Here is a 141,318-nt window from a genome sequence, read left to right as displayed (position 1 = left end):
GTGGTCAGCCCTTCCCTTTCCGGAAGGGCAGTCAGGAAAATTACTCAGAGAAGGTGTTGCTTGAGTTCATTGTTGGAAAATAAATAAGAATTATCTGGAAAGACAGTGAGCTGAGGAGGCAGAGGGAACTGCATGAGTAAGTGCTGGGGAGCATGAAGCTATGGTGATGTATGTATGACTTTCATGAGTTCTGAGGCTGGTGAGTAAGAGGGGCCCAGAGGGGGCTGGAGGTATGGGCAGACCAGATGGGGCAATCTTATATATCGTCTTGGGGAGTTGGGCTTTATCCTGAGGACAATAGGCAGCCACTGGAACATTTTCAAAGGGAAACGAAATGACCAGATATTCATTTTAGGAATGGAAGCATCAAAAAGGAAAGACCAGAGGGACACCACTGGGGGCAGAGTGACTTACTAATAGTATAGTTATCCTATGCTCCTAGTGAGAGGTGATGAAGCTGAACTAAGGCTATGCCATGGACTGAGAAGGCCATGAATGTGAGAGATATTAAGGAGGTAGCACTGAGGGGTCTTGCTAATTAGAAGTGGAGAGGAAGCACAGCAAATTATTGTTTGTTGCTTGTATGATGGAGCCATTCACCAAGACAGGACAAGGCGTAGATTTGAGGGAAAGATAATAATACTTAATATTAATAAGCCTTTCCTATGTGCCAGGCACTTTTCTAAGTCCTTTGCATATATAACTCAAGTAACCTGTACAACTCCATGAGGCTGGTACTGCTGTTTCCCCATCAACCAGATGAGGAATCAGAAGCAGAGAGAGGCTGAGCAATCTACCCAGGGTCACACAGCTCTGGACATCTACGAACAAGCCTGTGCTCACAGACACTATGCTATACCTTCTGGAGGGAATGAGTTCAGTCTGGACAAGCTGAGTTGGAGATGCTTGTGGCCCTCCTAATAGACCTCATTTTCCAGGCCCAACAAGAAGCACTCCTCAAGATACCTACAACTTCTTCTTGAGGAACGCTGATGTTTACAGTGTGGAGAGGAGAGTGCCCATTGACTAAGAGGGGCAGCCAGGGAGAAAAGAATCAAGAGAAACTGGTTTCTCGAAAGCTAAGAGGACGTGGGAGGGGTCCCAGTGGCAGCTGCAGGATGCTATTTAGGAGAGGTTTAGGGAAGGCACTCTCACGGGTAGTAAAGTCAGAGTCTCATCTTGACCCTGAGTTTGAACAGCAAGCATGCTAACTACTTCCGTATTTAGACTGCATGTATATTTTGGGGGCTGAAAGAGGATGCTGATGACAATAATAGGTGTAATCCCCCCTATAAACCCCAAAACTTTGCCTTAGAAAGGTTTTCAGTAATTTGCAGGATCAGAAGCTGCAGAAATGTAAAGTAAGATGATATGTTTGCAGTGTGAGATCCTGGGCATCCACTAGGCAAGGACAAGGGCTTTAAGACCTGTCTCTTCCAAATCCAGTCACAATGACCAAAAGTCATGTATTACCCTGGAACCTGGAGAAAAAACAACCTAAGTCATGGATTGTATATTGTGGCGTCCTAGGAAAATTATGCTTGGTACTATGTATATCTGAAAAAAATGTCCAGGACACTTGGAAAATTTGAAAACCCATTTAGTTAGGAAAACTTCAAAGAAACCTAATTGCAACATAAGTGTGCAGACTTGGTGTAGGGTAAAGAAAATATCAGGCTTTTCTGCCCTTCCGCCATCAGGATAGATGATGGATCCTTGTCCTGAATGCATGCCTGATGGCGGGCATCTGGAATAGGGTGTGGGCACAGGTAGATGGGATTCAGCTGAGCTAAGACTGTGCTTTTAAGGGCGGCGTCACGGGACGCCAGCAGCAGCAGCAGCAGCAGCAGCAGCAGAAGCCGAAGCCAAAAGAGAAGCCGAGAAGCAGCAGAACGAACTCCAGAGAGCTCAGATAGAGTGAAGACTTGCTGGGGGCTGGGAGGCCTCCCAGCCCCCCAGCCAGCACCCCTGCCTGCCATATGCCTGGTGAACCCCAATAAAAGACCTGCAAAAACCCACTGAGGACTCTGACTTCTCCTTTACCCGGTCTGCATGGGATCAGAAAACCTGCACCGTGGCCAGCTCAGTGGTCCAGTCCTGACTTTACACTTGGTTAATTTGGGGTTGCTCTGGGGCTCCTTCTGAGAGTTCTGCTTCCAACCTTTCTTTATCAGTGTCCTTTTCTCTGCCAGCTTGCTCTTTTCGTTTTTGTCAGGCAGCAAGTGGCAGGCATCAGGCACAGATGGAACTGGATCGCATGCAGAGGGCCAGAAATAGATTTGCAAATATCAGGTTGTGGGGCTCTGTATGTTCACCTTCTTCCTTCCCTGCTCCCGCCTCCCACCTCAATTCCTTCCTTAAGGCTTGTGAATTCCAGGTCCACAGATGAGTGACTGGTGGTTTCTGGGCTGACTCCTGACCCAAGTGCAGAACCACTCCACTGTAGTGGGCAAGGTGTGGCTCACTGTGCTCCTGGTCTTCCACATTCTACTGGTCACTCTGGTGGGAGATGCAGTCTATGCAGATGAGCAGTCCAGGTCTACCTGCAATATTCTGTAGCCTGGCTGCACAAATGTCTGCTATGACTAAAAAAAAAAGAAAATGTCTGCTATGACTGCTTCTAGCCAGTCTCCCACTCCCGCTTCTGGGTTTTCCAGATAGTGCTGGTGGCCACACCCTATATCTTCTTTGTCATCTGTGTGTTGCACCAGATCACAAGGGAGGGAGAGTCAATGTGGAGAGGGAGTATCTGCCTGCTGGTCACATTGCAAGAGCTGGCATCTGGGGGAGCCCAATAGAGACCCAGATTGAGGCTTTCTGAGGTCCTCTCACTTCCTAGAGGAACAGCTCCTGGTGAGAGAGGGGATTGTTCCCAAATACCTTGGGGTTGCAGCCCAGGACTCCAACTTGGCCGCCTATATTGCCCATATGGTGCTGCAAGCCTTTATGGAGCTCGCCATCTTTGGGGGCAATACTATCTGTTTGGTTTTGATGTTCCATCCTTGTTTCACTGTGCAGGGTAAATGAAGTTGGTCAGGCTTTTATGCCATTGGCCTTTGTGGCTATCACCTGTGGCCTTGATCTTATTAACATAGAGGGCACGTGGGTGTGGGGCACCGTGTGTCCGACTATGGACACCTGAGCATGGGTGTGTTCACTCGTGCAAGTGTGCATACCTGAGCCTAGAGGTCAGGGCTATAAGGGTGGCATTACTCAGACACAGCTACGGTGGAATGGCTATGAGAGGAAGAGACCACGAGAGAACTCCAGAGAAAGTGCAGAGAGAAGAACGTATAGAGATTCACAGGGGGCTCAAGTTGTTGTTTCCCTGCAGGCTTGTTCACCCTGCTAACCATTAAAACCTGTGAAAATGATGCCAAGGGCTCCAAAATTCCCCTTCAAATTGCTAGAACCAACAGTGCACCTACCCAGTCTGGGATGGTTGCAAAACACACTGCCATTCCTACCCCTATCCCACTCCTATCCCACTGGTACTGTTTTGTGTCTAGGGTCACAGAGAAGATGATCTTGAATTTCATGTTTGGGGTGGGGGTGGGACCTGGTGGGGCTGCACTATTGGGCTGGATCTTCACCTGCCAGGCCCTTTTAGCAGCCTGCTTCAGCTGCTGCCACTCTGGGAGCAGCCAGCCCACCCTACCCTGCTCCATTCTGATGAGGACGAAACTGGGCTCCAGGAGCCCTCCTGCCGGTAAGTACCTGGGCAGTGCAGGCCTCAGCAGAGACTGCTGTCTTCTCACTGATGAGAGTCAGCCTGAAGCCTGACTGGGCATTGCAAAAATCCTGCCTTTGCTATCGCTCTCCTGCTTGATCCTTAAGGGTGGGTAATATGGAGTGGTAATGGCAAATCCCTCTTCCTCCTGAAAGCATTACCTCAACAGATGTACTATAGTGCAGTGATTAAGAGTGGCGCTTCCGGAACTAGACTGAGTTCAAATCCCAGCACTGCCACTTACCAGCTACATAACATTGGACGAGTTGCTTAACTTCTCTTTCCTATTTTTCCTTCACCTGAAAAATAGGAATAATAGCTCCTACCTCATAAGAACATCATGAGATGGGTTAGTATATGTAAATTTCTTACCAAAAGCAGCTGATAGCAATAATATGAGCCATTATATTAACCTTTGCTGTCTAGAGATAACTCTCCCCTTGCTGCCTTTGTCTCTTGGCCCTCCCAGAATCATGGAATCAAATGTCAACTTCCCTCATTTGCTCCAATGACTGTTGGTAGCTGAGCACCCCCCTGTATAGCTTCCTTCTCCCCTCCCCCCAGGATCTTCCTTCCTATTATCTCTGTAACTGAGGCTAAATAGCTAAATTGCTTTCAGATCCTAGAGAGCACAAAAGAAAAAAACGAATATCCAAACTTTTCCCTTTGAGGCTTGTACTTACAGATGCAGTTTATCTGACATGCTGAGCAAGTAAAAGCAAACAACTTTGAGCTGAGCTCCAAAGCTGGCTGGGAAGTGAGGCTGCAGAGAAAGAAGGAGCTATAGAGAGGAGGAGGGGCAAGTCAACAGAAGTTCAAAGCTCCAGCAAGAAAGCCTCTTCATACTGTATATATGAAGTGCCCCCTGACTAGTCAGTAAATCTTGGCCAAGTCCATGTTTCTTTGCCCCTCACTGGTTTTTCAGCTTCTTTTGATCTTTGACCCTTGTCTCTTGAATTACTAGTTTCCCTGTCTCCAAAAGTCTGGAGACTTTAAAACTAAAAAAAATAATTGTAACTCTAGGATATAAACAATTAGGGTTACAATGCTGTGACAACCAATTACATCTCAATTCAGCTTCAGGAAGATTCCACTCCTCCACAGTCCCCTAAAACCTCCACCCCTATTCGGCAGGAAGCAATTCCAGAAGATGGACCTCTACCCATTGCCCCTCAAGGATGAGAAGCAGGATATAAAGAGGAGGGAGTTGTCACCCAGTCTGGTAACCATAAGCTCCTTGTCCTTGCTCTGTTACTGAAGATGAAACTTCAGTAATCCAGGCCAACCCGGCTGAGACCAAGATGGAGAAGTTTTTTTTTTTTTTAATTTTTTTTTAATAGAGGCATTTTTTTTTATTTATTTATTTGTTTGTTTTGTTTGTTTGTTTATACATGCACTGGGTACAGTCAGAAGCGCGGGAGGGTGAGAGAATTCACCAGAGCCAGAGCGGGGAGCAGAGCAGGCAGAAGGACCGAAGTGCACTGCTGAGGGGAGCAGCGGGCGGCAGGAGAGGTCTGCGCGCCATGTGGGACCCTCCTCCGGTGGCTGAGGAGCAGCCGGGGATCGAACCGGTGCCAAAGAGGCCGCGGGCAGCTTCGCAACCCAGCGCTCAACCGCTGCACCACCAGGGAGGCCCAAGATGGAGAAGTTTTATAGTGAATCACTAACCCTTGCCCTTGATGAGTGACACTGGCCTGGTCACCAGATGGCCATGAGTCAAGAGGACACTCTGACCCATGTAGTCCATCCAGCCCTGGTCCCTTTAAAAACCGTCAGCTCAACTTGAGAGATCTGAGGTGCTCTTTGAGACAACAGTCTCCATCTCCTCAGGTTATATAGCCTCCTAAATAAAGCTGATTTCCCCCCATCAATTCACGCTGCAGTTACGGTTTTTGAACAGCGAATGGCTGTAGCCATTCCTTCTAGTCCAATGTCAGCTCCTTGGCTCAGACTCACATTCTTACTACCCTGGACTGATATTGATGAATCTGTGTAGTGTCAGGAAGGCACAGAGCAGGTTCTGTATGATCTGAGCAGACGGGTGAAGGAGGAATCTTGGAGCCCTCGGTGGCCTTTTCAGGTTTTTATTGTGTTTAGCAGGTATATGATGGGTAGGGGTGCCGGGGCAGGGGGAGGGAGTAAGAGGCTGGCAGGCCTCCTAGCCTCCGGCTAGTCTTCACTCTTTCTGGGCTCTCTGGCATTCTTTCATGACCTCTGCTTCTTTGCTAGTTCTGTTTCTTCTGGTAGTTCCGTTCCTTTTGATCTGCTGGCGTCCCCTTGACGCTGCCCCTATAAGCCCAGATTCAGCCCAGATGTACCCACCCACATAGGCCCACATCCTACTCCAGGTGCTCACCATCAGGCATGCATTTAATCTAATGGCAGGAGGGCAGAAAAGCCTGATACTTTACTTACCTACAACCTGACATGCACCTCCCTGTCTGCACTGTCCATCCATCCCCATGCGTACTTTGCCTCCCAGTCAGCTCTCCTTAAATTTACTTGTGTCTCCTCAGCCTGGCATCCAGCATCTTCCATGAGATAGCCTGGACCTCCCTTTCTTTCCTGATCATCTACTTTCCTATTTTAGCACCCTGGGTGCTAATCCTGGAACTTCCCAGGCTTTCTCCTGGAGAACCCTAACTCAGCAGGCTTCAAAGTCACTGGGTTCAAATCCCACTCTGCCACTCACTGACCATTTGACCTTGGGCAAAGTCACCTTGTGACTTGGCCGTGCGACCTTGGTGCTTGGAAGCTCAGTTTCCTTCTGTATAAGAAGGGACTAATAATACCTATTCCACAGGGTTGTTGTAAAGATTAAATAAGGTAATGTAAATAAAGTGCCAGGTGCACAATGTCCCTCAGTGAGCAGTAGATGCTGTTGTTATCATCTAAATTCTACTACCAGGACTTCAAACCCTACCCTCTTTCTATGAAGACTTCCTTGACCTCTGATCTTAACCTCTTTGGTATTTTGTCCTCTGGCTTCCATGACAACCCTGTTTGACAATTAGTCATGCACATTTTGTGACTTCCTCCTGATTGTAAACTTGAGCAGTTATTTATTTATTTTTATTTAAATATTTTATTTTATATAATTCTTACATCTTTTTTCATCTTTGCACAATGTATGCATTTTCATTTTGGTTATATTCCCCATACAATTTTACCCCCCCCCCTTATTTTGACTCTAGTCCTTCCTTTCCCCGCCCCTCCCTCCCCGCCCCCCCCACCCCATAGTGTGTCTCTGGTTTATAGTTGCTTGTTGATTTTGATTTTTACTTTGTATTAATTTTGATTTTTACTTTGTATTAATTAGTCTTTTTCCTGGTCTATTATTTAGGTTTTCTAAATTCCTGCTATGAGTGATACCATCCAGTATTTTTCTTTTTCTTTCTGACCTATTTCACTGAGCATGATACCTTCTAGCTCCATCCATGTTGCTGCAAACTGCATGTGTTTATTTTTTTTGATTGCTGAGTAATATTCCATTGTATATATGTACCACATCTTCTTGATCCAGTCATCTATTTTTGGGCATTTGGGTTGCTACCATAGCTTAGCTATTGTAAGAAGTGCTGCTATAAACATAGGGGTGCAGGTGCCCTTTGGAATTACTGTTTCTGTGTCATTTGGGTAAATACCTAGGAGTGGAATTGCTGGATCATATGGAAGCTCTATGTTTAGTAGTTCAAGAAATCTCCACACAGTTGAGCAGTTATTTAAATCCACGCTGCTATGTAATGTTGCACGTGCCTCTGACTGCTCTTTGCGAGCAGCGTGGTGATGGTGTACTTTGCAGGAGGAAGACACACAATCCTGCTCTTAACTAAGTGCACTCTATGCCAATTACATTTAGATTTGATATCTTTAGGCCAAGATTAGGCATAGGTCCAGAGAGAGCTACACCAGGCATGTCAAAAAACCAGAAGGGATGAACTTCTCTCCATCTCCTTCCACAACCTGGGGTCAATCTTCACAATCCTTTAGTAGCTAAGAAAGTTCTTCTCAAGATCTAATTGGGGTCTTACTTGCTACAGGGGAAGTTGTTCTCCTTGTGCCTCAGGCTTTCGGTGTCTCCATCCTGAGAAGCGAGGGGACAAATGACTCTGGCCCTTAATTGAAGCCAGAAATCCATTCTCTCTGCCTCCTCTTTCTCTTTTAGCCCCATCCTCTCAGACATCAAGTCTTATTGGCTCTATTCCATAAACATCTCTCCCATAGTATCATTAGCTCATCCCCATGACCATCCCACCTTAGAAACTATGTGCCTCCTGAAGAAAGACTACACCACCTATGAAGTATTCTTGCCAAAAAAACCAAACTCAAATCTATTCAAGCCTCTAGATCTATCTACCAACTTATAGGAAATACAGAAACCAGAGTATCACATTAAATTGCCCCTGGGGGATGCAATCAGCAAAGTCTAGACTGTGGAAAATCTATAGCATAAATAAGTGACGAACTTTCTTCAACAAATCATTTGCAGGTGGTGGGAGGAAGTGAACAAAGAGAAACCTGTAGTTTAAAAGATACTTAAAAGTCTTCACAACTAATGTGTGGATCTTGAGTCAAATGAATGGTTTTTAAAAAGACATAGTGATCACTGGAAATTTGACCATTGATTATTTGATGATATTATGGAATTATTATTTAAAATATTTAGGTGTGACAATGGTACTGTGATTTTGTTTGCAAAGTAATCCTTACTTTTTATGGATACACATATGAAATGATAGGGTAGCTGTGATTTGTTGGAAGGAGTATCACTGAAATAAGATATCCATGAATTGATAATTATTAACTCATCAAGCTGTGTGATGGCTACAGGGGGGTTGTTATATTATTTTGTTTACACTTGTATGTTCTTTTTTTTTAATATCTTCATTTATTTTGCATGGAAGAATTGGGGTATAGGCCAGAGGTGCGGGGGGCGGGGGGTAAGAGGATTCACCAGAGACACAATGGGGAGCAGAACAGGCAGATTGACTGAAATACACTGCTGAGGGGAGAAGCACGTAAGAGAGGAGAGCTCTGCTGCACCATGTAGATTAGCTTCCTGGAGAGGGACAGAACTCAGGCCACAGTGTTGATAGTGCTGAGACTTAACCCCTAGGCCACCAGGGAGGCCCCACTTGTATGTGTTTTAACTTTCTCCAAATAAAACTTTTTTTTAAAGATTTATTTATTTATGCATACAAGAGCTGGGGTACAGGCCAGAGAAGCGGGGCGGGGGATGGTGTGAGAGGATTCACCAGAGACAGAGTGGGGAACAGAACAGGCAGATTGACCGAAGTACACTGCTGAGGGGAGCAGCGGGTGAGTCAGGCGAGGTCTGCTGTACCATGTGGTTTGCTCCCTGGCTGGCCGGGGATCGAACTTGTGCTGCAGAGGCTGCGGATTGCTTCATAAGTTTCGTCTTAACCCCTTGCACCACCAGGGAGGCCCCCAAATAAAACTTTCAATGTAATTTTAGAGGGGTGCTCCTTTGTTTTGGACTGATCATGAACAAGTATTTTCTTCGAAGAAGTTATCTTAAATCTTCCTAGAGAGCATTCTCCACCCACACTCCAAGCTTCTATGCGAAGGAATAAAGGATAATAAATGGATTTTGAGGAACAATATTCTAGGTGTGCTTTTGTCATCTGAGTGACATTTGCTTTCAAGCATATTTGCAATTCTGTGAGCTTTTTAAAAAACAAGCTTGCTTATATGGGACACTGTTCAGAGGATCAGTGTGCTCGCTTGACAAGTATTATCTTACCTGCTTTACATGTGCCACTTCTAGGTCTCACAATAGCTTTATCACATACATATTATTATCAGCCCCAATTTATGGGTGAAGAAATGGAGGTTCAGGGAGATTATAAGCACTAACATCTGCCAACCGCTTACTATGTATTAAGTACTAGGCTAATTGCTTTAAATGAATTTGCTTATTTTATTCTCTCATACCCTTTCGAGGTAGGCACTGTTATTATCCCCATTTTATAGGCGAGAAGATTGAGGCTTAGGGATGCCAATTTAGAAATTACTAGCAGCTGCAAGACCAATTGTCCTCTTGAGTTGTATGGCCCTGGAGCCCATGCACTTTCCACTCTATCCAGGACAGAGTTTGGCAGAGTGGTTCAGAGCTAGCGCTCCAGGTTCTGCTGTTTATTAACCATGTGGTCTTGGGCATATTTTATCTTCCTAAACCTTGTTTCTAATCTGTAATATGGGAATAGTAACAGCACCCAATAAGAGGGTGATTGTGGGAACTCAATTAGACAATGCCCATTAAGGGGTTAGCATAGCACCGAACCCTTAATAAGGGCTCAACTGATGGAAGTGATTTTAATTATTACCAGTTTTCTTTCTGAGAGTGCTTCTCGATTAAAGTCAGATAGCTTTAGGAGCTTAAAAATCTTCAAGAAAAACTGGCTTTTCTATGCCCATCTGGGCTATTTTATGGGGCCACTGCTCTGATATTTTTCCCGAAGGGAAGAGAAGTGCTTTCCTTTTACAAAGATCGAGGGCAGGGGCTATTCTAGCCTTTGGAAGCGAAAGATTAAACAACTGACCATGAACCAGTCATCATGGATGCTGTCCCAGAACTTCAGACTTGCCTGGTCTCTGAAACTAGCCCCTGGTTCAGGCTAGAGAAGTTTCTAAGGACACCATGTGCTATCCCAAGAAGGCCCAAGATGTGGACACACATTAAAAAAAAGTTCTTAATTTGCCATTAATTTCATTGCCGGTGTAGAGAACATGGGCATTAGAGCCTGGGAGCCTCAGTGGGCATCCCGACTCTGCCACTTGTAGGCTGCATGTAAGTTCCAAGCCTGTCTGTGCTTCAGTTTCCAAAGCACTAAACTGGGAAAGATAAACTAATAAAGCTAACAACTATAGAATTTTTAGTATCTGCTGGGCACTGTTTTTTTTTTTTAAAGATTTATTTATTTTATGCATACAAGAACTGGAGTACAGCTTCATAGTGCTGTGCTTTACCCCTTGCACCACCAGGGAGGCCCCTGGGCACTGTTCTTTTTATGTATTAACTCATTTAAATTTAAAAAATAAACTATTTTTAAAGCAGTTTTAGATTCATAGTAAAATGAAGCTGGATGTATAGAGTTCCCATTTACCCCAAAGCTCTTCAGAAACATAGCCTTTCCCACTATCAATACCCCATACCACAGTGGGACAGTTAATAGAACTGATGAACCTACACTGACTCATCATCATCACCCAAAGCTTACAGTTTACCTTAGGGTTCATTCTTGGTGGTGTACATTCTATGGACATGGACAAATCTATAATGCCTTGTATCCATCATTGCAGTTATTGAGAGTCGTTTCACTGTTCTTAGAATCCTCTGTTCTCCATTTATTTATCCTTCCCTTCCTGTAACCCCTGTGCAGGGGCAACCAGGCACAGGGCAGGCAAGATCATAGTTGATTAAGGCAAATGGAAAAGAATCTTGGGGACCTCGTTAGATCTGACAGGTCTTGAAGGCTGAAGCAGGGGACCAGACAAAGGTATTCCAGCAGGCAGGGAGGGTGGAGGCAGGAAGACTGGCGGCAGCCTTCCAAACACAGGCTCTCCTTTCTCGCTTCAGTCTCATAATGACCTTCGTTCCTCTCTTGGCCCAGGCATCCATACTTATAGGTATACACGCCCCTGCTCTCCAGCTTCTTGGCCAGGGTGTACGCAATTACAGGTGTGCATGCCTCATGTTCACACTCCCAAGCACCCTTTTTTTTTTTTTAAGATTTATTTATTTATGCATACAAGAGCTGGGGTACAGACCAGAGATGCAGGGGGTGAGAGGATTCACCAGAGACAGAGCGGGGAACGAAACAGGCAGGCTGACTGAAATACACTGCTAAGGAGAGCAGTGGGAGAGACAGGAGAGGTCTGCTGCATCATGTGTATCAGCTCCCTGGCCAGCTGGGGATTGAACTTGTGCTGCAGTGGCTGCGGAGAGCTTTATAGTGCTGTGCTTAATCCTTAACCTTTGCGCCACCAGGGCGGCCTCCCAAACACATTTTTACAATAATACATAAGCACATGTGGGCAAGGAAACCTAGATGGAAAACAAAGCTGCAGGTGGCAGCCATAGAAGCTGGCTACAGGAGGCAAAAAAGAGCCTGAACCACTCCATTTTCCTTACCCCCTGACAACCACTAATCCTTTTATTGTTTCCATAGTTTTGTTTTTTATCCCAGACTGTCATAGAGTTGGAATTGTATAACATCTAGCCATTTCAGATTAATTTCTCTCACTTAGAAACATGGATAAGATTCTTCCATATCTTTTCATAACTTGATAGCTCATTTCTTTTTAGTACTGGATGTACCACAGTTTATTAATTCAGCTGTTGAAAGACATCCTGTTTGTTTGTAAATTCTGGCAATTATCAATACACCTATTATAAACATCTATTTGCAGGTTTTTGTGAGGATATTAATTTTCAGTTCATTTGGGCAAATACCAAGGAATATGATCACTGGATCATAAGGTAAGAATATGTGTAGTTTTATAAGAAATTGCTAAACTGTCTTTCAAAGTGGCTTCATTATTTTGCATTCCTATCAGCAGTGAATAAGAATTCCTATTGCTCCACATCTCTGACAGCATTTGGTGTTGTCAGTGTTTAGGATTTTGACAATTCTAACAGTTATATAGTGATGTCTCATTTTAATTTACAACTCCTTTTTCATATGCTCATTTGCCATTGTATATCTTCTTTGGTGAAGTATCTATTTTACAATTGGACTGTTTTCTTATTGTTGAGGTTTAAGAGTTCTTTTCATAATTTTGGAGAACAGTCCTTTACCAGCTGTGTCTTTGCACATGTTTTCTCCCAGTCTGTGTTTTGTCTTCTCATTCTCTTGATATTGTCTTCCACAGAGCAGTTTTTAATTATAGTGAAGTCCAGCTTCTCAGTTCTTTCCTTTATGAATAATGTCCTTGGTGTTGTATGTGAAAAGTCATTGCCATAATTTTCCTCCTGTTATCTTCTAATGGTTTTGTAGATTTGTGTTTTACATTTAGGTCTATGGTCCATTTTAATTATTGCATGATCTGTGTACAGATTCATTTCTTGCATGTGGATGTCTAGTTGTATCAGCAACGTTTGTTGAAAAGATTAAATTTAATTTTCAAAATAAACTTTGAAACTATTATTATCCCCAGTTTTCAGATAAAGAAACTGAGACATGGAGAGATTTTGTAAATCACCTATGGTAACACAGCAAGTCCTCAACAGAGCTGGGATTTGAACTCAGGCAACCTGGCTCCAGAGTCCATGCACTGAATCCCTAGACGTAATAATAAATGTCTCACCTCACAGCTCTGTGGTAAGGAATACAGATAGTGTCTAACACATCATAGGTACTCTGGAAGTAGTAGTGACATTGTCTTGCCTAGCCTCCAAGGTTTTTCTCAAATGTCATGTTCTCAGAGCAGCTTTCTTTCACTCCCCTAGCCAAACAAGCCATCCATCACAGCACCTATCTCATCACCAGGGCTGACAGCATGGTGAACCCTACTGCAGTCACATCTCACTTCCACCGCCTCCCTCCCACCGTGTGTGTGCCCTGGAGAGAGGCTCCATGTTCCTCAGAGTGCCTGATGCTGCACTTGGCACTCAGAAGGCTCTCTGTAAAGTCTGGGTGGCACACTATTCTTTTATCCAAAATGCACATTCTAGATGTGCAAATTTCCTCAGAATACCTTCTTTAGCTCTTTGCTCTTGAAAGAATGCTCTTTCATCTCAACATTGCCTGATCTATCAGGTTGGACCACCCCTGCCTGGAGTGGGTTGTCCATGGAGGCAGCTGTCCTTGTCTGCTACACCCTTTTTCTTGAACCTGCACTCATTTTCTTCCATATTCTGGGGGCACTGCACTCCTGCAGACATCACCCACTTTCCTTCCAAATTCAAGGCATAGCAACTATCTTGTAGACCTGGTTTCTAAACACCTTAGACCTCTCCCAGGAAATTGAAAAACCATTCTTTCTGGGTAGAGCAGTTCACTTGATATACTTACAGGATGTGATCATGGACAGACCTCATTCTGAAGAACTTCTGAAGTGTGTTCATCTTGACACTGTAAGACTCCTTTAGGGAGTGAGTGCCACCTATGGCTGTCCCCTGGGCCCTGGCACACTTCTCGGGTATCTTCACCTGATGCTGGCCCCATTATACGAAGTCCTCAGAAACCTATGTCCACCTTGGGGAGTTCCTTTTGCCAGTGCCACCTTGGACATGGCCAGCAGTAGTGCACTAAGTCATCTGGTACGATCCAATAGCACCCCATATCCCATGTCTAGATATGCAGAGCCCCACTAGGAAGATGTGGCCAGCAAGACTCAATTGCTTCCACTGGACAGCACTACCCAGGGCAGCACCTTATTGGACTCGGCCAGCAGAGTCCAGTGCCTGCCTTGGACAGTCATCACGACCTGGGCAGTATCATTCAGCACCTTTCGATGCTGAGTGCGGCAGCTTCCAGGACCCGGGGCAGACGGGACCTCGAGGCAGTGTCGCTCCGACACGGACAGAGGACTGACTCCCAGAGCAGCGCGGGGGCTCGCAGGGTCTCTCGGCGGGGTCTGGAGGCCCGTTCAGCCGCCGCCGGAAGGCCGGGCGTCTATCCCGGGAGCCGCCAGCAGGGGGCTCCCTTTCTGCTCAGCTCGCGCGGCCGCGGGGGGCGGCGCTGCGCTGCGCCGCGCTGCGCTCCTGCCCGGACCGGGCCGGGGCCGCTGGATGCCGCGTCTTCGCTTCTGCTGCCGGCCGGGCGGGCTCCGGCGGCCGGTGAGTGCGGGGCGACGGGGGCGACCGTTCGGTGGCGCACGGGCCCGGCGAGACGGCGGGGCGGGCTTGGGCCAAGAAGGCGGGCGGCGGGCTGGCGGCGGGGCCCGCCGGCTCCTCCTCCTCCTCCCCTGCCCCTGGACGCAGCGGCCCGGGCTCCCGGCTCCGGTGCCTGGTCGCGCCGGGGAGCTTGGCGCCCGGGAGGGGGCCCGCCGGGAGGGTCGTGGAGGGGGAGCGCCCGGCCTTTTTGCCAGCAGGGAGGGCGCTGGGAGGCAGGACCGAGTGGCCTTTAGTGTGGGGGGATCCGAGGCTTGGAGGAGCCCAGGTGGCCGGGCTGCGGCGTGAGGGCTGCACCCTCTGGGAAAGGGGACCTCTGGGGCCAGGCCCAGGCCCCCCAGACGGACAGACCGACCGAGGCGCTGAAGAAGGCAGCCGGGAAGGCGAGCACCTCCACCGAGCCCTTTATCCCTCCCAGCGGCCTTCACCCTTTCACTGCCAGGCGGACAGCGGGCTCCTCTCTAAGGAGCAGCTGCTAGACAGCTGGCAAAACAATGGAGACCCTTTTCCCCAGGCCCCCTCCCCTTGGGGCTCACGGTGGGGGTGTGGGTGAATGGTAGGCTTTGGGGATTAGGGCATGCAGGTAGTCCCCTGTGACAGGCTGCTCACCTCACCTTTCCCTGCAAAGGGGTGGGGTGTGTGTGTGGGAAGGTCGGACAGCCTGCCCCAGGCCTCTGGGAGAGACCGCGGGACGCCCCGCCCTACTAACCTGTCATGCCAGTTGTTTCTTGTTTCGCCAATGGGAAGAGGAGGTGGTAAGGTTAGCTGCTCCCCACCCGCATCCCAACAAGGGGTGGGGGTCACTGCTTGGTAGCAAGCCTGGTGAAGAGTAGGTCATGTTCCTGGCTGAGATAAGACCTGCAGAGACACACCAGGCACTGGGGCTTTATTGTGTGTTGTGTATGTGTGTGTGTGTGTGTAGGGGGGGATGAGGGTGGAGGATGGGGGTGTCACCCTGTTGCAAGGCACATGTGTCCTGCTGATTAGTTGGAAAGCCTGCCTGCCAGAATGAGCTGGGGGAGTACAGTGGGGGATGGAGAAAGGCAGTGTTTTTAAGCGGTCCGCCTTTTGCCTGGTCACTTGGCCACCCCGGTATGTGTTTGGCAGTTTCCTCATGGTTTGTGTTTGTGTGGGCAGGGGAGGATGCTTCCTGGGAGGAGTTCTCCTGGTTAAGGCCTTCCTGCTCTCAGTCCCCCCAATTATAGAATGGGGTTTCCTCCCCCCTTCATTTTGCCAATGATTCAGTCTAGTTTTAGTGCGTTCATTTTGTCTCTTGGAGGGTCTGGTATTCTGCGGCTGAGAAGGCCTTGTAAGTACCCCATGGGGAGTGAACTGTGCAAAGTGTGTGTGTACTGGGGCCGTGCTGGAAGGTGTTCCAGGTGGCTAAGACCAAGATTACCTTAACAAGACATTGAATCTCGAGGTTCAAGTGCCTTTCCACGAGCTTACCAACTCTGGAGCCCTTTTCTTGGGCAGGTTGGTATCCTGTTGTCATGGTAATGGGCCTGGCCTTCCCTTCTGTTCCCAACCCTTTTTGGTTCAGGGGCTACTTTCTATTTGGGGATATTGAAAGTTGTTCTCCTGAGGTCTCTGGCTTCCTGACAAACCTCGCTGGCTCTTTGTCAATGGCTTGCCACCTCCTCAGCTTCCCCTCTGTCCTTTTGTGATGAGGGCTTTCCAGGAAACATCCTCCTGCTTGCTGGACATGACTGGTTATATATAGCCTTGGGTGGAGGTGTGCTTATCCATTTGGGGTCGGGGACATTCTCATTGGGGCCTCATTTCCAGGAAGACAATGGGGGAGGCTATTGTGTTGGGGAGGGGCTAGGGGAATGAGAAGGGTTGAAGGTGGGGGTTGAGCGTGAGGGTGGGAGGGGTAGAATGCTGGTGGTCACTTCCTTTGGGAGTTTGAACTTTGTACAGTTGGTGCCTGACAGCTCTGAGTATTTAGTTTGTTTACTCTCTCCTGGCCTGGCTCAGGTGCCAGGGTGTGTGCCTGAGGGCTTCCTCCAGCGCCTCAGGCTCTCTTCAGAAACCCTCACATGGATTGTGGCCTTCTTGACTTCTCCTGGCCCCTCAGCCTCACTCCCTGGCAGTCTGGGCAGCCAGTTGGTTGCCTGGATCCCCCTGCATTGGCCCAGCTTAAGAATCCATTGGTGGGGGCCTCCCCGGTGGCGCAGCGGTTGAGCGCTGGATTGCGAAGCTGCCCACAGCCTCTGCGGCGCCGGTTCGATCCCCGGCTGCTCCCCGGCCACCGGAGGAGGGTCCCACATGGCACTCAGACCTCTCCTGCCGCCCGCTGCTCCCCTCAGCAGTGTACTTCGGTCCTTCTGCCTGCTCTGCTCCCCGCTCTGGCTCTGGTGAATTCTCTCACCCTCCCGCGCTTCTGACTGTACCCAGTGCATGTATAAACAAAAAGAAAGAAAAAAAACATGCCTCTATAAAAAAAAAAAAAAAAAAAGAATCCATTGGTGGGTATATGTGTCTTCAGATGCTGGGCTTGAAAAGTCTGGGGTCCCCCAGAGGCAGGTACTTGCAGGTGGACTGGGTGGGGCAGAACTGGGGCTTATGTGAAAGGGAGAATCCACCCTACTCGGGTGGAGTAGGGAGTTGTTGGAACTCAGGAAGCCTTGATCCAGACTTGGTGTGTCACAGGTCTTCAGAGTAGCAAGACTATTCTTGCTTCTTCAAACCAGAGGTCTGCCTCTTGCCAGACCTCCCTCACCTAGAGTAGATGGCACAGACAAGAACCACAGCATTCATGTGAGTGGGGTCCTGTTGGTGGCCTTGAGCCCCCAGGCCTTGTCCCCCAGGCCTCTCCTGCCTCTCTCTCCCTCTCTCTGTGTGTGTGTGTGTGTATAGTTAAAGGTTGCAGGGGTTGGGAGGATCTAGCCCACTGTATGCTATGATTAACAAGTGCCCCCAGGACTTGGGAAATTCTGCTTTGGGCCAGGCCCCACAGTGCTTTGACATCTGTACACTGCACCCCACCCCCACCCCACCTCTATCACCATCACCGTTTTCTGCGGTAGCCTGAATTAAAAGGTGGGGTGGTGCTGCAGTAGGAGCTGGGTTTGGGAGAGGTGGGAGCAGATCTGAAAACCTTCACTCCTCTGTCCACTTCGCTTCCTGACCCTTTCTCTTGAGATAGTGATTTGTGGGGGCTTGTAAATTATCTAAATTTCCTTGTCCTTTCAAATAGGTTAGTGAGACAGCCTTTAATTTGTTGACTGATGATTTTACACGGCCCAGGGCCCTTTCTCTCAGCCAGGTATTTTATCTTCACGTACAACAGATTATTCTTACGATTCTCTAGTATTCAGAGATGTTGGCTGATGGACTCAAGGTCACACAGCAAGTCAGAGGCAGAGCGGGATTGGAACCTGCAGCTTCTGGTTGAGCTGACTAACTCTTCTGCAAAGGCTTGGGGCCAAGTCTGAACACCCAGGCCCTTGGAGATTTCATAGTTGAAATCACCGAAGCCTTGAGAAGAGAGGGGACTTGCTCAAGGTCACACAGAAGGTGGGGTGGTGTGGAGTAGGGAATGGTAGCTGAGCTTCACACCCCGGGGGGCGGCGGGGCCGAGGCGGTGCCCCCCGGTGGAGAGCCGTGTGGGATCCTGCCGGGCTGCCGGCTCCCCTCCCCGGGGGACCGCTGCGTTCCAGGGGAGACGGAGTCGCTGCGGGAGGCGCCTTGGGGCTCCGCTGCCGCCTGGAAGCCGGAGGCCGGGGTGCCCCACGCGGCGGCGGCGGGCGGGCGGGCGGGCCGGCTGATGTCATGTGAGAAGCGTGCAGCCGGGGTGTGAGCACACCTGGAGCCTGATAAGCTCCTTGTGACCCGGTAGTGAGTCACGGGGGGCGCCGCGGAACTTGGCAGAACGCGCTGCGGGGAAGCGGCTCAGCGGCGGCAGCGGTGGCGACAGGCGTCCCCCTGCGCCCTGGGGGCCAGGTGCTGTCCTAGAGGCACCCGCCGCCCCGGGTGCCCGCCTGCGCCGGGATGCGGGCCTGGCGGTTGTAGGATACTGCCGCTTAGGGAGGTCAGAGGCCGAGGGAGAGAGGCAGGCTCTCTGGGGAAAGTATTTCCTTTGTATTTATTTATGAGAGTGGTCTGAGGCTGGGGAGAGGGGCATTGACCCTTTTAAGTATCCACCAACAGCAGCCAAATCTGGGCGGCCTGTCTTGGGAGCCTGTATAGCTTCCTGTATAGCTTTTATTTCCTGGGGATTCTACATTGTCAGCTGCAGGGTGACCCATTTAAACACATCCCCACTTAAAACCACAAGACACCAGTGAGCTCTATTTTAACCAAGTCCCCCAAGTCACTGAAACATTTTCAAGGCATGAGATGGCAAGCCTTGACCTAACTGTTGCAAGCTCCATTTACGTCTTTAATGCCAGATGGAGCACTTACTACTTTGTCAAGCCTTTTTCTTTTTTTAATCTTTAAATCTTAACATATACTGAAGAAGTATATTATATAGAAAGCTTAATTTTACCCCCCTTTGCTCCTACTCCACAGAGAAAACCACTCTTAAATTTTTGTAAAGGTGCCTTCCAGACTATTTTTCAAAGTTTGTTACATATATATTTTATATATTTATACTTTACTACATTCCACATCAATATATTTTTAAAAGAATTATGTATTTATGCATACAAGAACTGAGGTGTAGACCAGAGGTGGGGGGGTGAGAGGATTCACCAGAGACAGTGGGGAGCAGAACAGGCAGATCTACTGATACACTGCTGAGGGGAGCAGCGGGCGAGACAGGAGAGGTCTGCTGCACTATGTGGGTTAGCTCTCTGGCTGGGGATCCAGTTCATGTCGCAGTGGCTAGTGATTGATTGATAGTGCTGAGACTTTAACCCTTGTGCCATCAGGGAGGCCCTCAATATACTTTTTAAATGAATAAATTTTTTTTTCTACAGGAAATAACATACAGAAAGCTAGAAGAAAAATTACACATAAGCCTACTATCTAAAGCCCCTAGGCTTAAACATACATGCCCCTACCAGGTGATAATCATTTATATCATAAAATGTTATAACAATATAGATAAAACAGTCTGCTTTGATGCTTCTGGAATCCTTGTCTCTTCCCCAAGAGCACACATTTCTCCATGCATATGCAAATATTATAATGTACACATATATATGAACATAGTTAAAATTTTTTAAGTAAAGGTTATTTTGCAACTTTTTTTTTTTGCTTAGCAAAACAGAATACATAGACTCTTTCCATGCCAGTATACACAAATCTGCCTCATTCTTCCATCATGCAACTCTGCTATTTCCTCATTCTTTTAAATAACTGCCTAGTTCTGTATATTTCAACTGTTCCCCTAGTGAGGGACATTTACATAGACAGATTTCATGATTACAGACAATGCTGCAAAGATTTTTTTATCATGTAACTATATCTATAGATGTCTTTCCTATAAGTAGGATTGCCCAAAGAATAAACAATTAAATATTTTCATAGATGCCACCAACTTACCCTCCTTATACCAACATGTGTACCCACTTGTCTCCATCCATATGGGAGTCAACGTTTCCCATCCTCTGAGTGATATTATCAATCTTATAATTTTTACTAAGCTGCTAAGTGAACAGTAGTATGCCTGTTTTATTTCATACCTGTGATTGTAACTCGGAGTGAATAAATGTTCATGTTTGTTGGCCATTCCTATTTCTGCATCAGTGAATTGCCTGCCCTTATCATTGGCAGTAGCTATGTGGGAACTCTGGACCAGAGCCAGTGTGGTCCAGCTTAGCCAATTGCTCACCGGGTTGCCTGTACTTCTTTGGACTTTACTTTTCATATACAGAGGCCCTTTTCAGGATTAATATTTTATGTCTTGACTTATTTTAGTCACACTTGTGCTGGTATTATTCTTTCTACCACCCCATTTCAATGGTGAGAACATGTCTTGCTAATACTGATACAGTTCTTAAGGACTTACACATTACATTACCTTAATGGCTTAGATACATGTTTCATTTAATTCCCATACCTTATATGGTACCTACTATTGATGTTATCTCCATTTTACAGATGGCGAAATAGTGGCACAGAGGCCTGAAGTGATTTGTTCCACTTTTAACTTTAACTTTTAACTCAGACTTGATTCCAAGTTTGTTACTCGACTTCTGAAGTCTAAGTTCTTTTATTAGGTTTATTTATCTTTATATACCTTGCATTTTAAATACTAGGTACACGTACGCACACATGTATATGTGTATGCAACATTTTATCACAAAGCTCTGCAAACATTCAGAAAAGTTAAAGAATCTTACAATGAATAGACCCACCTCCTAGATTCTACAATTAACATTTAACTATTCTTGCTTTATTACATAATTATCCTTGATCCATCCATCAAGCCACCTTAAATTTTAACACATCTCAAAGCAAATTGCAGGCTTCAATATACTTTGCTCCAAATACTTTAGCATACATATCATTTACTAGAATTCATTATCTGTTTACAATTTTTTTTCTGTTAAGTGAATATTTCACATAATAAAATACACAAATCTTATGTGCACTATTTGATCACTGTTGACAAATACATATACCTGTCAACCCAAACCGCTATCAAGATGTGAACTATGAACATCACTCACAAAGTTCCCTCACACTGTGTTTCAGGCAGTATCTATCCCCAAGCCTGTTCCCTAGAGATAACCGCTGTTCTGATTTTTTTTTTTTCCACCAGAGACTAGTTTGCTTATTCAGGAATTTCATTAAATAGTACCATACCAGTAGTATTATTTTGTTAAAGACTCCTTTCATTGCCACTTGGCATAATGTTGTATGTATCAGTAGTTGCTTTCTTTTTATTGCTAAGTATTCCATTGTATGCATTTGTAAATTGTTTCTCCTGTTGAAGAACACATAGATGCATGTTTGAGTTGAATGGTCCATGCCTTCAGTATGCTGTCTTAATGTGATGAAGCAACTGAGTTGACAGATTATACTTTGCTTTGAGTTGGGGGATAGTGGGGTCAACATATGTACCTACATACATACCTTTCCTGGTACATACCCTAATTTGCATACATACCTTTCCTCCACTTAAAATTAGGAAGGGCTCCTGAATGGAGTAGGATAATGGGAAAAAGCAGAGAAGGAAGTCAGAAAAATTGTAAGGATACCTTCACTAGAAAGGTTAAGAGACAAAGGGAAGGCAGGTAGAAACTGCAGCCTGGAAGTGGGGGGTGGTGTTGATGTTGCCTTGGAGACTTTGGACCTAAGGACTGGAGTAGGTCATGGGTAATGAGGGAAGGGCTTGAAATGGTTCATTCTCTGAAGGTCCCAGGATTGGAATGAGATGTGACTTTGGCAGAAAGTTAATAACTAACCTGTTTCCACAATAGTTTTAGATATTTGAAATTTTAGAGCTAGAAGAGACCCAAATCATCTTGCCCAACCTTGAGCAAAGTGACAGGGTCAAGGGCCCCCAGAGATTTGTTGGCAGATCCAGGCTTACATACCAGATCTCCTAACTTTTCTAGCCGGCACTATCCCCTGTCCTGCTGCTGTCACTATTGTTCCTACCTGCTGTAATGACACTGAAGGGCAACCTTTTGCTGAGCCAGTGATTTATATGAAAATACTTCTCAGGGACCTTTCCACCCTGAAGATTCTAGAATCCTGAGTCCTGTTGTCCGTTGATACTGCTCCGATATCAAGCCCCCACCAAAGACCCAGGGTTGGGTAAGGATTGCAGAATGAGAACTGGATACCAAAAAGGTATCTTGGTAGGACAGCGTTGTAAGCAGATGGGTTCTCTGTGGTTTGACTCCTTTGTCCCCTCTAATTTCCTGGGTTTCTTTCTTCATTTTCCCCACAGGTGCTCCTGTAGTCATCTTCTAAACCAGTCTTTTGTATAAGTAGTGATGACTGAGGGGTAAGGTGGGCAGTGACCAGCCAAAGATCCCGGTGTCCTGGCGTGTGGTTAATCTGTGCCACATCCATTTAATGTTTGGGGAGAAAGAGATTCTCCAGTCAAAGCAGAACTCTGAAGAGGGGATACCTGCTGTCTGAGCTCCCTTACCCTAATCAGTTACTGACTCAGCTGGGTTTGTGCTTCTTGGGCCTGGATCTCCTGTTTCCTATACCTAGGTACTATGAATGGGACATTTAAACCCAAAAGTTCAGAGGGAACTTTGTTTTACCCAGAAGGAACTGAGGTCACAGGGGGAAATGCCCGCAAATAGCTAGTGACGAGGCCGGATGTGTCCTACAACCAAAGATTTCCCTAATATTGTACTGTCCAATCTGATAGCCACTAGCCACACAGGGCTGTTGAATACTTGAAATGTGGTTAGTTTGTACTGTATGCGTAAAATACACATTGGGTCTTTTTTTTTTTAAAGATTTATTTATTTATACACACTCCGGGGTATGGGCCAGAAGCACGGGAGTGTGAGAGAATCTACCAGAGACAGAGCAGGGAGCAGACCAGGCAGAAGGACCAAAATGCACTGCTGAGGGGAGCAGCGGGCGAGACAGCTGAGGTCTGTGGCACCATGTGGGATGCTCCCTGGCCAGCTGGAATCGAACGGGCGCCGCGGCACTACGCTCAACCCCGCTGCGCCACCTGGGAGGCCCTATGCATTGGATCTTTGAAGACTTAATATGGAAACGAGAATATCAAACATCTCAGTGTCTTTTATATAGATTACTTTTTGAGATAACAATATGTTGGATATATTTACATTAAATAGGCCATATCATTAAAGCTAATTTTACCTGTTTCCTTTTTCGTAATGTGGCTGCAAGAAAATTTAAATTGCATACATGATTTGAATTATTTTTCTTTTGGACTGTGTTGCTCTAGCAAAGGTCAGGAACCACATGAATCAGGGTGCTGGGCAGCGGGGGGAGCAATTAGCCAGTGTCCTGGGGCCCTTGAAATTTCCTTGATGTCTCCCTTGGCATTGTAACTGGTTGGGGGGTTCCCTCTCAGTAGAATGGGAACCAGGCGGACCTGCTAAGTTGTGAGGTTGGGGTACACAGACAGGAAAGACCTCTCTAGGGCCTGTAAGAGGTCATTGCTGGAAGGTAAGCTTCTAGGTCCTATGTCTGGAACTCAGAGTGGGAAACCTTCATGGGGGGAGAAAAAAATTACATTTAATTTCTAATTAGGTGGTATGGCCTACTTCAACTTCTTGTTCCCTGCTGTCTAGAAAAAGAAAGACTCTCTCAACTTCACCTCCACTAGGCTTTTCTCAGTCCTGTCCCCAATTAGGTGTGTGTAGAGGTAGGAGTGGGTTGGTGCCTTGGTGCCTTAGGCCCACGTGCCCTGGAACAGAGTTTTCTCTCAGGCTGCTACAACTTTCTTCCTAAAGCTATATTTAGGTGTTGGTCTAGGGAAAAGGATGTGAATTTTTCAGGATCCTGTTTATCCAGGAGACCCACACCCCCACCTCACAGCTGTCTGTCCTCTGTACAGTCTGGAACTTCCCCTTCCGTCCTTCCCTGCTTTATTTTGGGCACCCAGGCCCTAGAAAGGATACAGTATTTACCATTGAATCCCAGCACTTGTTAGTTGTGTGACAACTGCCATTTACTTACTTCTCTGAGCTCTATTTTTCTCGTTTGTTAGACATAATGATACCTACCTTGCAGGGATGTCGTGAGGTACAAATGAGGCAGTGTGTATAAAGTGACTGGCCTTGGGCCTAACAAGTAGTTGCTTCTTTGAGGTCTTTAGTTAGCCACTGGCCAAGGCTGCTGCTGTAAGGATAACAGGAAAGAGCCCAGTCGCATGTGATGTCTGCTGCTGTAATAGATATTGGCTGTCGGGAGGTGATGGTGCAGATTCCTGTCCCTTTGTCCTTTGTGTTGGAATCTTAAATCCAGACCCAGGTTGGCTTGGGCACCTCTTACCAAGCTGTCATGTTCCCAGATGTACCTCCTTACACACCTAGACCTAGACCTATCAGGAAAACAACAGACTGTGGAGTCTAGCTTTTACAACCTTATGTAAACTTTTGTAAAATGGGGATAATAATAGACCCATCCATAGTAATGTTATGAGGATTAAATTAACTGAAACTTTATTGTGTAAAACGGAGCTCCTGGCACATGGCTAACTCTCAGGAGTAGCTATGGTCACTCGTTGGCCATGCCTGAACTGGAGACACAGGAAGAGGCTCTGTTTGAATACCTTTTTTTCTCTCTCTCTGTTTCTGTTTGCAGCAGCAAGGTGGAATACAAAGACCCTGTGCTAAACACCCCTAATTCTCTGGGAGGGGGTTCTCACCCCTGAAAACAGCACCCCACCATGTTTAACCTCATGAAGAAAGACAAGGACAAAGATGGCGGGCGGAAGAAGGAGAAAAAGGAGAAAAAGGAGCGGATGTCAGCGGCAGAGCTGCGGAGCCTGGAGGAGATGAGCCTGCGACGAGGCTTCTTCAACCTGAACCGCTCCTCCAAGCGTGAATCCAAGACTCGCCTGGAGATCTCCAACCCCATCCCCATTAAGGTAGCCAGCGGCTCCGACCTGCACCTGACTGACATTGACTCTGACAGCAACAGGGGCAGCATCATCCTGGACTCGGGCCACCTCAGTACAGCCAGCTCCAGTGATGACCTCAAGGGTGAGGAGGGCAGCTTCCGTGGCTCTGTGCTGCAGCGGGCAGCCAAGTTTGGCTCCCTGGCCAAGCAGAACTCACAGATGATTGTCAAGCGCTTCTCCTTCTCCCAGCGTAGCCGGGATGAGAGTGCCTCAGAGACCTCCACCCCCTCTGAACACTCTGCCGCCCCATCCCCACAGGTGGAGGTGAGGACTCTAGAGGGACAGTTGATGCAGCATCCTGGCCCAGGCATCCCTCGACCAGGGCCTCGGTCCCGAGTCCCAGAGCTGGTAACTAAAAGATTCCCAGCTGACCTACGCTTACCACCTGTGGTGCCTCCGCCACCCCCTGTCCTCCGGGAGCTAGAACTGCAACGTCGGCCCACTGGAGACTTTGGTTTCTCCCTGCGCCGTACAACCATGCTGGACCGGGGCCCGGAAGGCCAGGTCTTTCGAAGGGTGGTTCACTTTGCTGAGCCTGGTGCAGGCACCAAGGACCTGGCCCTGGGGCTGGTGCCTGGTGATCGTCTGGTGGAGATTAATGGGCACAACGTGGAAAGCAGGCCCAGGGATGAGATTGTGGAGATGATCCGGCAGTCCGGGGACAGCGTGCGACTCAAGGTGCAGCCTATCCCGGAGCTCAGCGAGCTGAGCCGGAGCTGGCTGCGGAGTGGCGAGGGACCCCGCAGGGAGCCAGCCAATGTGAGTGTTTCCCTGGGCAGCCGGGTATGAGCAGGGGTTGGGAATGCTGGCATCTCCTGTGATTGTACCTGGGTGGATGGTTGGAGTGCCCAAGAGCTGAGAATCTAACAAGTGTGTACATAGCGAAACTGTGCCATTCTTTGGGCTCCAGGGACAACTTACCTGGTCTGTAAGGAGGAGTCACCTGGGGTGGGGTGTGGGATAATAAACAGTGTACAAGCTTCATGATACAAGGGTGGATTAGGGGTTTGGGCACCACATTTCTGAGGCCTAAATTGGCATGGAGGCCAACATGTGCCACTTCCAGATATGAGAGACAGTCTGGGCTAAAATAGAGTATTTCCCTGTTATTTGGATATTGGAGGTGAAAAAAAGACAAATTATTTCAAATCTGGGATGTATGCTGCTTAGTTGTTACTCCTAGGGAGATGACCTGAGACCTCCTTTGTAAACCACAGTAGTTGAGATTTTTATCCCAAATGGGACCATTGTAGGATTTGAATCAGGGGAGTGGCTGGCCTGATTTATAAAGATCACCTGGGCTCCAAGAGTCTTTACTACCTCTCCTAGATGAAGAAAAAGCATGGCCTGGAAAAGCAACAGGGACCAAGCCTTACAGAGATAGGTAACTAACTGTCTCTGAGACCCCAGCTGTTATCCTGCCCATGCAAAAGGGGTATCGATGGGATTGACACAGGTGGGGAGGAGATTCAGATTAGGCATATGAGCAGGTCTCTAGGGGATGGAGCTCTCCAACCTCAGGGGTCTGTTGATAGGGTGGAAACATACCAATTTGGAATCTTCTGCCTGGAGACAGAGCATGAAGGACAAGTGGGCCTCTGGCCATCCCTCTTTCCCTCTGTGGGTTTTAGGACTGTCCAGATCTTGCCCCTGCAGCCTGATCAGTGCACAGCCTGGCCAGGACCTTTCAGCACTAAGCGCCCCACCAGATGTAGCGAACTCAAAAGTGGGAGGAAATGCTAAGGAAGCAAGCAGAGTCCTGGACCTGGCTTTTTGCCGGGAGGGAAAGAGGATGCTCAGGATGACTCTCAGCCTAGCAGCATATTGGGCCTGGAGGGCCAGGAGTGGCAGGGTCAGACTCTGGCAGGAAGCACTGGAATTGGGTCCCAGACCTTCCTGTTCTCTGGGACTGGTTGGGGTCAGGCAGCTTTGTTAGACAGAAGAGGTATAGGGAGTGAACCTGCTGTGGAATCCAGGGGAGGACCACACATCAGGCACCTACTATGTGTTAGTCACCAGGCTAGATGACCTCAGGGAACCCCAGTGTAGAGAGAGTGGTCTTTATCTCAGAAACAAAGATTGTACTCTGTTGTATTGTCTGTGTACTTTTTCCCAGATGGAATTTTAACAGATGGAATTTTCTTCTTAAAGAATGACTCCCCTGGGGGATTGTTGCCAGCTCCCTGCTGAACCACAGTATAGGCCCCCTTGGGGCCCTGGGCCTGGCATTCCAGATGCTGTTTAGTTTTCTCTTTATAGCATAGGAATCATCCTGGCATCTCATATTTCCCAGCCACCCTCCCTTCCTAACTAGTTGCTTCTTCCCCATCCCTGGGGAAGTGGATGGTTTAGCTGTGGAGCTCTGGTGGATTCTGCGTTACAGCTGGTATCCCTGAAAGGCTGGCTTGCCCTCTCCCCCTTGGGGCATGCCCAGCTGGCACCCAGAGGGCTTCTTCTACAGACTGATGCCTGGGTGATCTGGCAGGGGACAGAGTAGAAAACCCCATCTTCATCTGTCTCGAGGACCATCTGACAGGACAAGAGGCATAGGCTGAGAGAAGCCCCATGTCTTTTCCTACCCAGTGGGTGGTGGGGGCTCACACTACAGCAGAGAGGAGCAGAGTGAGCCCAGCTCCTGGGGACAGACCCAGAGCGGCGTGGGAGTGCTACAGCCTCTTCTGCAGCTCTCATCCTCTATCTTGTCCTCTTCCTCCCACTCTGACTCCTGCTCCTTTCTTGGCAACAGTTCTAATCTCAGTTCCATGCCAAAAAAAGAATCTTCCCACCTCCTCCAGGCTCCCGGGCGGGGTACCCTGACAACTCTAGCCCCAGAGGGACAGCTCCTGGTGGCCACCCTGCCCGCCAGGCCATCCATCAACTGTGTCTACACGTTTCCTGTCCCCAGGGAGGTCAGAGGGAGCCGGCTAGCCATCTGTTCTCTTTCTGCACACAGATGGGGGCCAGGCCCTGTGGCTCCTCTCCATGGCCTTTCAGAAGGTCCCAGGAAGAGCCAGCCCCTCAGGTTTCCTTCTCCGGTGGTGTGGTCCAGGAGGGGACACCTTCTTCATATGTCCCCATAGCTTCTAGACGAGGTTCCAGTGGGAGTAGGGGTAAGCCACATAGTAGGGTGGATTTTAGACCTGATAGAAATCACTCATCAGGTCTGAGAGAAGTAGCTCTTTCTTCCACGATCCATCTTTCTACTCACCTACCTATTAAACATTCATTGAGCTCGTACTGTGTGCTCTGTTCTGGGATCCAGTAGTGAGCAGCAGATAATCCTGGCCCTAGAGAACTCATAGTCTAGTGGGGGAGATGGTCAAGTAGTGGACACTGACATGATTGTTTGAAAATGATGGGGGCTGCTACAAGGTCCTAGAGAGCACAGAAGAGGAGCTTCAGATCTAGTCTTGGGAATAATGGGAGCAGGCGTCTGGGTATATGAGTAAAGGGAAGGCAGGTAGAAGGAGCAGGCTGTAGTGGACATACACCAAGGCCTAGAGATTAGGGAACAGGCTGGGGGGATAGCGTAGGGGGAATGTATATCAAGAGAAACAGCAGGAGAGGCAAGCAGGGGCCAGGTCACCAAGGCCCTTGTGAAGAAGGCTAAGGAATGTGAACTTTCACCTGAGGGCAATGAGGCAGTTTAGCCAGGGATTGTAGGAATATATTTTAGAGAATCTCTCTGACTGCTCATGGAGAATGCTTTCAGGTGCAGCAAGGATCGCTGTGGGGAGAATAGTGGGGCGTTATAGTAATCCTAGCAGAATGAATGGAGGCCTGAATTTGGGCAGAAGCAGTGGAGATAGAGGTATAGCTGTGAGCTCTTGGTGACTGACTGGTGTGGGAGGGGAGGAGGAGAAGGTCAGGTTTCACTGCCAGGTTTGGGGGCTAACGTTAAGTTCTTTCCTTTGCTCCTCGGGGAATGTTTTGGGGGCATCTGTTTTTAGAACAATTATTCTTAAGTTTCCTAAAGATGAAGAGTTCTTTGCATCTGGTGAGATTAGGGGAGGTGTTGGTAAAGAAGAGGATCTTACCTCCAGTTTCATGAGTTTGGGTGGAAAAGTCAGTGCCTAAGGGATGAAAGCTAGGTGGGGATGAGGGCTTGGGAGAGAGGAGAGCTGGTCCCTGCTGTTTGTATCCTCAGTGGGCTTGTGGCGGACAACTGGGTTGTCTGGGAAAGTAGGTTGTTGCCATGGAAGTCAGAAAAGTCCACTACACCCTGGCCAATGTGAGTGTCCTCCTACCCTAAGAGTCGGAGGAGATGGCCAGCATGGGAACCCTTACCCACAAAGCACTGCTTCCTTGAGCTTTTGAGGATTGGGTGGGAGAGTAGAGGGGTTAAAGGAAGGCTTCTATCCTGCCCAGTCAAGTCTGGTTCCTTGGATCCTCTGGCTCTGTCAGCCACTTGCCTGAGATCTCTGACATAGTTTCTTCTGTTGGACCTTGAAGTTTATACTCAAAGGTTGTAAAATTTGTTATTTTTAAAGGTTTATTTATTTTATGCATACATGAGCTGGGGTGTAGGCCAGAAGTGTGGGGGTGAGAGGATTCACCAGAGACAGAGTGGGGAACAGGACAGGCAGACCTACTGAAATACACTGCTGAGGGGAGCAGCGGGCGAGACAGGGAGGTCTGCTGCGCCATGTGGGTCCACTCCCTGGCTGGGATCAAACTCGTGCTGCAGTGGCTGCGGATTGCTTCATAGTGCTGACCTTGCACCACCAGGGAGGCCCAGGTTGGAAAGTTCTTAAGAGGTCATCATGTCTGTCTAAATCACCTCCGTGTTCAGGAGAATCTGGGAAAGGTCATGTTAGAGTGGAAAGAGCATGGACTTTGGAACCAGAAAGACCTGTGTTTGAGTCTTAACAGAGTTACCAAACTTTTGACTTATTCCCTTGTTTTTTCACTTATTTCCTTAAACATTTTACTTATTCCCTTAAGTGTTTTTTTAAAGATTTATTTTTATTTATGCATATAAGAACTGGGGTATAGGTCAGAGGTACAGGTGTGAAAGGATCCACCAGAGACAGAATGGGGAGCAGAACATGTGGATCTACTGAAATATGCTCCTGAGGGGAGCAGCGGGCGAGACAGAAGAGGCCTGCTGGCCGGGGATTGAACTCACGCCACAATGGCTGGCGATAGCTTGATAGCGCAGAGACTTTAACCCCTGTGCCACCAGGGCATCCCTTAAGTATCTAATGAAGTCTGTTAAAGGACCAGGTACTGTACTGGACACTGGCAGATTAAATAAAGCATCTGTCCTTGAGGAAACATAGACCTAAGTAAAGAAATGGAGTCAAGCACCATAACTGCTATCACAGAAGTCTGTAGGGGTAGAGGGGTGTTAGGAGGAAGTGGCCACTTCTGTCTAGGAGTGACAGAAGGGGTGACCATTAAGAGGGGCCTTAGAGAGGAAGTGAACCTTGATCTCTATAAATAGTCTTATTTTCTGTCTTTCCCAAATTTGAGAATCACCAGAGAATGATGCACTCCCAATTAACTCACTATCTCTGAGAAGAATAAGATTGGCGCTAAAAGATGGCTTGTTGTTTATTTGGTATACTGTATTTTGTGGGTCTTTATATAAGATAACATGTTCCTATATAGGGTGCGATCACCAACATAGCAGGTATATGCTTAAGAAGTATATGCTTAAGAAGATTGATACCCTTTCCTCTTTCCAGTCCCTGTAGATATCTAGGGAAGATAATTTTGCAGGCTCATAAATTAATCCTGTTGCTCTCCCATCCTTGCTCCTGGTGAGATTTTCTCTCCAATGGGGTGCTCCTGTAGCTCTATCCTTAAAGATAGCCAGTTGAAGGGAGAGATGGGATGCTGAGTACACCTCGACTATTCCAGCATCTTAGAGCCCAGCTTCTGAGGCCTTCAGGCATGGTCATTCGTGGCCTTGCAGGAGACAGGCCAGTCAGGGTTGCCTGCATCTGAGAGAAGGGCAGGGGCTCTGTGCCATAGTGAAAGCCTAGACTGCTAGGCAGAAACTATATGAGCTTCATTAACCTTGTTTCCAGAACTCTGGGTGCTGTCAGCAGTGGGGCCTGAAGAATTCCAAAGAGTATGGAGACTTGAAATTGTAGTGCTCCCAGGTTGGCCAGGTCTGCTTCTGAGCAGTGGGTTTGCTCAGGGGCTTTTGGTGGTGGTGGAACAGCTGAGTGCGGCCTGGGCTCCCTGGTCTAGAATGCTTCTGTTCCTAATATTACTCAAATGACCCTTGAAGGGGTTTTTGCTTTTTGTTTTAAATATGAAATTTTTCCTTCATTTTTTGCCAAAGCTTCAGGCACCTCTGGCATCAGAGTCTCATAATCAGTCTCTCATCAGAGCCCTGGCTTGGGCGCTCAGAGTGGAACCCAACAACTAAGTCTTTTTGGTAATGATACCTACCCTCTGGTGGGTTAAAAGTCTTTGGAAGCATTCTGGGGGCTCCTAATCTAACATGGATTAAGAACCAGCAGGATAGAGTATTGCACTAGGTCATTTCTGTCCTGCTAGGTCTCTCTTCTCTGTCCTCAAAGACATCATTCTGCCTTTTCCTCAATGAGATGTTAGATGAACTGTAGCCCCAGAATGCCCTGGCCACCCAGCCTGTGGGTGCTGGGCTCAGTGCCCAGACCACATTGAACTGGGTGTGGGTACATGTCATGGTCATTGGTTGTTTTTGCTGGCATAGCTTGGAGCCCTGATGTGGGGGCAGGGCCTCAGTTGAGTTAGTTTGCCCTGGCCCCTTCCGGCCAGGCCAGTACCCCTCCAGCCCATCCTGATACCCCTGGCCACCCTGCCCTCTGCTCCCTTTTAATCTCTCTTATTTACTTTGAAATAGTTCTGGAAAATACCAGATATGCAAACACTGAGACTGGGGGTGGGTGAAGAGTAGGGTGAAGGGGAGTTTGTGGCGGGTGGGAACACAAGTATTTTAAAAATGCTGCAAATCTCTACAGCGTTTCCCAGAAACCACAAGCACGCGTTCTGCCTGCCAGCAGGGCTCCCGCCACCCCACTACACTGAGCTGCTGGATTCTCCTCACTGTAGCCTGGGGTGGAGAGCAGCGTCTGTGGGGGTGGGGACCAGTGACCCAGTTGACATAGGGGCTCCCCTGCTGCCTGGGCAGGCTGCCTGGCACCTCCATTGTCAGTTTTGGGTACCGGGTACGGATGTGCCCAGGCATCCAGCAGCACTGTGGGTGCCCAGCATGCCAGACAGGCACTGCAGAGAGTGGAGTCTTCATAGTCCCCCACTTCCTGCTGTGTAGTTTGAGGGGGGTGGGCAGCCAACCCTGGAGTCGTGCATGGTGTTTGGCATCAGCTTTTGTTCTGTTAAATACAGGGACAGTGTCAGCAAAACTTATTTTTTCAGTTGTTGGCCTAGTTTGGTTGGGAAGCTATTTCCTTAGACCTGGGTCACCACTCTGGCTCCTTCATCTCCTCCCACATGTTCCTCAATGTCAGGGCATGGCACGCTGCCCTGGCACAGCCTCTTTGGGCAGACCCTGGGGCAGGGAAGGATGTAGGGCGTTTGCCCAGCATTCTGTGTGGCACCTAGTATGATGCATAGCACATATATGCTCCCTAAGTGGTATCCAACTGGTCTGGTAGATCCAGCTGAACAGAAATGCTTTGAAGGAAGGCCAGGAAAAGTAACAGAAAGGATAAGGATCCTCACTGGCGTTCACTATACGTTAGGCCCTGTTCTAGATGTTTTTATATATTAACTCATTTACTTTTCCTAAGCACCCTACCAAGTAGGTAGTGTAAGAATCTCAATTTCACAGATGAGGATACTGGATTACAGAGAGATTAAGGTTAAGTAAGATGCTTAGGGCTTCACCGCTGTTTAGTGATTGGTTAGGATTTGAACTCGGCATCAGTCTTGCTCTACACTGGTGTGCTGGCTTGGGGGGAGGGGAGGGTAGCACCTGGATGTCCATAGGCATCTACTGCCCAGCCTGGGGACTGACCCTTTTGACTCCTGCTGCCCCTCTTCTCAAGGGCCTCTTCTCAGAGGGAAGGGGGAGCCAGGAGTGACTTGTTCTCTGGATTAGTCAGAAGAAGTGAGCCCAAGGGGCAGCCAGTGGGATTTAATCTTGTAGGAACCTGGGGAGGTACTGAAAAGGGGGCCCAACAGAAGCTGAAGAGAAGCAGCATCTCTCTGGGAGCGTTTGGATGTGGTCTCCTACAGGTGGTGGAGGGGTGTACTTTTCCCCCTTAGGCCTTACCCCTCTAGCTCCTGGAGGGAAGGGGTGTTGCCCCTCGCCTTATTATCCTATCAGTACTGATTTCCATTGCACCTGGGTTGGCAAGGGCCCCAGAGAGTCACCTCTGACCAGGAAGAGAGGTGTTGCACAGGGGTTGGACACTGCTGTTCCCAGGCATGCATATGGGGATGTGGGGGGGGGCGGTCAGGGGAAGGCCCGGCAGAGGGCCTAGCAGGCAGTGGCGTACTACATGGCGTTCTCTTTGGCTTCTACCATTGAGTCTCTGCTGTTCATTTTGTCTGTGGTGCTTTTCCCTGCCCACCCTCATACTCATTGGCCCCAGTTTGAATATCACTTCCTCTGGGAAGCCTTCCCTAATCCTCTCAGACCCTGTCAGGTCTGCATCCCGGCCACATGCCATCATTCTCCTTCATAACACTCATCAAGAATTTCCTTAATTAGTTACCTTATTATTTCCCGTGTTGGAACACTTCGTAAGTGGATATTTGTTGAAGGAAAGACAGTGGTTCTCTAGTCAGGACCTGGTTTTCCATTCTGTCCGGTTTTTGTCATTTAGTGCAGTTTTGGGCCCTAGAACTCTCCCCTTTCCTCCCCTCTGGCCTTGGTGACATGTCTGTAGTATATAAGCATGTTCTGCCTTCTCCCCAACTCAGATTCTTGTGTGCCTGGGCACTCGGCGTCCCCCACGGAAGGCAAGGAAGGGTGGGCTGTAGGCCTAGGAGCAGGAGCCTGGGGATAGGGCTCCAAAGGAGGGTCCTGAGGACTGCCTGCCCTGCCACTGGGGTCCCCAGAAATGTGCCAGGTTGGGTGAGAAGCAGATTTGGGGTCACATGGGGTTACACAGTGTTCCACCCGTGGGACCTTAGAAGAATGTGCCTGTCTTACTGGCTGCAGGTCTCTGAGGGGATGGAATGTTGCCGGCAGGACACAAGTCTTCCTCTTCCCTCTCCCGCTTTCCCTGCGCTGCTGTGTGCTGGAATGTCAGCAGGCTGGGAATTTTCACAGTAAGGATTTTTCCTAGTCAGAGCAACAGATTCCAGCTGGTGCCTGGGGACAGCTCCTGCGTGGACAGGGGCTGTTGGAGAGGGCAGGGGGAATGCTAGGGCAGCCCGAACAGCTCAGTTCCCATTCTCTCTGAGAGAGGCAAACATGTCTCCCCTACTGGGTCAGACCAGGGGCCCCTGAGCTTCTGGAGCTGTGGGGTTCAGGAAAGGCAGTGGGAGGCCTTGGGGGCCAGAGATTCCACTTTATTGAGGAGGGGACATGGCTGGCCATATCCCAGAAGACCTCGCTTCCTCCAACCAGTACATGAGTCAGAAAGGGGAGCTGCCTCAGATTCCATCCTCAGGTGGGGCTATGTCTGCCAGACCCAGGTTCTCTGGTCTGTGGGGCCACCCTGCTTTGGTAGGAAATGGCATTGCTGTGTTTGTCACCTGTAATTGTCCTTCACTCTATGGGCCCCACAACTACTCCAGAGCCTGGCTCCCTCTCTTATGACCTTTCTGACCCCTGTGCCCTTTACCCTCTGGTTTCAGTTCTACTGGCTCCTCCCTTCCAGTCCCACTTCTGTAAAGAGCTGACTCACTTCCTCCCTCCCTCACCAACTTCCCTCCCTGCCAGGCCCTTGGGTGAGCAGGGTATCCACAGAAAGAGAGTGTCTCACAGGGCAGGTCCTGAGCTCTCTTCTCTGGCAGCCATACTGTGAGACTGCCCCAGCATCAAGGGCAGAAGAGGGCGGCGTTTGGGAAGGGCAGGAGGGCCATGTCTTGGCTGTAGGGAAGGCCAGGTATGAACATCCCTGGGGCCTTGACACTATCAGGGCAGGATTTGGGAATCCTTGAAGAGCACCTGCTCCATTTCACAGTGTGGAACTGATTTTGTGGGTAAGAAGATGCTGCCCCTATGATCAGGAAGCCTGTGCTTCCTCTAGAACAGAAGACATCTGCAAAAAGATAGCTCTCAGCCCAGAGTGGCATGGGCTAGAGGCCAAGCAGTGATGGCATCATCAGGCAGCATGAGATAGTCATGACTCCCTGTGACACCCAGTCTCATGCCCAACCCATCACATCAGGGCAAGGTGTCTGGAGATCCCAAGGGTGCCTTTTTTATGAGAACATGGTGAGGGGAAGGGTCTGATACAACTGTTAGTTCTCTTGCCCCTTCTCACCCCTGCCTCCCTCCTCTGTGGGCTGGTTTGATTGTGAAGCTGATTGCAGAAGCACTGGCTTCAGAGCAGTGAAAGGATTCCTCCCTAGGTAGCTGGCTTCTACCTTGCCCTGCCAGGAGCTGTCCAGGCTGTGGGAGCCTGTGTGCCTGGCACGTCAGTCACTGGGGCACCAGCCTGTGCTGGGCCTGGCACAGCCTTGCATCCTTCTCCACGGGTGACCTAGGTTACCTAAAGGACAGGCCCAGGCTAAGGTTGAGTCCCCACTCGCTTGGCCATGCATCAAGATCAATAGAGGCGAGAGGGAAACTGGGCCCGCAGCCTGAGCAGCCTGGGGAGACTGCTGCGGTCTGTCTTCCTGGAATCAAGTGACCAGTAAACAGTCCTCTTCCCCTTAGCACTTGGCTTTGCCTTGCAGAGCCCCCATTGCTCTGGCAGCCTACAATGATCCTGATTCTTGCCTCAAGATTTCTGGACAATGCCTGGAATTTCTTGCCTAGGTGAGGTCGAGGGCAGCAGGCAGTAATGAGGCTGAGGCTCAGAGACGGTGAAGAGCACCAAGATGATCACTCCACCCAAAATGCCCTCCACCTCCCTTGTGGGAGGTGAACCACCCTGTGCATGCACACAGATACTGCCTGCATTCCTCTCTTAGGGCTTCTGTATTGTTCCCTGCCTCCACCCATCATTACTTGGCCCTGACCTGCCAGCTCTGTGACAGGACATCCAGCTTAGAAATAGCTTGGGGCACACACGCACACACACACACACACACATACACACACACCACTGCAGAATTTATTTTGGGTTGTCCTTTTCTCCCAGGCTCTTCCAAAGTATTTCTGCCATCAACTCAGTGTCCTTTTAACCATCCCTCACTTTCTCTGTCCTAGGAAGGCTTGCTTCAAACTCTGGGGCAAGGGAATGCAGTTTTTCTGCTTTTACAAGGCCTGGGAAACCCTTCCGTCCCTATGTCTTCTTTAGACTACTAGTTTTGAGGTCTCTCTACTGTGCCTCTTAAAAAGTGCTCCTGCTATAAAGGATCCCCCCACCTCCTTGCCCATTTTCTTTAAAGGCAAAAAAAACTGCAGCTCTTATTGTTGCTGTAGAAACAGATGCTTGGCAAATATGAAGTTGGATGGAAGGGCTGGTTTTGGCTGTAAGAACTGCTTTCAGCTCATTTGGGGAGAAGAATGATGAGGGTGGCAGCAAAGGCAGACAAGCCCACAAATAGGGAATTAAATATGATTATGTGTGTATTGTTAACACACTGATGTGTGTTGGGTACACCATGGACTCAGAACTACAGTGCCTGGATGAGTTTGGGCAACTGATTTCTCTGTACTTCACTTTCCTCATCTGTAAAATAAGAATAATAACAGATTGTGGGCCTCCCTGGTGGCGCAGCGGTTGAGCGCTGGGTTGCAAAGCTACCCCCCAGGCGAGGGTCCCACATGGCGCGCAGACCTCTCCTGCCTCCCGCTGCTCCCCTCAGAAGTGCACTTTGTCAGTCTGCCTGTTCTGTTCTCCGCTCTGGCTCTGGTGAATTCTCTCACCCTCCCACGCTTCTGACTGTACCCAGTGCTTGTATAAATAAATAAATAAATAAATCTTTAAAAAAAAAAAAAAGAAGAAGAAGAATAACAGATTGTAAGGTTGCTTAGAGGATTAAATAAATCAATACAAACAAATCACTTAGAGTAGTGCCTGGTATATAGAAAGAACTCAGAAGGGAATGTTATCACCATTATTAGTCTGACCCCTTGGGAAACACTCGGTACCTGGGCACTTGGGCCCTCTGCACAAGAAATACCATAAGCCTAAAAATGACTCAGCTCTGCTCATGGGGCGTGGAGAGAGGCTTTGCTCTCCTCCCCAGGATGGTGCTTTTGCTCAAATCACTGTTCAGGTAATATGTATGTAAGGCCTAAATTGGTTCCTAAACTTACTTGGAACCTCAGAGTTGATAGCTTTTGCCTTGCGCTCTCAATCTAGTCTATAGTTTGATACCAGTTTTTAAAATTGTGCTTTTTTTTTTCCCCCTGAGACTCCTCCCAGTCACATTCTTGGCTGTTACCAATACCTTTGGAATAGCAAGCTTCTTATTACTTATTTAATTTTCAGTTGAATGAGCTCTACTTTTTAATGGTTTCTCTACAATTTATTTTGTTTCTTCACCCCTGCCTTGCTTCTGCTAGGGCTAAACAGGAATTGAGGATGGCATTGAGACACACACACAGAGGCAGCCCTGATCTGCCAATTCTCTGATCTGTCATTTCATCACACATAGGAACTTGCTATCTACTGTAGCAAAACCTCTCAAATTCCATGCCTGTGATAGAATGTGATATTGCTGAGATCAGTACCCTGGTCTCTTGTTCCCCCACGGATCCCCCATATTGTTTGAGCCTCACTAGCATGTCAAGCATGCCTGGAGTCCTTTCTTCACCATGTCCTCCTCCCCCTCTTCTTCATTGGTTCATTGGCAATACAGGGAGGTGTCCAGTTATCACCCCCACTACCCCAAGGCAGAGCGCCTAGAATGCTGCTCAGGACAAGGCTTCATTGGCCTTATTTGCCCTTGAAAGTACAGTTTTGCTGGTACTTCTCTCTCTAGGAGCACTAACATCAGATGAGTCCAGCAGGCCGTGATGCGGGAAAGCCCTCAGGCCACTACATTCCAGATGACTTACCCATGCATGGTCCAGAGGCTGCAGAAATAAGGCACGATTGTGTGACACTGAGGGGCTTTCTCCTAGGCCTGGGGTGTCTTGGGGTGTGGGCTGGCTTCTATTCAGCCTTGAATTTTCAGCCCCTCTGCATCTGGCTTCTGCTTCTAGGCTGGTATTAAATCGTGACTACAGTCTTTTTGAGGCCTGGGGGTCAAGGCTAGGCACATGCAGCCAGGAGTAAGCAGACTCTGGGGGTTAGAGGCAACACCTGAAGGAGTCTTTGGCAGGCATGGCCTGGATAAGCTAAAAAGGGGTCCTGTAGACCAGACCAGTCCAACAGGACATTCTGCAAAGATGGAAATGTTCCCTAGTCTGGGCTTTCCAACTTGGTAGCTAAGAACCACATGTGGCTATTGAGCACTTGAAATGTGGCCAGTGAGACAGAGGAACTGAAATTTAAATTTTATTTGATTTTAATTTAATCAGATGTATTCCTAATGTTTCAATTCAACTTTAATTTAAATAGGCACACATGGCTAGTGATTACCATATTGAACAGTGCATCTGGGGTGCTCTTGAAAGCCTGTCTCCTCTTGTGGTGCCCCCTCCCCCGCCATGAGGCTGAGTGTGGTGACATTTTCTCTTCCTTTCAGGAAGGAAGACTTGTCCTTGGCAATTTCTACACTTCACCAACTCTGGAATCCTAATGCCCCAGGGCCAGCAGGTCCCTGGCCATGTGCCACCACAACTGGGGCAGTTTCCGCACCTGGCCAAGCATGTTTTCTGCCCAGCTTTGTAACACACAGGTGCTTACATGCCCCAGTGGATTTGCCAGGCCTATTAATGTGGAGGTGGTAGGTTGGTAGGAAAAGTAGAAGCTTTTGCTTTTTCCTTATTGCTTCTATGGAGATGGGGTTTGTGCTTTATTTTTACTTAAAGTGTCTAGAAACAGGCCCAGTCGGGTCCTGCAGAAGTGAACACAGATGGTCGAACATGTATTTAATGTTCCATGTTTGGAGGCACCTGAGTCTTGTCTAAAGAAGCCTTCCTGATGTTGAGAATAAGTACCACAGGCCCCCAACTCTCACACCCGGAAGACCTTACTGATCTTTTATTTAAATCAATGCGGCTGGCCCTTAAACAGGGTTTCCTTTTTTCTGCTGTGGAAGTAGAGAGGAGTTGTTGTTTATGTGAAGAAGAAAAGAACAATACTTCATTATGCTTATTCCTGCATGTCTGCCAGAGGGGGTGGGGATGGGAATATCATGTATTTGGGAGACTCAGGAGTGTTGCCAGTCTTGGTGGGATATGGGGTAGCAGTGTGGAGGGTTTTGCGAAATCATCCTTAAGGCTTGCCCCTGGCTTTGGGCCTTGTGGGAATTTGACAAAGCAGGAGTAATTTGGAAATCCCCTGCAGCTGAGACTCCTCAAGGAGGAGCTGGCTGCTGTAACTGCCAGACAGGTGGTCCCTGCGGGGAGCCAGGACCTGACTCTTAATAGGGGGATGGGCTTCTGGTCTTAGCAGAGAGAAGTCCAGCCATCCACACTTGGGCTCTGTGCCCACAATATGGTGTGGTGTCTGTCACTGGCCTCTGAGCAAAACTTTGAGTATGTGAAGACAGGCACAAGAAGAGTACCCACACTGCCTCGGTGGCCGCCGCTGGGGCTGACCATCCTTTCAGGATCGCCCAGACCGCTCCCCACCACACAGGCCCAAGGCGTCCCTAGAGTCTTCTACTTATTCATTTTATTCCACCAATGAGCATTTATTGAGTACTACTATATGCAGGGACTGCTGTGGCCGATGTGGATGTAGCGGTGATGAAAACAAATCAATCTGCGCCCAGCTTTGCCTCTCTTTGCCCTATCCCCTGTGGGCAAGACAAGAGGCCATCTTGTGCAAGCAGCCCCCTCAGCGCCGAGCTCCCGCGGGACGCCTCGTGGGGGTGGGGCAGGGAGGTGAAATCCCTGGGCTTTGAGGGTGCCGGCGGCCGGTGAGAAGGAGGCGGTCGCCCTCTGCTGGGCTCCAGGGGAGCGGCAGGGCGGGCACTGCCCCGGGCTCCTGACGCATGTGCGGGCCCGGCCCCTCGGCTCCGCCCCTGCGCCGGCGTGCGGGCCCCGCCCCCCGCGGCGACTCCCCCGCCCGTGCGGCCGATGTCGGGGCCCAGCCTGGGCGTGCGCCCTTCGCCACCCGGGTTTTTCTCTCAGCCCACCTTGCCCTCCCTGCCGTCATCCCTAGGCTTCTTCAAGTGGGATTGCCCTTGTCCGCTTTGGGATCTACTGGTCATGGATGCCCAGTATTAATTTTTTTTTAATATTTGGTACCTCAAAGAGCACCTACCAGTCCTTATCTACTAGCACAGTTACTAACAAGAGAAAATATTTGTCACACACACAGTGCCCTTCCCCCCCCAAAAAAAAAAATAAAAGGAATGAAGCATGGCTCGTACTTCCCAGGAGAGGGAAGGCACTGGTGCTGTGCAATCTCTGATGGCCCTGGGAGAGACTGCGTCTCCCTGGGTGGGGTGGGGAGCGGGGGGCGCCTACCCCAGGGAAACAGGAGGCCCTGGCCCTCCCCAGCCCTGACAGCTGAGTGTTTGAAACAGGGCTGGCCTGCAGCTTCCCTGAATGAAGCGTTCAAATAGTCATATTCCATACATTGCAAGCTAGTGATGCAAAGCACTATGCAATTAGTACTCAGGGAGATCAGCTTTTGTAGAGTTTTGGTTTTTTTTTTTAAGGAGTTTTGATTTAAAGGGGAATTTGGTTTAGAGAGACAAACAGGGTCAAAAGAGTATTCTTTTGTTAAGATGTTGAGAAGTACCTCAGTCTCAGTGTTTTCCTGCGTGGCTCCCCCTAAGGCAGCCTCCCTCTGTCATCCTTTTTTTGGATAGTGGCTTCACCCTGTGCTCCTAAAATCTTGGGCTTGAAATCTTCCAGTCTGTGGTTCCATTTCCCCACCGCCCCCCCCCATGCCCATTTCCCATCCTCCCCTCGTGACCATCAACATGATTCTCTTGCATCATCTCTTCCCCATCTGCTGCCAAAATCCTAGGGCAACCCTCCTGTCTTTCATCTTGCCATCACCTTGACTTTCTAATGGTCGTTCTGCTTCCCTGGAAATCCTTCTGTTACATCAGCATTCCTAAGCACAGGTTTAATTGTGTCCCTTCACTCTGCTGAAATCTGCTGTCTCTCCTGTTGTTTTCCAGGCTGCTTGGGGGAGTGGAAGAAGTGGCTGAGCCGCAATGATCTGTGTTCCAACCCTGGCTCTGCCAGTCGTAACTTTGTGACGGTAGACTAGCTATCCAACCTTTGTCAGCCTCAGTTTCTCAGTCCACAATTCCCTTTCATAACATTTACCTCCAGGATTTTAAGGAAGAAAAGTAGCCCTACCCAGGCCCATGGCTAATATTCAGTCTGTAACTTTCTTTTTCCTCAGACTCTCACCTTGCTTTTGTTTGAGGCACAGCTATTTCAGTTGCAAGTGACAGAGAGCCCAGCTCAGCCGTTTCAAATAGAAGGCATGTATTGGTTCAAATACCTGAAAAGTCTAGGGGTAGAACTGGCTGTAGGATTAGCCTTCATCTGGAAACTTAAATAGTATGAGTGAGCAGGACCCAACCTGTTCTGTCTCTCAGCTCATCGTCCCTGCTGGCATGGTCCTCGGACAAGTGTGGCAAAAGAGCACAGCTCTCGGTTCAAGTCTTGTGGGAAAAGAAGTGTGACTAACTTTCAGTGATCCTGTTGGTTTCATTATTGCCCTTGATACTGACTAGGTCACGTGCCTTTCGTGAACCAATTCCCATGGCCTGGGGATATGACACTCTCATTGACCAGATTCAGGGGTGGGTACCCAGAGGAAAGTTGGGGTATGGTAATCAGAATGGAGATGGGCAGCAGAAGCAACACATGTCCACTGTGGCACAGGGGCCTTCTTGATCTGGACCTACCCACCTTTCCAGCGTTGTGTCTCATTTACTTACATGTGTCCTACATTTCACCCAAACTTCCATGCTTCACATGTTATGCTTTCTCACCTCTGCCCTTTTTCTAATAATCCTTCACCCTGAAATTCCCTTCTTACCTCATCTTCTTATTACAAACTTCCTTCTATTTTTCATGGCCTAGCTCCAAGCTGTGTATTAGCTGTCTGCCTGACTCCCCAACAGGAACAGACTTCTGCCTGTGAATTCCCCTAGAACATTTCCGAGGTCCCCGTTGGAACATCAAGTAGATTCTAAATTGACTTATAATTATTTGGGTACATTTCTTATCACTCCTTCTGGTCTGTATGTTTGTTCAGGTCAAAAATTATGTCTACTTCTTGTTTCACATACTCAGACAGTATTAAGTGTCATCTCTGAGCGAGGCCCAGTGCGAGGTAGTTCCTGGGAATCCATCAAACAACATACAACCTTTGCTTCAAGAAGCTCATCAACTAGTTTTAAGACTGGGGGGGAGGTAAAAAAAAAGCGGACACTGTGCCTCCTATAGTGTTGATCTTGAGGAGTTATACGTCACTGCCTCTTAAGTAAGTGAAGGGCTTCCTTTACTCCTCAGAGCCTGCCCCCAATTCTGCTTAGCCATTCTGTCTGGCTAATGCCCAAAACAGCCTAGGAACTTTCACTCACCCCATGTGGTAGCTGAGTAGCTGAAGTTGTTTCCTTAACTGGATATACCTTTGTTCTCAATTCTGTTCTCCTGGTTTATTGTATTTGTACCTTTCAGATTTGTTAGTTAAATCGAATGGATGTTTTTTGGAATACCTATTGTGTGCCTGGTGCTGGAAGGTGTGATGATAAAAGAAGTAGGAAATGGGGCCTCCCCAGTGGCGGCACAGCGGTTGAGCGCTGGGTTGCGAAGCTGCCCGCAGCCTCCGCGGCACTGGTTTGATCCCCGGCTAAGCCTCCTCCACGGCACTGGTTTGATCCCCAGCTGCTCCCCGGCCACCGGAGGAGGGTCCCACATGGCGCGCAGACCTCTCCTGCCGCCCGCTGCTCCCCTCAGCAGTGTACTTCGGTCCTTCTGCCTGCTCTGCTCCCCGCTCTGGCTCTGGTGAATTCTCTCACCCTCCCGCGCTTCTGACTGTACCCAGTGCTTGTATAAATAAATAAATAAATCTTTAAAAAAAAAAAAAAAAGAAAGAAAAAGGAAAAATAAAGAAAATGCATACGTTGTGCAAAAAAAATGAAAAAAAAAAAAAAAGAAGAAGGAAATGGTCTCTGTTTTCCAGGGAGAGAGGGCTTAAATATGTGACATAAATAGTTATAAACTATAATGGTTATAAACTAATACCATAAAAATACTAGTTTTTGTTGGGTAATTGTGGCATATGCCCCTTAAATTTTAATACATTCATCTTTATGGTGGTATAAGAAATTATATAGCCTTGGGCCTCCCTGGTGGCACAAGGTTTAAAAACAGCGCTATCAAACTATCTCCAGCCACTGCAGCATGAGTTTGACCCCAGCCTGTCAGGGAACAACCCACAAGGTGCAGCAGACCTCTCCTGTCTCATCCACTGCTCCCCTCAGCAGTGTATTTCAGTAGATCTGCCTGTTCTGCTCCCCACTCTTTCTGGTGAATCCTCTCGCCCCGCCTACACCTCTGGCTTACACCCCAGTTCTCGCATGCATAAAAAATAAATCTTAAAAAAAAAAGAAATTATTAGCCTTAAATCATGAACATTGTATTTTGTATGTTTCTTTTTACTCTAGATTATAGATGACATTATGCTTTCATGCACATCTAAGAATAGTTTCAACAAAACCATGTGTATCATACTTTGTAAGCAATTTAAGGAAATTGCAAGAGTCATTTTGATTGCATTCTGGCTTTTGCCCTTACCTCCTGACTTTGGAATCTCACCTCATGTAGTGTGTGACTGTACTGTACGTAACAGAGCACCATTTGAGTAGAACCAAAAGCCACCAAGTGTATGTGATGATCTTTAGGTACAGACAGTGACTAATGTCATTTTTAGCGATAATTTAAGTACTACATACAATTTGGCAGGTCTGATGCCAGGTGTTTTACCTATAGTGTTTTTAGAAATTCTCGCCACCACCCCATAGAGCCATGCTATTTATAAGACCAGAAAAGTAGACACTCTTAAGAAGTCAAGTAATTTTCCCTTGGGTCAGAAGGCAGGAAAGCGGCCGAGCTGGGATTAAGTGTCTGACTGCAAGGCTCGCCCTTTGCACTGCCATGCAAAGTCTTGGGTTTGGGGAAAGTCTTTGTAAAGGAGATAGGACTGGAGATGGACTTTGAGACATGGAGAAAAGGCTGTGATGGTGATGCCGGGCAAGGAACCATGAGAAGATCTGTCTTGGAAAGAGGACAAGAGCATGAGCACAGAGTGGGCTGTGGAGAAGGAGGAGGAGGTAGAAAAATGCGGAGGAGGGCCAGGCGGTGCTAGCCTTGGAGGCAGGGTGAGTGGCCTGGGGTGGGCTGGCTGGCTGTGGGAGTGATCTCATGGGCCCTCTCCAGAGCCCTAAGTTAGACTTCAGGAAAATATGGGCTGGGCCCTGAGACAGCAATGACCTTTGAGCAGCAGTGGGACTGGTTGTGGCCCTGTGTGAAGGCTGAGCAGATTCTAAATTGCCAGATTCTGATAATGGCCTTAGTTTTCCCCTCTGAATGAAGGGGGCTGCCCTTTTCACTAAGGGAAAGGAAATCACACTGAGAGGATCTGTCAGTAGTACCAATCATCTCAGAGACAGAATGGACAGGATTTAGTCACCCATATAGAAAAGAGGAGTGGATGGGCACGTGGTTGATAGTAATTCAGAACAAGACTGCAGGTACAGTGACACCAGGTCGCCTAGAAAGTCATCTTCCAGAGCACTGCCGAATGTCGGGCAGGCCCAGAAGGTCTCATGCAGCCAGAAATAGAAAACACCATGAACACCAATCTGTGTATGAAACCCAGGCCCTTCACTCAGAGGAGAGCCTGCAGGTTGGCTGATACCCATTTGTTCTGCTTTAGACACTTGGATTAAGCTTGGTTATCTGGCTTTATAGCCTTTGGCAGAAACAGCAGATTAAGAAGAAGGGAGATTGCTGGGGACAGGCACGCTGACAGGCAGTGCCAGGGCCAGGGGACAAAGGAACTGAAAAGCAGATACATGGACATGAAGGGGGGGCTGACTTCCACATGGGTATAGAGCGAGGTTTCAGGAGCCTGGGCACTGGGGTGAAGGGCACGAGGCCAGTGCCCTATGAGAGTGGCCTAGGGCATCGGTGGGGCAGAAGCGAGGCCAGGAAGTCAGGAGCCATCACAGGGGATGACGTGCAGGCTGGAATAGACATGGACTGGGTTCAAGAGGAGAAGTTCAGAGTTTGAGATGTTTGAGATTAAGTTCTGAGTGTTTTAAATGAGGAAATTAAAGAGTATGCAAACATTTTTATTATTGTAAATGGTACTAGAATTTAGAAAACTACTTAAAATAGGAAATATTTTGTCCTATTTAAAGGGAGTAGGCTTCAGTTACCTGGAAATCTTGCTCCCCTTTTCCCCCCTCCCCTCAAAGATCACAGATAATAGTTAAAACCTATTGTGAACTTATGTGCTGGACACTCATTTTAGAGCTTTGCAAGTATTAATTCATTTAACCCCTTTAATAACCTAATGTGGTAGACACTTATTTTTCCCATTGTACAGATGAAGAAATTAACACTGAAGTTAAGTTATATAGTTAGCTAGGGAAAAGCCAAGATTGAACAGGCTCTGGAAGTCTCACACATAACCTTGGGACACTATGAATAATTCTTTTAAAGCAGTAGTTCTCTGAATCACCTGGAAGACTAGTTAAAGCACAGATGCTGGGCCCATGCCCAGTTTCTGAAACAGTAGGTCTGGGGTGGGACTCTAGAATTTGCATTTCAAACAAGTTGTTGGGTGATACTGATGCTCTTGGTCTGGGGACCAAACTTTGAGAACCAAAGTCCTTTCACTGAGATTTCACCCATCTCATATGAATAATAGAAAAGAGTCAATGTAGGCACAGTCCTCATTTTGTAGATGAGGGAAATTTAAGTCACCTACCCACAAGCCTTCCCCTCCCTCCCTCGGTCATCGATGTAGCACATGGGCACCTCTGTGCTAGGCCTTATGCTGGTCGAACAGTTCTCACTCTTGGCTGCATGTTAGAATCACCTGGGGGAGCTTTTAAAAATCCCAGTGCCCAAGGAAATCAGAAACAGGAGGTGGGAGGGGAGAGGGCAAGGGTGGGATCCAGGCATCGGTATTTCTGCCGTCCCACGGGGGATTTCTGGGTGCAGCGGAGGTTGGCATCATGTGTCAAGAAAGCACTGGGGATACACAGACCTGTGACCCAGCATGTGCCCCCCAAAGGACCGGATGATCTCCCCAGAAGGCTGCATGGCTCCCTAGAAAGCAGAGGTATGAGCCCCATGTCCCAGTGACTGAGTGCGACTGTGTCCGCAGTGTGTGGTAGGAGGCAGAGCTGGGCCTCGGTTCTCGGGCAGCCCTTAGCAACCTTTTCCCAGAGAAAGTAATTGTTGACAAGACTCCCTGGGCTCACGGGACTGGCTGGGTGACAGGCTTGGGGCCTTCAGCCACCCTAGTTGGGCACTGGCTAGGAGGCCGCTCTGCTGCGGGGGTTTCTCAGTACCAACCCCACCCCACCCTTTTCCCCTCCTCTCCCCAGAGGAAGAGGGAGACAATGACTGTTTCCTATTTTCTGCAGAGCCCACAGCTTCTGAAACAGCTTCAAAAAACCTGTCTTTTGGCTCCTTCCCACCTGCTCCCAGCTGCCATTTGAGCCTCTGGGGTCCCCAGCCTGTCTGAGTATCCTGGGTACTAATTGATGAGCTGGACCATGAGGACTGGCTTTTCACCCACAGTCCCTGCTTACTGGCCAGACACTCAGTCCCTTTCCTCTGTCTGCAGGGCCAAGGCACACCCACCTACCTCCACCCGCTCTGTGCCTGCTCAATCACTGGCCGTGCGGGGAGAGCAGTATACAGAGTGCGGTGGATTTCATGCACACCCCAGGGTATTTATTACAGGAAGGCCGCAGCAGGGGTCTCTGCCCTGCAAGCGATCTTGTGGCTGCTATTTGGCCACAGTGTGCGGCGGGCCTGTGTGTTATATTGGATATGACAGTAGTGGTTGTCTTGGCCTCTGCTGCAGTAAATAGATGACAGCGGTGAGCCTATGATTTGTGTTTTCAAAACACTATGCTGTGATTAAATGTTCCTATGTGCTGGTGTGTGTGTGTGTGTGTGAGAGAGAGAGAGAGAGAGAGAGAGAGAGAGAGAGAGAGCGCGAGAGAGCGTGTATGCATGCACACACGCACACACATATGTGTTTGTGTTTGTCTCCCTCCAGGCCTGTGGGGCCAGGGGCTGCAGGTCTTAAATTCCTCTGCTATTTTTAGGGGCCATATCAGTTCAGCTGTCCAAGCCTGGATGTGTGTCAGTAGGAAAGTCCCACCCTCCCTGTCTCTTGCCAGGAAGCCCGAGCCCTTCAACACTGTCTGCCCCAGCCGTGCCCTAACTCTGAAAGCTTCCTCCCCCCTTCACGTGCTGTATCCCCCTCTCCCTTCCAGCATACCTGGTACCCGCAGTCCTTCAGGCCACTCTTGCTCTGGCTCTGGCCAGGGCTGGGCAGCTCTTGACGGGAGGGGCCTGGAAAGAGGGAGGGGACCAGGGGCGGGGCTGCAGCCAGTGCTATTTTGAGCGGCTAACGGAGCAGCATCGGTGAGGAGACTCCTTGCTCTGGGCTGCTCCAGGCCAGGCCATGCTGGTGAGTGTCCCTCTTACCCCCCACCCAGGAAATGTCCCTGGCTCCTCATGCTGTTTCCTCATTTAAGAAAGGAAGAGCCTTTTATTTTTTTTATTTCCCCAGATGTGACTGAAGTAGATGGGGAGGAAGAGGAGGAGCTCCCTTGAGGTTCCTCTCTGAACCTCTTGGTGAGGAGGGAGTTACTCAGCCCCTGGCAGCCTCTCAACCCCCCAGAGGCAAAGGGCAGGGCCTCTTGTCCTGACAAAACCTTGGGAGCTTTGAAGGGGTCACCATCTTTAAACCTCAGTGTCCTGGACTGCCTCAGCCATCCCGCAGGCAGTGACACACCTTCCCCATGAACTATTAGTGTTTTTGAGGCCTTCATTCCTCAGAACATTATTTTCTTCCACAGTCTGGAACCCAGGCCTTTGGAGGCCTTCTCCTCCTCTGCTTTGCATTGCCAGAATAACCCTCCACCCCCTCTCCTCCTGGCCAGCTGGGAGAAGGGCTTGTCTACTGTCCTGTCTACTGTCCCCAAAAGTGGACTCAGCATGGCCTCCCCCATTTCTGGAAGGGGCATAGGTGGTATCTCAGAGATGCCTTGATTATCTGTTGGGCTTTTTTAGCAGAGATTACTCCAGAGGAGTAAGTGCCTTTAAAAAGCAAGTGAGGAGAGTCACAGCTAACATAGCTGCCTTCCAGTCTGTTCCATTCCCCCTTACCAACCTCTTCCACCCCTCCCAGCCACAAGGGTAAGATTTTCAGTCGCGTCAGCAGTTGGCAGAGTGTGTGGACTGGCCTGGTGTGGAGGTGTGTCAGGAGCCTGAGATGTACCCATGAGCATTTGTATCGCCGTGCCCAAGGACTGCCCCACCCCAGCCATAAAACTAGCACCAGTGTCGAGGTGTGTGTGAGCAGGATGGGGTGGGGCCAGAGAGAGCTGGGTGCTTCTCAGGGTGGGGCCTTACCCGAGAGCTGGGTGCTTCCTGTCCCCTCCGCCCCACTCTGGGATTTGTACAAGATGGCCAGGGAGACGGCAAAATGAGTGTCCCCGGAGAAGAGCAGGTCCAGCCATTGGAGGGGGAAACCCTGCCCTTCTGCAAGTGCGGTGGCAGCAGGAAGCCATTCCAGTGCACCTGCTTCCTCCTCAGGGCAGTGATGGCTGCTCAGAGCGGGCGGTTGCTTTCTGTTCCGCCCTGGGTTGGGGGAGGGCTCCCACTGGAGACTGAACCAGAGCAATCAGGGAGTCCCTGCCAAGCTCTTCCTCCTCCTTGAGCTGGCAGCGTGGTGTTCAGGTCATTCCCTGCACAACTCTCTTTCCTCTCTAACAGTTGTGTGTAAAGCTTGTTCAGGTCATAGGTGGAGTGACACGCCTGCTTTCTACCTCAGTTGCTGTTCTAGTAGGTGATGTCATGGAAGAGCAGCAGTGGAGGTGAAGGGGGGGTGGAGGACGGGAGGTAGGAGGGTTGGGCTCTCACCTCCATCCCTTAAACTGAGCCTTGGAGGTTCTTGCTAGAGGACAGATCTGGATGCAAGTCCTACTTGCTGCTGTGAGACCCTGGGCAAGTCACTTCTGAGCCTCCATTTGCTCATTTGTAAAATAAGAATCATACTAGCATCTTTTTCAAAGAAGTAGTGTGAGGATTAAATTAGAGGATGTCTGTAAAGGATTCAGCACAGTGTTTTTACTATTGTTACTGTTACTTCTTCCCTTCCCTGTTATCCCTCTTCCCCCCACCCTCAGCCTATTTAGATAATTTAGTGCTTGTTTGGGACTGGCAGGAGGGGTCACCTGCTCACCACCCTCAGAACAGGAAGAGGAGAGGAAGATGCCTCTCTCATCACAACTCCAAGCCTGAGTGTGCATGAGTGTTGGTAGAGGGGAGAGGCTGCCAAGTTCCCCTGGCCACAGGTGATGGCATCTTTTCTTCCCCTAGGCCTCTCTCTTGGGGTACCTGCTGCCCTCCTCACCATGTGCGGACCTCTAGCCTGGACACTTGGGCCCCCAGGGGCATTCCATGCCTGAGGGGCTGCTTCTGGGTGAAATGATTCTCCTGGGGGCATTTGTGCCCCCATTTTTTGTGCCCCACAAGGGGCACAAACATGGTAGTTGAAGGCAGATGGTCCTCCAGCCTGGCCCAACCCCTGAGGGCTGGAAACCTTTTCCAGGCTGAGCATAGATGGATCCCTCAGTACATTTTTTGATTTCTCCTTTTTGAGAACAAATGTTTTTAGCTATTATCTCCTCTGCTTTTTCTTTTTTATTGACTATTTAGCCCCCTTTACAATAAAAATAAATAGTAAGTAACAAAGACATAACAAAATAAGTAGCGAGTGTCTCTATTGTGTCTAATTCATGCAAAGTTATTATGATCACTGTTTTGCATACTGTTGAGGTTCTAGTTGTTGTTTTTTTAAATGTCATTTTATGTGGCATTTTCCATGTGGTTACATTGTCTACCTATTTGTTAGTTGAACCGGCAGTATAACCGTGCATCCTACAGAAGAGCCACAGTTTACCTAACCTTTTCCCAACTCTAGACATTTGGGTTGTTTCCAATGTGGGGTTGTTATACCAAGTGCATCTGTAACAGTCTTGGCATAGATTTGTGGGTTTTTTCTTTCTCTTCTTTAAGTCACCTTATTGGCCATACATTCCTGAAGATTGGTTGAGTAGGCCAGAAGATGATGCTTTTTATGGCCATTATTGCTTTACAAAGAACTACTAAGCAGTTTCAAACTGTCCCTGACCTCACCTCAATCCCAGGACGTTGAGTTTTCTATCTATTTATTGTGGCTAAATTTAGAGATTATACCTCTCTAGTTTCTCCCACATCCTGGGAATTAGGATGGGCAAGTGTTATTCTCTGCAGTTTACAATTAGGGGAAGAAACCAGATGGGAATAAGAGATTGTGTGAAGAACCCCCATTCCAGTACTGCCATGCAGCAAACATTTATCCCATGCTGACAGTATGACGGGGAGGCTAGAGTGCCCCCCACCCCCCACAGGAACTTGATAGACACACTAACAACTCGTGAAGCTCTGTCCTGGCTGTGAGTCCTGGCTCTGCCATTTATTAGCTGTGGGGGCCTCAGCAAGGTACCCTCTGGATTTCCTTACTACAAGGTGGATTGTTGTGAGAATTAAATGAGGAGACAGTGTGCAGTACCTACCACTGTGCTGTCTCTCAGTAAGTAGTCAGTGAGTGTTGTTCTCTTCTCTCCCCCCAAAAGAAGAGACAAGAAGTGCCAGAGAGGAAGGAGATGGTCAGCACCTCAGAGAGTAGCATGACTGTGGTGAGGGCTCCCTTAGGAATTCAGTTTGGGCCCTTGAGCACTGGTAAACACCACACTATCAATTTTGCTTTGGCTTGACCAGATCTCTTGAACCTCAACGCTGATACAGAATATTAACCAGAGTTAGACTATTAAGGATGACTCAGCCCCTCTGGCCCTGCCTCACTCAGCAGAAAAGGTGAGCCTCTAAGCATAGGCTTTGAGTCAGAGACTTGGGTTCAAACCTCAGCTCCATCACTTATCAGTTTTGTGACTTAATCTCTTTCCTTATCAGCAAAATGGGAATAATAGTAATTCCAATACAGTGTAGCTGTTGTAAGATTTGTATTTGAAAGTAAATGTTAAATACTTTTATAGGGCCCATCTCACTAGAAAGGGAACAGGTCAGGGAAGAGAGGCCTTGGCTCCTGAGCACTCTTGCCCCACGGAGCCTTCAGTTCCCAGCTCTGGGGGGGGGGGGGGGGGGGGCTGTCTGTAGCAGAGATGTTGCCTCATTCTTTGGGGCTGAGTTCCTTCCCTGTTCAGTATTGGATAAAGATGGATTGTTTTTGATCTTAAGCAAATCATAGTTAAGATCCTCTGATAAAGAAGTGAGGAGAAATATCCAGACAATTCTGCTGCACAAAATCACAGAGGGTTTCCTCTGGCCAGGAGAGCATGTTCAGAGAGATACTCATAAGGAAGAGCTGGTACAGAGGAACACCCCCAGTATAGCTGGCCTAGTGTCCCCACAACCTGGGGTAGATGGCGCCTCCCTGGACTAGTAGGAAAACTTGAGCAGGAAATCAAAGAGCAAATGAGCTCATTACATAAACCAACTTAAAGCCGCTGATATATGAATTGGATAATAAAATAGAGATGTCAAGAAAGCATATAAAAATAATTGAAAGTGAACAGTTCTCTAATTTTCCCCGATAATTCATTTAAGCAGTAATAACAATAAACCTGTTCTTAAACTCCACTGACTTGAATGGATTCTTTGGATGAAGCTGCTCCCTGGACTGAGACAGATTCTACCAGTTGATTTTCAAGAGGACCAGCTCTGGTTTCTAATCCATGGATGGGGCAGCTTTATCATGCCCCAAGCCTCTTGCCTCTAATGGTGTGTTGCAGGTAGCAGGCAAGGTGGCCAGGGGCCAGGAGCAGCTTCTGTAATGCCCTTCCAGGTCTCAGGCCTTCAACTTTGGTTTACAGTATTAAGGGCTTGAGCATCTCTCCCCACTTGGCCTACTCTGCTAGAGTGCCAGGCCCGGAAAGGACTTTGCCACTTATCTAGACCAGCTCACTGCCTAATTCTCCAAAGAGGCTCAGACAGGTGAAGTGGCTTATTCAAGGGCACAGAGCTTCCAAGGGTAGGTGGGCTGAGTATATTCAGTACCCCACTTTGCCTTCTCTTTCCTAGAATATTTTACCCCTTACTTTCCTTGGCCTTTTGAGTTTTGTAATCCTCTTCCTCCTCCTCTCCATCCCTCCTTTCCCTTTTGTTGCCCACAGTGTTTATCCCAGCAGGTCCTGGCCTGTAGGAAGACTCGAGTCCCTGAGAGACCCTGCCCCCACTTCTCCGACCCAGGGTACAGGCTGCTCTTGGCACCATGGCCTTTTCATCAAGGTTTGCCTTTTGGGAGCAAAAGGAAAGTTGGATTTCAAAACCTTGTGCTTTTCCTAGGTGCTTTGGCATGGTGTGTGCAGGCAGGAGACTGGCTTGTGAAAGAGGGAGCTTTGGAAGTCAGAGTTGGGTCGGGGCTTGTGTGTGATTTGGGGCTGGGGAGAACTGACCAGGGGGCTGGGCCACTCTAGATGGATGGGCTCCTGCGCTAAGTCATGCTCCTCCCCTGAGCTCCAGCTCTGGAAGCTGAGCTGCATTTGTCCCACTGGTGCCCCTCTAGGTTAACCCCTCCACACCCTTCCCATACTCCTGCTACTGAGTCACACCTGGGAACACGGACTGCTGTAGAATGGAACGGCTTTGGCTCTGAGGCCTCTGGAGTCAGGGGGCTGTGGTGCATAGGAGGAGAAGGAGCCAAGAGGAGGGAGTCAGGCCAGTTGGCTTCTTAGGTCCAGAGGGTGATTCAGGCTGCAGACCTGGGAGTGCCTTTGTGCTGTGCACAGTCCCAGCTGGGCCGTGACCTACAACTGACAGAGTCCTTTGGGCGGGGGAAGGAGCAATGAGTCAGCCTGAGGCTAAATCCAGAACTGAGCTCAGAGCTGAGCTGAGTGTCCCAGGATTTCGGGGGACAGCCATTGTTTCCCCCAGTGCCTCACTACATGGATGAGATGCTTGGGGTACCAAACTTGAGCCACTGGAGGGAGGACAGATTTGGAGCTGGTGAAGGACTCAGAGTGGACTTGGAATCCGGGCCATCCTTGAACCTGAGCTAACAGCACTGCGTGTCGTATCGAGTGTGTCTGTGTGGGTTGTGAACACTTGCTGTCCCTCTAACCCGTAGCCTGAGAGCTAATGCATGGTGTGATCTTGGGGTGGGGGGGGTGATGGGTATTGTGGGGGGGGGGCAGCAGGCATAGACTAGATTCTGCCACTCCTCTCCATCCCCTTCCCAACACCCCCTCCCTTGCCTTTTGCTGCTTCAACTGCAATTTCTAAAGTAGTAGAGTCCGCTCTGTTGAATCATTGTCACTTTTGCTCTGTCTGTGGTAGCATGAACTGACTTTGAAGTTTGAGCCCAATGAAATAGCTCTATGGGCAAGATGCAGCTTTAAAACTAAAAGGCCATCTTGCTGGCCAGTGTCCCAGGCACGGCTAATTAGAGCTCCAAACGAGCCATGGACCCCACGTGGATAATTAAAATGATTCTGGACATGTCTCTAAGGATCTTTTCTATTAGGAATCAAGGACACCTTCCTGTGCTGCTACCCCCATTGTGCAGGAAAGGAAGACATGCTGAGTTGAGGATGGGGTAGGGTTGGTAATAGAACAGTCGTCCTGAGTGACTGGGGAAAGAAGAGAAATGAAACCCACAAGGACTTTCCTGGGCATTTGGAGGGAGGATGCTACTGAGGGGGCAGGGAGAAGGCTTTCCCAGACTAGACGCCTGGCCGCCCTGTGTCTTCCCTGAGCCAGTCTCTGAACTGAAAGAACCAGAGCTTCCACGTTGTCTGCCTGTTTTCAGGCACACTATATCTGCTGTTTGCCCCCCGACTCTGCTCCTCCTCCTCTGATTCAGGTCAGCCAGCTCCTGAGCCACAGCATAGACCCCTGGCCAGAGCAGCCAGAGCTCAGGCATCTTTCCTTCCTCCACACCCTGCCCCTAACTTTAGGGTTCCCTCCTTTAGCTGTCTGGTTGGCAGTTTTGTGGATCTGAGGTTGGGAAAATATCTGACTTCCTGAATCTCTGCCTCTGCCCCAATTCCTGCCTCCAGCCAGGGCTCAGCTGATTGGGAAGGCACTTGGGAGAAATCCTGTGGAACCTAGAGCCAGCCTAATAGGGGCCACCCATTTACCCTACACTGAGTTCTGCTGCCCCTAAGGCCCTCCACACTAGGGTTATTCCCTCCTCCTCAGACAGTCAGGGGACTCTTGTTCAGATCTGCTGAGCTGAGAATGACTCTTGTAGTTTAGCATGAGTTGAATTAGCTGGATCCTTCTATCCATTCTGTAAGCAAGGCCCTGCTATTGTTCTCATGAGTGACCTCTTTAGACTGCCCCAGTGGGCCAAGTGGCTGGTCCCTAAGGGCCAGGGAGCCTGGCTTTCACTGCCTCCGAGACTTCATTCTTAAAGTTGTCACTGGCAGTTTTGACCCCAGGATAGGACATTGGGTATGCAGGTTTAGATCCCCAATGTCCCTGAACACTTGGGAACTTTGCCTCCTCAGGAGAGAGAGGCCCCTTGGGTGTTTTCTTTTGTGCTGGGTGTCCTAGCCCTGACCTTCCAGTAACTTCTATGTCTGCTCCTTCAGGTTAAAGAGGAGGACAAAACTGTGCCGAAGCCAGGCCCTCCTGGCAAGGAGGAAGGGGCTGTAAGTGCTTCTTGGAGACTCCTGTGTGAGTGTGAGTGTGTGTGAGTGGGTTGTCCATCAATCCTGGCCTAATCTAGGGGCAGGTCTACAGGAGCAGGTGGCACAGCAGGATGCCCCTTCCTATTTGGGGTGAGGGGAAGCCAGTAAAGGAGCAGGAAGTGCAGCATGCGTGATGGCAACCTCTGGGGTATGAAGGAGATGGGGTGCCAAGGTGCCTTGGGGACCTTCCCTAACTCCTCTCTCTATCCCACCCCTTTGGTTCCTACCTTGAGTTCAGGTTTCCTGAACTCTTGGGGCCTGGAGGGACTTAGGTGGGCAAACTCTTAGATCAGGGAGCACCAAATGAGCGCTCAGCTGTTGGGACTCTTCTTCCTGCTCTCAGTGGCACAAGACAGGGCCAGGGAGGGATTTTACTGCAGCTGCTGCCGCCTCTTCCCAAGGCCCTGTCAGCTGCTGGGTGCGGGTGACCTGGAGGCAGGCTCCAGTTGCCCGGTGCCCCCAGCGCCCCACCAGGACATTCTTCCATAGAACAGAGACACTGAACAGAGTTGGACTCTGTTAAGGCAAGAGAGGGAGAAGAAAGACAGTTTCAGAAAAGCCAGGCCTGGAGATGAGCAGTTGGGAGAGAGCTGTTGTTGGTGTGGGCGTGCCCAGGTCTCTGGGGCAGAGCCGGATCATAAACCAGATCCATGCTTCATTGCCCTGTTCTGGCTCCCCTACTTTCTTGGCTGGAGATTCAGTTAGCCAGGCATTTTGACTTCCATATGATCTATAAGCAATTCTGAAAGGCTAGCCTGTGATTTCAAACTTTTGGGATATGTGAGGGTGGGGCCTTGGAGTAGGCCAAGGTTTTTTGTGAGGATCACATTAACAGTGCTCAGAAGGCTGCCTGGCACATGACAAGCATTGTATAAGTTGCTGTCATCATCATCATCATAATCATTGTCTTCAGTCAGGAGGTATGGGCAGAAAGCCAGAGGGAGAGAAGGAAGCAAGACCCAGCAGCCATGGAACCAGCCAGCTCCTAGTGCCCTGGCATGCCATAGCATTCTTAGTCCAAAATGTTGAGGAGAAGCCACCTTTGAGGGCCCCCCTCACCTGCTGCCCCCAGCAGGGCCACCCGGCAGCTGATGCTGCTTGGCTCATTCTGCTTATGGGACAACTTCTCCAGGTGGCAGCCAGAGGCCTGCCCACTCTGCGGGCTTCCTCCCACACACAAGCAGAGATGATGACCAGCCCCTCACAGAACCCACTGCCCAGGTATGCTCTGGAGGTCATTGTTTTGGGGAATGCAGCCTCAAGCACAGCTCCTTAATGACGGGGCTTTGCCTGACCAATAAGGAGCCTTCAGGTTGACCTTGCTCCCCCCAGGCTATATGGCTGGCTCTTCATGAAACTGCCCTGCCATTAGCCCGCCTGGCCTTCTCAGTGGCCAGGTGTTTTGGGACCACTGTCAGGGGTGGGGGTAGGATGGGCCTACCAGCATGCCTGCAGAATGCCAGTACACACCCATTGGCTCCTGGGTGCCTGAAGGCTGAGAGGTACCACTGGCTGACTGAGCCAGGGCCCCAACTCTAGGGCAGAGCAGAGCTGTGCCACTTGAGTGCTTAACTCTTTGTGGGCAGCTACCATATCTTCCTCACATTATTCCACATGCAAACACTAGGAGCTAAGAAGTCTCTGGCCCTTGAGAGATTTGCAGGAGGAAAACTGCAAAGAAACTGCCAGAAAGCAAGCAGGGGTAGAAGCTTCCTGGGCCATCACTGGTTTTCTGCAGCCTTGAGAGTGTGGGTGAAGGGTAGATGATGACTGCAGGCAGAGAGGAGACTTGTTTTGGGGCCAGGAATTGCTCCCTGACTATTGTTTTCATGGAGTTGAGCAGTCCCTGGGTCTAACTGCCCAGATAATTGGGTGATAGAAGGACCAGAGACCACATAGGCAGAAAACCTGGAGTTAGACTTAGGATTGATGGTAGGAATTGGTGGCTGGACCTCTCTAGCCTCCATTCTGCTTGTTCCAACTATGAGGAGTGGGATTGCCTGGGTTACGGCCCTGACAGAAAACCAGGAACTCTGGGTGTTCAGGCGCCCCTAGGCATCATACAGCTGCATGCTAAGCCTGGGGCTAGATCGCAGGTGACAATAGTACCTGCTTATGCTTTGAGGGAGAGAAAGGCCAGCCTCTCTAGTGCAGTTTTCCTGTCTGGGAGATGAAAGCCCCTTGGAGCTATGTGTTTGACAAAAAAACGGATGAATGGAAGGTCACACCTTTTACTTCCTCTGCGGGTGGGTAGTTGATGCTAATTCCCTGTCTGTATTTGTGTGACTGCAGCCAGAGGGCAGCTCAAAGGACGACAGTGACCCTTCTAGGAGTCCTCAGCCTCCCACCAGCCCTGTACCCTCAGAGACTCCCCAGAGAGCCAAGAGCCCTACACCCACACTTGCCATGAACGGTTTGGGGGCTGTCTCAGCACCAGGCCCAGGTGAGGAGGCCCCAGGCCTATCACGGAAGAAAGTGGCAAATGCAGTGAGGAAGGTGGTGAACAAGGTGCTGCCAGGCGAGGAGCCTGGGAACATCAAGGAACCTCCAAGCAAGGGGGTCCAAACCCCTGAGCAGCCAGTTCGAGGCAAGAAAGGAGAAAAAGCAGCTCCTGGTCCTAAGCCACCACCCCCTCCACCTCCTCCTGCTTCACCTAAGGCTGAAGCAAAGAAGGAGGCAGCCAAGGATGAGCTCTCTGTGGGCCTGCGGAGCCTGATGTCTCGGGGCAGAGGCAAGGACCACAAGTCCCGAGGCAAGCAGCCTCTTGGGAAGGGGGAGAAGCCCTCCAGTCAGGAGCCTGTCTCCTCAGGGAAACCAGGCTCCCCGAGCAAGCCTGAAAGCCCAGAGAAGCAGTCTTCCCTAGCCCCACCAGAAGAGCCGGCGGACTCGGGCTCCCTTGGTGTGAAGTCAAACCTTACTGGATTGCAGCAGTCCAAGTCACCAGCCCCTGACGTGCAGCCGGAGGTACTCGAGTGTGTGACTAACCTCCCGGGCCCCTGATAGCCCTTGCAGCCAGCCAGCTTCCCCAGACCTCCACACGGCGGCATAACTGAGGCTGGCCCCAGGGCTGGGGCTGCATGGCTTTCCTTAAGTAAATGCCGGATCCCGTGGGGGCCTGAGTTCTGGGCTGGACCCTGCTAACCAGCATGCTGCTGTTCTTCCACACTCGTGTGGGCATCAGGCCCTGGTCCCAGATACACAGTGTCAGCTTGAGGCCTCAGGTCCCAAGTCAGGATCAGGGTCTTAGCAGATCAGCGCTTGGGCAGAAAGACAGTGTTTTCCAAAGTCAGGTGGCTGTGTTCGCCTCCCCAGTCACTCACCCCTGTGGCATCCTAGTGAGGTCCCATCTCTGTGCCTTCATGTAAGTGGGGATAACTTAAGTGTAAAGTTCCTTGTTTAAAGCCCTTGGGAAAGTATTTTGGAAGTCAGTTTTTGTATTTTAGTGTCATACAGTATACATAATGTGCAGCAATCCATAACCAAACATTAATATTTCCACAGCAAAATCTACGAATGTTCTTGCTGCAGGGGGCACAGAGTATAAACAGGTTTTGCCACCAAAATAGTTAAGAAAGGAAGTTTTGTTTTGGAGGGCTTTTTGGATTTGAGGATTACAAGTAAAGGATGCTACCTGCTTTGAAGGATTGGGGTGAGCATGCAACTATAGGGGTAATGCATGCCCCAAGCCCAGGCCCTGGAGTAATGGGTTCTCCACAGATGTTGGCATTGCTAGCAGTGCCAATAACAGTAGCCACTGATACCACCCTTGCCATCACTGCCTTCCTCAGGCCTAGCCAGCACATCCCCTCTGGCAGTAGGACTCATGAGGAGCCCCAAGCCTGGGTGACAAATGGGCACAGTGACGGCCTTTGATCCTGGGGCCCTGTCTGCCCACAAGGTGCCCTTTGGGTGGGACAGGAGGCTGAGAGGAGAGAGGAGGACAAGGACATCAGACCAGATCCTTCCCTTGGAAGGTGATACTTGCTTAGCTGGTCCTTGGATTGGGGATAGTTCTCTTCAAGAGGCGCCATTTTATGGACCTTTCTGGGCCAAATGGAGTAGGGAGGGGCATCAGATTTCCACACTGTTCCTCTGTGTGCCTGCGTGCTCCTTCTAGCTAAAAGGGAATAGGTGGGGGGCGAGGAAGGACACAGCTTGAAAGTGTGTTTTATCTTCTCAGGTCCTAGAGGCCCTCCTTGTTTCTAGAACCCACCTTGGTCCCCATTCTGTTCTTCCTGGTCTTGCAGAACTCAGAGAGGAGCAGGCTGCAACTTTCCCCATCTTCCTGGCCCTCTCTGAGTCAGGGAGGTGACAGTGCCTGGCACACAGGAGTTAGCAGGGACATTTTGGCCTGATGGGCAGGGCATGAGTTGAACCGTCAGTCCCTGACAAGAAACTGTAAAGAGGCAGAGTATCATATGCCTGTTCCTGTGGCGACTACCTTTCTCCTCTGGCTTCCTGTCCCCGCAACCCCTACAGGATAAAGTTGTGGGCTAAGACACATCCTCACCTGCAGTTCAGTCACCTGCCACCTGGACCTAGGACAGGGGCTAGAAGGGTGTGTGGCGTACAGGGCCATCCTGGTACTGAAAGAGTTATGATGGCAGGAAGAAATAACCCCAGCACTCCCAAGCACCTGTTCTTTTTTCCTCATTTGATAGTTTACAAATGCAAATTGGTGCCTGGCTTGCCTCCCTGATCCTACTCCATTTATCCACCGGACCCCACTGGCTGGAAGCATGGCATGCTGAGTTCCCACTGTTCTGCAAACCAGGACTAATAGTGGTTTAACCTCTAGGCTGGAGCTGCCCCTGAGGTCTGGCTGAGCCCCGCAGAGGAGGCACACCTGCGTCTTGAGAGAATCTTCACAGCTTCTGTAATGCCACCTCTCGTGTGTGGTTCCCTCACATTCCTCTTCCTGATGGGCTGGATGGCGCGTGTGTGCGTGCATGCATGTGTGTGTGTGCGTGTGTGCGTGTGTGTGTGCGCATGTGTGTGTGTGTGTGTATGGACTGAAGGCCCTGTGGACTTGAAGAAAGGAAAGGAGGCTCTGCCAGAGTCTGTTCCTCCACGGAGTCCAGAGCCCTGTGTCTGTTGGGCTACCAGTCCCCCTTGGAGGATATGTCTTGGTACTCGGGCCTGGTGGGTGGCAAGGCAGGGAGCTGACACCCCATTTTTGATGGCTTGACTCTTCAGACCCAGATTGCGGGGAAGCGCTATTCATTACTTGTCCATTTCCAACAGGCAAGGTCAGGGCCTGGCTAATTCCCTTTCCTCTCCAGAAAGGCCTTTGAGGGCTTTAAGTAAAAAGACAGAGACAGAAAGGTCAAGTCTGGCCTCAGGGTCTGCCCAGCCCCTTGGCTTTTGGGCATTTGGGAGGTGGCCTTCTCCTTGCCATGGGGAATGTGCAGCCTGGGGGTGGTGCAGTGTAGGTTTGAAGGGCCCCTAGACTTGGTGGTCTCATTCTGTGAGAGGTGTCAGCTCTGGAGGGCAGCCTTGGCATGGAAAGTGGCATCCTTGGGTGTTTGGAGGCAAGTGGCAACTCTGTGCCAGTGTCTGGTGGCTACAGGGGAGCTACACTGGAAAATGCCCTGAAGATAAGGCCAGGGAACCACAGGGCCCTGAGTCCTGGGTGTGGAAGGTAGCCTGGCCTGGCAGACAAACAGAAGAGGCGTTTAATTCAGAATGCACCAGATGATCGACCCAGGAGAGACCGGGGCCTGAGGCAAAGTGGCACACTTCTGCCCGGGTCACAGGAAGTGACTTACGTCAGAGGAGTCTGATGGTGACAAGTGTCTCTTCACCACACTGTGCCTCTCCTTCCTGGTCTGGCCTCTCCTTGACTGGGCAAAATTCCTGCCTAGCCCAACTCCCCAGTGCTGGTGCTGAGCTCCTCTTACTTCCTGCTTGTACCTCGGGCACTTGGAGAGTGCCTGTCCACTTGGCCCAGGGTGCTGCTAAAGGGGACAAGTTGTCTATTTGTCTTCACCCCTCTTCTCTCTCTTTTCTTTGCTTGCTGCTGGTAGCTGGACCCTGAGACTGCCTCTCCTGTCCACAGCCAGGTAGGGTACTCCTGCCCCCCTCAGGAGCCCTCCGCTTCCAACGGTGACCACCCATTCCCTTTGGCCTGTACCTGGGCTGGCGTCTGTGCTCGGGCCTCATGCTGGAATGTAAGGCCTCTTTCCTCTTCCAGCTCCCACCCCCACCCAGCTCCAGGAGACAGTGCCAGTACTTGGAGATGGGGCAGTTTTGTGTCAGGTCCTTGGGGAGTATCTAGTGTCCAGTCTGAGTGTCACAGCTCCTGTTTCTGTGGCACATGGTTCTTAGCCCCTGGAACCTAAGGACCTGCACAGAGTTTTGTTTTAGGTGTTTTATTTCTACTTGTTCCTAGTAGAGAAAGTTAAAAAGGCAGAATTTCTGTCCTTCTGCCTCCCCATGCACCCCAAATCCCAAGCTCTGGATGTGCCATTCTCTGTCTCCACCTGCTGGCCAACTTGGGAAACACCTCTTTGCATCTGTTCTAAAGGAGTTTGTCATCAATTTCAAACACCTGACCTATAGAACGTGCCCAGGTGTTACCTGCCTCACAAAAGGAGTAACTTTGTAAAGATATATCTTTTCAAATAGTAAAAACAGGCCTTTTCTGTGTCCTAACAAACTTAAGTGATGATAGTTTGTTGCCATAGTGATACTCCTATTTGAAGGGTGATCACACAAGTTTGTGATGGCCAAAGTGAGAACCACTGGTATAGTCCTGTCTTCTCACCTGCAGCCGGGAAGGACAGTCAGCCAGCAAGAGGGAGTTGTCTAAAGCCAAATCCAACATGGGAGTAGCACCCAGATTCTTTTCTCTCATCTCTAAGAAACGTGACAGAGAATATTCTTCTTGTCTTTTCTTATCCTTTCCAGTCCTTCATCCAGGGGTTAAATATCACAGGCCCAAAGTCTCATGAGGGTTGGGAACCTGAGAGACTAGTTGTACCCCACAGCTGGGGCCCCTCAGAGATCATGGGGGTGGGATTCACCTGAGCGTTTCTCCATCCACTGGGGTGACCATCTCACTGGCAGGGGGTCACTGCATGGCCCTGCTGCCCTTTCACCCACATGCAACAAAAGGATCCTGATGGGCCCTGGGAGCTTGGCCCTCTCTCCTGTTTGCCCAGCTACCCTGGCCACCATTTCTACCCACTCAAATCTTCCGGTTCAGCAGCTTACAGTGCCTGTGAATGCTTCTTTTTGATTGGTGACCACCTAGTGCCTCCAGTGGCTCCCAACCCCTTTAGACCCATTCTTGTGTCCATCCATGTGGCATGCAAGTCTCTCCCCTTGTTTGACAGATCAGTGCTACCTCTCCCAACCTACCTCCCCAGATCTCTGGCCATGCTGCTTTATGCCCTTAGCATGTCCATGTAGGTCTGGGCACCTGCCACCTCAGAAAGAGGCATGGAGCAGGAGCAGGGAGGCCAGCACATGCATCTGGTCACTGCCCCCTGCCTGATAGAGCATCCTCTGAAGGGGAAGGCCAGGGCCAGGCCTCAAGACCCACCGGTCATTTTGAACTACAACATCCTTGGGAGACACTTCTCTTCTCTCCTTGAGGAAATGCCCTTTCTCAGCTTGAAGGAGGCCCAATCAGTTGGATAAAATGAAAAGCTGGGCATGAAAAATCACAGTATCGATGGCCCAGGCTGGGTGTGAGCTCAGGATACAGACAATACAGGTTTTGCAGTGAAGGGGGAAAGAGGGCAGCTGAAGATAGAACTTCTTTCCTGGGCACACACTCCCTGTGTCCCTGAACCTCCAGACCCTCGAGGTTGACATGGTTCCTAATCTGTCCCTGTCCTCATGGCTCCTCAGGACCACAATACTCCTGACTACCCCACCTCCTTCCTCTGATTCCTCTAATGTCCTCTGATCTGTGTCTGTCACCCAGCTCCCCCTCTACCCCAGTGGCTATTTTTGAAGACCTTCCCCCATTAATTCCCCCCTCTCATCGCTGTCCTTATTTCTGCTTTCCAGAACAGTCTGACTATTTATTCTCCCCCTCCCTCCGATAGGTGAAGACAGAAGAGCAAATCACAGCTGAGGAGGCATGGTATGAGACAGAAAAGGTGTGGCTGGTCCATAAGGATGGCTTCTCACTGGGTAAGCCTGAAGAGGTCCCGGGTATAGACTCAGGGCCTCTCGGGGTCAGGGCTGCACAGTGGGTGTGCCTCTGGGTCCAGGGAGGGCCCAGAGGAGAACAGAGGCTGGAGATACAGTGGGAGAAGAAGGCAGCACCATGAGGGGCCCAAAGAGGCTGGCAAAGGTTTTCCCAGCCCACATCTGACTGTCTGCCCCTGCTCTGCAGCCAGTCAGCTCAAATCTGAAGAGCTCAGCTTGCCCGAGGGGAAGGTGCGTGTGAAGCTAGACCATGACGGAGCCATCTTGGATGTGGACGAGGATGACATAGAGAAGGTTTGCAGGGGGCTGGGGGAGGGCATAGGAGGTGGGCTGGGCAGGGCAAGCCTTTCCACTGCTGGCAGTGCAGACAGGTTCTGCTGCGTCAGTGCCCACCCGCTTGTCCTACCATGCAGGCTAATGTGCCCTCCTGTGACCGTCTAGAAGATCTCGCCTCCTTGGTGTACCTCAATGAGTCCAGCGTCCTGCACACACTGCGCCAGCGCTATGGTGCCAGTCTGCTGCACACGTACGCTGGCCCCAGCCTGCTCGTTCTCAGCCCCCGTGGGGCCCCTGCTGTGTACTCTGAGAAGGTACGATGCCTCCTGAGTTACCATGCTGCCTCATGGATCCACTACCCACCTCACCTTGCCTGACCCTGATCCTTCCTCCTGGTATCCCGCCAGGCTCTTGTCCACCCTTACAGTTGACCTTGAGAAGTGGAGTCTATTCAAATCTCTGGGGGATCTCCCCTTAACCTCTAACAGAGGCCTGAACTTGGCTAGTATCTGCATTTCCATGCTTGGCCTTAGCCTCAGAATCCCTTGGCTCCCCTAGAGTAAAAAACCCACAGATGTGGACCTTGGCATGAGTACTGTCCAAGTAGGAACAGCTGAGAGCTTATCCTTTCCCTCCATCCTTCTCCTGCCCAAGGTGATGCACATGTTCAAAGGGTGTCGGCGGGAGGACATGGCACCCCACATCTATGCTGTGGCCCAGACTGCATACAGGGCAATGCTGATGAGCCGTCAGGACCAGTCTATCATCCTTTTGGGCAGTAGTGGCAGTGGCAAGACCACCAGCTGCCAGCATATGGTGCAGTACCTGGCTACCATCGCGGGCACCAGTGGAAACAAGGTGTTTTCTGGTGAGACAGGCACAATCGGAAAAACTAGAACAGGCTGTGGGGAGAGGGAGGGGATGTAGACCCTATCCAGGTGCCAGCTCTTTTTCTCCCTGTGCCCTCACAGCCCCAGGCAGTTTTAGTCAGAGTAACACTAAGCCTTTGTGCTCTGGGGGAATAGCTAAGGACTGGACCATTCTGCCAGGGCCTCTGAAGCCTGTGGCTGGGGAATGAGCTGCCCCTGGCCTTCCTGATGGCCCCTGGGCCTGTATTCTGCAGTGGAGAAGTGGCAGGCTCTGTACACCCTCCTGGAAGCCTTTGGGAACAGCCCCACCATCATGAACGGCAATGCTACCCGCTTCTCCCAGATCCTCTCCCTGGACTTTGACCAAACTGGCCAGGTGGCCTCAGCCTCCATTCAGGTAAAGGGATACTCGGGGTAGTCGAAGACTGGCCATCTATTTCATGCCCTGGAAATCTAACTCTCGTCTGTGCCTCATTTTCCCTGGGGTTCTGCTCTAACAAAATAGACCCAGGCAGGGCTGGCCTGCTCTGTCCTGAGCCTTCACTGTCCTGCCCCATGTCCCTGCCCTGGGTGGGGCTCAGCTTCCTGCCCAACCTTGGGGTGACCTCGCCGTACTGCTAGGAAGCCCAGGGCTTCTTGGCCTGACTTCACTGAGGGAAGACTGGCTTGTCAGTAAATTAAGGAGCAGCCAAGGCAAATTCCTTTCCATGCTAAATGAAATATCTCCCCACAAAGTGCCCAGTTCCCCCAAAGACACTCTGGAGATTGGGTAGAGTGTAAGGACCCCTCACCACCAACTAGGTCTGTCTTGTTCCCCTTGGCTCAGCTCTTTGCCTCTGGTGATCTGATCTATATTTGAACACCTTGAGAGTCGGATGCTTCATCCCAGGGCCTAGAACATCATGGACCTGGTTCTTTCTGGTATGGGGTGGGAGAAGCTTGAATGGCACTGCCTTCCTTACCCATTTCCTCCATGCTGTGCCACAGACGATGCTTTTGGAGAAGCTACGTGTGGCTCGACGTCCAGCCAGTGAGGCCACATTCAATGTCTTCTACTACCTGCTGGCCTGTGGGGATGGCACCCTCAGGTGAGATGGTACAGGACGAAAAGGGAGGGTTCTCTGAACTTCAGCCCACTGACTCTTGCTGCTTGATGGCGTCCTGTAATGTTTGTTTATTGTGTGCCTCTACGTGCTAGGCTCTGAGATAGGCCTTGAGGATGGTGAGCTAAATGAGAGGAGGAAGTGCTTGGCAGAAGCTCCCTGGCCCTGGACACAGGGCCTAGGTATATCTGAGAGGTACAGGTGGCCCTTCTGTGGTTCGCCAGAATCTCTCTACACATGAAGCCTGGTCTGGAGAGGAAAGCACACTTTCCTCTCAGGTAGTCAGTGACTTGTATGGGGCTAGAATGTTGAGCCCACATTGGGGCTAAAAGCCTAAGTCTTTTCTAGTGTCCTCCAAACTGGCCCTCCCTGCCCCCATGTTGGCTGCCTCTGCCAGGATCTCCCCACCAGACCTTCAGGCTTGCTATCTGTGTTTGCTGAAAAAAAAGGATAAATGATAAGGCTGAGCAAGCAGTTGTAGGGTGTTATCCTTTCCACTTCTTGTGACTGAGGCCAGTCTCTGACCTGACTGGACTTGCCCTTCAGGCAGGTTCCCAGCTCCCTTCCAGGGCATCTCTGGTGACCTGTCCTAGTGGTTCGTCCTCTGACCAAGTGTCCAGGCTCATCAGGAAAGGCCTACCAGTAGGGCATGATTGACAGAACTTGGAGTCTAGAAACTGAGTCTGTCTTCACCCTGGCAGGCAGATGACCTTGCCATGGGCACCAAACACTGTACTGATGCTTCATTTGTACCTCTAGGACAGAGCTCCACTTGAACCACTTGGCAGAAAACAATGTGTTTGGAATTGTGCCATTGGCCAAGGTGAGGGGCCTGTTGGATTGGGTTGATAGTCCCAGGCCTAGAGGGTAGGAGAAGCCTTAAATGGCTTGGGATGCCCTATGGGAATAGCAGGAGCCCAGTTCTAGCTGGATGGCTCTGCCCACACCATGCCCTTCCTGAGGGTCCAGCAGCCTGGGGGTTTGGGGAGAGAATGCCCCTCTGAGATCCAGTGACTGTGTACCTGTCCCTCCTTGCAGCCTGAGGAGAAGCAGAAGGCAGCTCAGCAGTTCAGTAAGCTGCAGACAGCCATGAAGGTGCTAGGCATCTCCCCTGATGAACAGAAAACCTGCTGGCTCATCCTGGCCGCCATCTACCACCTGGGGGCTGCAGGAGCCACCAAAGGTAACCCGCAGTGGGTCCCGACAGCCTGACTTGTCACCCAGGAGAGCTTGTGGGGGCCCAGCCCGCCCTCAGTTTGTCCTCACTGAGCACAGGTTCATCTGTTATCAGCTTCCCCTCTTTTGCTTGCACCTCTTCCCAGTCCCCCACATGAGGGCAGAAGTCTGCAAACACCCCAAGAAGCATCTCTGCCAAGGATGGTCTGAGGCCTGCACTCAGGTGGCAGTGCCTGGGAACACTGTGAAGACCTGGGAAGCTTGGGGGGTTGGAGGCTGAGGGGAAAGAGAAGGGCAGCAGCAACGAGTGGAGCTGTTCTCCTGGATTAACTCTCCTTCTTCTTCCCTTCCCGACAGAGGCCCTTGAGGAGCAAGCGGGTAACTGACCTTGGCCCCTCCTTGGGTTGTAGGGGCCACATTGCCCCATTTTGGTGCTTGCCCTGGCTTCTCTCTGGGGGCTGGGTTTGTTCTATCACAGCAGAGGGGACTGGCCTGGAAGAAACCCCAGGGTTGAGGTTGGAGAGGGCGCTGCTGACTGGGGCTTCTCGGAGTCCCAGGAATAGCTGCTTCTACCTGCTTTGCCTCCAGGTCCTGGAACTTCTGAGGATGCCCTCCATGGGGGCTTGGGTAGGATAGGGTGGGCTTGCTTCCTGGGGCTTCCAGAGGCCAGTTTTCCCCGAGTTCTTCCGTTTTCTCCACTGGATTGGTAGCTGTCTCTTCCTTCTGCATGTGGGTTGGAGGCGCTAGGGGGCAGCAGGCACCGTGGTAATGAATGGGCTGCTGCTTCCGCACTTGTGCTTGGGGCTGGTGAATGGCTCGGGCTCGGTCCAGCCTGGAAAAGTTGTGCCTTCCTCGAGATTACATTGAAAGATGGGCCCTGTAAGCGCCATTTCACCCCTTTTTCCTCCATTTTAGGGAAAAGGGATGCTGGTCCTGAACAGCACCTTTGGCTTTGGCTTCATCTTCCTCTGGGAAGTGAAGGGCCCCAGGCTGCCTAGCTGGAATGAGAAAGCACAGGTGGGGTGGGTGCATGGAGGAACAGGTGAACGGGTGTTGGGCTTCTTTGATACCAGCAGGTGACATCCCTGCCAAAGAGGAATAAGGTTGAGTTAAAGACATTATCTTCAGACTGTGTAGGCGACTGTGTGGCTGTCTTGAGGAAGTTCTTTCATTCTGAGGAGGTGACAAGTCCAGGTTTCCTGTAACCTTACTCAGCACTGACTCGGGTGGAGAGCTGGGTGTGCCAGCCCATGGGCCTGCTTGAGCTGTATCTGTTACCTCCCCAGAGCTTCCAGTATATTCCAGGGTGTGTGTGTGTGTGTGTGTGTGTGTGTGCGCGCGCGCACGCATACGTGCGCGTACGTGTGGGTTAAAATGGCTTTATGGGTCTGTGTGTGTGTCAGTGCAATCACACCCCTTAAAGGTACTCCTGTGGACTGTGTGTGTTTCTGGATCTGAATGTGGTTGTGTTTTCTCTCCTGCTTCTCCTCACAATCTCCCAACCCCCACGGTCCCTTCCCATGGGCCTGGCGGGCTCAGTTGATGACTGTTTGCTAACACGCTGTTTTTCTTTGCATGCTGCATGCTGGTCCTTTGCCTTACAGAAGCTGCTGAAGGTAAAACCTTGTTTCTTGTTAGCTTTCCCTAATTGCCGTGATTAGACACATGTTGGCTGAGGCGCGTCTGTCTGCGTGGGCTGTTCCCTTTCCCTGCGGCTCTTTTTGCCTCCCCACTGTTGGGCCATGGGTGGGTGTTTGTGGGCTCTCCTGGCAGATGCCTGGGGGTAAGAGAGAGGGTCTGAATGCAATCATGCAATCATGGAAGGGGGAGGCACTGGCATTCTCTTGTGATGGTTCCCCCCAGGACAGAGGGTCCTGTGCTCATCACAGGCAGGCTGGCTCACCATCTTCCTTAAATTGGCACCCCTGGAACCAAGCCCTGTACAGGGTTTTTCACCTCTTTCAGGGAGCCCTCTGGTGGCAGCAATGTGAAGTTACATCCTCTTTTTGGAGCTGCTCCTTCTCCTCCCCCCTACACACACACATTCCCCCCCCCCCTCCCCACTGCTGGGGATCTGGGAAAGGCTGGCAGCTTCTGGAGCTCCCTGTTTTGCCTAAAGCCCTCTGGTGTCATCAGGGCTGTTTTTCTCCTCTGGAAGATGTCTGCTCCCCAGTCCTATAGGAGCAAAGGGTCATCAAATGCCCAAGGGAGGAAGATCCAAGATGCCAGATACTTTTCTCTATAGGTGGACGCAAGCAGTTTGCCCGCCACGAGTGGGCCCAGAAGGCTGCCTACCTGTTGGGCTGCAGCTTGGAGGAGCTCTCTTCAGCCATCTTCAAGCACCAGCACAAGGGGGGTACCCTGCAGCGCTCTACCTCCTTCCGTCAGGGCCCTGAGGAGAGCAGCCTGGGAGATGGCACAGGTACCTTGAGACCCTGGGCTGTTGGGTGTGAGCAGGAGGCCTCATCCAGGGCATCTTGTCAGCCTGGGTAGAGAGACTGCTGGGGCAAGTGGATGTTTCCCTGAGGGTGAGAGGCCCAGCCCTGGGGACCTATCCTGGGTAGGTAGGGGGCATACTCAGATGGGGGGGGTGTCCCAGGGACCAGGAGATAGAGCTGATCCTCTTGCCCCACAGGCCCCAAACTGAGTGCGCTGGAGTGCTTAGAAGGCATGGCATCTGGCCTCTACAGTGAAGTCTTCACCCTTCTTGTCTCCCTAATGAACCGGTGAGTCCCAGGCTGGGTCTAGGAGCTCCTCCGCCTCCGCCTTGACAAAGGTGGACTTGAAGCCTTAGTGCTCCTGTAACAGAGCCGTCCTCCACCAGCAGAGGGCTCACTGCTGCTGCAGGCCGGGAGAGGTGCGTCCTCTCCCCTGGGCAGGCATGGGGGTTTAGCATGGGGCAGGCCAGGGCTGCTTGGATGCCAGGGGCAGAGCAGTGGGGCCATTGGGTGGATCATGAGGCCCTGGCCAGCTCTCACCCACCTCTCTCTGCGAAGGGCTCTCAAGTCCAGCCAGCACTCACTCTGCTCTATGATGATTGTGGACACTCCTGGCTTCCAGAACCCCGAGCAGGGTGGGTCAGCTCGCGGAGCCTCCTTTGAGGAACTGTGCCACAACTATGCCCAGGACCGGCTGCAGAGGCTCTTCCACGAGCGTACCTTCGTGCAGGAGTTGGAAAGATACAAGGAGGTAGCACCTGACCTTGCCCCTGCTGCCCCCACCCCTCCAAAGCCTTACCTTGGCATGCCATCTGTGGGTAAGGGGAGGCACCTTCTTCCCTGTTGGCTGCTTCCTTCCCAGCTCTTTACTTCGCTCGTTTGTCTCTGGAGTGGGGTTTTTTCCTGCTCCAGGCTATATCCTTACTTTGTGGAGAGTTTGCTTTCCAAGAAAATGAAGATGAACTCAAGTTTCCTGAGAGCCCTCCTTGCCCACCTTCAAGGCCTCCTCCTATGAAACTCACCCAACACCCCATGGTCCCTGCCTCCATTTGTGTGGGGCCTAACTTTCCCCATCTCCCAGTCTCCTGACTTGTTAAGATGATGATTATTTGGGCCCCTTCCATGGAAGGGTGGGTAGGTGGGGTAAAATCTAGAAATCCTACCTCATATAAATGAGCTGGGGAGGATATTTATCTAGGATGAAAGAAGATTGAGGAGGAAAATGACAGTTGTCTTCAAGTGCTTCAAGGATAATTATGTGAAATTGAGAGTAGGCTCACTGTGTAGCCAGATCAACTAATGTGAATAACAGGAATTTATGACTTTAGTCCAATATAAAAGGAGGTTAGAGTTTTAGCTGTTCAGAGCTACAGTGTGGTGCCTTAGGAGGTAATGGACACTGGTCAGTCGGGCTGCTGGGAGTAGCTCCTGCCTAGGACAGGAGGTCAGACTTGCTGACCCCAGCATCCCCCTCTGGCCTACTCACAGGCTGCACCCCACACAGGGCCTGTGCTCACTCCCACTCTGCCTTCCTTCCTAGGAGAACATCGAGGTGGCATTTGACGACTTGGAGACAGCCATGGTTGACTCTGTGGCTGCTGTGGATGAAGCCTCCCATCAGTCCCTGGTAGGAATTCCAGTGAGGCCTGGCTGGCCTTTCCTCTCCTTTATATTCCTCTCCCGGGCCTCCCCGGTGGCGCAGCAGTTGAGCACTGGGTTGCGAAGCTGCCCGCGGCCTCTGCGGTGCCGGTTCGATCCCCGGCTTCTCCCCAGCCACCGGAGGAGGGTCCCACATGGCGCGCAGACCTCTCCTGCCGCCCGCTGCTTCCCTCAGCAATGTGCTGCGGTCCTTCTGCCTGCTCTGCTCCCCGCTCTGGCTCTGGTGAATTCTCTCACCCTCCCGTGCTTCTGACTGTACCCAGTGCATGTATAAACAAAACAAACAAATGAATTAAATAAATAAATAAATAAATAAATAAAACATGCCTCTATAAAATAAAATTAAAAAAAAAAATCTATATATTCCTCTCCCTCCGTAGGGCCCTCCCACTGTGCACTGCTTTGGTGGGGCCACTGTGGGCCCAGACTTTAGAGCACTTGAGAGCTGTGGGCGCTGCCCCTGTACCCCAGCCAGCCTAGCCAGGACAGTGCCTCTTTCTTCTGTTCTGGTGCCATGGGGGTCAGAGCCCCTGGGTGTCTGAGCCAGGTAGGAAGGTGTGTCTTCTCTCTTATGAACTGGGACTCAAGTGTGTCTGCCAGGAGCCCTGCTGTTTCTTCCTAGGTGAGGGCTTGGCTGGACCCCAGGGACAGTCACAATTGAGGCAGTCGGCAGAGTGGGGCAAGGAGAGACAGCACTCTGCACAAGCAGGGGAACAGTGCCCAACTGTGAAACGGATGCCCTACTCTGCTGCGGGACTGTGTGCATGTGAACCCTCAGCCCTCTACTGTGGGAATGAGGGTTGTCACCCTCTGGACTAGTGTCTTGGGCACCTTGCATGCTGGGCATTGGTTGTCCTGATGAGCACCTGGCATTGGAGATTGTCTTCAGTGAGGGGAATTCCCTGAGTTGTTTTGTAGAGAATTGGCATTTTTGCTAGGCTGCTGATCTGCCTCCTTTGCTCTGAGTATTGCTTCCCTGTTTCTTTCTGCTGAAGGAGGCCCTGCTGGGCTAGTGCACATGTAGGTTGGGCTCTGGGGAGATTGAGTGTCCCCCTGGGACAAATGCTTAAAGTGTCCAAGTTCTGTGTGTCCCCAGGGAAGTTGGCTTTTCTTTTCCTGACACCTGGGCTCTTGCTGAGAGCCTTTGCCATTCCCAGGAGGTCTGGGGAGTAGGGAGCTGAGGAGCCCCAGTGGGCCAGGCAGTGTGTTTGAGTGGGTTATGGCCATCCTCTCCTTTCTTTGCTCTCCCCTGTCTGATGGGCAGCAGCACCTCTGGGGCTGAGGTCTCCTCACTGCAGAGCCTGCCACTCCCTGTGCCATACACTCATTGTGTATTCCTGCTCCAGCTACCCTAGGACCTTCCTTATCTATTGGTCCTTGGGTATATTCTGCTTCTTCCCAATAATCACACCAGCTCCCCTGGGCAGCTGTGGAGAGAAGATGCAGGAGCTAGGGTCAAAGAGCGGGGAAATGGTGCTTCTCTTGCATAGACTGCCCTCATGGCCAGACCAGAATAGTATGTAGGGAAAGTTTGAGCCTTCTTGCCTATGGGAATTAGGGAATTACATAGAAAATTCACCTTCAGGCCAGATGTGGCCACAGGCCTAGTTTGTTTAGCCTGCATAGGGTATTTAGTGTTTCCACCTTCTCTTGTAAAACTGGGGGATTTACCAACACTAGCCCATTGATCTTCCAGAACAGCTGTTGCTGCAGCTGAGTGGTTGTTCCCTTCATGTGGGGACCCCTTCTCTCTAATCACACCAGCTCTGCCCACTTTGGCTGCCACATCCATGAAATCACTTATGCTGGCTTTTGGCACTTGATCCCATCTGCAGTGCACTGAGCCTTCTCTGAGTTCTTCCCTCTCAAGGAGACCAGTGTTAACCCCATAACCATCACTTATTGAGAGCTTCCTTTGGCCACGCACTGTGCTCAGGACTTGACAGATTTCTTTTAATCTGCCCAAGAGGTCATGTCCAGGGAGTGAGGGCAACGGCAACCTGGGACTTTCCAAACTCCTGTGACCCTGGGAGGACAAGGGGTGAGGAGCCTGTGCATGTGGACTGGGGCTCATTAGGAGCCTTCAGTTTTTGGTGCCTTTGGACATGAGACCTAGAGAATCATGTTTCACTGTGGGCTTCTCTGGTCTCTTTCTGGCCCCCTCTTTCTCTTTGCTGCACTGCTGCTCCACAAGGTGTCAGCAGTGAGTGGCAGGAGATGCAGAGAGAGAGAGAGAGAGAGAGAGAGAGAGAGAGAGAGAGAGAGTGTGTGTGTGTGTGTGTGTATAGCATGTTTATAGTGTATGGTTGGACCAGGGGCCCTGGCTCCTTTCCCACACTCCATGTTACATGGTGGGATTTCTTTGCTCCTCCATAGGTCCGCTCGCTGGCCCGCACGGACGAGGCAAGGGGCCTGCTCTGGCTGTTGGAGGAGGAGGCTTTGGTGCCGGGGGCCACTGAGGATTCTCTCCTAGAGCGCCTTTTCTCCTACTATGGCCCCCAGGAAGGTGACAAGAAAGGTAGAGAGCACCCCTGGGGGGCAGCTCCTTTGCTGCTTCTCCAGAGGACCTGCCTATACCCCCTGGGAGGTTCAGGGAGCCCCTGGGCTTTTCTGGGTGTATGCCCCAGTGATCTGGGCCTTGATTCTTCCTCCTTCAGGCCGAAGTCCCCTGCTGCGCAGCAGCAAGCTGCAGCATTTTCTCCTGGGCCACAGCCATGGCACCAACTGGGTCGAGTACAATATGGCAGGATGGCTGAGCTATACCAAGCAGAACCCAGCCACCCAGAATGCCTCCCGGCTCCTGCAAGACTCCCAGAAGTAAGAACACCACTCGCTTTCCCATGGCCCTTCCCAGAAGTTTCTGGGCTCCTGGTCTTAGACCTCCTCACCAACAGAGTAGATAGCTTCCGCCTCCTCAGAGGCAGCAGCCCAGGCCAACTGGTCCTGAAGGCCTGGGAGTCACCTTCTTGAGGTGGGACAGATGTGGTTGGAACGACCTGTGGTTTAAATTTGAGTATTAGCCCCACATTCTTCATAGAAGGCAGGAGTAGCCTTGGAACCCTCTCAGTCATATAAGCCCTGTCATCTATTCTTCATTCAACAGAATTTATTCATTTAGTTATTGGGCACCTACTCTGTTCTAGGACTCTTCTAGATTCTTGGTCAATAGCAGTGAACAAAACAAAAATCCCTGCCTGCGTGAAATTTACATTCAAGTGGGGGGGGACAGAAAATGACCAGGAAGTATAATGAGTAAATTACGTAGATGTTAGACTCCAGTACATAGTATGTTGAGGGTCCTCCCTGGGGATGAAGAGGAGATCGCCCTGCTCTGTCCATTCCCTGCCTGCCTCTTGGCATCTGCCCAGCCTGGTTTTCTCACCTTACTATTTGAGGATTTCTCTGGTTTCTCTGTAGGGGTGCAGGATATGCAGCCCCAGCCCATATAACCCACACCCCTGGCCACAGCAGGGTGGGGGTGGGTTGGTGTCAAAGGAGCTGGAAGAAGGAACAGCTTCTGCTGCTCCTTGAATGTGACTTCTTTCTCTCCCTCACCCTCCTACCTCTGGCAGAAAAATCATCAGCAACCTGTTTCTGGGCCGGTCGGGCAGCGCCACCGTGCTCTCGGGCTCCATTGCGGGCCTTGAGGGTGGCTCACAGCTGGCACTGCGCCGGGCCACCAGCATGCGGAAGACCTTCACCACAGGCATGGCAGCTGTCAAGAAGAAGTCGCTGTGCATCCAGATTAAGCTGCAGGTGGTGAGTGTGCCAGCCCAGGTCCCAGGGTCCTGCCCCACTCCTGGCCCCAGTGCCCACTCAGCATCCTGACTCCATCACTGTGAGTGAGGTCCTCTTTTCACACTGCTCCCTCTGAGTGACCACCCAGACCTAGCAAGGATAGCATATGGCAGGTCCTGACCGCTGGGACTCCTGCCATGCTGTGAGGTATGGGCCTCCCAGTCCCAGTGCCTGCTCTCCTGGGCATGGGCCATCAAAGCCCACCAAGTAACTGTCCCCTCCCCCTTTGGCAGGATGCCCTCATTGACACCATCAAGAAGTCCAAGCTGCATTTTGTGCACTGCTTCCTGCCTGTGGCAGAGGGCTGGGCCGGCGAGCCCCGTTCTGCCTCCTCCCGCCGAGTCAGCAGCAGCAGCGAGTTAGACCTGCCCTCGGGAGATCCCTGCGAGGCTGGGCTCCTGCAGCTTGATGTGCCCCTGCTCCGTGCCCAGCTCCGAGGCTCCCGCCTGCTGGATGCCATGCGCATGTACCGCCAAGGTGGGCTCCTTCCCCCAACACGCCTGCCTCTTTTCTAGAGCTGCCACTGCCTCTCCCTGCCTCACAGATGGGGCCCATGGGGGTGCAAGATTTCTTTTCTACTCTGGTTCCCATACTTTTCATCCCTCCCAATCCAATCTGTTCTTTTCTCTTTTTCTTTCCACCCTGCTGACTCCCCTCTACCTCTTCTCCTTTCCATGGTTTAGTCCTCTTTATCCCCAGCCTCTTTCTGCCCCATATGCTGCAAATCCCTCTCCCTGGCCCCCTGGTGTGGATTGGTCATCTCTGCCATGGCAGCACACCCAGTGGCCCTTTGCGGTCATCTGCCTGGTGGCAATAACTCCTCCATGAGCAGGCAAGTAGCTGGACCAGTCCCCCTCTGGGAAATGGGTGCTAAGTCTTTCTGAAGTACTTAGAATTCCCTAGAAAGGTCAGAACCTTTTTATGGATCCATCTGGAGGAAAGGCTAGAAAGGGTGATAGTGATAGCAGTTAACATCCTTAGAGCATTTACACTGTGCCCAGCACCATTCTAAACTCACCATTCACATTAATTTATGTAGTCCTCATAATTACCTCATGAAATGTCGGTATTATTCTCATCCCCAAATGAAGCAACTAAAGCTCAGAGAGGTTAAGTACCTTGCCCAAGATCACACAGCCAGTGAGTAACAGAGCAGGATCTGTTCAGGCAGACCAACTCAAGAGTTTATGCCTCTCTGGTGGGGTTTTGTTTGCCTGAAAAATGATGAATTGCCTTGTTTTTGACCCTTTTTCCTTACCTAGAAGAGCAGGAAGGGCCTTACCCACCCATGGTCAAGTCCCCTTGAGGCATCTGCACAGACACCCTCACTTTTCCATAGCAGCTAAAGGCAGGAAACCACTCCTGCCCTGCTCTAAATAAATCATCGATCTGTCCCCACGTCTTGATATGGAGTTGGTGTTTATTATTTCAAAACCAGATTGTTACCGCTCTGAACCAAAATCAATGTGCTTTACTCAAACAAGCAGATCGATGAGGCCAGCAGCAGCAGGCCCCCCTCCCCTCCCCCAGCCCCCAGCCACCGTCGATAGCACTGATGATTAATTAAGATGCCAGGCGTCCAGACCTGCTATCCTGGCCCATCAATTTAATTGCAATTCAGATACAATCAATAGCTCACTTTGTCTTGGCCCCTCAGCGGCCCCCGCCTCCTGTTTCAATTATCAGGCACATGCATCAGCCTCATCTCCCAGTTGGAGGGTTTCCCAGAGCAAGCTAACCCAGTGTAGTGGAGCCAGCCCCCAACCGGCTGTCTGGAGCCCAGCTTGGTATACAGTTCTGCCTCCAGCCACAACCTTTGCGACCTTGAACCAGCCAGACACTTCACCTCTCAGGCTGCAGTTTCCACATCTGGAGGATGAGTTATATCTGGCCTAAGGCCTGTTTTGGGTTTGAAAATCTGCGATTCTGTAGGAGTAAGTCCTCAGGGTGATTCAGAGTAGCCTCCTGCTGGCCAATGTCCTGCCATTGCTCTGAGTCAGGACATCTCATCCTTGCCCCCACCTCCAACCCAGACAGCAGGGGGTCTCTGTTCGAAGTAGCACTCTTTGGGGAAAGAGAACCTACAAGTTCCATTGACCACCTGGCCTGGGCTCAAGGTCTGTATGGGGGCAGCAGGGAGCCCTTTCTGTTATCTTGCCTCAGGGGACTGGAAAAAAAGAAGGGAGGGTTTTATTGCACACCCACCAAGTGAACCAAGCTGTGCTTTCTACCTATTTTCTCATTTAATCCCTAGGACCACCATGTGAGATAAGTGGTAGGGCCCCCATTTACAAGTGAAAAACCAAAGCTCCGAGAGGTTGAGTGATATATCCAAGGTGATGTGATGATACGAGCCAGGCCCATGATTCTACCCCCAGGGCCATGCACTTTTCTTCTTAGCTGCTATCTGAGGCTCTATTTTTTTTTTTCTTACTAAGTCCTCAAGACATCATTCTCTCCGGGTTATCACAGAGTCATAGCCTTGGAGAGCTAGAAAGCATCTTAGAGGTCATCCAGGCTTGTATCCCCACAGCTTGCTGACAGGTGGAAGCCATGCCATCTGCACACCTTACTGACAAGGAACTTGTTACCTTTCTAAACCTTGCAATTCTCCCATGGGATAGCCCCAGTTGTCCTCTCAGCCTGCTGTCCCTCCTTCCTGTCTCTTTCCTCTCTGCCCCCCTTCCCCAGGCCTGCCTCCCACTGCAGGCTCTGCTTCCCACAGTTTCTTCCCCTTCAGATGACTTTCCCACTGGCTGCCTGGGCACTAGCACCTATTGGGGCCTGATGGGAGCAGGCAAGGCATTGACAAGCCAGCTGATCTCTTTCTAGGTTACCCTGATCACATGGTGTTTTCTGAGTTCCGCCGCCGGTTTGATGTGCTGGCCCCACACCTGACCAAGAAACACGGGCGCAACTACATTGTGGTGGATGAAAGGCGGGTAGGTCTGGGCCCCCAGAGCCCCAAGAAACACCCCTCCAAGCAGCCGCTTTTCCCCTCACCTAGAGAGAGCTGGGCTGACCCTGCTCAGGCTCCTGGTTTGGGCCAGTTAGGGCCAGAACAAGGGTGTGTGACGACAAAGCTGTGGCAGTGGGGAGAAGGCAGCCTGGTACATGAGAAGAGCCACCCACTTTGGAGGCCTGAATGGGGGTGTCTGCTCTCTGGTATGGCAGACAGCCCATCCAAGAGCTTCCCAGGTGGCAGGTCCGAACTAGTTCCCATTTTAAATCTTGCCCCGTGATAACACTAGGGCCCCTCGACTTTTAACTCCACATCAGGGACTAATTCCTGCAAAAGAAAGTTGTACAGAATGCCTCCCTGGTGGCCTACAGGTTTAAGTCTCAGCCTCACCTCTACAGCCTGAGTTCAATCCTGGGCCAGGGAGCTAACTCATATATGGTGCAGCAGACCTCTCCTGTCTCATCCGCTGCTCCCCTCAGCAGCATATTTCAGTAAATCTGCCTGTTCTACTCCCTACTATGTCTCTGGTGGATCCTCTCACCCCCTGCACCTCTGGCCTACACCCCAGTTCTTCTAAGCAAAAAAAAAAAAAAAAAAAGAAAAAAGAAAAAGTTGTGCAGGGCTGGGAAAGCATCCCCCCAGGAGGAAGATTGATATAGGGGGGCCGCCTAGTGGTGGTGGGGGGGGGTGAGTCTGAGGCTCCAAGGCCCCTCGACAGCCCCAGGTTATTGAATTTATAACCACAAAGCAGAAGAGGATATCTCTCTGCCGCTCTGGGCTGGCATCTTGACCCCCAGAAGCAGTTCCTCAGAGCTTAAGGGCTCTTGGAGCAAAGGACCCCTCCTCCACTGTGCTCTGGCCTCGGGTACCCAGATTGACTTTGATGGCATCCCAGACCTTCTTTTGGCCTCCCCAAAAGGAAGGGTACTCCACAGAATGGGGCAGGAAGCCCCCCTTCTCTTGCTCCCTGAGTCGTACACCCACATTCATGAAGGTCTCAAAGATCTTTCCATCCTCGCCCTTAAGAACCTGCCAGTGTCCCACGTGACCTCAGTGTGGGTGTAGATGACCCGCTCCATGCTCACTTCTCTATGACCCTGGACCTCCATTCCAGCCTCCCACTCAAAGCTACACTCAGCTGCTTGTCATCCTGGAAATGCTCCACCTCTGACATCTAATACCATAGTGACATTCTCTGAGCACAGCCTCCTACCTGTGCGTCTCGTCGCTCTTCTTCTCCAGACCTGTTCTTTGTCTCTATCAAGACCTCTCATTTCTGAACCTCACTCCATTTTCTCTGCTCTATCCATTCCCTTCTGACTTCATTTTCTTTTCTACTCAGCCTGGACTCTGTAGCCAACACTCTGGTCATTCATCACCCTCAGCTTTCCTGAGCCTCCGTGGTACCTGCCCTGCCCACCACCCACCCCAGAGGACCAGCCTTTGGGCATTCTGCACTCCCTGGTCTGGGGCTCCCAAGCACTGAGGGAGAGAAGTATGCAACAGCGTGGACTTGCATTTCTATAGGTCATGGTCTCCAGCCTCAACTGGGCTCTTGAAGTGGCCTGGCCGGGTTTCCATGTGCCCAATTTTATCTAGCCCCTATTCCACGCTCCTCGCCTGCTCTTCCGTTCATCTTTCACCCACGGATCCTCCCCAGGTTGGCCTTGCCTCCAAGTGCTAATAACATCAAGGGTCCAATTTCCACTTCTCCTCAGATACCACCTCCTTTCACCAGCCTCCCTGTCCACATGGGAGAGGCATCCTTCCCCTCCTCCAGTCCTTTCCTCCTGCGCTTTGTACCCATTCTTTTTGATCTCCCTCCCCATCAAGGGTAACTCTTATGTGGCTCCTGTTCCTTCAGCCTCTCCCCTGATGGCTCTTTTCTCTCAGTGGAGAGACATTTTGCAGACGTTGCTCTCTGAAAGGAGCCTTGTCAACCCTGTCTCTCTCCTACCTGGTAGCACCTACTTTCCTCCTGCTACCCCAGCCCAGCTGCCATTCCCTCCTCCCTCTGCGGCTGCCCGGCTCCCACCCCTGAATCCTTGGGCCGGACCTTCCCGTCTACTGTGCCCTCCATATTACCAGAGCTAACGGGCACTTTCTGTCCATCCTGGCAACTTGTGACTGTCGGCCACCCTGTTCTTTTTGAAATGTTCTCTGCTCAGCTTCTCCACTGCCACTCCTGGTTTTCCACTTACCTTTCTGTTGTTTCTTTCTCAGTTCCTCTGAGCTTCCGTTTTCCCCCACTTGCTCCTTAAGTGAAGGTCCTTCTTTAAAGCTCTCCTTGACAGTATGTGTTTTTTGTTCTGCACTCTTCTTCCTGGACACCTCATTCACACCCATCACTTCAATTACCACAGATATATTGATGACTCTCGAATCAATACCACTAGCCCAGGCCTCTCTCCTGAGCCCCAAACACGAATTTCTATCTAGCTCTCTTCTGGAATTCTCTACCGATATGCCTTATAGCACCTTAAACTCAGCATGTTTAAACCAAACAGATTCTATCATTTCCCAATTTTTTTCTCTCTTGTATTCCTTGTATACTTCAGAGAGAGACTCCAGGATCTAATTAAGTCAGAAGCCTCAGGGTGTCCTTAGAGTCCTCCCTCTCATGCACCTTTCCACCACATCTGGCAAGGCTCTATTGCCTTAATGTCTCCCTCCTTCCCCCTCCTCTCCTCCTTTGGGTCAGACTCCAGCCTCTGTCCTATGAGTTGCTGCAGTCGCTGTGGAGGCAGGGAGAGCACCCTCCATCCATCCTCCACCCCTGTGCAGGGAGATTTCTGATATGCAAATCTCATCATGTGCCTCCCTGAGAGAATCCTCCAGTGCTCTCAAAGCACACAGGCTGCCTGCCACCTCTCTAGTTGCACCTAACTGTCCCCTGCCCTCATTTCACTCCAGTCACAGTGAACTTCTTGGCGTTTCCTCAGCACTTGTTGTAGTCTCGTGTCTTCATGCCATGTCAGTCCCCTTGCCCAAAAGGCCCTCTCCCCACTTTGCCTAATTCTTATTTGAATCTAAAGACCCAACACAAGCCACACCTCCTCCTGGATGCCTTACATGGGCCCTTTGCCTGATTTAGGTGCCTCCTCCTGTTGTACTTCACTAATTCACTTTCCTTGCTCCCCAGCAAGATAGTTTGTCCCACTTATAGTCACCTTTATATCCCGACTCTAAGACCACGATGCTCTGGAAGCTCACTGGAAGTGCTTGTTAAATAATGGACTGTCTGAATGGAGGACAGATGGGGAAGGACTGAGTGACTGGGTGAAACCCTGTGTGGAAGTGGGGAGCCCCTGGGTGGGCACCATTACAGAGGCCTCTCTCTGCAGGCAGTGGAGGAGCTGCTGGAGTCCTTGGACCTGGAGAAGAGTAGCTGTTGCATGGGCCTGAGCCGGGTGAGTTATCCCACAGGAAGGAAAAGGCCTGGGCTAGGGTGGTCAGGCCCTCACTCTCTGGTCACCCTCATCCATATGGCTGGCCCTCCCCTCCTGCCCTCCCTATTTAGTCTGACTTCAGGAATCTCCTGGGGCCCTATCTGAATCTTGCCCTCATCCCTGCCCCTACTCCCAGCCATCTGAGGCCGCCCTTCCTCTAAAGTGTCGAGGAGTTTGATGTTCCAGCAGCAGCAAACTTGACTTTCCCTCCCTCAGAATAACTGGCTTGTTCAGTGCCATGAACATCTCTGTGATGTCAGGAGGGCTTGGAAGATTGCCCGGAACTGGTCTGAGGCCTGGTGTGGGGAGTGGGGAAGATGGAAAGGAGAGAGCTGGATGAAGCAGGAAGGCGGTAGGCAGGGTGCTCCCTAGGGCAAAGCTCCCTTTGGTGAGTCGTCTAGGTTTGCCAGGGTCCCTGAGGAGCAAGCAGGCTGTGGCTAGTCTAGGTTTGCCAGGGTCCCTGAGGAGCAAGCAGGCTGTGGCTAGATGGTTCAGCTACCACCTGCCCTCAGGCTGAATTCCTCATCTGAATGGAATGCTGCAAATAAAAAACCGGCACGCCCACCCCTGGGTGTCAGTCAGCCACCTCACTCCACACCAAAGGGTCAGCCGAGGGTCCCTCCCATGGGGCAGGGAGCCCTGCCTGCCCTCCTATCCTGAGACTGGGAGGCTTGAGTGCAGCATCCACGTATGTGCTTCAAGGGCCGGGGGTTGGAGGGGGAGCAATTGGAGCCAGCCTGGGTTCTGGACCCGTCCATCTGTCAGCAGGAAGGGAAGGAGCTCCAGGTCCCTGGGCCTCGTGGGGAGTGCAAGGTGCAAGGGGATGCTTGCAAAGGACAAGTATCGTATCTCTTGTCCATGCTGTTCTTTCTGTTCTGCATTCTGAGTCTCTTGGTTCCTCTTGCCCTGCCTTCTCCTTTGCTGGGAATCCCTCTCCCTTCCCTTCACTGTGTCTTTGTGTCTTCCCATCTTCACCTCTGCTGTCCCATTTTTCCCTTTTCTTTTTGGCCCTGACAGTCTCTGCTGGTTTCTCTTCCTTGATTCCTGGTTGTTTTTTCTCTCTCCTTGTTCACTGTCTTTTGTGGTCCCGACTCTTTCCCTGTCATTCCCCAGGCTTTAGTCTCTGCTATGTCTACCTCTGTCTGACTCACTTCTCCCCATTCCCCAACCCTCCCACCCCCACCAAATTTTTCTTGACTAAGGGGCTGCAGGCAAAGATTTCATTTTGGCCTCTTGGTCTCTTTCTGGGTGAACTCCTGTCCCTCTGGCAGGCCAGGCTGCTGCTGGCTGCTGTTAGGGGGCTGGTACCTCCTCCAAGGCATGTTGTAGGCAGGAGGGGGCCTGAACGGGCTGGTTCTCTTCTTGACTGCCATTTCAGACCTTCTGCCATCCGAATCATCCGAGGTACCTGCGTGACTATGGCAGGTGAGCCCCAGGACCCACTCATGTTCAGGGCAGAGCAAGGGGCAAAGTTGAACGCTTGCACACGTCTGGTTTAGGATATAAATTTCAGGACTTCTCAGCTATGGTTAGCACTGGTGGGCGAGGATCCCCTGTTTGATTGTCACATTGCTTCAGACGAAGGGGACATCTCATTATGAGCCCACAGGACTGTGAGGTGAAGTTCAGACAAGGAGTTTGAGGATCTGAGAGCCTCCTGACATTGTTTGTATGTGTATGTATATGGGCAGGTATGTTGGAAGGAGATAACCCTAAGCCTTTACTCAGTCCCCCCAATGTGCAGTGTTCCAAAGAGGCTTGAAGCTCGCTGTCTTAGTCTCTAGATCATTCTTTCTCTTTTCATAGTGACTTGGGGCCATTCTCCATCCCCTTCCCTGGCACCACCCTGTGTGTAGACCACTAGCATGCTTTCCCTCCGGTGGGCCGTGGATTGTCCCTATCCCCTGGAGGAATCTCAGGCTCAGACCTGGTGAGAAATTGAGGCTCAGGTAGGGCTTGGTAGATCCCAGGTGCTCAGTCCCCCATACGGGATTTGGAGACATGTCCGGAGGACTGAGCTTTCTCCCAGGCCAGCCTCAGGGGAGTTTCTGTGGCGTCTCCAGAGGCAGAGCTTTCTCAGCAGAAAGTTTAGACACTCTTCCCACTTATTCCCTGAAGAGAGACCTTGGGGTGCTCTACCTACTAGTTCTGAGTGTTGCAACGGAGTTGATATCTTCTCTGTCCCACGAAAGGGGATTTTCTGTCTTCTGTGCAAGGTGGAGGTGGGGACATTCCTAGATGTGCTTTTGCTCTCCAGGACCTAAGATGAACCTTTTTTAATTTTTCCACCTCTCTCCTTCACCCTCCCCTCGTCTTCTTGCCCTCCCCTTCCCCCACCACACTCATTTCTTCCTCTTAGTAGGGAAGGTTTTACCCAGCTCCAGCTCAGGGCACCAAAGAATGAGAGGAAAGCCTGGCTGTTGGGGCATCCCACTGGTTTCTCTAGTCTGCCCTCCAGCCCCCAAACCTGTATGACAGGTCCCTTGATTGAGCCAACCATCCACCTACCCCACTGGCTTCTTCATGAGATGAAACCTGGGTGTGTGTGGGGGCGGGGTGTTGGCACATGAAAGAGGAGACGGTCTGAAATGAAACTGGGAGGGAGGGTGTGGAGAAGGGGTAGGAACTTCCCACACCCCTGTGGAGAAGGGGTAGGAGCTTCCCACTGCCCCTGCCCCTTCCTTTCCCAGCCCCTTCCTCTGTGCGCTGCTTCCGGGACCTTTTTTTCTTACACACATACACGGCACCTGATCCCAGGCAGCTGGATGTCAAAGGCAGCTGGAGCCTGTGGCTGGGCCCTGCCGGGGCTGTGGGCACAAGAAGCCTTGACAGTGTTGCTGGCCGTCCTGGGGGAAGAAGCCACCATAGGTATTGCTGGGAGTGCCATCTCCCCTTTGACCAGCAACTGTTTTATTTCCTTCTTGCCCTGTACCTTCCCTTTGTCTTCCCTCTCCTTTCATCTCTTTGAAGTTAGATTTCCCACCTTACTCCTCTCCTTCCAAAATCTCACCAGTCCCCAAGCTGGCCCTCCTCCCTCTGCCTTCCCAGGGCCTCTCCTTGCTCCTTCTCTCCTCTCTTGGATGACTGAGTTTTCTTCTCAAGCCAAGGGCCACCTCCCAGGTTTACTGGTGTCCTGTGCCCTCTGCTTGTTTCTCCTGCTTCCAGCTAGCTCCCCTTCACCACCCTTACCTCTGCTGGGCTCTGCAGTCCAGTCTCCTGCCTTCACCTAGCTCACTTCTCCACAGGTGTTCTTCCGGGCAGGCACCTTGGCTCGGCTGGAGGAGCAGCGGGATGAACAAACAAGCAGGAATCTAACCTTGTTCCAGGCCGCTTGCAAGGGCTACCTGGCCCGCCAACACTTCAAGAAGAGAAAGGTGCTATACCAGAGACATCCCAATCCTGCTCCCCAGTCGGGTGGGACAAAGCAGAGTGCCTGGGGTGGGATGGGACTCTCAAAGGATCATGCAGGGCCCAGGAGCTGGTCTTGGGGTTATAAGCAATGGTTAGCTAGGGGAGAAGAGTCAGGGACCTTCCAAGGGCACCATGCCCTGGGCCAAGCTGGGGAAGGGGCAGCTCTTTGGTGCTAGCACAAGGGCTAGTGTACCCCGCAATGTGGCAGGAGGGCACAGGGGGAAACAGGACCCAAGCAAAGGTGGGCTCTGGATGATAGGCTGCTCCATGAAGATTAAGGAGCTGTGTCAGCGACTCCTTTTCTTATTAGCAAGTCCATAAAACAGCCAGCACCACCGCCTCTTGTGTTTCAGCAAGATTAGGTTTTATAGCACATCTAGGCCAGGGTGCTGGAAATAATCAGGCAGCAAATAAAGCAGATGAAATTATTCCTAATGACGGTGGAGCGGTTAGTGCCCAGGCAGTGTTCCCAGGGCCAGACTCTGCCACCCACTCACTGAGGGATGGAGGGAGGCTGGGGACAAAGAGTGGCATGGGGAGTGTTTGACTCTGGGTCAGGTGGCCAGAGGAGCAGTCCAGTAGCAGTGCTGGTGGCGGGGCACCCTGGCCAGGCGTAGTGGGGAAACTGCAAGGCCAGAGGGACTAAGAGACCTGGTGTGCACCACCCCATCCTAACTTAGATCCAGGACCTGGCTATTCGCTGTGTGCAGAAGAATATCAAGAAAAATAAAGGGGTCAAGGACTGGCCCTGGTGGAAGCTCTTTACAACTGTACGGCCCCTCATCGAGGTACAGCTGTCAGAGGAGCAGATCCGGAACAAAGACGTACGTACAAGCCTGCAGAGCAGCCAAGTTGCCAGGAGGGAAAGGTCTGTAGTTCATCCACATGGATAAGAGCCTTGCCAGCTTGTCTTGGGCTCCCAAGTACTCCTTTGTTTATTCCAGAGGGTTGGTGTCCTTGAGCTATGCCCATCAAACAGAAAGTGTCCCTCTGGAGTGCTGCCTGAGCCCCTGGGTTACCTCTAGGATAAAATCTCAGGCATCCTGAGGCTATAGGGCAGGGCCTATGAATAACCCCTGAGAGGCAGTCGCTTCCTGCTTCCTGTGTCCTGACCCAAACTTCCCTAGCTTTGTTCACCCTAGGGGTGCAGATTCTGGGCCCCAGCCCCTCATAGTGCCTCTGGTTCTGTCTTCCTCCAGGAGGAGATCCAGCAGCTGCGGGGTAAGCTTGAGAAGGTGGAGAAGGAGCGGAATGAGCTGCGGCTCAACAGTGACCGATTAGAGACCCGGGTGAGTGACACCAGACAGACTGACCACCTCTGCAGGGTGACTGCCCAGGAGGGCCTCCCTCAGTGTTCCAGCTGAGTGCGGCAGGCACTTCGACTGTTGGTGACTCCCTCCCCCAACCTCAGATCTCAGAGCTGACATCGGAGCTGACAGATGAACGCAACACGGGAGAGTCCGCCTCCCAGCTGCTGGACGCTGAGACTGCAGAGAGGCTCCGAGCTGAGAAGGAGATGAAGGAGCTGCAGGTGAGGGCAGGGCTGGGGTGAAGACAGCCATACTAGTGGCTGCCACACCCTAGTGCCCATTTGCTCCCCACAAGGACCTGTGGCATTCGCCACTAGCCCAGCACCCATCTGCCCTGGGTAAGCGTATAACCAGGATTTGTGTGGCTTTGGGGTGCAGGTGATACTGAGTGAGGGGTGGAATGGCATACCTCTAACCCCTTCTTCTGCAGACCCAGTACGATGCACTGAAGAAGCAAATGGAGGTGATGGAGATGGAGGTGATGGAGGCCCGTCTCATCCGGGCAGCTGAGATCAATGGGGAAATGGATGATGATGACACAGGTAGGTATGAGGCAGGAGGAGCTCAGCAGTGGCATGAGTGAGGAGCGTGATGCCACCCTTGGGTAACCACACCCCTTGTCCAGGCCTGTCTGCCCTCCAAAGGACTGCTGTAAGGCTTAAGTGAAATAGATGAGAAAGCAGAGGTGCCAATAAATGCAGTGGATTACTGGGTAGGGCTAGAACAACCTCATTAATGACACCATCTGAAGCCCATGGTCTTGGCAATCTGGGAGGAGAGGGCAGCACATGTAGCCACATCACCCCCTCTTGGCTTCTCCTGATTGATGGTTCCTTCCATGGGAGGAAGACATCATTGCCAAGACCTTTCTGAGCCCCTCTGGTGGATTCCACCTGCGCCCCTCCCTTCTTCCCCTCTACCCCTTCTCAGTTTCTCTGCAGCTCAGTCCTCCCTTGTCTGCGCCCAACACCATAGGTGGTGAATGGCGTCTGAAGTATGAGCGAGCTGTGCGGGAGGTGGACTTTACCAAGAAGCGGCTCCAGCAGGAGTTTGAGGACAAGCTGGAAGTGGAGCAACAGAACAAGAGGCAGCTGGAGAGGCGGGTAAGTCTGGTGGAAGGAGTGGAGCTCTGTACCTGAGAGGGGTTGGGAGGCACTGGAGGGGCTCAGTGCTACTTGTGAGTGCCCAGTGAATGGCTGAGGCAGGCAGGCCTGGGAACAATAGGGATGGGCTGGCATATTAGCCTTGCGGTACAGGGGACAACCATGGGCAAACTATTGTTACAGTGTCAGGTTTCCTGGGCAGCTGGACTTTGTCCCTCATCTTTGGGTCTCTCCCTCCCTCACCTTTTCTCTTTAACTTCATCACTAATACCGCCAAGCTTCAATGGCTGCTGACCGTGCATCCCATCTTGGCCTCTAGCTCGGGGACCTGCAAGCGGATAGTGATGAGAGCCAGCGGGCTCTGCAGCAGCTCAAGAAGAAGTGCCAGCGGCTGACAGCTGAGCTGCAGGACACCAAGCTGCACCTGGAGGGCCAGCAGGTCCGCAACCATGAGCTGGAGAAGAAGCAGAGGAGGTGGGTGGAGCCCATGCCCTGGGCTGAGAGGATCTTCTTCAACAGCCTGTCATGCTCCCTGCCTCCTCTTCCAGGGAGGAAGGAAGGAAGAAAGATGTGAATTGGGGGTTGGAGGGTAGGGACTTGCCTACACAGCCTCTTGTCTTTGTGAATGGGGGCTCACTCAGACCACAGGAAGCACTCTGGGATGTGCTCCCCACAAGTGTGCCTGTCACCCTGCCTGGGCCCAGTAAGAAGGGCCAGAGCCAGGCCCCGTGTAGGACCCTCTCCATTGCAGCCCTGCCCCTTGCCCCCCACCCAGCTCCCCATCTCTCCCGGCCTCAGCTCCACAAACACTCTCCTGACTAATGTTGTTAAACTACCGTGCCACTTCCATCTCATTATGGTAATGACACAAAGGAGGGGGGCAGCCCTCACAGGAGAAAATCCAATCTAAATTAATTTCCCTGGCTGGGGATGGGAATGGGACGCCTTTATTAGCAACACCGAGGAACCCACACACCCTGGGAACAGCAGGGCGCCGGGGAGTGGGAACAGCACCCGGTAAGGGAGGAGTGCTAGCAGAGGCACTGGTTGCCTTTGTGAAGGGGCAACGGCACCCCCACCACTGCAGAAGTGAGAGGGGCAGAGCCCAGCTCTCCCAGTGACTCGCAGTTACCCGCAGGGGTTCACTGTCACCTTCCCACTTGGGCTGTTGCTTTGCCAAGAATGAAGGGAAATATGAAGGTCATGTCCTCCTCCCTCCCAGCACTGCAACTCTGCTGCCCTAGATCCTATCTGAACCTGCACTCTCCCTTTTATCTAGAGGCAGCACCCTTAGTGGGACCTCCCTCCTGAACACCCTGATGACAGTGCCAGTTCAACCTAGTTACCATTTGCTGCACTCCCCGCTGGGCAACTTATTAGGTTTCAGCTGCCCGGAGTTTTCTTACTTTTTTTTTTTTTTTTTTTAATGTGGGGATGGGGCTGGGGGAAGCTGTTCAGTTTTCCACAGGAACCTGATTAGCTATTCAAGGAAGGTGTTAAGAGGAATTTCAGCAATTTACTCCTTATTTAGAGTCACTGGGCGGGGAAATGGAAGGCTGGGAAGTAGAGGAGTGAAGCAGGCCTCTGACCACGGTCTGTGCACCAATTGAAGCATGCTGCCAGCTGGCCTCCAGCCCCATATAGGGTGTCCTGGTGATGACATGGGTGCTGCTGGGGCAGGTGCCCAGAGGTGGGGGCAGGAGCCAGCAGCTCCATTCATAGTTGCCAAATTGAATTGTGGAAAGTGAGTGAGACAAGACAGGACATCCATTTCTACCCATTCTGATGTCTACCAGGTACTCTGGCCTATCAAAATGGGGAATGTCAAGACTTAACACATGAGGAAAGAGTTTGTCCACCTCTTCCCTACAAGCATTTTTGGTTCCCTCTTGAGATCACTTTGTAAAAGAACTCTTGGCCTCCTCGATGAATTCCCCCACCCCCACCCCACAGCCCATCCCAGATCTATTTGCTCTGCAGGGCCTCAGTGACATGACCTGTAAATCCTGAAAGTCACCCCCACCTTACCCCTGGCCCCAAGTTCGGGCTGCATGAATCTCTCCTCTTCTTCCTTCTGCTCCATATCTGTGGATCCATTTCCTGGCAGCCTATGGGTGCTGGACACCTGGACTCTGTCCTTACCTGATGGAGCCTCGTGGCTGTCCTCTCTCGCAGGTTTGACAGTGAGCTCTCACAGGCACACGAGGAGGCCCAGCGGGAGAAGCTGCAGCGGGAGAAGCTGCAGCGGGAGAAGGACATGCTCCTTGCCGAAGCTTTCAGCCTGAAGCAGCAACTGGAGGTGTGTGGGGCTGCTCACTGTCCACTCCCTGCCCCCCCTCACAGAGTCAGACCAATGCAGGACCAGCCTCTTCTCCTTTGCTCCAGGAAAAAGACATGGACATTGCAGGATTCACCCAGAAGGTTGTCTCATTGGAGGCTGAGCTCCAGGACATTTCTTCCCAAGAGTCCAAGGATGAAGCCTCTCTGGCTAAGGTTAAGAAACAGCTCCGGGACCTGGAGGCCAAGGTCAAAGATCAAGAAGAAGAGCTGGATGAGCAGGCGGGGACCATCCAGATGTTGGAGCAGGTGCTGAAGGGCCGACCCAAGGGAGAGACCACAGCTGATCTAGGGTGTGGACCAGGGGAGGGCAGGATCCCACATCCTGTCATTCACTCATTCATTCACTTACAAAATGTTAAATGAGCACCTGAGCTGTACCAGCCACAGTATAAACATAATTAAACTTTCAGGCAACATTCCATGAGAAAAAGTTTCAATTGAGTTCTGGTGGTAAGGGGGCTCAGGATGCATACATAGCAGCTGAGAGGCCATGAGCCCACCCAGCCTGCCACTGAGCCACTGTGTCAGTTCAGGGAGCAAGAGCCGGGAGACAAATGGAAAAGCCACAGGACAGTCCCACCCTCAGCAGCCTTCCTCTGGGTCTATGGTAGACATCCAGTAAGGGTGTTCGGCTTCTCTGGAGAAGCCAGCTGCCACAAGAGTGAGATGAGAGCTAAGGCAACTAGCTGCAGGTGTTCTCTGCTGCTGAGCCTGGGAGAGCTGCCACAGGGGTGCAGTGGGCAAGGGTCAGGGCACCACAGGGAAAAGAACCCAATCCTACCCCCAAATCACCCCTAGGCCAAGCTGCGACTAGAGATGGAGATGGAGCGGATGAGACAGACCCATTCCAAGGAGATGGAGAGTCGGGATGAGGAGGTAGAGGAGGCCCGGCAGTCATGTCAGAAGAAGGTAAGGCTTTCTGTTTCCCTACCTTAGCCACATTTTTTTCCATTGCTGGTTGGGTCCAGGAATTTCCTTTCAGAATCCTAGCAGTGGCTGGGATATGTTTTCTCAGAGTCTGTACAACTTAGGCCCTTGAAGAACTAGTGCACCTTACTCTGTGCTAAGCAGCAGCCTACCCTGAGTCCCCTGTGCAGCCAGCTAGCCTGCCCCTCTAGGGGCAGAATGAGGGTGCTTACTGGGATAGGGTGCTGGCTGGGATAGTCACTGCATGGCCCGCCAACCCCTCTCTCTCCCAGCTGCTTTGAAGCTCTAGGAACTTCAAACTCAAGGTCTGAGCCCTCTACACCCCACTGTTTTTCCAGAGTGGGGGGCTCACAGGGGAAGGGGTTTGGCTGGCTCTGGACACTGAGAGGATTAATGGGCCTCTGTCCCCATGGTACTGCAGTTAAAACAGATGGAAGTGCAGCTGGAAGAAGAGTATGAAGACAAGCAGAAGGTCCTACGAGAGAAGCGGGAGCTGGAAAGCAAGCTCACCTCGCTCAGCGACCAGGTGAGTGGACACTGCAGGTTGGGACCTGGCCATTCCTGCCCACTTGCCTTAGGAGTGGGATCTTAGGGATTGAAATCTGGGATTGTGGGGTGAGGGCTGGGCTTCAGAGAGCCCATCGTCATCAGTTGGGGAAGGGAAGGCCACCTTATATGGCGCAGGTAGGCATGATGTCACTTCCACTGTTGTTGCTTGTTAGGACTGAGGAGTACTAGGGCCCTTTGGTGGGGCCCAGAGCCCCAACTTCTGGTATCCACCCAGGTGAACCAGCGGGACTTTGAATCAGAGAAGCGGCTCCGGAAAGACCTGAAGCGCACCAAAGCCCTGCTGGCGGATGCCCAGATCATGCTAGACCACCTGAAGAACAACGCACCCAGCAAGCGGGAGATCGCCCAGCTGAAGAACCAGGTATCCTGCAGAGAAATCATCAGCCCCTGGGCAACTTAGCTTATTTTTACAGTTCTTATTCTCTCCCTCCTGCCTGTCTCAGTGTTTCTTGAGTCCTTGGGAAAGAAGGTAAAGGAAAGGACAGAGAAGCCACTCTTCACGAGCAGACTCCTCGGGGTCTGTGCTTGCTGTATGGCCTGACCACTAAGTGGGGTAGTGGGGAGAGACCAGAGTGAGGGTGCTTGAATGGGTTGGTACCCACCATCCCTGTCGTGGGAGGAGGTACCCATGTGTGCACCACAACAGGTGGCAGCCCCAGGGTGTGAAGTGAACAGAGAGAGGGCACCTGGGGTCCCTCTTTCCTGCAAGCCTCCTGCCCTCAGGGAATGGCTGACGTCTCTCCCTGGGGTGGGGGTGGCTCTGTGTCCAGCTGGAGGAGTCAGAGTTCACCTGTGCAGCAGCCGTAAAAGCACGGAAAGCAATGGAGGTGGAGATCGAAGACCTACACCTTCAGATTGATGACATTGCCAAAGCCAAGACAGCGGTAAGGATCTGGGGTGCAGGGCCAGGCTTGGGAGCTGAAGGGGAAATAACCTGTGACAGTGGCCCCTTTCATCCCAGACAGGAGCCCTTCCCCAGCCAGGTCCCTACATACCAGCACTTTCTGCAGGGAGTGCAGGCCTCCCCTCTGCCTCTCCCCACTCAGAGCAGGGGCGTGGGATTGGGGGGGGGGGTGTGGTGGAAGAGGAAACGAGCAAGGAAGGGTCCATCTCCTGTTTAACCACCTGCCTGTGGGAGCTTGGCCACAGGCCCCAACACCATAAATAAAGGCAGCTAATGTGGCTGAGGGATGTAAACAGGTGCCTGGAGATTAGCAGAAGCACCGATAAGAGGATGGGATGGCTCTGTTTCCCTCCCCTTCCCCTGGCCAGCCCACTGACAAGCCCAAGCGGCAGCTAATTAGAGCTCTTATTTAATGCCTTCCTTTTAATTCCCCACCTCTCCCACGGCCCATCTATCGGCTGAGAGTTCATTACTGAGATGCGGCCACCAGTCCCTCCTTGAGCAGGGAATGGGGCAGGGGAGGAGGCTGGGCTTGCTCTTGGCTCCACGCCCCCTCACCCCAGAAGCTGGTCACCCAGCTGCCGAGAGATGCCAATCTCCCCGGCTTGATTTATCCCCATGACATTTGTGCTCCTCAGCAGTTTTCAGGTGAGTAATTCAAATTCCTTAATTGTGTTAAAAAAGGCTGTTATAAAATTACCATTTTATTTAAATCCGAGTTAATAAATTTCTTGGCGGAGGCTTCCCCAGCTCCCCACAGCCCGGTAACAAGATGGATGGGGCAGAGAAGGAGCCAACGCAGTCATTTTGGTTTGGAATTACAGGCTAATAGATTCATTCATTTCCTGAAGCTGCTGTTGGCTGTTCTTCCCCTCCCCCACCAGGAGTGGTCTGGCTGCGGGGCTGGACAGCCAGGGAGTGGGCTGTCCCCGGGGGAGGAGAATCCCGGCCAGCAGAGCTTCCCAGACCTGAGGGATCCTTCCCTAGGGCCTTGAAGGGACTGCGAGTAGGCAGGTTGGAGCCTAGATTGCTAGCGTCAGGACGATAGGACTTTTGTTCCGGACCTTTTCTGCCTTCTCATTAGCCTCCAAAGAACTGCCAGACAGCAGCTGTCACCTAGCCCCTGTCTGCCTGAGCTGCAGAGACAGTCCTTTCCGCACCATCCAGGCCCAGAGCAGGACAGATAGCTCCCCGAGTATCCCTGGAACGTGCTCCGGTGGGTGGACCTAGCTCCCTCATTGCCTTCTTCCCACTGGAGGTGGCATGGGGAGTTTTGGACCTGCCACCTGGGGCCATGAGTCACACCAGGGCTGATGCCCTCTGATCTGTCTCTACCTCCATCCAGCTGGAGGAGCAGTTGAGCCGCCTTCAGCGTGAGAAGAACGAGATCCAGAACCGGCTAGAGGAGGATCAGGAGGACATGAACGAGTTGATGAAGAAGCACAAGGCAGCTGTGGCTCAGGTACCAGGCAGGAACCTCCCCTGCCCCCCCATGCTCTATGGACACTGTCCTCTGGTCCTCCTCGAAGGTCTCCAACACACCCTTCTTTCCTTTCGGAAGATTGCAATACCTGTGTGTCTTGGCACTCAGTGTGGCGACCAGGGGGCTAGATTTGGTGTTTGTGGGGATCCCACTTCAACACTCACTCCTTTCCCAGGCCTCCCGGGACCTAGCTCAGATGAATGATCTCCAAGCTCAGCTAGAAGAAGCCAACAAGGAGAAGCAAGAGCTACAGGAGAAGGTGAGGACCAGGGCCTCCTTTGGTAGAGTGAGAGTGACTGTGCGCCAGAGTCACTGTGTGTGGGCACAGAATCCCAAGCTCATAAGACAGCGCTTCCCCTGCCATCAGTAATCCACAAAGCAGTGTCAACTAGTGCGGAGAGGTAGGCTTGGAGCCATATCACCATAGTAGACATTTTGGCTTCAACTGCCTCATTTCACATTTCTATTCCCTCTCTGGTCCTTAGCTTTCTCCTTTCTCTCCAAAGGGCAAAATCTGTGCCAGCTCTGGGCCAGGTGGGGAAATGCTGCTGGCTTGGGGCCCCATCCTCCCACCACCCCTGTGTATCCCTCCCTCCCTCAGCCTTCAAGTCACCATGGCGATCTTGCCAGTCCCAGACTTTGCCCCCTCTACTTCCCAGCTCAGTTATTTTTTTTCTTCCTGCCCCTAACCCCTAGCTGCAAGCCCTCCAGAGCCAGGTGGAATTCCTAGAGCAGTCCATGGTGGACAAGTCCCTGGTGAGCCGCCAGGAAGCTAAGATCCGGGAGCTGGAGACACGCCTGGAGTTCGAGAGGACCCAAGTGAAGCGGTTGGAGGTAGGTGTTCTCTACTGGCCCCGAAAAGAGCAGGGCAGAGCTGCCCCAGCAGCTGGAGCTACGCATGCTCAGCAGGATTGGGCAGACCTGGGATGCTCCTCCGAGGCCTCTGCCAAGCTGCCAGGCCAGCTGCCAGGCGGGTGCCTTCTCCCCGCCCCCGCCAGGCCTGCTCTTTGGGCACTGTGGAGCCTGCCTGCTTTACATTCAGTTTCCGTGCTTGCTTTCTGCCAAGGGACCAGAGCAGCTTAGCTTTTCGTCTTCATATTTTCCTCCACCATGAGCTCCCTGCCCCCCCCCCCTCGAGTCCCCCTCTCTCGCTCTCTGGCAGGGTCATAAATATGCAGTGGATGGCGCCACTTCTGTGAGGGCTGAAGTCTGTTCTCTCATCTCACCGCTTTCTCTCCCTTCCCCTTTTTCCTCGCTCTTCCCTCCCTTCCCTTCTCTGCTTTTTCTCCTTCTCTTCATTTTTCCCCATTTTTGCCTAATTCTTTCTCCCTTTGTGTTCATCTCCTCCCCAGTCTCATTCTCCTTTCTTAGCCAGTTCTTCTGTCTCCCCTCCCTCTACTTTCATTCTCCTTCCTTCAATCCTTCTCCTTTTTCTGTTCACCTCTTTTCTTTTTATCTCTTTCCTCCCAACTGTAATCACCGTTCTCTAGATCCTTTCTGCCCCCATCTCCCCCCCAGCCAGCATGCTCCAGCCCCCTGCCTCTCAGGTAGGAAGAAAGAGGCAGGCAAAATGGTCTCTATAGTCTATATCCCTCTTGCCCTATTTTTAGACAGACGTGTGTCTAAGCACCCCCTCTGAGCTTGCAGACATGTGTCTAAGCACCAGGAGTCTCCCCTGAGAGCTGTGCTGATGGGTCAGATGCCTAGGGGCATCTCTGCCATGGCCCCATCGACCTCTAGTCAGTGGAACAGCCACTAGCGTGGAAACAGGTGACCTTGGGCAGTGGACATCCAAAGAGCATCAATAACTTTTACCTAGGAGTAAAATATGGTTGAACCTCCCAAGATAGGGTTACGGTCCTCAGGAGAACAAGTTAGAGGAGACTTAACAACAGTTCATGTTCTGCTCTGGTAGTATTTTGATCAGCATTTTACATACAGGAAGGGTTAAGGAGGCCGCCTAAAGTCACAAGGCTATCGGGGGGCCGTTGGTCTGGTGGATATGGAGCCAACTACTGTTCACTTGTCAGCCTCATTCCATTTCCTCAGCACTCACTCTCAGTTTGCCTTCTGCTCAGAGGGGCAACATTTTGGGTTAGATGCATAGAATGGTAAACATAAATGGCCTTACACTCAGTAGAAATATAGACGCTGAGGGCCTCCCCGGTGGCGCAGCGGTTGAGCGCTGGGTTGTGAAGATGCCCGCGGCCTCTGCCGCGCCGGTTCAATCCCCGGCTGCTCCCCGGCCACCGGAGGAGGGTCCCACATGGCGCGCAGACCTCTCCTGCCGCCCGCTGCTCCCCTCAGCAGTGTACTTCGGTCCTTCTGCCTGCTCTGCTCCCCGCTCTGGCTCTGGTGAATTCTCTCACCCTCCCGCGCTTCTGACTGTACCCAGTGCTTGTATAAATAAATAAATAAATCTTAAAAAAAAAAAAAAAAAAAAAGAAATATAGACGCTGAGGGCCCAGAGGTGAGGCCCCCATGGCTGGTCAGTGGTAGAACCAGGATTAGAAGCTGCTCCAATCTGCCCTAATCTCCAGGTCATTTCTTGCTCAGCATTCTATGGCCTGGCAGGGGAAATGTGTTTAGGTTTGTGGGGGAAGATTCACCAGGCTTCGAGGGATTAATCTGATGACCGTTTAGTCTCCTCCTGATCCAGGCACTCTCGGTAAAGACACTGGGTCTTCAAGTACAGGGTCTAGCTTTGGAAACTTCTGGGTTCCGGGTCTCTGAGGGAAGCCCTGCCGACTGTGGAGGCCCCACATATGGTGTCAGTATGCACAGGCCCCTGCTCCAGCCAGCACCCTCCTCCCCGCTGGGTGGTCATGATGATGACACCTCTCATCCTCCATGTGCCTTCACATATATTAACCTTATTTGGGCCTTAAAAGAGCCCCAGGAAAGTTGGTGTTATTTTCCCCATTTTATAGGAAAGCAAAGGAAGCTGCTTTTGCTTTTTCCTTTATAAAGTGGCTTTACTTATTTGTTCATGTAGGTAGTGAGTGGTGCAGCCAGAGCTGGACCCCAGCTGAGGGAAGCCCCGCTGCCCCTCCCTCTCCCTGGCTAATGAGTCTCTCTTCCCCACTTCCCTGCCCAGGGCCTGGCCAGCCGGCTCAAGGAGAACATGGAGAAACTGACTGAGGAGCGGGATCAGCGCGCTGCAGCTGAGAACCGAGAGAAGGAGCAGAACAAGAGGCTGCAGCGGCAGCTCCGGGACACCAAGGAGGAGATGGGCGAGCTTGCCCGGAAGGAGGCGGAGGCGAGCCGCAAGAAGCATGAACTGGTAATGCCCTCCCACCCCAGGACCCCGAGCTGGCAGCCTATGAACAAAGAAATCACAGGTTAGAGAAGTGGAGGGCAGAGAACAAGACAAGAGGACAGGTCAGAAAGCCCTGAGGGCAGGCCAGGGAGCCAAGTGTGGCTCTGGAGTCTCCACCGGGCAAGATGAGGCCTCAAGAGACCCGGCAGCACTGAGCACAACAAGCGCTGCAGGCTCGCAGCCTCTCACACTGGCCCCTGGGCCACAAGGGACTTGAGTCAGGCTTTCCCTGGGGCAGTTGGATGGGAGACTAGCCCTTCTGTCAACTGGTCTGCCCACTCTCCCTCCTAGGAGATGGACCTGGAGAGTTTGGAGGCTGCTAACCAGAGCCTGCAAGCTGATTTAAAACTGGCGTTCAAGCGCATCGGGGACCTGCAGGCTGCCATTGAGGACGAGATGGAGAGTGATGAGAATGAGGACCTCATCAACAGGTGAGAGGCGCTCTGTGGAAGCTGTGGCTCACGTGGAGACCCTCCAGACCTGTTCTACTAGCAGGTAGAACATCTGTGACCTTGTCTCCCTGTCAAGACACCACCAGCCCCCATTCCCTTTTTGCTAGACCCCAGCATGGATCCATCCTGCAGGGGCTAGGGGCAGGACGGGGGTGCCTGGATGAGACACCTCCCCTCCTGCTCCCTGTCCTCCCACCCAGGCCCCCACCCCCCACCCGGGGACCCAACTCTCCAGCTGTGCCTATTCGAGGTGAATTATTCCCCCCATTTAGCTGCATTTCCAGTGTGGCGCTTGCCCCACTCTGGGGAGAGCCAAGATTTAAGGGCCGTGGTGCCTTGTTACCATGCCAGAGATTTTTCTCTCATAAAATCCACCCAGGGAATGGTTTAGGAGAGAGAGATTTGTAATCTTAGGTTCAGGAAGAAGTCAGGAGCCAGGCAAACCTGCAGTTCAGGGGTGGGGTCAGGCCCTGAGGATTTTCTCAAGGCTGTCCCTGGCAGATACCCAGATCTGCTCCTTCCCACAAGTGGGCCCCACCACATCTTGCAGGCAGATTCTGGGCTGCTCAGGAGCCTGCTTGTTTGGGGCAGGGGAAAGGTATCCCCCTGAGGACAGCGCTGCATTCACCCCACCGCCTGCTCTCAGGCAGCCAGTGGCATCTCTCACTGAGGAAAGAGGAGTCCTTAAGCTGAGGGGTCTGCCTCCGCTTGCCCATTGATTTCTCTCTTTTTTCTGGCCTCCTTGCCCACCATTTTCTTTCTGTTTCCAGTTTGCAGGACATGGTGACAAAGTATAAGAAAAGAAAGAATAAACCGTGAGGACCGGAGCGCACGCGCTCTCTGCCTCTCCTCGCGTGGTGTCTAACCGCCCCTAACTCTGGGCTCCCACCCACGCCCCGCTGCATGCCGCATGCGGACACACAGCACCCCACCCCTGCAACCCCACCCCCACCCTGCGAGCCTCCTGCACTAACACTGCTGACTCTGTCCTGAGGGGAGGCCCTGCCTGCATCAGAGGCAGAGGGCCAGCGACAAGGTGTGCTTCCCCAGGAAGGCCGGGCTGGCCCTCCTGCCCTTCGTGGGTAGGAAGGGGCTCCACTGGAGAGGAAAGCTCAGCCTCATCCCACGGTACACAGTCTGCCCTCTCCTCCCTCAGAATCCAGCTGTAGTCACACCCCTGGCCTATTTCTCTGGGGAAAAGTCTGTTTGGGCTGGATGTATCCACATCCTTCAGCAGCTTTGGAACTTGAGCAGCCTGAAAGATCTGGGTATGTTTTGTTTTGTTTTGAAAGGTCTCCCACCTTCTTATGGTAGACACGGGTAGGAGATGAGGGGCATCTAACAGTTACTTGTTTGGAGAAAGCATTCAAGCAGCTAATCACGGGCAGCTCTGCTGTGGCAGGGAGAGGGAACATGGCCAGATGTGTTTACTCTACTCCCAGTGGGCACCTCGAGCAGAGGGAGGCCCCAGGCATTTATGATGGTGTGTCTGTCTGTCAGGTGGCAGGAAGCCCTCCCCTCTCTCCATCTCCGTCTTTCTGGGTGGGAGCTGGACAGTGGGTGCAGATGTGCAGGCCTTTGGGCTGATGTGGGTGTTCTGCCGTCAAGTTGGACAAGGCTATTTCTCGGAGGGTATTTTTCAGAGTAGTGTTGAGTTTCCTCCCCCACTCTCCTCCCTAGGCCAGGATGGGCTGGTGGCAGTGCAAAGGACTCCATGAGAGCTAATGATAAATGTAATAGTGTGTAACAGTGATAGAGGGCCGCTGGAGCCCGCTTGTCACACACAATTAATATCCCCTGCCGTTCTGTCTCCGTTTGTTTGTTCCCCCGCGATTCGGCTCCCAGTTAACTAATAGCACACGAGCCTGGACATAAATTGTATTTGACACGAGGTTTAATTCCGACCATTTAAAATTTCAACTGCCCCCTGAGCCTGCCTGCCCCTGGAGTTTGTTTACGGGCCTGATTATTTAAGGAAAAGAACCCAAACATCATCTCTATGTTTGAAACTCAAGAGAAAGAGAGGGCAGGCAGGCCAGCTTTTCAACCCATTTGCGTCTGTGAATATAAGAAGGAAATTCGTATTCTGGGCCCACAACCATCCGTCCCCTGTGTGTTCCTGCCCTGCCATCCTTGGGCTATAGGAGCTTCCAGGGCTGATAAAATGCGCATTTAAGATCATATTCTAAACCATTGGCAGGCATGTATACACACGCACATGCACACACACACACACACACATACATACATACACCCCACCCCCAGCCTGCACTTTGCAGGCGCATGGGGGCGTGCAGTCCTTGCTGGTTTCTGCTGATAGCAGAGAGTGGTGTGGCTCCTTCCTCAGCAGCTCTGGCCCCAGTTCCAAGTTATTGAGCGAGTGTGCTAAGGCGGGCAGAAAAATAATGTTTCGATTTACTTAGAGATACAGTTGTTATTGCCATAACCTTAATGAAAGCAGTAAACAGCACAGTATTAAGGGAGATTTATACAGAAACGCTTTTAACATGTAGACATAGATTTTGCGATGCATACAGCACCTCCTTTCTAAAGGCAATCAATATGGTTATGAACGGTGGTGATAAATTACAGGCTCTGAAGCTAGAGAAGGAGGTTTTTTGCACGGGTGTATAAATCAGGTGGTATTGGTGTTCCATGGGGCCCATGCACCATAGTAAATCTGCCAGGCTCGGGCGGGCACAGGGCTTGCATTAGCGGTTTCGGAGCTGTCTGCTAAACTCCTGTTTACCCGGGGCATCAGCCAGACTCGCCTTTGTTATAATTCTGTGTTTGACGGAAGTCCATAAAATATGCCTCTTTATTCCCTTCCCCACAAGCCGTGCTCTCTCACAGGCTCATGTGGTGGTTTCCTGTGTGTATGTACACACGCACGCATGCATACATGCACGTGCCCACATACTACACACACACACTCACGCATGCGTGCCTATGTGGCTATTTATTCAAGAACCTAATTCAGGAATGGGGTTGTTCCTGTTGACAGAGATGAAAGGAGATTTTTATCAGGGTGAAATCCTAGCGTATCCATAGCAGGGAAACACAGTAAGCAGATGTTTTGCAGAATTCTAGAAGTATTCTCACTCAAAAGTTCTCTTCAAGCCCCTATGCTTCGTGAGGGTGTTACCATGATACAGCCTCAGAATTTGACCCCTTTCCTGCAAGTGGAGAGGGCTCAGTGCAGCTTGTCCAAAAGAAGCACTGTGGAGCAAGAGCTGGGTGCTGCCTGAGGATAGAAAAGGAAACTTAGGGGACAAAGCCCCTGTCTGAGACTTTCCAGGCCCAACTGGATCTCCTGGGTGCAATGCAGCCTGAATCCTGAAGCTGTTGCTAGCCCTCAGGAAATACTGATGTCGCCTCCTTTTTCTTTCATACCTGCTTAAGGACCAGAGAAGTCAAAGGATGTGACCTGTAGTACCCAGGTTGGCATCACCATTAGCTAAGCAGACTTCAAGCTCAAGCTAACTTGAAGTTATATTAAAGCCCTTCTCTTATCTGCCCCATGGCCAGCAGCCAAAATTTTACTATAAAGACATGGAAAAAGGCAGCAGCTATAGCCACGTTTTGGGGAGCAAAGAAGAAACAGAATAGGCCTCAGGGAGTAGCGGATGGGCCCAGGATTCCTCTTTTAACCTAGAGCTATTTGGCTGTCATTAATGAGTGGATGGTCTCCCTATCATCTCATTGGGCGGGTTGGCTGAATAGCAGCCTATCACAGAATGTGGGGTGGGAGGTGTGGCCATGTTCTTTAGGGTCATCTTGGAGGCTGCCACAATGTGGCCTGCTGAAAGGGGACAGGGTCCTTGTGAATGGTGTGCTCTGTCTAACCTCTCTTCTCCACTCACTGAAGCGCATGCCACCCCGCACCCCACCCCACCAGGACAAACCTGTTATCACTTCAGCACTCCCTATTGGGCAGCGGGTGATCACCTTCCCCTTGGCCTTTCCTACCTTTCTGCTCCTCATCCCACAGCGAGGGTGACTCAGATGTGGACTCGGAGTTGGAGGACCGGGTCGACGGGGTCAAATCGTGGTTGTCTAAAAACAAGGGGCCTTCCAAGGCAACGTCTGATGATGGCAGCTTGAAGAGCTCCAGGTAAGCATGTGGCCTTGAGTTGGGAGAAAAGCCAGAGAGGGCAGGTCTCCTACATCTCTTGCCTGGTGTGTGCCTGGGGTACCCAGCTGTGCCCCTCACACACAGAAGGAGCGCGAGAGGCTTGGTTTCTTAGGGTCTGTGGCACCCTTGCTTTCCCCAGTTAATGCTTTCCTACCAGGTTCAGGGTTTAGTGTAGGTGTACCTTCATCTCCACTTATTCTTCGATAAATACTGATTTAACTACCTAAGAGCTGAGGCCCTTGGAATCAAGACTGGGATGGGGCACCCGGGGGACTCTCGATCCCGCACCCTAGCCAAGGCCAGCCTGCACCTCTGAGTCCTTTATAGGAGTAACGGCAGAAGGAGCTTTGGTTCCTGTCACAGCTCCAGACATGGTTGTCTTTCTCTGACCATTCTCTTTTTCTCCTAATCTTGACACTTCCCTCTCTCCCACGCTTCCTGATAACACTCATGTGCTGGGGAACTTACTCTTCTAGTTTCCAGCCCACTCACAGTCTTCTGACCATACAGCCAGGCATCCCTGGAATCCAGGGTTCCACCTCCATCTCTCACCTACTAGCCAGCATGACAGAAGGGAGGGTTCTCTGCTTTCTCTCCTCCTGTGGCCACATCTGTCCTGCTTGTTCCAGACCTAGTTCCTACCCTCCTCAGAGTCATCCTAACCTCCTAAAGTGCCTTCCTCTTCCCTCCCCAAAGCGGCAGGTAGGCTAGATAGAAAAAAAAAAACAAACACAAATCCCCCTCTTTCCCTATCTCCACTGAGGCCCCTTCCCAAGTCTAGCCCCTCACCGCAAGCACCCAGCAGTCCCCTCTAATTGGTTTAATTTATTCGGCCAAACAACATTTTGTTATTGCAGATAATGCTGCCTTCCCCGCCCCTCTGCCGTTCACCACAGCGTGGCAGGGAGGCTCCAGGTAGTTGACAATGAAATAAATTGAACTAAACGTTTTAGAGGGGGAAAAGTGATGAAATAGAACAATAGTCTAATTTACATGACATTCTCCATGAAGCTATTTTCACTGACGCAAATTATTTTGCTTCATTTCCTCCTCGGCTCTCACTGCCACTTTGCCAGGGCTGCTGCCGATTTCTCCTCCCTCCCCCTGGGGCTTTATTCTCCAGGTTTAATACTTGTTCCTCTTTCTCTCTCTCTCTCCATTTCTCTTTGCTGCCCCTAATCCACGACTGGCGTTCTCCTCCCCCAGAACGGCCCTCAACAGCCTCGGGAAGGAGGGCAAGGGGGTGGAGGAGAGGCCAGCCTCCGTGCTGAGCTCCCTGAGCTACCGGAAAAGGCTCACCCTGAAGGACTCCATCGGGGGCACTGGGGACGAGGACTCCCTCTTCACCACCCTGAGCGAGCGGGCAGCCTCCCCCGAGAGGCCACCCCGGAAGGCCCGCAAGGGCCCCAGGGAAGAGCCTGGCCAGGGCAGGAAGTCTGAGGAGCTGGACGAATGTGGCTCCATCTTCTCCGGGGTAGGGAGCCGTGCAGGGCGGGGGCTGGAGAAGCGGTGGGGCTCAGACTATGACCGGGCCTCAGCCGTCTCCGCACCCGTCAGCCGGGCCTCCTCGGCCACGCGGCGCGGCTCTGGTGAGGATGGGGCCCGCTCCTCCATGAGTTTCTCTCTGTCGGGCTCACCCATTTCCCGCCGCAGCACCTCCCGTCTCGACAGCCTGTCGAGGACCCTCAGTCCCTCCTTGAGCCGGGCCTCTGGCCTAGGCCGGGAAAGCCCTGACTCCCGCCTGTCCCTGGGCCGGAGCTACCTGGACGAGTGGGATGATGGAGCCAGTGTGGCCTTGAGCGAGGCCCACTCACAGTACAGCCACCCGTCGCTGGCTCGCAGTCTGTCGGTGCCACACCAGCCACGCGTGTCAGCCCCTGCCATGGATGAGCCGCTCAGCTCCAGCGTCCGCTCGGCCAGCCGTCACTCCTACCTGGACCCTGACCTGGAAGCTGCCATCAATGAGGTCTTGAGCTACAAACCCGTCCCATTCCAGCGGAGAAGCCTGGAGCCAGACTCTGAGGAAGACGACCAGAAGAGCATCCAAAGCACCCAGAGTGCCCAAATGGAGCCCCCAGAGCGAGCCACCAGCATCCGCCGCTCAGCCTCCGCTGCTGACATCTCTCGGTCCCGCAGCAGCAGGAAGAGCCGGAGCAAGAGAAGGAGCAGCACCAGCTCTAGCTCTGAAGATTCCTCGGAGCACAGGCGACGTAAGAAAGGGCGCTCTCGAAAGAGCAAGAAGAAGTCCAAATCGAGAAGAAAGAGAGCAGAGACCGATTCCGAGTCCTCTTCATCAACATCTAGTGCCTCTACTGCCTCGGGCCACAGTCGCTCAAGTGTGAAGAAGGGCCCCTCTGCAGAAAATGAGGAGGCTGGGCAGACACACCGGCAGTCTCGGAAGGAGGAGAAAAAGCGCAAGAAAGAGGTGGACAGCCTGATGATGCGGTACCTGTACCGGCCCGAGAGCGACTAGTGCAGTAGGTGGCAACTGGTGTGCAGTGCAGCATGGCGTGTACCACTTGGTGTGAACTAACATGCCCGCCCCACCCAGGCTCCTGCCTTCATCCTGGGCAGGCCTGGCCCTGGAGAGCCGCCTGGCTACCTGGGAGAGCAGGGCCAGCTCAGCGGGTTAGTCATTCTGTACCCTGAGCCCAACCAGTTGAACAGTCCCATTTATCAGGTCCCTACCCAGGAACCCACCAAGATATTTGCCATACTGTATTCACTCAATGCTCACACTAACCCCTCACAAAACAAGGGTCAGATGAGCCCCATCTTATAGAAGAGAAAGCTGAGGTTCAGGGAGGTTAAATCTCTTGCTAAGATCACAAAGCTCAGAGTGATGCTGCCAGAATTTAGTGACATCTATTCAACCTGGTCTTCACCACTTCTCAGTGATCTGAGGCAGAGAGTATATGGGAGCTTTTGTCCATGGCCCCATAGACTGGGCCAGGAGGAGTGCTCTAGCGATCCTCAGGTATAGATAGCTGTATCCATGGCATCAGCTATTGTGGGGCCTTTTGTTCAGCTCTCCCTGAGCACCATATGACCACCTTCCTCCCTGGCATGGACCTCCAGCCTAGGAGTGCAAGGCTCACAGGGCTACCCCCACAACAGCACCATAGCCTAAAGCAGACCCAGAGATGCCTGGCTCCCTCCTCAGCCCTCCCACCTGAAGCCCACACATGGGCGTCACCTCATCTCTGCTCATCTTACACAGTTTTAATGAATAGAAATTAGCAGCTGCTGAGTGACAGCCCCCTCCCGTCTCTCCTGGCTCTGCCAGCCTTCTCCCTGTGGGGAGAAAGATCTAGCAGTTAGGCCCTTTATGCCCACACCCCACCTCAGAAGAAATGCAAAGACTGACTCATCAGAATCCCATTGTTGCCAGTTTCCCTGGTGGGTGGTGACATTTGGATCACCCTGGCTGTGTGAAGCTGTTTTTGGCATGGTACCCCCAGGGCAAGCATGCTGCTCCCCAGGAGGTATGACTAGACTGCGGCCCCCTAGGGCCCGGACCTTGTTTCCTACATGCATGAACTAACACTTTCCTACATGCATGAACTAACACCGTGGCTGCTTGTGTGTGGAGCCACTGGACAAGTACCTGACTTTGGCTTGGTTAGACCAAAAGGGACCAGTTCTGTTTTCAGGAATGGAGCAAGTAAAAGTGAATGTCACCCGCAGCCATTCACAGATGGGGAATGTGGGGAGATTAGGAAAGTTGGGGAAGGGGGGTTACTTGAATTCCAGCCAGGCCTATGGCCAATTCAGATTCATCAGGCCCTCCGCTGTTCTGCAACCAAGCCCTTGGGCACAGCACTGCTCTGTTGCTTTTCCACATGGCAGGTGGTTGTAGGGTGCTCTGGGAAGTGCTGGCAACCTGTCAATTGAATTAGGGAGCTGTGGTCAGGAGACAACTGGAGTCACAATAGTGTGTCTAACACCTCCCCCCAGCAGCCCAGCCCAGTGCCCCACTTCCCAGAGCAGGGAGTCAGTGGATGAACCAAATTGGAGGGTGGGGGTGTGGAAAGCAGAGAGGGCCAGGTCCTTCTGAGCACTGCACCCCTACATGAAGCAGGAGACATGGACCCTGTCAGGCTTTCCCATGCTGACAAGTGACCAGTGTGTTTCACACCCCAGTGCCCTCTGCACCACCTCCAGCAAGAACAAAAACACGGGCAGCCTGTGTCTTCCACCAACACGGTTCCTTCTGTAGTCACCAGGAAAGCAGGAGTAGCCCTGAAACTACACACCACCGCCACCGAGGACGATTGGATTTACTGCCGGTAGAGTGGGCACCACGCCAGAAGCTGGCCAACCCGTGCAGAGCAGGAGAGGAGAGAAGGGCCGGGGGAGGGAGGACCCAGTTGGATTCAGCATGGAACTGATCTAGACGGATAAACCTCCGAGAGGGGCCAGGGTGGAGGGTGGCTTTACTTCCCATCTGGTGAAGAAGACCAGTGAGAATTCGGAACACGAACACATCTACAGCAAAGGCACCAGGAGAGGCTGCCATCCTGGGCTCGCCTGGCAGGATTAGCTTGTGTACCAAATTGTTTGTGACAGCATTGGGCGGGAGACACTAGCTTGTGGGGAGGGAAGCTTTTCAAACAATTTGGTAAAATGTTCAAATTGCTGACCCTGACTCTTGCCCTGGGCGGGGGAAGCGGGAAGGGTGGATAGCTGCCTGCTGTTGGCTCCTGATAGCCTGTGGCAGCATAGCCACAAAGGAGACTGACTAGAGAGCACCCAAGTGAGAAGGGGGTGGGGGCTGGGGGGCTTATAGATCCAGAAAGAGAGAGGCATGGAGTTTGCCCCTCCCTAGCTGCCTGCAGCACTGCACCCAATCTCTGGATGAAACAGTATATGTGCTGCCGAAGCGAGCACTGGATGAAACAGTGTTGAAACCCAGTTCTCAATTATCCAGGTGTCTGCCTGGCAGTCATAGGCTTGTCGGCATAGGGACTGTGCCCCACTCTGAAATCAAGTTTGAGAATGGAAAGGAGCCCAGGACCAACACCCCAGCACCCCATTTGCACTGGGTCCCAGCTGGCGTCTGCCTTTCTCCCCCATCCTTTGCCTAACAGCAGACCTTAACACCGGATACCCAGAAATTCTATCTGAAAAATGAAAATAAAATCAGGCTCCCACTAATTTAGAATTAAAACAACCCAAAAGCTAAAATACCCCCCATTTTTTCTATGTTGCACAGTCATCGTTGAGCCTTATAATTTTGTCCCCGAGACACCCCAGAGTCCTTAAGTGCGTTTGGCCCATCAAAGTAAGACTCATTTACGTTCAGTCTAGTTTGTATTAAATGTGTTTTGTGCTATTCTGATTCCTTTAAAAATGGTAATTCATTCATGAGAAATACGAGAACTATTAACCAGACTGCCCCATTCCTGAATCATTTTGCATAATTGAACATGTATTCTATCAGGCTCTTCCTTCTCCCCAGGGAGAGAGAGAGACCTATCTTTATACATCCCCTGGGCACTCCCCCAGGCCAGCGGGGAAATTCAGGTTTGGTCTCGTTCTCTCCTCCATTTTCTCCTCTGTCACCCAATCTAGTGGCAAGGTGGAGTCATCCAAAGGCTTTGAGGTCCAAGAGTCCCAGGTTCAAATTGACATCCTGGCTGTGTGACCTTGGGCAAGATGCTCTTTCTCTTTGACCCAGTTTCTCCATGATAGTTCTTAGAGTGTTGTGAAGAAGAGAACTTACTGCTCAGGACAGTCTCCTGTGCAGGAAGTGCTCCTTGAGTCGCTCCTCTGGGCCCTCTCACTGACACAGCTGGAAAAATGAAGAATGTGGTTCTTTCTGGAGCCATCATTCCCTCCTCTTTTGGTTTGAGAATAGAACATTGAAAGGGCTAGTAAACAAAGGGCCCTTCTCGGATTCTTTTTTTTTTTTTTAATTTTATATATATTTGCATCATTTTTCACTTTTGCACAATGTATGCATTTTCATCTTGGTTATAGTCCCCACACAATTCCCACCGCCTTCTCAGATTCTTAAGTGAGAACTGTAACCAGAGGGATCCCAGAATTTTGATTAGGAAGAAAGGATTAGGACCTGGGAGTATTCTGTGGAGGAGGAGAATTTCCTTCCCCTGCGTTAGAATTCCTTCCACCTGCATTAGAATCTTCTGGAGAGGGAGTTGAAAATGCAGAGTTCCAGGTTCACTCCCAAAACTTGCCACAGTTCCCCATGGAAAGGACCCAGCAACCTGTAGCTAATTCGTATGCACCCCCAGGTCCAAGCTCCACTGCCCAAGACCATCGCTTTCCTTGGAGTTTTCAGAGTCAAAAGACGATGTGCTCTTTTCTCTTACTTCTCTGAGTATCTTCTGGGGAGGCCAGGGATGGTTTTCCTCAGTTCAGGAGGAAGACGGTGACCGCTTGGTTGGCCTGCCAAGACCGAAGGCTTTGGTGCTGAAGGTTAAGGGTGTTATTCCTTCATGATGTCATTCCTCTCTCCCTGCAGCCCGACCAGCTGCTGGAAGTCCCCTGCCCCTGGCCGGTCAGATGATGAGCACGACCCTCTTGATGGCACCCCCAAGACCCGATACTCCCACAACTATCTGAGTGACAGCGACACAGAGGCCAAGCTGACGGAGACCAATGCATAGCCCAGAGGAGTGGTTCTCACCCGTTCCACCCCATGGCCTACTGCTGCCACACGCCTCTCCCAGGAAGTGGTGGGGCACAGGTGTCCCCCACTGGACTGCTGACCTGCATGGGAAACACTTGACCCTCTTCTGGCAGGAATTTCCAGGCTGCGGATGTCTGGTGTCTCTGCATGGAAGAGGTGGGGGACAGAGGAGTTTCTGAAAAAAGAACTTTTTGCTCTTTCTGCCTCCAAAATGCCACACTCTTGGCCTCAACCTTGGGCCACTGTGGGCAGCAGCAGGTGGCTTGGCACTGCGTGGAGCCAGCAAGTTGACTTCCATCTCAGCCCCCTGCTCAGGGACAGTGGACACATAGCCTACTGGAACATTCTAGGTTGCTGGGTCCATGGGGAGAAGGAGTTGAGAGTGGGAACAGCAATTCCTTCCCCCTGGCTTTGGGTGAGGGCTTTCTCTTCTCAGTGCCTGCTGTCTTTTTACTTTTTAACTTAAATACCCAACATCTCCATCACAGCTGCATCCCTGAGTGTGTAGAGGGCTGCCGTGGCAGCCGGGGGCCCGAGAACGACTAGGGCAGTCTCCGCTCCATCCTTGCTCCCCAGAGAGCCATTCTAGCTCCGTGCAGCTGGACAGCCTGGTGAGCAGAGCTGGGTCCAGGTTCATGAGAATCAGTGCAGGCTGGGGGGCTCTCAGGTGCTTCCGGGTGTGGGTTGAGCATGCTTACACGGACCGGGGTGCACATGTACTATCCGGAGCTTCCAGCCTTACCCCTCTTCGTTTCATCAGTGTGTTAAGTGCAATGACCTATTGAAAAGTAAACCCATTCCACCTACGCCTATTCAGGGCTTATCCAAGCACTGTCTCCCACCCTCTCCTAAACTCAGCTTGAGAGGGAAGGCCTTGGGTTCAGGACTTGTGATCAGAAAAATCGAAGATGGACGTTTCGGTCAAGTGCTGTTGCATATTAGACGCGAGTCCTCACCCTGTGTCCTCAGTCTGTCATTTTTCTTCCAACTCCTCTGCCCCACACACTTATCCCAGACATGACAACATGTGGCCTGACCGTCCCAGCCCCCACCCTAAAGGTCATCCTTGTCAATACCACCCAATTTGGGGGCCCAAGGGCAGCCTGGTGCCGCTCCCAACTGCTGTCCCCCTTTTTTCCTGCAATTGGTTTGTACTCATTGGGCTGTGCTCTCTCTTCCCTATTTACCTGATGTATGGAAATAAATGTCCTTTTCCTCCTGGCTCTGCCAATTTTCCTGCCTGTTCCTTCAGGCGCAGGTGAAGTCCAGGGTAGTGATGGGGGGGAGCAGAGGCTGGCGGGAACCTGGGGGAGCTGCCCTGGCGCCTAGCCTACCACTGAAAGAGCAGTTGGCAGGTCATTGGGGCAGGCAGAGTCAGTGGGAGAGGATTAGTCAGGAAGACACAGCCCCCACCTTTTAGTTTAAGAGCCTCTGGGTTGTAATTCAGGTTGGCAAAGCCATCCAGGCTTCACCCTCCTCTGGCTTCCACCAAGGAATGCTGAGATACCTCTGATTGTTAAATCCACCATTTCAGAGATCTGATCTTCCCGAGCTTTCTTTGAGGTGTGCAAGCCCTTGTTAGGTTGGTTGGTTGGTTGGTTGGTTTTTAACTTAATTTCAGTTACCTCAAAGACAACTTTTTCATCAAAATTCAGCAGGTCTCTCTACCCTCCTCAGGCCCTGCCTTCACGCCCCAGTTTACACTTCACCCTCTCACTGAGAGCCAAGAGGCCACTCATGTGGAAGGGCAAGAGACAAATGACCCCCTCCTCCTCCTCTGCCTTCTGTAACACAAACAGTGACAATCCCTGCAGAGTGAAGTATTTACAGCTGGTCCATCAGGCTTTCCTGGTTTGGGCAGGTAAGCAGGAAAGGATATCAGTTAAGCCTAGTGCCCAAGCTCTGGTGATATTAGCTACGCACAAACAATCCAGAAAAGGAAAGGGGGGAAAAGTGTAAAATGGACCCATTTCAGATGAGCCTGCCTCTCTCCAAGATTCCCCAAGGTTGACAGAGATGATAGTAAAAGTGAAATGTTTTTTAACTGCTGACTCCTCGTGTTAGTTCTGTCACATCTTTTACGCCTGCTTTCAAGTACCTTGGTGTATTTTTGTTTCTTCCAGGAACTAGTATGACAAAGTCCCTGCGACCCGCAGATGAGTTCATAACTGTTCACCCACACCAATTCAGACCTCTGGCTAACTAGAAAGTCCAGCATCAACTTCCAATGGCAGACGGCTTTGTTCAAGTCAGAAAACATTTATTCACTCAACAGTCAAATAAAACTGCCTGCTATGGTCTAGGCACCATTCTGGGTCCTGGAGATGAGGTTCCCTCCTTCATAAAGCATATAGTCCAGTGGAGGGGCTCGACTTACAAAATATGTACCACACCCACTAGTATGCACAAACTTTTGGTGAGTAGAGAGAAATAAATCAGAGTGTTTGTCCTCCAGGAGCTGGTGAACTAACGCTAGGGCAGGCGCATATGGAAGTAATTACCCAAGACATATCAGAAGGACGAAGTTGCTTTGGGTATATTATGGAGGGAGACACTCACTGTGGGGTGCCAAGGGTGTGGACTGGGAAAAGGAGCTGATATTGTTGAGCTTGGCCTTAAGTAGGGCTTCCATCCGTGGATATTGCTGGGACAAGCAAGCTGGGAAGAAAGGAGTTTAAGCAAAGACCCTGAGGCAGAGAAAGAAAGGTGGCAGCAGGGAACTGCACAGGCTGTCTGGGGAAGCCAGACATGGCCTCACATGACCGACACTTCTCCAAGCTGCAGGAAAGCCCTTTGGCGGGTGCTGTGACCCAGGCTGGAAGGAGACAGATCCTCTCCCAGGAGAGTCCCGTGATTGGCAGGGCCATCAAAGTCCATTTTCATTTGAGGTGTGCCTTCAGAGCTCTGTAAACTCTTGCCCTCGCTAGACACTCGTAGCAGTAGCTGTTCCCTAAGATGTAGGTGATTCCCACAAAGCAGACAACAAAATCTGTCCTTGCACCAAGCTCAAAGCTGCCTTGCTAGATCCTCCTTTCTAATCTCAGACCCTCAGGATTTTTCTGACTTCTGAAAAAGGCATGGGTGGGGACCAAGCCCTATGGGGTTCCCCATGGTACCCAGTCTGCTCCCAGAGACCCTAGCAGTGTGCAGTGACTCCCAACTGCCTCCTTCTGTCCTTGTGTCCTCTTGGCAGATTATCCCACTTGTCCTTCCCCCGTGCCCCACCCCCATGCCTGGTGGCACAGACACTTAGCGATTTGCTCCTTAATTGTCCCCCAGCTAGGCTGCGCAGATGCCGCTCTTTAATCTCTCCTGATAAATGAATCGCGCCGCTCCTTTAATCATATGTTCATATCCAAGCCAATTTGAATCAATTTGGCAGGGAGCGTGTTGCAAGAGATGCCATGACTGCTGCTTCTCCCCCAGGGCCCTGGAACCAGAGCGTCTACCGTCCTCACCCCCAGCGAGGAGCCCAGGAGGCTCGGGGGAAAAGAATCTCCTACCTGAATAGTGAGGCTTCTCAAAGTCATTCATTTGCTCCTGTTCTCCAAGCAGGTCGCGGTGGGACTGGAGGGAGATGGATTCCCAAAGGCCTCAGAAGTGGGAGGGATGTGGCTGAGCCCACAGCCTTCCTTGGTTACTGAATAAGGGGTCGCTTTATCATTGCTGAGAGAAAATGCTGCCTTAAATCTACCCTAATCCTTTTGCTCCCCTTCCATTTCCTCTGAGGGGGATCTTAGGGAGACTGGAATTCTTCATCACTTTTTACATAGCAACATATTCCAGACCAGTCTGTGAGAACTTGTTCTCGCCTGCCAGTGCTACTGGCTGCCACCTCAACTCCCTTCATCTCTCCCCGGGAGGTATTACTTTCTCAATCCTCCAGCCTGGTGGGCAGTCCAGGACAGGCTTGGTAATATACCAAATTTCGCTGTGTTAAGGCTCCTACTTTTTCACCTGCAAAGCAGTGTCCACATGTCCCAATGAAAACCAAATAAAGGGCCTTCCCGGTGGCGCAGCGGTTGAGCGCTGGGTTGCAAAGCTGCCCGCAGCCTCTGCGGCGCTGGTTCGATCCCCGGCTGCTCCCCGGCCACCAGAGGAGGGTCCCGCATGGCGCGCAGACCTCTCCTGCCGCCCGCTGCTCCCCTCAGCAGTGTGCTTCGGTCCTGCCTGTTCTGCTCCCCGCTCTGGCTCTGGTGAATTCTCTCACCCTCCTGCGCTTCTGACTGTACCCAGGGCATATATAAACAAAACAAACAAGCAAACAAATCATAAATAAATAAAAAAATACATGCTTCTTTAAAAAAAAAAATAATAAAATCTGCTATACCGAGGGCTTCTTCTACCACTAGCCGAAGGGACTTAACCTCTTGGAACTGTTTCCCAATCTGTAAAACAATGTGATATTGCTGGCAAGAACCTTTTGGCTCCTAAATTGGGAGGGTGGCCCTCACTGCTGCCAAAAGAACCTCCCTCTCCACCCCTTTATCACCTGCGGCGCGGAGCCAGAGAGACCGAAGGGAGGCGCTAGGGGCCCTGGAGATCCGGATGCTTAGGATAGGATGCCTCTCCCAACACGAGGTCTGTGCTGGGTGGATTTGGTCCAGCCGTCCAATTGCACCTCCTCTTTCATTTCCTCTCGGGTTTCCTCCCTAGCCCTGTGAGTCCAGGCAGGCATCCTCTCCTTCCCTAGGAAATCGAGGTATAGCAGCATGTTCATATTTTATTTGCATAACCTCGGCCTCAGGTGCACTGCGCCTCTGGCTCCACCCCTTCCAGGAGATTCATGTCGCACTTCCCAGAAACCACGCCTTAAAAAGACGCAGGGAATCTTGAGCAGTTGACAAGGCCCAGCCCATCTGCATTGCTTTTTTAGGATTGCAACAATGTGGGGACCCAACTCCTTGCTCAACAACCCCAAAATTCTGCTTCCCGCTCTTTTGAGCGCTCGTGCATGTCGTTGGCAGGAGCTGAGGCTGACGCAACATCTGAGGCTAAGGGCACCCTTCCCAGCCTGTTGGTAGTAACCAACAGGTAATGAAATGATGAGGATGAAAATGCCAGTGATAGTTCTCATTTGTTGAGCATCTAAGATGTCCCTGGTGCTTACATACTTGTCTGCACAATTTCTTTTAAACTTTATCACACCTCTACGAAGTGCTGTCCCCAAAAGGAAACTGAGGGCACAGAGCCTTGCAGGGTCCTCAGCTTGGTTCCAGCAACTATCCAGGTGCCTCCATCTTCCAGTTATTCCGACCTTGTCAGAGGTTGAAGAGAGAGCTGGGAAGGCAGAGAATCGCTGTCACGAGCCTCATCTCACATTGTTATGTGCCTGGTACTCACCAAGGCCTGAACTTTGGAAGAAAACACTTCTTGGCAATTTGAGTGGGAAATGTCTGTCTTACATTTGTGTTCCTCGTTCCAATTTTCAGAGCCTCCCCCATACATTATCACATTTGTGCTTCATGCACATTGTGCCAACAATATGAATAACACTTCCACGTGGCCCAGAATGCATATTTTAAGCTATATTCACCCCAGTCTAATTTCATTACAGTACAACAGAACAATCCAGACCACTCTCTGAGATTTGATCTGCAAGGAGTGATTTCCAGAGCCATCGCCATTTGGAGTTAGCAAGGAGACTAGATTTTTTACGAAGAAATTTACAGAAAATTGAGCCCTCTGTAGTATAAGCCCCGGTGATAGGTCATATACATAAGGAAGATTCCAAAAAGGATGTGTGCTTTGCGATTGAAGTCAGTGACATAAATCTCCCAGTGGAATACTTAGATGTGCAGATAGAATTTGCTTTAGATATCAAAAGTCAGTTATGACAGTTTTACCCAAAAAAATCCTCAAAAAGGATATTAAGTTTTGACACCATCCAGGCAAATTATATTTGAGGTGGCTTAAGAGTCAAAGAGTTTCCACATTTTAATAAATTTTTATATGTTTTGTGCTACATCTGTGATCTGACTAGATTAGGAAAAGAAGCAAATGGATTTGTGGAAGAGAGGACCCGAGGGAATTTGAAAGTGAAGGGAAAAAAAAGGGGGAGTTTTAAAAAAAATCCTTATATAGGGAAGATGCAGCTAATAGCTTCAGAACATTTGATCTTTGAAGACAGGTCAGCTGGGCGTCCCTGGTGGCCCAGGGGTTGAGTGTCAGTGCTATCAGCTCCAGGCCTGAGTTCGATCCCCACCAGGGAGCTGGCCCACATTTGGCATAGCAGACCTCTCCTGTCTCGCCCACTGTTCCCCTCAGCATTGTGTTGCTCCGTGCTCTGTCTCTGGTGAATCCTCTCACCCCCTGCCCCTCTGGCCTGCACCTCTGGCCTGCACCCCAGTTCTTCTATACAAAAATTTAAAAAAAAATTTTTTTTTTAAATTGAAAGGCTTGGGGTCTCGTTGGTGGCCTCAGGATAAAGTCTCAGTGCTACCACCACAAGGACACTCCCGTGGCAAAGTGGCCTGAGTTCGATCCCCAGCCAGGGAGCTGGCCCACATGGTGCAGCAGACCTCTCCTGTCTCACCTGCTGCTCCCCTCAGCAGTGTATTTCCTTTTTTTTTTTTTTTTTAAGATTTATTTATTTATTTACACAAGCACTGGGTACAGTCAGAAGCGCGGCAGGGCGAGAGTATTCACCAGAGTCAGAGCGGAGAGCAGAGCAGAGCAGGCAGAATTCAGCAGTGTATTTCTTTTTTTTTTTTTTTTTTTTTTTTTTTTAATTTTTTTTTTTTAATTTTTTTTTTTTTTATAGAGGCATGCTTTATTTATTTGTTTGCTGGTTTGTTTGTTTGTTTTGTTTATACATGCACTGGGTACAGTCAGAAGCGCGGGAGGGTGAGAGAATTCACCAGAGCCAGAGCGGGGAGCAGAGCAGGCAGAAGGACCGAAGTACACTGCTGAGGGGAGCAGCGGGCAGCAGGAGAGGTCTGCACGCCATGTGGGACCCTCCTGTGGTGGCCGGGGAGCAGCCGGGGATCGAACCGGCGCCACAGAGGCCGCGCGCAGTTTCGCAACCCAGCGCTCAACCGCTGCGCCACCGGGGAGGCCCCTCAGCAGTGTATTTCAATAGATCTGCCTGTTCTGTTCCCCACTCTGTCTCTGGTGAATCCCCTCCCCCACCACCTCTTGTCTAATCCCAGTTCTTGTATGCATAAATAAATAAATATTTTTTTAAAAATTCAAAGACAAGTCAGTGATTGACTCAGCAAGGTAAATACAAAGTTGTCTGTTGCCAAACAGGCCTCATGGCTCATGTTTAATCCTGGGACCTGGCATCTGTTGCAGGTTGGCACTCTTGCTTGAGAGGTGCTTCTGGCCCCCACCAGAACAGTGTCCTCTGGGGAGCAAGGGAGAGTGATTGTATTGAGTACCAGTGCCCTTTAAGTTTCTGCACTCAAAGCACAAGCCCCATAGCTTGACTTTGAGGGTCCTGGAGCTCTTCTGTGTAGGCTGTTCTTTCTGATGTGCCGCTGGGCAGCTTTAACAGCAGAAAAGGAGCTTCTGTTCCCCGAAACTGGCAAAATAAGCCCAGAGAACCAACTAAAAAGTGAGAGTCTTATAGCTTCATGAATAAGTTCTTAAGGGAACATTTATATGACAAAAAATGCATGTGAAAACAGATCAGTAGATAAATATTAGAAGGGACCTCTAAAAATTAGAAACAATTTTATATGGGGTGTGGGTTGTACATGACGTGTCTGTGTTTATAACATAAAGTTTTCATACCATTTTTAAAGTCAGTACAGATGTGTGTCTGTGCTAAATACAAAGAAGGCTTCCAAATTATCATATTAGTGTGACGATAACAGTAGCTTCTTTCCTGGCATTTCATATATAGAAATAGTAGCTGTGGGGGTAAACCATGTGGCAAAGCTGCTTAGAAACTGCTTCGATCTCTTGCTCGGGGAAAGCCATTCTTAAAGCAGCAGGCATCTCTTGGCATGACTGAGAGTCGAAGCTAGAAGAGGAACAGATTGGAGAGTGGAACTTGAACAGGGTATTTAGGGGAGAGGAAGCGGATGGAGAGGAAGCAACTAGAAGTGCCTTCCCATGCAGCCCGGAACCGTGCAGGTGACAGGTTGGGGCACGAACACTTATATTGATAAAGGTACTGGAGGTGGAGAGATGAAGAGAAGCCCAGGGTGAAGACAGTCATTTACGATACTTGGTTCATGGTTATACGCTTGAAAAAAAGATCCGTAATGGTGGAAATGGTTCCTCGGCCAGACTTTGTGCCTGCCTGATGGGGTTGTGATTCTTATACCTGGCTCCAGCTTAGGTTTAGACACTTCAGGAAAAAAGTATTTTTGCTGTTTCCAGAGTCAAGTGACCAGTGAGTTTCTCAGCCAATGAGACAGTCTCAATATTAGACCAGGAAGCCTAGGGGTTCAGGCAGGGCACAAGACCTGGCAGGAGAACATCTCCTGTGGCTTGGGGTGGTCGCCATCTCCCTCCCTGCCCCCACTCCTTGCTCCCCAGTAGAAATCAGCTACAAATCTCAGCTTGTTGGGAACAGATGGCCTTGGCTGACGAATAAGCCACCGCAGGCTGCTCCACCTGTTCTCGGGCTGGAATAATCAGCTCGAGACAAACATCGGCGCTGAAATAACTCATGGCAGCGGGTGATGCGCAGACACAGATTCCAAAACTCTCTTAAATAGCCCCCCCTCCAATCCTCTCCCCTCCTCAGTCCCTAGAGGCCATCAGCGGAAGGTAATGGAGCGGAGAAGACAGATCGGACCCCAAACTGAGCACACCGCATTGCTGGCAGGGCGAGGGGTGGGGTGAGGGGCCAGAGCGAGGGCTGGGGCTGGCTTGTGCGGCTGGGGACCCGGCGGCTGGGGAAACCATTCGTTCACCTCCGTGGGGCGGGGGATTATTTCTCCCCCGAGAAGGTGGGAACGGTTGGTCTGTGTCGGAACAAGTGGTGGAGACCTGACCTCTCCGAGGTAGAGGAGAATTGAGTGAGAATTGTGAATTCTTTGGAATCTGTTCATTCAAGGAATGGAATGCAAGTGGGATCAAGCTGGCAGCGAATCTCTAGGTCATCAGACCACGCTGCCAGCAGCCTCTAGGGGTGGGTGCTTGGGCGCCCCTACTTCTGTGGGCTTGTGTTCAGCCTCCCGTCACCTCTCTGGCGAAGTCGACTGGGCTAATGTTCGCTGGCAGAGGCAGATGAGCCCATCGTTGGGAGAGTGACAGGAAGCAGTGGTGACGGCTGTGGGGGAAGGTGTTGACTGAGATGGGGGTCGGGCTCCTGTGGAGTCAGTCAGTACTGAGCAGGTACCGAGAGAAATGCTGCCAGCTGCCAGGACCTTAGGTAGCAGCTGCCTCCCTGGAGAGAGAGGCTGCCAGGACCTCAGGTAGCAGCTGCCTCCCCACAGTGCAGCAGCCTGGCCTAGTGTTGGAAACATGGGGGATCTAAGACCCTAGAGATCGTTCTGACTGGGAAGAAGCCTGCAGAACCCTTGCACCCCATCCTCTTCATGCATCTCTAACTGCAGATATGTCCCCCAAGGGGCCCCTGCAGCCCTGGGCCCCCTCACCTATCATTTAGGGTCCCACAAAACTGTTCTCCTTAAGTCTGTTATGCCCTCTGGGGTCCATGTTGGTCCCTGTCTGCTGAGCGTGTTCCTGACCTCCTGCATGTAAGGATAGTCAAGAAGATGTTTTGTTTCATAGACAAAAAGTAAAAAGACTTATACGATGATCTTCTTTAACCATCACGTAGCCTCAACAACAATCGAGGCCACGTGGGTTTTGCTTTATCTACACCCACACCCACTTCCCCACTGGTTAGTTCACTGGATTATTTGGACGCAGCCCCCAGATGGGAGACCACTCCATCAAGAAATACTTTAGTATCTAGCCCTCAAAGAAAAGAACTCCTCAATGAAACACAATCACAACATTTATCATCTAAAAATAAAAGTGTCAAGAGCTCCTTGATAACCAAATATATAATCAATATTAAATTTCCCTGATACATATTAATTTGTTCAAATCAGGATCCAAATAATATTAAGGAGGTTTTTTTTAAAGTACTATGCCCAGCGCCTTTCCCCACAGGGATTCCGATTTCATTGTTCTTGGGTAGGGCCCAAGCATCATATTTTTTAAAGCTCCCTGGGTGGTTTCAGTGTGCGGCCAGGGTTGAGAAATGCTCTACCTTTCCCCCTACCAGTTTCCTGCCAACCCCTCCTCCTCCCGGCTCTTCAACCCCTCTCCTGCCTCTAAGCCAGGCCGCTGTCAGAGCCGGGGCGCCACCTGGCCTATCTGCACGGGGAAAGGCTGCGATCTCCTCCAGGCTCCTCTGTCAAGGGGGGGCGCCAACCCTCTGGTCACAAGCGTCCCTTCTCCCCCCACATTCACATACCACATGTTCCTGTTCTAATCTTTCTTCTCTAATACGCCTAGTGCTTGTTCTGGCCTTGCAAGCATAGCAGATTTTTTTTTTTTTTTTTGGCGTGAAAATAGCAAAATTCCTGCCTCAGGAAAAAGTGAGAACTTCCCTGGAGGCTGTACTCACTCATTCAGCTGTTCAAGTGGCTCAGCACCACTGAGCTGGAGCTAAGCGAGGGGCCAGCAGGCGTTTGTAAGGGAAACTGAGGACCGGGTGGGCTGAAACCAGCACATTTCAGAGCATCAAAGAAACCTTTTCTCCTCCTTAAGATGGTGGCCCCAGGAGCATTTTAGTGACTTATGCCCAGTCCCTAACTCACCGCAGTTGTCTGCCTTCCCAAGATCGCTTCCTCTCCTCCTTGCCAGCCCTCCACTCCGCCTGCCTTTCGGATTCGTTCCTCCCTCCTGTGTCCCCCACGCCATGCCTCACTGAATGTTGGTGAAACAAATCTAGTCAAAAATAATGAGCAATCAACTACCCTGATGCTTGGGGCAGGCTGGGCAGGGGCTAGGGGGAAGGGGTAGGGAGCTGAATCATTTATAAAGCTTAATAAAGATGCAGATGAGCATGCTGACTAGGAGCCCCAGAGCTGGGCTTATTCATTATTCAAAGTTATGTAAATGCCACTGGGTCCTCCGTGTTAGAATCCTGCCCCTTGTCCCGCTGCTTCTCCCTTCTCCCGCCTGACGGAGCAGCCGGCCTAGTACCTCCCCCCTCCCCAAGCTTACGTTAACCCTTCCTTAGGTGGCTGCCCAGACGCCCGATTCAGACCTACCTCCTGGGTCATAAAAATCCTGGCTCTCCTCACTAGCCAGAAGTCTTCCAGAGGTTTTCGGGGAGGCTCTGACCTTCAGGCAAGCCTGCACAGGCCGAAACAGATGGGCTTCTCAATTTTAAAGATTTCCAAGAGAAGACTACAGACAGAATGCTTCCACAGCTGACTCAATATCTCACACATCTACTGAGTGGGATGGATTTCGCGAGGTCTAACGTAAATCCCCCTTGCTGCGTTGGAAGCCCACCGTCGAAAGAGGATATCCAATAACCCAGCTCTCTTTCGAAAGATGATATCCAATAACCCAGCTCTCTTTCCTCACTCTCCTGAGAAGTATAACCCAGCAGCAAGTCACTCTCCAGTCTGCTGTCTCCAGATCAACCCACTAAGCCTTGATGCCCCCTTTCACCTTTGGAGAGAGTTGAAACTCCTTCCAAGCCGCACTGGCGCGCCTTCTGGGATACCAAACTCTAGTGAGAGTTTAGCACCACCAGTGTGGCGACTAGTACTGACTACACTACAACCTCTTCTTTTCCCCATCTTGATTGCTGATTCGTATCCCACAATTGCCTGCATTTTAGGACTCAAATTATTTCCCCCTGACTCCCCTCCCTCTGTCTTAATCTTTCCCCTTTTCCCCAAACCCCCTGATTTTTCAGTTTGGTGAGGCTGAAAGATGAAGAATTGGGTCAGAGTCGCAAAGGCATCGATTGCCTCTGCTTTTCCTTCTTTTCTGGACTGCCTCTCCTCCCTCCCCACCCCCAATCTATTTTTAGCCTGCCTCTGTTTTCCTTAGTCTGGTTGGCAACCATGCTGGCCTCTTTCTCTCTGCTGCCCTTATCTCTCCCCGGCAGCCTGTGCAGACCCTCGCTGCCCTTCCAGAGGGCTCCTCTTGCCTGTCCGATTTATTTTGATTTCCTTCCATCTTGAAGATGCGTAGGATCCACCTGAAAGGGGATGTCTGGCCATGCACGTTCAAGCAGGAGGGAGAAGGGAGGTAATTCTGTCAGGTCTGTTTTGGAAAATCCTTCAATGTTCCTAAAACTCTCAAGATGTCCTCCAGCCCCTGCTACCTTCCACAGTGACCTTTCCTCTCCCCTGCACCCAGAAACTCTTTACTCCCTCATCTCCTCTTCCCTTCTGGAGCCCCACACCACTCCCAATAAGAAATCCTCAGTTGCCCCCATTGGCCATTCCTGATGGATCAGGTCCTTTGGCTTTGGGGGCGGGAAGCTTCCCTGTAGGTCCTTGAGTGCCTTCTTGGCCTGCACATTGCCAGCTCCTATTGTTAGGGGGAAAAGGTTGTCCTAAAGCTAATTCCATACAGGCTTTGTGGACTCCACCCCCACAAAGCCTGTATGGAATTAGCTTTAGGACATCCTTTTCTCCCTAACACTACATCCAACTCTGCTTCTCATCACTCTTCCCTGACCCGTCCCTCCCACACACACCTGCCCTTCCCCACAGGCCCCTGCCCTGCCCCGCCTCGCACTCTCCGTTTCTAGGACACAGCAGCTCGTTTTAAAGGGCCGTAGTCAGCTCAGTCAGGACTCGTCAGCATCCCCCACTTGTCCTTTTTCAGCCTCCTCTAGACATTGGTCCCCTCCTTTAGCTGTCACCAGCAAACTGAATAAGACTGGATATTTTAGAAGGGGAGCTGCAGCTGGCTGGGGGAGGAGGGTGGCATTGAGAGAAGAAGAGGTAGAGGGAACATTTGGAAGGAGGGAGAAATTCCCAACTGCCTTTCTTGCTAACTTTGCCAGCCTGGGGGCTGGCCAGATGTTACACTGATCGCTCTCCGTACCTCATTCTGTACCCTCTCAGTAATAACACAGCACCTTGCTTTACAATTACCACGTTCTCTTCCACACTGCCCCATCGAAAGGGGAAACCCCTCTGCCAGCATCCTGTCTTCCCCACCCTGCTGTTTTTCCCCAATGCACTTGTCACCTTCTCGTGTACAATTTCATTTACTTGCAAGTATTTCTTAGATATCTTCTCCTCCCTGGGACAGTAAATGCCACAAGAGCAGATGGTTTTATGGTTTGCTCATGGGCATACCCACAGTGCCTGGCACACATCTCGCAAAGTCTCCATAAATATACGTGGATTGCATGAATGAATGAATGAATGATCTGTCTCATTTGATCCTGATACACTCCTGCAGAGCTGGGCAGTATTATTATTCTCATTTTGGGGGCTGTGGTAAGAGATACATAAATGTACTGTTTAAACCACCCTCAAGTGCTCAGCTGAGAGCATTAAGTGCATTCACATCATTGTCATGCAACCTGCGCCACCATCCATCTTGGGATCTCTTTATCTTCCCAAACTGAAACTCTGTGCCCTTTAAACGCAAACTCCCCTCCCCCTCTCCCCACCCCCTGAAGATCACCTTTCTGTGTCCTGTTTCTCTGAATTTGACGACTCTGTGTCCCTCACATGCGTGAATCAGACAGCGGTTGTCCTTTTTTATCTGGCTTATTTCATTTAATATAATGTCTTCAGACTTCACCCATGTGCTAGTGTTTTGCCCACTTTACAGAAACAATGATTATTCCCATTTTACAGAGGCTGAAGTGCAGAGAACCAGCTGAGAGGACCCAAAAACAGACTCGGGGTTGAGGGACTAGATGGCTTTAATAATTCCCTGTAGAAATCAGTATGAATCCAAGGGCCTAGGCCTAGAAGGCAGTGGAAGAGGAATCTTCTGGGCTGCATTTCCGCTGGGAATATTTTTACTCTTATTCCCATGTCCCAGTCTTCCTCCCTCAAAGACTCCTCCTAACATCTCCCTGGTTCTCCTCTCCCCAGAGCACTTCAAAGCTCCCTCTCTTGGGTCACACTGGCCCACCCTGGAGAGCCTCCAGCTGGAGTTCCATGAGTTCCATCTGAGCGCCTGCAGCCCTGCATGAATCCCTGTTTATACCCCTCGCCCATCCACCCACTCTGGGGTAGTTATGAGCCCGTTGCCTTCCAAAGCAATTAGTGCAGGGAGGCCAGCCGACTCGGTGCTAATGCTGTTTCATTAAGTGGGAGCAATCCTAATGATAATAAAATGGCACATTTAACATTCAAACATTGAACAGGGTTTCTAAGCGAGTATGTCTCTCTCTTTCTTTCTGGTATAACAGCTCCATCTTCATAAGGACCTGACAATACACCTTAATGAGAGAGACCGGGGAGCAGAGCATTCTTACAGAACCAGAGAAAGGAGGTGAACCAGACAAAGAATCTAGAGAAAGAGGGTGCAGCGCATTGAGGGGATGAAGACCTCCAGGATTTCTGGGCTAATGGATTCTCCGGTGCTGATTTAAACACTTAAAGTCTGCAAGAAACAAGGTCACATGGAAAATAAAGCCCACCACAGACTTGAATGCAACGCAGTTATTTACTTGTTTGCGCAACACTTTTTTTCCTAACCAACATTTATGGTGCGTCCAAGATGAGCCAGATTTTATGGGACGTTGTGATGGAGGGTGGCTCTCGTTTTAGGGAAAAAAACTTGGAGGACAGCAGTGAGAAACTGGAGATGAGCTTGTTTGCCCTCCCTTGGGCAGCCTCTGTCAAATCTACCCCCAATTCATCTAAGGCCCCAGCAAAGAGAGTTTTGACAACTGCTTTGGTCTCTGAGCCAGTCCTTATACCCCCTCCTTATTGAGACATCCATCTCCAAGGTCCTTGCTGCTCTGTGATTACAGAATATCTGATTGACCTTCTGGAGGCAAAAAAGGAAAAAAAAAAAAAAAAAAGGTAGTGTGATTGGGCAGCTGGCCAGGGAAAGAAGGTAGATTCAATCATCTGGTATTTATGGGAGACTCAACAGAGGCAGAAGGAAACCATGTCATCTCACAGCCACTTCCTTCATCTGAGAAGTCTTTCCCTACAGAGGGTTGGTTGTTTTATTTTTTTTTTCAAGATTTATTTGTTTGTTTGTTTGTTTGTTTATACAAGCACTGGGTACAATCAGACGCTCGCTCGGGAGGGTGAGAGAATTCACCAGAGCCAGAGCGGGGAACAGAACAGGCAGACTGACGAAATACATGCTGAGGGGAGCAGCGGGCGGCAGGAGAGGTCTGCATGCCATGTGGGACCCTCGCCACTGGCCAGGGGTCCAACCGGTGCTGCAGAGGCTGCGGGCAGCTTCGCAGCCCAGTGCTCAACTGCTGCGCCACCAGGGGAGGCCCAGGAGTGTTTTTTTTTTTAATAATTATTTTATTTTATTTTTAAAGATTTATTTATTTATCTATCCATCTATTTATTTATTTATTTATTTATTTATTTATTTATACAAGCACTGGGTACAGTCAGAAGCGCGGGAGGGTGAGAGGATTCACCAGAGCCAGAGCGGGGAGCAGAGCAGGCACAGAAGGACCGAAGTACACTGCTGAGGGGAGCAGCGGGCGGCAGGAGAGGTCTGCGCGCCTTGTGGGACCCTCCTCTGGTGGTCAGGGAGCAGCCGGGGATCGAATTGGCGCCACAGAGGCCGCGGACAGCCTCGCAACCCAGCGCTCAACCGCTGCGCCACCGGGGAGTCTCTATTTTTATTTTTTTAAAGATTTATTTATTTATGCATGCAAGAGCTGGGGTGCAGGCCAGAGATGCAGGAGGCGAGAGGATTCACCAGAGACAGAGTGGGGAGCAGAACAGGTGGATCTACTGAAATACACTGCTGAGGGGAGCAGCAGGTGAGTCAGGAGAGGTCTGCTGTGCCATGTGGGTAGTTCCCTGGCTGGGGAATCAAACTTGTGCTGCAGTGGCTGTGGATAGCTTCATAGGTTGCATCTTAACCGCTTGAGCCATGAGGGAGGCCCCTAATAATTTTTTTTATATCTTTTACGTCGTTGTGTATTCCCCATAAGATTCCCACCACCAATTCACCCGTGAACCATCACCATAGTCCCTTGTGCTCTTCTCCCATGGAGGGTTTTATTCCCAGCTCTGATGCACAGAAGAGAGGCTGTTGGCCAGAGGTCAAAGGCGGGCTTTGCCCAGATCAGGGAAGCGGCTGATTCGAAAAGGTGTCAAGTCATAGGAAGGTGTTAATTTCATGCTCAATTCATACAGGATCTTCCCCACGACAGGGGACAACTTGAATCCATGTCCTGGGAAAGGAAAGTGGGTTACCAGACATCCTCATAGATTGGGATTGGGCTCTCTGCAGTCCCCTACACAGACCCAGGTAAGGCTAACCTCTTCTGGGTGGCATCCGAAAGCCAGCTGTCTCCTGTCATGAGTACCCCTTCTTGCATCGCCTGTCCAGCCCCCTTGTAAACTCAATGGCTAGGTTTGGGGAACTATCTGGTCAACTAAGAGCATGGAAAATACCTGGCACTGAGGTCAGTCAGCTTTAAGGCATCCCACCTCCCCTTCCTCGGACTCACCAGAGAACCCAGCGCCAATGACAATGTTGTCATACTTTGGGTGCCGATCGAGAATGAAGTGCTCATCAGGAGTGTTCTGCAAAGAAACAGTTACACCTGCGTCCTTTGAGGACAGGGGGAGGAGGGAGAACTGCAGACTCGGAAGGGAGGTGACCGGGCTGGATTTGTTTCCAGAAAGAATGGGAAGGGGACACAGAAATGCTCTCGGAAAGCCAGTGCCCCTCCCGCATGCCAGTCTTTCTCATTTATTCGTCTCCTCTCTTGTCCCGGGGAGCTATGAACACAGTAGGTGCTCAGTTAATGCATGTAAACTAACTTTAGTCTAGATGCCTCAGGCCCTGGTGACATCTGTCTCTTCTCTTAGTCCCGAAGGCTTGCTCAGCTAAAACATCTTGCCAAAAAATCTTTTAGAGCTCTTCTGGGAAACATAGTGAAAGACTGCCAGGCATAAGCCTCGTTTCCTAATGAAAAGGAATATGAATAACACCTCCTGGGCCCCTCTCTGGTGGAGGTGAACCAACCCACAGAAATGAGTTCGTTTGTTTCAAGTCACATACTATGTCAGGGGTCAAACAGAGCCTGAGCAGCGCAAGGCCTGTCTCCTTCCCCTGCCCTCCAGAGCCGTGGGAGGCTGGCGGCGGCCCACACCTCACCGTGTACATGCAGCGCTCCATGACGGCCGGCTCGGGCTCCAGGTCAGGCAGGTGATCTCTGACAAAGCGGCTCAGGATTTGGACGTCTTGGATGTCTGAGAATGCTGCAGGGCAGTCCCGCTCCTCGGGATCCGCGTTGTTGCCGTGGTGATAGCAGACCTGGCTCCCAATCAGAGCACAGTGAGCTGCGAGGGCCAGCCTGCTGGCACCCCCACCCAGCCTAGGGGACAGGTCTGTACACAGGATGTCCCCATCCATGGTCCGCATCTGGACAGGCTGACTGTTGCCACAAGAGGTTACCTAGCAGTCCACCCCCACCCCAAATCCTTGTTTACAAAGGAAGGGCTCCCTTTGCTGGCTTGGGAACTCCCTCAGAAGGTTTGCACTGAAAACAGCTAGTGGTGAGGCAGCCTCTGGTTGCTACTCACCAGGATCTGTGGAGCCTGTGGAAAGGAAAGTTAGACCAGATAACCCAAATCTGCTTGGACCTCTACTAACCTTCTCCATGCCTTTCCACTCACCTTCATCAGCCCTGGATACTCTCTGGATGGCAGCCCGTATATGATGTGGGGAGCCAGGCTGGGGTCCAGGCTCAGGAAGCATGGAAAGGCCTGGGACATACCATAGCTCTCGGGAACCTTCTCTCGCCAGTAACACACATTGATCCGCAGGGTCTTGAGGCAGGGAGAGGAAGCGGGAGATGAAGGGGGAAAGCCAGACAATGAGAGCAGTTTCTTCTTGGGGTCCTGTGGCCCTTTAATACAAGCCCAGATACCCTGCTTAACTCACCCACCCTTGTCTCATCCAGCTCTCGTGTCATGACACAAAATCTGTTATGACACAAAATCTCTCAGTTGCTGTCTCTTTCCCCATTCTTAGTCTTCTCTCAAAACTGCTTCCCAGCCCTACTTCCCGCTCTCTCTTGAAGGATTAAAAATATCTCACATGTATTGAGGGCTAACTATAGGCTAGACCATCTCCGAAAGACTTGATCATATAATCATATAATATCATTATATAACAACACTAGTTCCCATTCTACAACTTATAAAACTGAGGCTCAGTGAGGTGAATGAATTTGCTCAAGGTCATCCACCAGCAAGTGCAAGTGGCAGGTCCAAGACTTAAACCTGAGTCTATATGGCTCCAAGATTTGTTCTCTTAAACACCAATTCTCAGCTCTCCCACTCTGCTTACCTGGAGAGGCAGCTCAATTCCCAGGGGACAGAGGAGCCTATTGGTCCAAGGACCGGCTGTGATGATCAGGCTCTTGGCATGGTAGCTCCTGGAGGTGGTTTTCACCCTGACTGGCAGCCCTGGGTTTATCTCCATCACCTTCTCTCCATCACACACTATACCTCCTCGCTGTTGAATTGCATCCTAAAATTAGAGTGCATTAGTAACATATGGTCACCCTGGAGAACAGAGTCCTTTACTTAGAACAGAAAAGAGAGTGCAGAATCTAGACCCTCCTATCTCATGTTGATAAGGCCTTGCACGGTATGTTAAAAGCAACTGCCCCAAAGGCCAGTACTAAAGCCACAGGCAAAGGTTCTCATTCACTGGCCGACTGGGGCCCAGGACACGCGGGGCAGGAGCCGCATGCTGCTCCCTCACGATACCACCTGGAGGGCTCTCAGGGCCTTGTCCGCATAGAGGACTCCTGCAGACTCATCCAAGAGACCCACTTCGCCCCTGGTCAACCGAATGTTGGGGAAACGCTGCTTCAGTTCCTCGGGGGGAAGACACTGGTGGGCCACCCGCTGCCTAGACAGAGTAGCCTGGATTGTCTTTAATTCTGGATTGTCCTCCATGCCAAGCAGAAGCAGTCCAGTCTGCCTGTAAACAAACAAGCAAACAAAAGCACCAGGATGAGGGGGAGGGTACGTGTCAGGGCGCTGGACCTTCACTCTTTCTTCTTTTTAAAAAAAGATTTATTTATTTATACATACAAGAACTGGGGTACAGGCCAGCGGTGCAGGAGGTGAGAGGATTCACCAGAGACAGAGTGGGGAGCAGAACAGGCAGGCTGAGTGAAATACACTGCTGAGGGGAGCAGCAGGGGAGTCAGGACAGGTCTGCTGCGCCATGTGGGTAGCTCCCTGGCCTGCTAGGGATGGAACTCGTGCTGCAGAGTCTGCAGATAGCTTCGCAGTGCTGTGCTTTACCCCTTGCGCCACAAGGGAGGCCCTTCGCTCTTGCTCTTCACCAACTCTCCGGCAGAGGAGAGTCACGGGCTCACAGAACAGGTAAAGTCATCTAGATTCTGTCGGAGGAGTCTCTGTGTTATTGGACTGCTTTGCAGTCACTCCCAAATCAGCTCTGGCTCTCCCTCGGGTTTGCTTGTCCCTCCCTCCTCCCCCTTCAGGATCCATCCTGCCCTTGAGGGCAGATATCCTAATTTCTCTTTCATCTTCACACCTAGAAAAGTGTCCTATGATTTTGATAAGATTCCTTTCCCTTCCTCTGGTCCCCTGAGCCCACTCAGTATTTTCATTTCTCTAGTCATTATCCTCATTTCTTCACCACCACCCCCTGCTATTTCCTTCCCCTACCCCTTTTCTTGTCATGTAATGCTCTGTCCCTTCCTCTGTGTGTGTCTCTCAGTTCCTTCTCAGAGCAGCCGTTTTGTGAATTAGGGCCCTAATTCGCAGATCTGGCATCACCTCTGCGACCTTGCTCTGCTCCCCACTGCTCCAGGCCCAGGTTATTCCTCTAACACATGTCTGCTGGTCTAGCGGTGGCCCCTGCCCCAGGGCACGTGGAAATGGCCATTTTTTTCTGTTGTCTTAATGCGCGGGGCTTGCCAAGTGGACAGGCTCCAGGGCTGCTGAACCTGCGTTGCTGAGAAAGATCCCACGCGAGCGCCAATAGCGCCCTCATGCAGAAATACCAAGACTTGCTCTCTAGGCCTCCAGCAATTAATTCAGCGAGTCTGTGGTTTTGTTTCTCTTTGTACATCCCTCTGTGCTTCCTGTTCCCTGAGAGTGAAAGCTGTTTCTCTTTCAGATGTTCTGTCTCTCCGTCATCAGAGACCAGAGCTCCATCTTGTAGGAATGGATCTAAACAGTGGAATGGTCACTCTGGCCCCTGAGCCCATGACTGCGGTCCCCCTCAGTTTCGGCAGCCACAGGGACCAGCATCAGCCTGGTACATCCCCCAGGTACTGCATCTAAAGCTCGTAATAGCCTATAATAGAGTCTCATGGATATTACATGCTTCCAAATCCCACATTATCTGGTTGGGGGATTAAAGAAAAGATTGGGAGGGGGTGGGGACACAGCAGGCCCTGGGGCTGGTGTCAGTACACAGAGCCGCGCAGCGTGCCCAATGCATTTGCCATGGCCCCCGCCTACCCAGCATCCAGCACGGGCGAGGCGGCCGGGAGCGCCTCCGCCGCTTCAAAGCTCAGCAGAGGAAAGAGGCTGTAGAAATCCCCGCTATGGAGCAGTCTTTTTCTCGTGGCCCCAAAAAGGACTTTGGATTGGTTCTCAAGTAATGAAAACTTGCCTAGTAAACGTCTTGGTCAACAAGGTAATAAAGAAGTCACCCAAGTGCACACTCTGGAGCCCTTTTTACCCAAGGGGGTTGTGGCTGGGTAGAATTCTGGGAAGGACCTGGCTAAGCCATTAGCTCAGCAGTTATAATAAGGCACCCTCCCTGGCCCAGGATTTCCAGGGCAGCGTATTCTAAGCCCTTCCTGTAACATACCGGCCTTGCTCTCATATATTCTGAGATTTACTTTTTCTTTCTCGTCCCCTCCTGCCTCCTTCCTTCCCTTCGTGCTCCTTCCCTCTTTCCTTGTAATAAGGACGCCCCTTACAGAAATGTACTCGCGCCAAGACAACGGGCAAATCTGTCGAATTATGAAACGCTGAGTGATGTTCTAATTCCCAAGTCGTCCTGTGGTGGATGAAGCGGGAGCGCCCCATCCCTGGGAGTAATCAGCACGCTGATTCTGCCGGTGAATGTAATTGTGCCGATTGTAATCATTTTGCTCCAGCTCCCTGCCCCTGTGGCATTTATTTCTTAGCCTAGATATTGATCTAACAGTGGGAAATTTTCCATCTGAATCTGTGATGCTGGACCCTCCCCTAGTCCGAAGAAGCGTTTGGGAAATTCTCATTTTCCGTGGATCACAGCTGAGCTATTTGGCCTGAGGGAAACCGTGCACTGCTGGAGAAATGTCTTGGATTGGAGAGAGATTTTTGACCATTATGAGCAAATCGGAAATAAATGTAAAACACTGCCTGGAAATGCAAAGGCCTGTCATTATGGGAGATAGGTGAGAGGCTCCTGTGGGAAATGCTTAGAGAATTGGAAATCAGTCAATCAAAACCAGGATTGGAGAATGGGCCTTTCCCCCCAGTATGAAGATAGATGACTTCCATGGGCAGATTGAAAATCATTTAAGTGCTTATTTTCTTAATGGCTTTTCCTAGATCCCAATAAACAGGCTGCTCATTCTGCATCAATTTCTCACCCTGTGCTCCGGGCCTCCCTCTCCTCTTTTTCTGCCCAGACCTCGGCTACAAAGAAGAGTGAGAAGGGTCAAGGGCATTGTGGGAGGAAACTATGACGAGGAAGGGAGTATTCAGGTCTCACCCAGGAAAAAGGCACCTTGGCTGGGTTGCCAAGGAACCCTGGAAAGAGCCCTCCTCCGTCTCCCAGAAGGCGTCAGCCGAGTGGGGAACATCTGATAGGAACTGCGCCTTCTTCCCAACCCCAGCTCAACCGAGCGCTGGAAAGAGGTAATCGAAGATTCCTCCCACGGGCCTTGTTGATTCCTCGCTATCAGAATAAAGCTTCGGTCGTGATGCAGGGAGTTGGCGAGCGGGGATTTCCACCAGTTACTATAGCAGGACGGAGGCCCAGGCCCCATGGAGCAGAGAGGGTTGTTGGGGAGGAGGAGACAGCCCTCGCATCTGCCATTTCCCACCCCAGACTCTGGCTTTCCTCGCTCTGGGCTAACACTGCCAGGCGAGACAGCTCTCAGAGTCACCTTGGGGAAGGGACTCGAATCAGGACTTGGTAATGGCTGCTGTCTTTGTTGGTTTTGGAGGAGCTCTCTGCGTTTCATCTTCCGTTCAGTGGGCCGAGGTGGAATTGGTTAACAAAGACTGCTCCAGGGAGGGGATGTGGCTGACAAGCCAGACACTTCGCAGACACAGGAAGCAGCAGCTGCGGAGGGGGCCACCAGGTTCTGCCAGCAGCTGTACTGCCTACGGCTGTGATCTTGTCTGATATTGTCAGCTAAGCAGGGCCAGCCGGGGTCAGGAGCTAGATAGTAGGACTCAAAGGGAGAAGGCGGGGCAGGAAAGAGCTGTGCCACAGAGCTGGGATTTGCTGTTGGTATCAGTGTCCTGGCTGTACACATCACAAAAGACTCAGACCTTGTGATCTGACACGTGTGTCATTGCCTGTTCCCAGAATATATGCAAATATTCTAACCCCCCGCCCCGTGTTTAGTATGCCAGGGTCACATGCAGCGGCGGAACAGAATAAAGAGTTGGACAACCATCTTAACTACCAACTCCTGAAGGTGTTTGTGTTGTTTCTTTTCTTTTAATCATCAGCAAATAGCACGAAGTAAATGCACTCGCTATCTACTCGTTAGATTATGATAGTGTACTGGCTCTTCCAGAAGAACCTATGAGCATAAGAAACACGGGATGATGAATCATTTAGAAAACAGAATTAGGGACAAAAGCTAAAGGAATTGGAATGGGAAATATCTGTTCTGTGCCCTTACTAAGAAAAAGAACCAAGTAAATCAGTGTGTCTGAGTAAATTAGATTATCCATAAGAAAGGACTTGTTAATAATATCGTCATACTTAGTAAGCTACAGAAATTTAAAGTTTTTTCAAAGCACATTCACTTTACCCTTCATTATTCATAATTGGGAGTGTGAAGCATCAGAATGGTTTTTGAAGGGGGGCTATGACATATTCCTCTCTTTAAATGTCTACTAGTAGTCTTTTGCCCAGGGATGATTTAGGCATGAACTTGTCTGGAGATGGGGCATGGACAAGGCAACCAGTTTTGTTACAGGGAAGGGAGAGGGGCACCCCAGAAACCCCAAACCTGCCTGCTCTAATTAGGTTCTGCCATCCGCCGCATTAAGACAAAACATACAGGGCCTCCCCAGTGGCGCAGTGGTTGGGTGCTGGGTTGCAAAGCTGCCCGCAGCCTCTGCAGCGCCGGTTCGATCCTTGGCTGCTCCCCGGCCACTGGAGGAGGGTCCCACATGGTGCGGAGACCTCTCTTGCTGCACACTGCTCCCCTCAGCAGTGTACTTCAGTCCTTCTGCCTGCTCTGGTGAATTCTCTCACCCTCCCGCGCTTCTGACTGTACCCAGTGCTTATATAAATAAATAAATAAACAAATCTTTAAAAAAAAAAAAAAAGACAAAACATACAGACCTTTAGTGGAAAGGAGCTTTAATACAATTAATGTGCAATAGAGAAAAGACAAAGAATGCAGTTTTCAAATCAAGCACCCAAAGTTACCCATTCCCTCGTGGGTAAACAAGATTGGCCCAAAGCAAGACCCAAAAGCCTGCCACAAGTCTAAAGCACCTTCTGGCAGGGATCCGCAGAAAAAGGGTCAGAAACAGTCAGACAAGTCTGGGAGGAAAAGAACAAAATCAAAATCAAGATAAAAGCTGCCATTGTTAACCTCCCCACGGATCTTTCACCCACGTCTGTTTCAACCAGACCAGGACCAAGAAGCAAGTGCAGCTTCTTCACATGTCTCTCTGCTCCACATCCCTCCTCCAGGTCTCCCTCTGGCTCTCCATCCTTCTTCCTTCCTTCCCCAGTCTCCTCTCCAGCTTCTTCTCCCTGCTCAGCTCCACCCTCCCTTGGGTGGGGCAGGGAACCTGGAGCCTCCCCTTTTCTCGGGGACCACCCTGTTATTGCTACAGCCCCGAGACCAAAATGGGTCTACCACCTATTGTGTGACACACAAGCCTGGATGGCTTTATATTTTTAGGTGGTGGATAAAAAGCAAAGGAAGAATACTGTTTTATGGAATGATGATTGTATGAAATTTCAGTGCCCATAAATAAAGTTTTATTGGAACACAGCCACTCTCATTTGTTTACATATTATCTGTGACTGCTTTCACACTACAATGGCAGAGTTGAGTCTTTGGCAGGATTGAATAGTTGTAACAGAGACCATATGGCCTGCAAAGCCTTACTATGTGCCCATTTACAGAAGAAGTGTGCCAATCCCTCTTCTAGTATGAGTATATTAATTTTGTGATTTACATTAATGGGTAAAGACCCTGATTACTCAGTAGCAACCCTCTGACAAGGCTGAGGGGTTAAATAAACCCAATTAACAGGGAACAAGTACTTAGATCAGCCCTAGTTTCTTCTTATATGCTCTCAATCTACGACCATGATAAGGATGATTTTTCAGGTACCAGTCTAAATTCTTTACTTATGCTCACCACAGCCCCATGAAATAGATAGTATCACCCCTACTTTACAGATGAGAAAATTGAGTCTCACAGAAGTTAAACAGCTCACTCAAAATCACACCACTAAAAGAGTTGAGGAGAGCAGGCTTGACTGATTCCAAAGTCCTTTCAAATCCTGTCCTCCTGACAAAGAGGAGGATTATGAGAGTATAAGAACCCGAGAGCCTCTTTCCCCGATGTCCATGGTTGCTACCCCCATCTACCTCCTCCTAACCTTTTTCCTCCTTCTCTCAATGGACAATAGGAGACAGCTGACCCAGAATAGGTAGCAAGAACTGCCATTTATTAAAAGGTGCCAGGTACTGTGCCAATATTTCATAAGAGTCTTATTTAATCCTTACAATATCTTAGGAGAAAAAAAAATGAGGCACAAAGAGGTACAGAAACAGGTCACACAGTTGGTCAGAGGTAGAACACAGAGTCGCACTCAAGCCTGTCTGACTCCAGAATCATTTTTCCTCTAAAAGATGTCAGAAACTCTCCTAACATCTCTTAGTCGCCTCTCTGTCTGCTGGGAAGAAGTAAACCCTCCGAGGCTTTGGCAATTCTTTTAGCACAAGATACTCAGCAGATTTCACAGATGGCTAACAGGCCACCCCTCAGCAAGGCCACCCCTCAGCAAGACATGCTCCTTTATTTGGGTGCTGGGTGTATTAGCTGCCTCTGGAATAAATCTGTAATTAGCTGCCCTAGCTGTATTTGCATAATGGATTTCACTTTGTTCTTAAGTTAATGGTGTTTTTGCAACAGAACAGTAACCTCTTGGTTCCTGGTCATTAAAATAACTGCCACCCTGTAGGGTAGAGCTGTGGTTTTGTGGGAAATTCAGTTAGGAGCCACAGAGAAGGTGGGAGGGGACGTGGGATGGGTGGTTAAAGTTCTCTTTGCATCACAGCCTGTCTGCCTTCTTCCCAAGAAAGTGTTTGAAAGGTCAGCGAGAGGGGATTCTTAGGGGCTGGAGAAAGTCACAGGGACAACAAGAAAATAGCTACAGACTCACTCCCTGGCAAGCAGTGTAGCCTGGGGAGCATCCCTTTTGTCCCAATGGGAGGAGTTATGCAGAGAATAAAATGGATTTACAGGGGTCGCTCTGGAGGAAGGATTCAGCATGAAAGGTTACTTACTACTAGTAGGAATATAAACAATCAAGACAGCAGCCTCCTCCTCCGTTTCTGTCCCTGCCCTAAGAGAATGTCAGATGGCTCCATGGAGATGTAGATACAAACTCCACCTCTGGGTTTCTGCCCATTATATCTTTCCAGCAGATTTGCCAGCACAACCTCTGCTAGCCTTGGAAGCATGGTACAAGCCCAGTCCTGGGACTCAGAGCCTGGCAGGAGCCAGGTAGATCTGTGGGGTCATCACAGTGACAGCGAGAGCAGGACACTTCCTGTGTCTGGCACTTCCCTAGCTCTATGCCCCACCCATTGCATTTTAAGTGTCTACTGCACATACTAAAAGCACCTCCAGGTGCTAAACCCCTGATTCAAGGAACTCCTCCCCGACCCCTGCCTCCACCTGTGTAACTGGGTTCCAGTCTCGTGCTCCAGCTGGGCCCATATCCGGTAGCACTCATGCATCATCTGGGTGTAAAAATCTTCAGGGTATGCCATTCGGATTATTCGACTCTGGCCATGGGAGCTTCCTCGGGAATGTGGTAAGAAGAACTGGAAGTAGAGAATAAGAGAGACAATTGAAGCTGTTATCCCTTGCCCTCCCCACCTACACACACACACACACACACACACACACATACACACACAGAGCCATCTCATCAATGTTGGCAGCCAGGAGCCATTTATTCTTCAAATATTTCCATAGGGTTTCCCTGGTGGCGCAAGCCAATGCAGCTCGAGTTCCATACCCCAGCCGGCCAGGGAGCTGACCCACATGGCGCAGCAGACCTCTCCTGTCTCTCCCACTGTTCCCCTCAGCAGTGTATTTCGGTCAGTCTGCCTGTTCTGTTCCCCAATCTGTCTCTGGTGAATCCTTTCACCATCCGCACTCTGGTCTGTGCATGCATAAATAAATAAATATTTAAAATTTTTTTTCCATAAACCTCTCTAAATTCTCCTTTTATGACCAGCTTACTGATTTGACTATCAGAATAGGAGTCCTTGAGTAATGTTAACACAGGCATCCTTTTTCCTAACAGTCTTCACATCCACAAGTCCTTCTGCTAGTCATTCTTCAATCATCCTGCTGCAACCTCATCCCACTTAGATTCAGAAACAGAATTACAAAGAATCTTCCATCACTCTAGTTTAGCTCCTCATTTTATGCGTAAGGAAGCGGGTGCTGGCTATCTCTCTGTGGCTACAGATCACTCAGGACAAGGGAGCTGCCTTGGGATTCAGGAAAACATGGAGAGTTTCCTGCCAGATTGGACCAGGAATCCCTCAGGCTTTGAGAAAACTGATAAAGAATGAAAATGGTTTCTCACCAATCTATCTTATTACCAAGAAGAGTAAACCCAAATCAGCCTGGAGAGCTGTAAACAAAAGGGTAGACACATTTAGAAGTTGACTGGGGAAGCTCAGAAGGGCCTTGTGAATATCTGGGACCCCACCCACATATGTGGTGGTCACTGCAGACTGCACTGCATGGGGTCACCTTTCCTATAAGAAAGAATAATACCTGGGGGGTGGTGGGCAGAGGAAGGATTAGGGTCAAAATAAGGGAGAGTGCAATTGTATGGGGAATATAACCAAAATGAAAATGCATACATTGTGCAAAAATGAAAAATGAAGTAAGAATTATATAAAATAAAATATTTAAAAAAAAAAAGAAAGAAAGAATAAGACCTGGGCCTCCCCTGGTGGCGCAGGTGGTTGAGTGCAGTGCTGTGAAGCTGTCTGCAGCCTCTGCAGCGCTGGTTCGATCCCGGCTGGCCAGCGAGGGTCCCACATGACGCAGTAGACCTCTCCTGTCCCACCCGCTGCTCCCCTTAGCAGTGTATTTCATCAGTCTGCCTGTTCTGTTCCCTGCTCTGTCTCTGGTGAATCCTCTCACCCTCCCGCGCATCTGGCCTTGTATAAATACAATAAAATAAATAAAATATGTACAAAATAAAAAATAAATCTTTAAAAAAAAAGAAAGAATAAGACCTAAGTCTTATTTCCTGTGTATCAAGCAAGGAGGTTGCTATTATTCAGAGCTGGCAGAAAAAAACAGAACCCCCTGCTGAGTTTAAGGCTAAGAGACCAGGAAGGTGCAGGAAAGAATCATACCTCTTAGGCTGACAGATCAGTCTTTACCTCTAAGCGAATTTATCTTTATTTAAGGTTGCCCAAAGCAGAGCCGATAATTTTTCCGGGCCAGAACAAACATTTTAGTATAAAAGAGAATGGGTGGCAAGAAGGAAGAGAACAGGACCTGGAACACTTCTTGGTCAAGAGCATGCACTGGGAGGTAGTAACAGAAAGAAATGTATCTAGAAACCTAATGTGAGTCTTAGGGAAGATGGAACTTTCTTCACATTGCCATGAAACACATCAGCAGGTAAGTTACAAATTGCACACAATCTGTGATGACTCAGGTCTTTGGACTTTGCCCCACAGCCTGCTAGCCCTGGAAACCCGAAGATCAGGAGTAGAGAGGGGACACCCTACCTGCTCCAGCAAGAGGACCCTCTTCCCGTGTTTGACCAGGTGATACGCAGTAAAACAGCCCTGGATGCCTGCCCCTACCACAATGGCATCATAGAGATCCTTCTGAGCTGCCATGATGCCCACTTAGCCCTCCAGCCACAGAATTCACAAAGGAAAAGGCAAGCAGGGGCTGTCTCCAGGCTCCGAGTGGAGGAGTAGGCAAAGTCCAGCCTGGCCGGGCGATCCCACAATCCCCTGGGGCCATGTCGGGCTCCCTCCTCCCTCCCTGCCATAATTTGGCACAGGGCTCAGCCCCCGCCTCCCCTGCAGAGCAGAGCTGGGTTGTCTGATTTGTGAGGTTTTGCCCAACTCAGCTGCCAGCCTCACCCTTGCATCCCTCTAGCTTTCTATTCTTGGCTCAATTATTGTCATGCAAATGGGCTCCTTCCTATGCCACCTTCCTGTCTCATTATGATCTTTGTCTCGGGATTTCGGCCCAGGAATTTCAATGTCTCCAAGACCAAGCTGGGCACCGGGAATGCTGCCTCCCCCTGCTGGTTTCCCTCTCTTCGGCCTGATTTCCTTTGGCGATCTAGAAGGCCCAGCTAAGAACTTGGCAAGAGGCCCAGGATAAGGCCCACCTCCCCTGTGGGAGGTGAGGTCAGGGGGTAAATGCACCGGCCAATTAGGAGGGTAGTTTTGTGATTATGAAATTATTCTCAGCATGTTTTACTTTAGTTCTTTTAAAAGGGAGAAGAAGAAATGACCCCGAACAAATGGAAAGGACAGCGTGAGAGGAGGAGACTTCTCCTGGGGCACGGACAGGGGACAGGCACCAGCTGGGACATAGGGACCCTGTAGTGAACCCACCCTCTGTGATGGGCACTGTGCTAAATAAGTGTGTTTACACGCATTCAGGACAAAGCAATTTGTAGGGTGTGACTCTTATACAATTTGAGCATCCTCTTTAAGAAAAGAAAAAGAAGGCCTCCCTGGTGGCGCAAGGGGTTAAGCACCGCACTGTGAAGCAATCCGCAGCCTCTGCAACATGAGTTCAATCCCCAGCCACCCAGGGAGAAACCCACATGGCAAGGCAGACCTCTCCTGTCTTGCCCGCTGCTCCCCTCAGCAGTGTATTTCAGTCAGTCTGCCTGTTCTGTTCCCCACTTTGTCTCTGGTGGATCCTCTCAACCCCCACATCTCTGGCCTGTGCCCCAGCTCTTGTATGCATAGATAAATAAATCTTAAAAAAAAAAAAGAAAAAGAAAAATTATGAATACAAAATTAGGTGCTAGGACTTGGAAGAGACCCTGCAATTAAGTAGGCTGGTGGTGGAAGTTTCATTAGCCTCACAGTAAATCTGCCTCTGCATGCATTATCTGTTTTAATCCTCAGAGCCCTAGGAGTAAGTATTTTTATCCCTTCTTTGGCACATTAAAGATGGCTCCAGATTCTCTGTCACTCCTCCCATCACAGGCTCTGTGACTGCTTGACCATATGGCAGAAATGACACTGGGAAATTTTCTAGCCCCGATCTTAAGACACAGAGAGCTTCTGCTTCTGGCTTGGCACACTCGCTCCTGGAGCCCAAGCTGCCATGGTTGAGGGCCTGAGGCTACGTAGAGCCAGACGTGACAGTGAAGGCCACCTCCGACCCTGAATGACCAAGTCCATGCCATGTGGAGCAGAAGAATGTTACAGAGCAGGGCCTCCACGGTGGCGCAGCGGTTGAGCGCTGGGTTGAGAAGCTGCCCGCAGCCTCTGCAGTGCCAGTTCGATCCCCGGCTGCTCCCTGGCCACTGGAGGAGGGTCCCACATGGCGCACAGACCCCTCCTGCCACCCGCTGCTCCCCTCAGCAGTGTACTTGGGTCCTTCTGCCTGCTCTGCTCCCTGCTCTGGCTCTGGTGAATTCTCTCACTCTCCCGCGCTTCTGACTGTACCCAGTGCTTGTATAAATAAATAAAAATAAATCTTTAAAAAAAAAAAGAATGTTACAGAGCAACCCCGATATAAAACGGGTCACTTGGGCCTCCCTGGTGGCGCAGCGGTTGAGCGCTGGGTTGAGAAGCTGCCCGCGGCCTCTGCGGTGCCGGTTCGATCCCCAGCTGCTCCCCGGCCACCGAGGGAGGGTCCCACATGGCGCGCAGACCTCTCCTGCCGCCCGCTGCTCCCCTCAGCAGTGTACTTCGGTCCTTCTGCCGCTCTGCTCCCCGCTCTGGCTCTGGTGAATTCTCTCACCCTCCCGCACTTCTGACTGTACCCAGTGCTTGTATAAACAAAAACGAACAAACAAACAAATAAATAAATAAAATGCCTCTATAAAAAGAAAAAAAAAAAGAAAACACTACCAATAAAGAATATATTTATTTAAAAAAATAAATAAAAAAATAAAACGGGTCACTTGACTATGGGTCCTCACCCACGTGCTTAAAGGGGACTTATTAATGCTAGATTGCAGACACGCACAAAAGGTTGATAAAAGGTTTACTTACAAGGGAAGGGGGAATGGGGAAATGAATAACTCAGGGAGAAAAAAGGGGAGATAAGTTAGTGAATGCGTCCTACCAGTTCTTCTGACCTGGAATCCCAATGACCCGCCGAGCTGGTGCACTGAGCACACTGCATGGCCAAGAGAGTGACCCCTCCACCCCCCCACCCCCACGACCACCACCACATGGCCAGTTAAATACTCAAACAGAGAACATAGTTGCTTAACTCCACCCTCAGGTCCTCGCAACCTTCCCTTTGGTGATGATGGGATTTGTAGTTCCCAGTGTCTTGATGGAGTGGGGGTGGAGTCCACAAAGCCTGTATGGAGTTTGCTCAGGACATCCTTTCCTTCTAACAGAACCAAGCACCCAGTCACCATCTGAATTACTGACAAACTAAATTGTGAGAGAGGATAATGCGGTCGTTATTAACTGCTAACTTTGGAGGTTGCTGTTTTTTTTAAGATTTATTTATTTATGCATACAAGAACTGGGGTACAGGCCAGAGGTGTGGGGCGGGGGAGAGGATTCACCAGAGACAGAGTGGGGAACAGAACAGGCAGACTGACCGAAATACACTGCTGAGGGGAGCAGCCCACGAATCAAGAGAGGTCTGCTGCGCCATGTGTGTTAATCCCTGGCCGGGGATGGAACTCATGCTGCAGTGGCTGCAGATAGCTTCATAGTTTGTGTCTTAATCCCTTGTGCTACCAGGGAGGCCCTAACTTTGGAGGTTTTTATGCACCCATAACTGAAGCACCACTTTACAGCCAAAGCAAAGGCTTGGAGAGTTCATCACTTGTCGAAGGACACATACCAGGTAAATACAGGCACTGAGGTCTTAACCTGGACTGGCCCGCTCCAGAAGCCTTCCCTGAATCACTGTGCTCTTCTGAGGATTAGTCAGAACTTGTAATCATGATTCTGATTTCAATATTTGGCTTCTTCTCTCGAGGTGACACTGTGAGTGGGAGAGAATAATGGACCGGGAAATCCACGTGACCAAAGGACTCCACCCCGCCTCAGCACAGTGGTCTGTTCTGGTGAGAAACTCCCAGAGGGGCCCTGGCAACTGACTATCTTTTCAGGCCAGCCCTTTCTTTCCAAGGAGATAGAGGCTCAGAGAAGGGGTAATGTGTGAGTGGCTTTTTTTTTCCTTCTGAAAAAAAAGTCGCTCTGGAATCCGGAAGTCATCTTAGCCCCATCCTCCCTGAATCCAAGTGGGACCAGGTAGCCTCGCATTGGACCACCCCCTTAGAGTAACAAATGGCAGACATAACAGAAAAATATGCTATTTAGTATGTAAATTCTTGATATAAATACATAAGATTAGCACCTGGATTTTTCTTGCTAAGATGTCAAAGGAGAACAGTTTACACACCAGGAAAAGCAAACAATAAATCCTTACATGGACATGTGCCCAGTCTCACTAGCAATGAAAGTAATGGGAATTAAATAACTTCCAGGTATGATTATATGCCTATTAAATCAGCATAAATAAATAAAAAAGATAAAATCTCCTGTTGTCAGGGCTGTGGGCTGGAGAGAGCGTAGGAGGGCAACTCAGATTTGTCTGGATTTCTGCAGCGTGCTAGGGCAGCGTGCAAGAGAATATAAAATGGTTCAAACCTTCTGACCTAGAAATCCAACTTGGGGAACTATACCCCCAAGGAAATATCCAAGGGGAGAAAAAGACATTTGAATGAAGACATGCATAGCTGTACTTTTTATGACATAAAAATTGGAAACAACCCAGCCACAGGGAATAGTTGAACAAACTCTGGCAGGTTGACACAATGGAATACTATGTAGCGATTCAAAACGACAAGAATGAGGACTGTGGGCTAAGAAATGTGAATATGAAATAACACTGCGAAAAAGAAGCAGAGCACCAATAGACACACACAGATCACAGCCTTAAGTTTCACGCTATACAAGATGGAAAGAATTTGACCAGGTAAGGGAGCTCAGTGCTCATTAGCTTTTGTATTCTATAAAAACTGCACGTCCATTCAGAATTTGTAAAAGAAGGAAAAATCCCCTGGGGAAGCAGATGCTTCAGATCTTCCTAGTCCAGGGTTTCAGGGACTGGGGGAGTTCTTTCTTTGTTCTAATCTCAGTTCTTTCTGGGCGCGCCCCCTCCCCACAGATTTCCTATTGTTTGTCCTCCAGGGAAGCTACAGATCAGTTCTGTATGCACCCCTCACTCATTGTTTAACATAATGTCCCTTCAGAAATAAAATGTCAATACTATTTCCCGATCCCTACTGCACACGCCTGCCCTGGATTCCTGGACACAAGCATTCTGCTGCTTATTAAGAATTTCAAACAGCTCCTCCAGAAACAGACACTGGCTATGACCCAACCTTGAAATAAAAAGCAAATCGACTTCTGAAGGCTTCTCCTTCTCTGAGGGTTGCCCATCCTCGTGGCTGTCCCGATACAGGCAGGCAGAGAGAAGTGATCCCCTCAAATTCCATTTTAACACCCATTCTGGTTCGGAAGACTATTACAGGGGAGCCAGCAGCCCTATACCAAACGGCTGTATGTGTCAGCAATTGCTGCTCATGTCCTGGGGCAGAGCCACAGAGGATGTGAAGCTGAACTGCTCATCTGATGGCTTGATTGACACTTCGCAGATGGGGGTGGGAGAGCTGAGCCACAGAAGCATCAAGCTGTACAGCTCAGAAATAATGAGAGGACCTGAATCGGGGAAGAGAGAGCGCAGAATAAATAAGAGAGACCTAGTAGAATGGCGAGGGAGAAGCTT

The 141,318-nt window shown here is 50.8% G+C and overlaps 2 protein-coding genes across 7 annotated transcripts; one reads left to right on the top strand and one right to left on the bottom strand.

Annotated features, from left to right (window-relative positions):
* Positions 1-24,882: 24,882 nt before the first annotated feature.
* MYO18A (myosin XVIIIA) lies at positions 24,883-107,730 on the top strand (the record flags this gene model as incomplete). 6 transcript variants are annotated; one of them, XM_084236990.1, is made up of 40 exons in its annotated part: positions 24,883-25,875; positions 63,309-63,396; positions 63,602-63,708; positions 63,828-64,004; positions 64,345-64,558; positions 64,814-64,956; positions 65,547-65,647; positions 66,422-66,485; positions 66,701-66,845; positions 69,084-69,260; positions 69,474-69,564; positions 69,835-70,027; positions 70,817-70,903; positions 73,312-73,453; positions 73,593-73,752; positions 74,508-74,694; positions 74,967-75,210; positions 77,566-77,675; positions 81,040-81,105; positions 84,390-84,518; positions 85,236-85,379; positions 85,755-85,844; positions 85,967-86,086; positions 86,296-86,407; positions 86,841-86,968; positions 87,288-87,442; positions 89,144-89,267; positions 89,354-89,554; positions 90,107-90,217; positions 90,657-90,761; positions 91,020-91,166; positions 91,576-91,689; positions 93,055-93,171; positions 93,368-93,451; positions 93,889-94,026; positions 96,290-96,475; positions 96,803-96,942; positions 97,734-97,778; positions 100,955-101,077; positions 107,586-107,730. In XM_084236990.1, 40 exons carry the CDS (start codon positions 24,883-24,885, stop codon positions 107,728-107,730), a joined length of 6,147 nt encoding a protein of 2,048 aa, XP_084093116.1. The 6 variants fall into 6 exon arrangements, with proteins under 6 accessions (XP_084093116.1, XP_084093117.1, XP_084093115.1 ...); XM_084236991.1 differs by lacking the exon at positions 97,734-97,778 and adding an exon at positions 61,278-61,313; XM_084236989.1 differs by lacking the exon at positions 97,734-97,778 and adding an exon at positions 61,278-61,313 and having other exon boundaries at positions 66,701-66,855; positions 69,061-69,260.
* Positions 107,731-123,781: 16,051 nt separating this feature from the next.
* PIPOX (pipecolic acid and sarcosine oxidase) lies at positions 123,782-136,435 on the bottom strand. Its single transcript, XM_084238624.1, has 8 exons — positions 136,080-136,435; positions 133,987-134,135; positions 126,605-126,818; positions 126,177-126,359; positions 125,501-125,653; positions 124,980-125,138; positions 124,327-124,402; positions 123,782-124,047 (listed from the first exon to the last, which is right to left on the bottom strand). The coding sequence occupies exons 1-8, from the start codon at positions 136,191-136,193 to the stop codon at positions 123,917-123,919; spliced, it is 1,179 nt and encodes a 392-aa protein (XP_084094750.1). The 5' UTR covers positions 136,194-136,435; the 3' UTR covers positions 123,782-123,916.
* Positions 136,436-141,318: the final 4,883 nt, after the last annotated feature.

The sequence above is a fragment of the Talpa europaea genome (assembly GCF_964194135.1).
Source record: "Talpa europaea genome assembly, chromosome: 7".
NCBI lineage: Eukaryota > Metazoa > Chordata > Mammalia > Eulipotyphla > Talpidae > Talpa > Talpa europaea.
This window is presented reverse-complemented; position numbering and strand designations above follow the sequence as displayed.

Coding starts and splice junctions, on each gene's coding strand:
- PIPOX (XM_084238624.1), bottom strand. CDS start 136,193: ATGGCAGCTCAGAAGGATCTCTATGATGCCATTGTGGTAGGGGCAGGC. Junction 126,819..133,986: donor ACTGGAACCCAGTTACACAG/GTGGAGGCAGGG, acceptor GTTTGTTTACAG/GCAGACTGGACTGCTTCTGC. Junction 126,360..126,604: donor AGGCCCTGAGAGCCCTCCAG/GTGGTATCGTGA, acceptor CTCTAATTTTAG/GATGCAATTCAACAGCGAGG.